This window comes from Nelumbo nucifera, chromosome 8, assembly GCF_055504915.1.
Source record: "Nelumbo nucifera cultivar China Antique chromosome 8, China Antique-T2T, whole genome shotgun sequence".
NCBI lineage: Eukaryota > Viridiplantae > Streptophyta > Magnoliopsida > Proteales > Nelumbonaceae > Nelumbo > Nelumbo nucifera.
The window spans coordinates 16,473,223-16,580,412 of NC_142656.1; the positions used below are offsets into that span (position 1 = coordinate 16,473,223).

The 107,190-nt window shown below is 36.9% G+C and overlaps 6 protein-coding genes and 2 long non-coding RNA genes across 10 annotated transcripts; 3 read left to right on the forward strand and 5 right to left on the reverse strand.

The window, feature by feature from the left end:
- Window positions 1-1,943: 1,943 nt before the first annotated feature.
- LOC104592528 (ubiquitin C-terminal hydrolase 22-like) lies at window positions 1,944-10,940 on the reverse strand. 2 transcript variants are annotated; one of them, XR_734420.3, is made up of 4 exons: window positions 9,587-10,940; window positions 8,903-9,027; window positions 3,130-4,222; window positions 1,944-2,603 (listed from the first exon to the last, which is right to left on the reverse strand). XR_734420.3 is itself a non-coding variant. In XM_010251946.3 (3 exons), the coding sequence occupies exons 1-3, from the start codon at window positions 10,450-10,452 to the stop codon at window positions 3,453-3,455; spliced, it is 1,761 nt and encodes a 586-aa protein (XP_010250248.1). In that variant the 5' UTR covers window positions 10,453-10,940; the 3' UTR covers window positions 2,858-3,452. The 2 variants fall into 2 exon arrangements, 1 of the variants encoding a protein (XP_010250248.1); XM_010251946.3 differs by lacking the exon at window positions 1,944-2,603 and having other exon boundaries at window positions 2,858-4,222.
- Window positions 10,941-23,337: 12,397 nt separating this feature from the next.
- Window positions 23,338-24,165, reverse strand: LOC148789652 (uncharacterized). Of its 2 annotated transcripts, none has more exons than XR_016079628.1 (2): window positions 24,027-24,165; window positions 23,338-23,841 (listed from the first exon to the last, which is right to left on the reverse strand). It is a non-coding gene; the product is annotated as an uncharacterized LOC148789652 (long non-coding RNA). The 2 variants fall into 2 exon arrangements; XR_016079629.1 differs by having other exon boundaries at window positions 23,338-23,953; window positions 24,027-24,154.
- On the forward strand, window positions 23,479-24,167 carry LOC104592529 (chlorophyll a-b binding protein, chloroplastic-like). The gene is made up of 2 exons (XM_010251947.2): window positions 23,479-23,889; window positions 24,030-24,167. The coding sequence occupies exons 1-2, from the start codon at window positions 23,479-23,481 to the stop codon at window positions 24,132-24,134; spliced, it is 516 nt and encodes a 171-aa protein (XP_010250249.1). The 3' UTR covers window positions 24,135-24,167.
- Window positions 24,168-25,518: 1,351 nt separating this feature from the next.
- Window positions 25,519-28,394, reverse strand: LOC104592640 (putative beta-D-xylosidase 5). Its single transcript, XM_010252077.2, has 7 exons — window positions 28,056-28,394; window positions 27,630-27,935; window positions 27,349-27,518; window positions 27,153-27,253; window positions 26,728-27,066; window positions 26,218-26,631; window positions 25,519-26,135 (listed from the first exon to the last, which is right to left on the reverse strand). Exons 1-7 carry the CDS (start codon window positions 28,275-28,277, stop codon window positions 25,519-25,521), a joined length of 2,169 nt encoding a protein of 722 aa, XP_010250379.2. The 5' UTR covers window positions 28,278-28,394.
- Window positions 28,395-36,000: 7,606 nt separating this feature from the next.
- LOC104592530 (putative monogalactosyldiacylglycerol synthase 3, chloroplastic) lies at window positions 36,001-39,967 on the reverse strand. The gene is made up of 8 exons (XM_010251949.3): window positions 39,561-39,967; window positions 38,861-39,033; window positions 38,284-38,445; window positions 38,064-38,205; window positions 37,705-37,929; window positions 37,533-37,595; window positions 37,352-37,426; window positions 36,001-36,546 (listed from the first exon to the last, which is right to left on the reverse strand). Exons 1-8 carry the CDS (start codon window positions 39,822-39,824, stop codon window positions 36,286-36,288), a joined length of 1,365 nt encoding a protein of 454 aa, XP_010250251.1. The 5' UTR covers window positions 39,825-39,967; the 3' UTR covers window positions 36,001-36,285.
- A 14,228-nt stretch (window positions 39,968-54,195) lies between these two features.
- LOC104592531 (hydroxyproline O-galactosyltransferase HPGT3-like) lies at window positions 54,196-65,860 on the forward strand. The gene is made up of 12 exons (XM_010251950.3): window positions 54,196-54,600; window positions 54,706-54,769; window positions 54,886-54,935; window positions 55,055-55,245; window positions 55,667-55,727; window positions 55,867-55,939; window positions 61,181-61,304; window positions 61,426-61,513; window positions 62,799-62,849; window positions 64,785-64,856; window positions 65,060-65,172; window positions 65,318-65,860. Exons 1-12 carry the CDS (start codon window positions 54,455-54,457, stop codon window positions 65,338-65,340), a joined length of 1,056 nt encoding a protein of 351 aa, XP_010250252.1. The 5' UTR covers window positions 54,196-54,454; the 3' UTR covers window positions 65,341-65,860.
- A 939-nt stretch (window positions 65,861-66,799) lies between these two features.
- Window positions 66,800-81,914, forward strand: LOC104592641 (cuscuta receptor 1-like). The gene is given in 6 exon segments (XM_088893097.1): window positions 66,800-67,335; window positions 67,773-67,939; window positions 71,246-71,423; window positions 78,614-78,688; window positions 79,655-81,730; window positions 81,733-81,914. Coding segments are annotated over 6 exon segments (2,952 nt in total). The 5' UTR covers window positions 66,800-66,938; the 3' UTR covers window positions 81,792-81,914.
- Window positions 81,915-93,448: 11,534 nt separating this feature from the next.
- Window positions 93,449-97,085, reverse strand: LOC148789653 (uncharacterized). The gene is made up of 2 exons (XR_016079273.1): window positions 94,665-97,085; window positions 93,449-94,353 (listed from the first exon to the last, which is right to left on the reverse strand). It is a non-coding gene; the product is annotated as an uncharacterized LOC148789653 (long non-coding RNA).
- Between the last annotated feature and the right edge of the window lie 10,105 nt (window positions 97,086-107,190).

Below are 107,190 nucleotides of genomic sequence, written 5' to 3' on the forward strand. Positions count from 1 at the left end.
CAGATTCGTTGGGAGAGCCGAAAGTGAACTTGGAACAAGGGGATGGGACGGTTGTACATCAGCTACGCACTCATCTCATTCCAGTTTCTTACTTTCACTACATGAGAATATTCGTTGTCTTTGAGTTGATTTTCGTAATTTCATTATTTCAGGCTGAAAGGACTTAAATTTGTCAATTATACCAAAAGAAACAACACCCTGTATGTAGTATGTGGTATTAGGTATTAACAGTCATTTCTGTCGATCTGAGCATAAATCATTCCAAGGGCAGGCTCTAAACGGCTCTTCATTCAAAATCAAATCACCCTGTACAGGAAAACATAGTCCAATGCACACCAGCAATGTTGCAAGCAAAACCAGTAGTCCTAGCCTTAAATGTAATGGTTATTATGAATGAGTCCAATTGTGCAACTCAAACGTAGATTCATTTCAATCTTAAATGAATGATCTCGCTGAGACCTCATTTTTCCTCCCTTGTTTCTAGTGGGTATAGAGCTGACATATAAGTGTTAGATAATGTATGTCCTCCACTCCAATTAGAATGATATTTATTATCAAATGAAATCAAAACATTGTTATTTCATCTATGAATTATCGCTTAAGGTGGACATTTATGAGAATTATGTTAGCCAAATTGATGGGGCAATTGGACCCAAATGCTAAGGTTAGACTTAAGGTTCAATAAGTGATATTTAGTGAAACACCAACAAGGAACACTTCCAATTATGTTAAGAATTTTGGACATAGATGAGCAAAACTGAAAAGTTGTACTCGATCCCTAACTTGATAGTAAGCTATTTTTTGTGTACCAACCAATGAGATCTACTTAGGGTTAAATACTTATGTATATTGGAGAAGTTTGGAATAGCATTTGAATAACTTATCATTATGATAAGATCAGTCATTTTGTCAAACAAAGAATATCCTAGTTTATGCTCTCTGTAAAAGCCTAAAACTACCCACTGCAATTTTCAACTTTTCTTGAGATCGGTTTGTAAAATGTATTTATATCTATAAATAATTTATTTTATAAAAAGAATTTGCAAAATGTTTTAATCTTGGGAAGTAGTATATTGATATTATTGGTTTAGAAATTAAGAACAAGTGTCTACTTGGGATGAAATAAGATAAGCACTTTTCTTAGATTAAACAATTGGGCTTAGGTTATGTCTAAAACCCAAGCTCTACTTATATTTAAATGTTGGGCCGATAAGATTGGAGGTGATTCACTAGATTGCACATGGATTGGGAGCCGAATTCATGTTGCTTGAAAACTTGGTAGGTCTCATGCCATACAAGATTCGGGTTAAATTGATTGGTCAAAGATGTGAAAATAAAAGATTACTTGAGAAGTTCAATTTGTTTCCAACGAAACTATAGTTTAATTAGTTACTTGCCTAGTTTGATTAGGAAGTTAGGTAGTTTCTGATTGGGGAACTCCTTATAGGACTCTAGGAGTCCATCTCTATATAGGATAGTGTAAGAGAATTGAGACATTGAGTTTGTCCAGCAAAGCCTAGTTCGACCAAGGCTGAAAGGAGACTCTTCTTTCTTTTTTCTCCAAGTTTTCCCAACAAACACACAAACTTTTTGAGTGGTTAATTGTTCCATTCAACTGGAGATTTGAAATGCATAAAATCAACATCAATTGCCTAGGATCAAATTCCAACAATTTGGGCTACGCCATTCTTAGACTTGTTACACCACTTTGGGAGGTGCATTTGTAGCATCCAAATGAAGTAACATTTTACCCAATCTCTAGAACAGGATATGATGATTATTCTAGTCCAATCCTAGAAGGGAAAATTGTTCTCTCATAGAAATCCCAGCAAGGTTCAACCTTTTGGGCTAAGAACAACCCTTTCTTTTATAAGAGCACCAAATAAATGATCATTCAACAGAATCACCTGGCCAATGAATAGAATTATGGAACGACAAGACCATGGATGAGAATTTAAACCTTTTTTCTGTCTAAAAATCCAGTGTACAGGGCATGGTTTAAACTTGGAAAATTCTTACACAAAGTAAATTGGTTGAGCACGCTTGCAAGTATATTTGTTTAAGAAACTAGCTTGAAAACCAGTGCCTTATCATCCTTTGGGGGGGGAAATCTAACATAGACCTTCAAAAATGAATTGGGAACTTGTATTTTAAGTCCAGGTTTTGATTTATGAGCCAATAACAGTGCTTTCATGCAAATAATAAAGATACATTTGTCACATGTAGCACCATCACCTTGGGCCTCTTAAATTAGGTTACTCTTTCTTGTGACCAAAGAGAAACCTTGAAAACTGTACATGTACATTTGAGACAGGAGGATTCTGGATGAGAAAGTATTCTGGGTGCTGGCCTGCTGGGTTGCTGACCTTGGAATTGGAATGCCATAAATGAGAAGTTACTTGGAAAGAACATAAACCTTACTTAGAGACAAACACAAGGATGGCTCCCGCTCTATTTGCAACTCGAGCAGCCATTCTTTCCAAGTTAGATAATTTGTATTAATATTTTGAAACAAATCCAGATATCTCGTGATACTGTTGATTTGTCCGTAGCTATGGGACACTTGGTTGGCACACAATTCAACCTGGCAGTAATTACAGATCCTGCAAGGAAGATAATTTTAGTTTAGGATTAATATGCATAGCAATGCTTATAAATCTGTTTTAGGTTTTGGGTCATGGGGGTTCTTGCTTTGTTCTCTTCAGAATCAGCCATTGTTCCCTCCATATTTCTATGGCTAAAGGAGATTAATAATATAATGGCCTCCTGTAGGTTGGGATAGGAAGCCACCAATTACAAGGTCTAGACTGCAGACCCATGAAACTTTTTTGGAAGAAAAATTAATGAAAAACATGAATTAACCAACAATCTTTCACTACCATACCACCAAGAAACATGAATGAATGCTACACTGCTGTTGATTCAGGTTAATGTGGGAAACTAAACATCAATTTCATTCAGGTTAGAAGACAGAATTCTTTGAGAATGTAAAAATGGAAAAGAATTAGTACACCAGTGAACTACCCCCCCAAGCATTGTCACCTGAGAGGATCCATGAGAAGAAAAAAAAGAATCAACCCAGCTACAACACTTGAATATGTAGAAAAAAAAAATCAATGAAACCCATACCTTCATGGAATAAAATTTCCAACTGCCAGAGAATGCCTCAAAAATTCAGGCTCGCTTTACTCCCCAAATGAGAATTACAAATTTACTCTCAAAGATATTATTAGCAGAGAGCTCACAGAGATACTTGCTGCTTTGGCTATGATGGTCAGCAACCCAATAGAATCAGAAACTAATGTGGTATTGGTTTGGTGTAATAAAATGCTGGCCACAAAATTCTCTTTGATGAGAAGCGAAAGATACAAGTTTCCAGCTGTATTTGAAAATTCCAACTCTTTAGAACAAGAAGCTATTTATTCACCAAATTTCTGTTTTCTCAAGTATCATCAACCAACAACTTTTTCACTTGCTTTATAGTAAAGCATCTTCTGCACGTAGAACATCATGTATCCTTGTGCAGCTCTCACAATATTGTCACTAACTTGAGTGACCCACGCATCATCACACTTGTACCATTGATTACTTAACCGTAGGTAAGTCACATAATGACCAGCATCAAGTTTACCCGTGTGAGTCACAACTGCAAACAACTCAAACTCTGAAGATAACTCACTGGTAGCATCAGGCTCATCTCCATCAAATGCAAAAATTCGATTTCCAAACCTACTCCTTAAGATGGAAGAAGAGAGGTAAGGTGCCATGTCCAAGGAAAATGGGAACTGTAAATAGCGGTCAACCTTCCTCGACATATTTCGAGTTGACGAATGCTCAAACCTTTTGATGTGGAAACACGAAACTAGTGGAAGCTTTCTTATAGACATCTGTTTCAGAGATTCCTGCCTAACCTGACACTGTTGGCAGAAGAATTTCTGGTCTGAGCCTAGTTTCTCAGGCCTTGTAAAGCGATCTAAGCACCCCATGAGAGTAGATATTCCACAGCTTTGGCTTGAAATCATGGAATCTGGCTCACCATTGCAAGCATGATGCGACTTCGTAGAGACCATCTTTGCAGAATTCCCTTGGTTGGGTTCTAAATCCAATGAGATGTCTACACATGGGTCATAAGTTGTAGATGTAAAACCACATGCAGTACAAGTGACATCAGATCTCAAGATACCGGAGAATACTCTATGAGCAATACAACAGTCTCCACTGCCTGTGCAGACAACCAAAGAAGAGTGTCAAAATATGTAATGGTATGTGAGAAAACATAAGCTCAGAAGAAATAAGTGGCTTATTTCAAGTAGTTTGTCAAAGTGTTCTGTTAATGGATGGAACCACAAATCACCACCTTGAAAGACTATAAGAAAGTGAGGAAAACTGGTAGACAATAAAACCATGTGTAGATTAAATTCTACCTCACGATCCCCTTTAGGAAATGTGCACACAGCTATACTGAATTTTACTTCTACTGGAAGTGTCAATATGTACACAACTTCTAGAACAAATCAAGGTGAACACCACATATTATAAACATAAAACAAAAGACTCTTTGTATTAGATTTTTCTCTTCTCCCCACCCCCTGGGATGTCCTGCACTCTGAATAGAAACTAAGTTGAATGATAGCTACAACATGTTACTATGTAAGATAACTGAATTTCACTTTAAATTGAGCAAACCAGTCACGTCTATGAAATGGAGGTAGACAATTTAGTAAACAGAAGTCCTAGGTCATTTTAGGATTGTTATTTTTCAGTCAATCTTAACTAGAAACTCTTCCCTCTTCACATTGTGATATGTAATATTGATAGGATCCAACAATAAGATACCTCACTGCTTGTTTTCAATGTTTGAAAATTTAAAGCCAATTATCAATAATGGAGCAAAGACATTTTTTTGATAGATAATGATAATTTTATTAATTAGAATAAAAACAAGTATACATCATACATGATACAACTCCCCACAAAGAAGCACGAGGTGCAGCCTCCAAACTACATCATAAAGCTTACAATTGAGCCCAAAAGAGCTGATTCCTATGTACTCCTTGTTTGGCTAGGAAATCTGCCAACCCATTTGCCGATCTTCTTTCCTATTGAACTGTGACTGAATATTTGATGTTAGCCACTTAAATCTTCTCAAAGTCCCCCAGTAAGGCCAGGCTGCCATCTCCGGTTCTTTTAGCCATCCAATAACCAATTTGGAGTCACCATCAATCATTAAATGATGCTCCACCGCCAACTCTTTTGCAATTTCTGCTCCTTGTATCACAGCTTGGAGTTCTGCATTAACTGAATCTCCCATCCCTATAGGACCAGAAAATAGAGCTACAATCTGGCCCTCAGCATTTCTAAAGACTCCCCCTATTCCAGATGGCCCCGGGTTGCCCAAACTACTGCCATCAAAATTGAATTTAATGAAGCCTACATCAGGAGGCTTCCAATCCACCAAAGACTTGCTTCTGACTGCAGAACTTTTGGCTAGTTGTTCCCAATTCCAACTTATATCATCAAATAATGGAGCAAAGACATGGCACCCCTTGATTTCAAGCAGCAGTATCACCACATTCTAGAACACAGGGATCTGCTCATTATCTTCACCAAAATAAGACCCTCTAAGGAACCCACCATGTGAAGCACATCCAAATCAGAAGCAACAAGAAAATATTATGATGGAAAAATTTAGACCAAGGAGAAGTGTACTCACTGGAGGGAAGAAGGTGTCATCCCAACTCCCAAACCTTCCCAATGAAATTAGACCATGAAGTTGAAGAAAACTTGTCAATGCCCTAAGGCCAGAAACTAGATAGACTGACCCTCCCTGCAGTTGAATATTGCTGTTATCTCTTGTCTTAACTATTTTGTGTACCACAATGAATAATTTAAAAATATAGGTGGGAGGACTTCAAATCCTCATTAAGAGTATTTATTTCTTCATCTCTAACTGAACATGCTTTATTGGTATTACAATATATACATCAAACTATACAAGCAATATAACCCATCTTTATGTACAAACACGTAGCCCATGCTGTTCCCTTGTTCCATGGGGAGTTGAACATTGCATGCAACACTTTTCAACCCAGGGGAGACCTCCCAAGTTATTGTTTGTCTATTTCCTAGAGCTAAGGAATCAACAATGTTATTGGCTGTTCTCTAGTTTGATGTCTAAACTGCAATGCTCCTACCATTCCTCCTTTTAGCCAATCTATAACCACTTTTGCCATCCTCAGCCTTGGATGAAGATGAATGCTAGCAATTCAGCCCCCATGGAATTTCCAGTACCTATTGAGCCAGAATAAGCTAAAATGGCCTCCCCCTCATGATTTCTGAAAACACCTCCTACTCCTAATGGCCCTTGGTTTCCCAGGCTACGGTCATCAAAATTCAATTTTACCATCTCATTAAAGAGGGTAACCAAGATATCTTAGGCCTGTCCCTCAGGAACATTTAATTTTTTCTCTGATAGATCTACCATCTTTATCTGTTGAGATCTAATCTGCTTTTATATAAAGCGCATGTAAATTATGTGCCAAACACCATAAGCATCTATAACTCGGCTTCTCCTTGTGGGCAATTTAACCCTAACAACCTTGGATTGGCAAGATCAGAATCTCATTACAGTCTGGTTTCTTTTAGTCAATCTATTCTAGTGTTCTACACGGACCCCCCTGTACTATGGGGTCAGTGACAGACCCCCCTGCACTTTTTTTTTGCAACAAAGCCCCCCCTAACTTTGGCCATTAGTCAAAGACCCCCCTCTGTTAGTGTTCCGTCAGTTAACTTCGAAAAAGATTCTGATTTTACTGTTTAAAGTTTTCTAAATGCCTAAACTACCCTTCTTTATTTTAGCTTTTTCTCTTTTTCTGTTATTATCTTCATCCCATTTACTTTGCTCAAACTACCCTCTTCTCTCTCTATGGTCTCAACTCTAGAGTACAGAGAAAGAAAATGAAGAACACTAACAGAGAGCTTCTGAAGGGGATCCCTCTGATGGCTGTGATGGCAAAGTTGAAGAACAACAAGCAGAAGCTCTCTTACATCTCATTCCTATCCAAGATAATCCACTCTCTGTCATCTTCATCTCTCCAGTCTCTTCTCTCACCCAAGTTCTCCAGGAATGCCAACTGGTTTTTCAACACCTCAAGGAGGCCAAGATTTTGTCTTTCGGTTCATGTTAAGGTTGTGCTGGACAATCGTGCTGGAAAATCCATCACCACTAGAACCTCCACTGCTGAGATTGAAGAAGCCTTCTCGGTGATTGAAATCCTCCTGGTTTTGCCTTCCAGAGCAACTCTATTCACTACTTTCATTCCCCGTGTTCTGGAACTGCAATCAAATCATTGCATAAAGAAGAACTGAGTATATTTGGCAATCAACATCAATAAGTCTTAATAGAAGGCTTGAGCAGTTAATTCGTTCTTCACAACTCACTAAGCAAGTGTACAATTCTTGAAGAATGGGTGGTTCAGTTCAGCATGATTGTCATGATGAACTGATCTTGTTCAGTCCCAAGGGAAAGAAGTGATGAAAAGATAGAACATAAGCAGAAAGTTTTGAGTAGTATCAGTTGATTAAGGAAGTGAGAACAAACTAAATCAAACTATTCTGGCCTTGAGCAAAGATGAAACCAATGACAAAGAGATCAGACCATGGTAGCATAGGCTGTCTTGCCTTCAGCAAAGAGATCGGACACGAGACCTTATGTTTAAATAACAACCCTAATTCTGGTTGCATGTTGGTGCTGAGATTCATGAAGACAAGGCCTCCTAACTTTTATTGGTTTCTTTTCCAGCTCAATCTTAGCACGTGATTGTCTTCATCTCAGAATTCCATGATACTGCTTTGTGTTCACATAAACAGGCTTCCTAGCTAGAAGACAGTGATGGTGCCTTGCATAATACTGACGTTACCTATGAACTTGCAGATCTGGGCAATACGACCACACCCACAAAAACCTTCATCCCCTAAATATCACAAGAACTTGTGGCTGTGGTGAACGGATCGTTACGATTAAAGTTACTTTTGGGCCAGTTAGATTTTAAGAGAGAATGGCAACAAAAGAAAATTTAAAAAGTTTAAAGGGTATTTTGGTAATTTAACACCTTACGTTACCTGATTTAACAGCCGAGGGGGCATCTGTCACATGTAAAAGTTCAGGGGGGCCTTTGTCGCAAAAAAAGTGCAGGGGGGGTCTTTGTCACTGACCCCATAGTACAGGGGGGTTCCATGTAATTTACCCTAATGAATTTGCTCCATTAGGTCATACTCAATAAAAAAATGTATTTAAAAACAATATCCTTACTAAATTTCACAACCTCCGATACCTTTCCCCAATCAAAAAGTGTGATCCCCTGATAGTATGAGCCCCATGTTACACAGTAAACTTCATAAATCAAATTTAAAATGATAAAATGCTACTAAATTCAAAAGGGTCAGAGAATATCTAAGAAAAACAAATCTACATGACCCTCTACTGTACCTAAAAAGCATCACTATGTACATTGTATATAACATGCCTTTTACAGAAGAAGTGCAGCATACAACATCAAGAGCTGAATAAACAAATAGCTTTGAGAAAAATAAATTGTATCAATCAAGTAGTAGGACAGTAAAAGCACCCCATATATGGTGTACATGTGGGGAGTCCCACACCATAAGATTGATTGGATATATAAACTACAAGGCATAAAACACCCATTTCATATAACTTTCTATTTTGGTGATATCATCATATGGATAGTGTCCATGCTGGAACCTGTCTAATAAAATTCCAATATGCCGCATGTTAAACATCCAGGAAGGCAGAAATAGTTGACAAAAACTCAAAAGACAGAAACAAGTAAAGGAAAGGGAAGGAAATGTAAATAAATCTTCAATATGCAAAGGAATTTACCTTGTCTCTGGGGCCTACATTGGCCTTTCTCCACATTTTCATGGATACCATCAAGCATGGAAATGAAAAATTCATGGGCATCCTGCTGTTCATAACTTGCTAGGTTTGCTGCGTGTTGCCACCAACTGCAACAAAGTCACAGTTTTCAACAATCAAAAAACTGCTGCTTCATTATCACAATACTTTCAAAATTCCATCCGTAGAAGTAGAACCCACTTGATTTGGTACTCAAGAAAATCTACTGGTGCAGCAAAAAGAAATCAATTATACAACTTAGAAAGAAGCTTCCATCAAGAAAACTGATGACGAGACAAAACCATGACGGGATGAACGAAAAGCACACCAAATTGCAATATTTCAGTTTGGTAGGAGATAACGTGTACTGCAAACTTATCTTCTGATGCTCAATTTACTTCGGATAGAAATAAAAAAGAAAAATACACAATTATATTTTATATGAGCATTGCCACCACCAACATTGAAGAATTAGTCTAACAGTAACATTATCACCATCAGAAAACAATAACATTAACAGAGAACACGAAAGATAGAGAAGTCATGCTGAAAGGCTGAAAGATATGAAATTCAGGCGTATGCATAGGTCCTAGCTGAAACAATATAAAATCCAATAAGCGTAGGTAAGATGGTGAGATTAAAGAACAAAACTTTGACATCAAATCAAACCTGTATAGGAATTTCGCAGGGCTATACGGCGCCCGATCACCGGAAAAAACAGCAGAGAACATCGCATCCATGTCGCAAGCCAGACACAACCGCAAATTCCTACTGTTATCGTGTCCGATGGCATTCTTCCTAGGAACATTACTGACATTGTTCTTCTGCTGACAAACGTAACGATTATGGCGATCACTTAAGAAATAGTTCCTCAGTGGTGGCGTATGAAGCAGTGCTTGCAAGACCGAATTCATGAAACAAGTGTTGCCAAGATTGTTGAGCCCCCGCAATCCCCAAGGCAAACCCACCGAAGGATCGCCGTCTCCCCTCTGCAACGGACTCGAACACCTTCCCATCAAAACGCGCTCTCTCGGATCAGGCGCCCAGGGCCGGTAATCCACCCTCCTCCGTTTCCTCAGATTCTCCGGCGGAGCAGCGGGCATCGTTGATCCGCCAAGCGTTGAAGCCTCCGTCTGCGCAAGAACAACCGCCGCATCGAAGTCTCGATCGTAGACCTGGTCGCGACATGCACAGCAGAAGAGCTCGGCGCGGTCGACGTCGACAGCAATCTCGTGACCCGGTATCATCGACTCGGCATGAGCGGCCGCATGGGACGACTCGGGCGGCGAGTGGCAGAAAACGGCGGCGCAAGCGACGCATGCATAGAGGCGGGGGCGAGACGATTCCCCGCAGGAGCCGCAGCGAGGGACCTCGTCCGGGTCGCGGCGGATCGCGGCACGGCCGAGTGGCTTGACTCGTAGGCATTCCTGTAGGGCTCGGAAGGGCTTGTGGCCATGTCTGGATTTGAAATCGGAGAGGTGAGGACACGGCAGGGGAATCTGACCATTTCGATGGTGATTGCTGAGTGATGACATCGAAAGAGCCCTGGATGCTGACGATGTTCTGCAGAAGAGTATAAGAAGAAGAAACCCTAGTTCTGCAGGGGATAAGCTTCATGGATTGATCGAATCAGTCTAAAAGAAAAGATCGAGAAATCCGGGGATTGAAACCGTAGGAATGCGGAGCTAAAACAGAATCAAAATCCGTTGTTTTTATTGTGTCTGACTCTGAGGTTACGGGAATTCTTTTGGGGTTTCTTCATCTTTTAAAAAATCAAAACTTCTACCATTTCACTTTGATTTGATTTCGGCGAGAGATAAAGGAAAGATTTGATTTTTATATGTTTCTGGTTTTAATTGATTTTTATTCCTTGCTGCTTTTGCTGCTGGTTTGGATCCAAATAGAGAGGAGAGACCGAGAGATTTCAGATTTGCGTGTGAGTCGAGGACTCGAGGTTGAGAGAGAGAGAGAGGGTGAGGAGGAAATTTTATTCCTTGCTCCTCTACTGACTACTGACCCCTGAGCTGAGGGCTATTTTGGGTATTCTCTTTACTACTTAAAGGAAATTGATTAGCCCTACCACTACAGTTTGCAAATTGCAGATTGCACCGGTGCAAAATTACGATGTATAAAATGATTTGGGTGCAAAGTTTGATTCATTTTTGTCTGAATGTTTACTTAAGGTGAAATTACATGAGATGTTAAGGCTCCGTTTGGTTTGTGGGATGGGGATGAAAAAAAAGGAAATATTCTTTTTTTTTTCATTTGTTTTAAAGGGAGATAGGGGGATGGGATGAGAAAAAAGTGGGATGTGAGATCCTAAAATTGTGGAATCGAGGTCGCACCAAAACCATGCGACCCCGGTGGAAAAACTCGAGTTTTTTCATCTTCATCCTCTACCCCGCCGTTGCTGCACCACTAACGCTGCTGGTAGCCACTGTCACTCGTTGAAGATGTTTCTGCCATTGGTAGAACCCAGATCGACGCAAACACAAATCGAAGGTTTTTTTCCATGGTACAACTTGGATTTGGGTTCGTAAACATAGATCGGAGCTTAGTCATGGAGTTCTCTGTCTCTCCCTCCATCTTCCTCTTCTCTCTTCTCCCTCACCTTCTTCTCTCTTCTCCCTCGTAACAGTGTTTTCCTATTATTTTCCCATATATAAAACCAAACAATGGAAATGTAATTTTTTACACTTTCCTATCCCATCCCACCCAAATCTTCCCACAAACCAAACGGAGCCTAAAGGCTTAGTGTAGAGGGAGTGCAAATACAAAGATGTAGAGTGCTACAAAATCTTGTCATTTATATTACTTTGTATGTCTTTATAATTAAAGCCTCTAGTGGCTCTTGAGGGCTCGGAGAGGAAAAGAAAACCAATTGATGAGGGATAATTTGGCACAACCTAATAAGTAAAGGTCACGTGGATTTGATCTGCCAGTAGGATGACAACTCAGCAAGAGGAGCCTAGTCAACAGTTTTCAGAGCTCAGGTGTTCGGTCACATCGATACAAAGCCACATCAGCATTGAGCCACCTCGGTATAGAGGCACCTCGGCACCTAAGCCAGTTCGGAGCCCAAGAACCAAAGTGACACGTAATTGACTCCATAAGCTTCTCAGCGGACTTCGAACCTCTCGGGATCACGCCGCGTAACGGCAGGCCTTGTCCTCTCCCCACCTGGATCGGGCAGTAATGATAGACTTCATTGACTGATACGTTACTCCCTGTCTAAAGTGGAAACGTATCTCATCTACTCAGGCCAAAGATCCCGGAACCGTTTCGTGAGACCCACGGCAACTCAACTATATAAGGGCATCAACCCCTCTAGGGCCCAAGTACGTGCGATTATTTACACCCAAGCTATCTAGCATTCAAGCTTTTAGCTCGCAACCATAGCAAGAATACTAACTTAAGCATCAGAGCGACCTCACTGGGTCATCCACCCCGGTCTCTCTGATCTCTGTTTTGTAGTTTGATCCAGTTTGCCATGCGAACAACGTCTAGGCAACCTTCCAGCTAGAAGCTTTCAGATTGCGCATCATCACCGACCGAGCACAGCAGAAGAATTTACATTCTTTTCATTTTCATTTCCATACATTTGTACTAATGTATATAAAATTGCATGGCAATCAAACGACTATTTGGTTTGAAGGAAAAAGTAGGTAAAGGAAAGGAAAGGTAAGGAAACCTTTACAAACCTTGTATGAATTTCCCTACATTTTTCCTTCAAACCAAACATAGCCTAAGAAGTATCTCTAAGTGTTTTGACAATTGAACAAATCTACCCCACATTATTGCATTATTGCATCCATTCACATGTGATACCACATGACTTATTGTGAATTTTTTTAAAACCCATTTTTACCTTCTTGTGGGTGAAAATACCCTTCAACCATAGCCCTTTTTGCACCTTTTTGGTATCACTTATTTTAAGCACTTATTCAAATAAGTGGTGGTACCACACAATTAATGGAAAATAAATACTTATTTATGTTTGACAAAGAAATGGTCAGAATAAGTACTTATTTTGAAAATAAGTGCTTACAAAAATAAACAACCCTGGACCAACTTATTTTAAGAACATATTGAATAAGCGCTTGTTTTTTTTGTTCATGGAACAAGATTGTCTCCAAACTTTTTTTGAAATTTTCATCAAATGCCCCTCTCTTTAGAGAGCCCTATCATCTTCTTCATTATGTGCGGCATACCAAGAGAAACAGTGGTGAGAGAGTGCAATCAAGTGGTTGACATTCGACAACTTCCCCTCCCCCCATTCCCTCTACATCGAAAGTTATTTACCCACTTAGGAGATTGGTATCACTTTATTGACCCCACATAAATCTAAAAAAGAACATGGGTATCTTGGTCAATGGGAACCAAAATCCCATTGACCAACTTCCCCACCCCTCAAAATCCAAAAAAAAAAATGGATGGGCCCTTTAATCCACATAATTTTACAAGTAACCAATGAACTTCAATTTATATTTTATTTTTAAATATTTTTAATTTTTCATTTCCACCTTTATTTAATGACAAAAAAACTTTTCATTGAAAAATATTAATAAAAAGTTATTTATATAATAGATAAATATATACTATATTTGAGCAAAATCATTTTATTTTTGCACTAATAGGAATACAAAAATTCGTTCAAATAGAAGGATGTAAACTTGGCTTGATTTTCCGCTAGTAAATTTAGGTTATGTTTGCTACAATGGCTGTTTTCACTTGAAACATTAGCACTTCAAAGCCAAGGTGTTTTGAGCTTAAAATGTCAATTTATTGTTTTTTGAGGTTGTTTTGAGTTAAAATGGTTATAAAATATTTCTACAAGGAATGTAATCTAGGGTGTTTTGGGGGAAACCTTGATGTTTCTTCCATCAGCTGCCCATTTGAAGAAACAATCCAATGACTTTCTCTTAGTTGGTGTCCTACATGGTAGTGTAGAGGTATATTTTGGTGACATGTTAGCAAAGATAGATATACACCATGAATACCCATAAACCCTACCTCCGAAATGAAAAATCTTTTTTTTTTGGTTCTATGCTTCTATAACCATTAGATCTGCATCTAGATGTTAATCTATGTTTAAGGACGAGCAATCATCAGAAAATATTTATTTTAATTTTGGTTGTTAGATGAGAGTTAATATATTGGGGGTGGTGTCACATTGAACATAAACATTCCATTTAAAATGTCTTTGGCAATAGTGTCAATACCAAACACACAATAATGTTCAAGGCAATACTGCTCAAAACACTTATTCAATGCCCAATCATCATAAGTACCAATCAAAAAAGTTGGCATTTTAACATGAAATTCCATTACTTCTGCAAATGATTTAAGCTTGAAATGATAATAATACCAATTACCAAACACAACATTATAGTGTCATGTGTGGTTGTGATGGGTGCAAACACAAATCTCAAACCAGAACCAATCAATTTTACATTGACTAACAACTTGAAGTGTAAAGTTTGCTTCAAAATGAAAGAAAACTATGCTCAGCTTAGATCTACTACCACAAAGACACTACCTACACATATCCACAAGGCATTATAGCCATCCATCAAGAACATCTCCCCATGAATGACAAATGAGATGTTCAAGATGTATGATTGTAGTGTCTAGTGAGAATTGTCATGAGTAGAAGATCTGAATGCAACTTTGCTCCGGTATTGAATGCAAAAATGATTGAATTACTTTTATTTTTAATAGAAAATAAATTCTTGTCAAACACCTACAAAACTGAATCAAAGTGCAAATTTGCCTCCTAAACAATCTCTCACATCTAAAATTCCTCCTAAAACACATCTTAATCTATATTATAAACCATCTAAAAACCAAAAATGTGGGTAAACTAATTAATTAAATTAATTTGGGTAGTTAAATTAATTTATGAAATATTTTTTATATTTTCTATAATTACTGATGTTATTGAATATTATTTAGTAAATATCAACACCTAGACTATAATTTTTCGTAATTTTGGTAAATTGAAAATTTTAATTACTAAGAAATTCTTGCTGAAAATTACTGATTTTGGTAATTTAATTTCAGAATTTTTTTGAAAATTAATTATTGAAATAAATAATTACTAAAAAAATAATTAAAATATTAATAATAAAAAATTATCAGTAATTTTAAGCAATAAGTAGTTATTGATATTTTTCAGTAATTTTGGTCAATTTATTAATATTTAATGATATTATCGAACAATAATTAAAAATTTTCAGTAATTTATTAATTTCAATAAATATAAATTTATTTATTTTTTGTATTTTCAGTAATACACTTTGCCCCCTATTTTCCAATTAGATTAATTAACAGAAAATGTTAATTTACTAAAACACCCTTTTAAAAATTTGCATACGTAAAAGAATGACATTTCAAAATAACAAAAATGGGTAGGACAAAGCACATTATATATATCTTTTTCACTCACTTTGGATGAGAAAGAAGAAAAAAGAAGGATTTATACAAATACCTAAGAAAATGGTCCCATAAATTGAAGAAAGGGTAGATTGGAGATTTAGAAATATTAATATGATAACAGTCATATGAGAACCGTTTTTTTAAGCTAGCCAAGGGATTAAGTGTCACTACCCCAAATTACAGCGTGGATAATCTATAATCGAACGCTACAGAAATGGACACGTGTACAGATGATGGTTGAGTGAGCTAGGACCCACTTCAAATTTTCCTTCTTGTTTATAAAGAAAGCTTTTCCATCTTTTAACGAAGAAGCAATTAGTAGTCCTGGTACTTACTACTAAATATAGCAGTAGTACTGGTACTCTATTCACGGGAGAATATTGGTAGATAGATTGAGGATAGTCCTTTTGATGTAAATCCTACAAAGTCGTTGTAGATTGATGTTTCATCCATAAGATTAGTGGGATCTTTTTGTCAGGGAGTTGTACCCTCTTCTTTTCAAACCCTAAGATATCTGTTTTGTTAGAAGATGATCTAGCTACTGGGGCCTGCAAATTGAACACAGTACTCCAGATTTCAGATCAATGAAAGTGAAATATACACAAGTGATGTGGTTGTTGGTTGTATCAGGCAATGTTTGAGACACGCGTCCAGTAATTAAGGGATCCGAGGTGGCCTATGTTGCCACCTGTCTAATTAGCTTGTGAGGAATCCGGATAGGATAAATTCCAATAAATTGGCTTCCACCTTGTTGTAACCACCAGATGGCTAGCTATTAATGATCCAAATGGAGATGTTTCTAATGCACACCGAAAGTGATGTAAAGCTGGTGTGAGGAGCAAATTCAGTTTCACAATGGAGTGACATCTCAAGTTACAGTAGTGCCAGATTTAACATCTGCCACATGAATATAACAAGATGGTCCATGTCATCATGCCTCTCCTTGTTTCAAACCTCCTTCTGATTTTTTACTTTTTTGATTTTTTAATTTTTTTAATTCCACATAATCACCCATTAAACTAATAAGGATATAACATAAGCTAACTATTTCTAACAACCATAAATGAGGGATTTGCTTTTCTAATGTTTAGCTAAGTGGCACCACTTTCCCCCACTTCCTCCTAAATTGTCTCTAATTCCTATTTATTTCTTAAATTATCTCTAACTCTTATTTATCTCTTAAATTATCTCTAATTTAGTAGAGAGATTCCCTCATAAACTATCTTTAATTCCTATTTATCCTCTCCCCCACTTTTTATGTACATCTATCTACAAAAAGTTTCAATTAAAAAATTTTAGAATTATTTAAATATTATAACGAAATTATATACTAACTTTAAAATATTTATTCAAAACACAAAAATTAATTATAATAGGTTTAATAATATGAATATTATTAATAATTCTATATTTTTACAAAATTCAACATGAAATTATGTAGTAACAATATAAATTGTAATTTTATGAATTATTCAATTTAAATTTTCTTTAAATAATAACAAATTAAAATAAAAAATAAACAGTATTTAAATATTTCAATAACTAAATATCTTAAATAACCAAACATTAAAAATAGCTAAATAATTATATAACAAAATATTTAATATTATATAATAACATTAAAATAAATAAAATTCAAATAATGAAAATTTTAAATATTTTACATATTATTTAAATATTTAAATAATGAAATATTTAACATGATTAAATTTAAAATAGCTAAAATAACAAAATTATGTAATAAATTTTAAAAAAAAATCTTAAAAGTAAAAAAATAAACATAATAGATTTCATAATAATAATAATTTAATATTTTACAAAATTAGTGGTGAATTATGTAATAATAGTAATAATATTTATTAGTAAATAACAAATTAATGGTAAATTTGTTAATTTAGAAAATAACTTTCAAAAAAAATATTTAGTAGTAATAATTTTACAATAATAGTGTATATTCATTATATTTATATATATATATACACTAAAATTAATATTTAATTTATTTTCAATAATTATTTATAATTTATTTTTGTTTTGTTATTTAACAATAAATTGTCAATGATTATTGGAGATTAACCAACTATTATTTAACTTTTGAAATTTAATTTGTCGTATTTATTGTATTTTTGTTATAAATTTATTTTTAGTAATTATGTTTTCTTATAATTTATTGGTTAATGTTTATTAGAGATTAAACTATTATTTGAGATTACACTATTTAATGTCTATTTAATATATTTTCAGTATTTATTGTATTTTTATTAGATATCTATTGTACTTTCATTATAAATTTGTTTTCAATAATTGTGTATTTTTCCTATAAATTTTCAATAATTATTGGAGATTAAACTATCGTTATTTATTAAATGTTATACTATTAATTTAGCTGAATTTAGGAGTGCTCAAGGATTGGTTGAATTCGGTTTGCAAGTTGTTTCACCAAGCAAATCGACCTGGTTGGGTTGGGAGTCTGTCACCCGAAACCGATTGACCATTAGTGAAAATCCACCAACTCAGGTTGTATCAGTTTGGGTTTATTTTCGGTTTGGTTTGTTTGTTTAAAAAAATTAAATTTAAATTTAATAAATTATAGTAGTATTATTAAAAAAATTTAAAAATTATTTATGATATAAAATATTTTGGACTAAGAATTATAGGAATTTCCCACTTTCTCATATTAAAAAAATATATTTAAAATATAAAATATTAATATATATCTATGGTTGAGTCACTTTAGTTTTGGTCGGTTTACAAATGGCCAAATTAAAACTGAGCTAACATGGTTGAGTTGGAAAATTGCTAAACCAAAGCCGATTTAAAATACTAGAAAACGACCAACTTGGGTCAAGTTAGATTGGATTGATTATTACAAAGTTAAAATATAAACCGATTATATACTCCTATGTATTTCTATTGTTTAACTTTTGCTTAACAAAGTCCGTGCATTGCACGGGTCCCCACTAGTCTATACTATATTACAAGCGATTAGGTCCACGTCATCTGCCCTCTCCTTCTCCCATCCTCGTTTTCTCTCTTCTCTCCTTTCTCCCTTACCCCTTCCTAATCCTTCAACACCACAGTGCCACTCCAAATCTCTCTCTCATGTTCTCAATCACTTAGCCAACCCCCTCCTAAAATTTCTCCTAAACTCTCTCCCACCTAAAATTCTTCCTTAAACACCTTTAATCTATATTGCCACGTTGCATGCCTATCTTCTTCACTATAGTTTCTCTCTCTCTCTCTCTCTCATGTTACCAATCGGCTCAACCCCCTTCTAAAATTTCCCCTAAACTCCTAAAACACCTCTTAATCTATATTATAAACCATATAAAAACATAAAAACGTGGGAAAATTAATTAACTACATTAATTTGGGTAGTTAAATTAATTTGTGAAATATTTTTTATATTTTCAATAATTACTAATATTATTGAATATTATTTAGTAAATATCAACACCTAAACTATAATTTTTTCATAATTTTGGTAAATTGAAAATTTTAATTACTAAGAATTACTTCTTGAAAATTATTGATTTTGGTAATTTAATTTCAGAATTTTTTGAAAATTAATTATTGAAATCAATAATAATTAATAATTAAAATATTAATAAATACAAATTTAATAATTAAAAATTATTAGTAATTTTTATCAATAAGTAGTTATTGATATTTTCATTAATTCTGGTCAATTTATTAATATTTAATGATATTATCAAAAAATAATTAGAAATGTTTAGTAATTTATTAGTGGAAAATTAATTTCAAGAAACATAAATTTATTTTTTATATTTTCAGTAATTTTGTTATTTACTATAATTTTTGAGCAATAATTAGTGATTTTGTTAATTTAGTGAAACCTAAATTCTAAAACTTCCAAATTTTCAAATAAATAACTGAAAAATTTTAGTAATTTCCATAAGTATTGGATACTACATTTATAATTACCATAATTAATGGAACTATATTTATGGGTTTGGGGGTGTTATAAGTTTAGGGGATGACCCCCAGGGTAGGAATGGCAATGGGTGGGTTCGGGGTGAGGATCATACTCTTCATCCCGACCTTGAGTTTTAAATCCTTGAATTTTTTAATTAAAAGTTTGTTTCTAGAGAGGTATTTATTTAAAATAAAGGAAAAAATTAAAATATAAATAATATTTTAAATATATTTTGATAAATATAATATAAAAATATTATAAATAACATACATAATATTATATATTTAATATAATACATATACACATATTTTTAATTAATATATATAATCGGGGTTGGGGCGAGGGGTGGACTTCACTCCCCGTCCCCAATCAAGTATTCCTATTAATCCAATCCCCACCCTATGCCCACTAAGGCAATCTCCATCCCATCCCCACCTGATCAGGAAGGCCAAGTACTTGGCGGGGATGGAGAAAATTGCCGTCTCTATCCCCGGGTTGTAGATCCATAGAACAATAAGTTTTAAATCCAATTTCATGCATCACATGGGGGCCCTCTAGTAGCAAATATAGGTTTTTCTTTTTATTTTTTATTTTTCAATTTGGCAAGTAATAGGTGTTTAGTATACAAGCCAAGGTTTTAAAAACAGACCGAACATAGAACCATTTTGGGGACCGGTTCTTGGGTCAAATGGTCTGACAGTCCGATCCGAATGAATGACTAATTTTATTTAAAAAATAAAAAATATTTAAAATAAAATAGCCAAAACTGCTGACTGGATCAATAAGTCGACGATTCAACTACCCTAGTCAGTGGGTCACTAACCAAATCAATGACTTTAAAGTGAAACAGAACCAATTGCTTGACCGGTTCCCGTATCAACCATCCAACCGTCAGGTCCAGTCCGATTTTCATAACCGTGATACGAGCAACAATGAATTTACTTCTTGACATAGTTACATCACATGGAAGCTTCCTTTTCTTGATGTGTTGTTGGTTTAATGGGGTTTATGTAATAATGATAAGAATCTACCAAAAAGGTCTACACAAGTTTTCCATGTCATCGATTGGTGTTGTCAATTTCCATCCATTTGCTATTGGTTAGGTTGTAATTAAAGGGAAGAGTTAAGTTTTCTAATCATAATCATTTAAGTCATGTCCCAATTATATGGCCACATGGGGTTTGTCTACATGAATCCTGTTTTGCCATTTTGGTTCTTCAGTGTCAAATCCGGTCATTAAATTATGATGCATAAATCATTTCTTATTACTTCAATTCAAGTCTTTTCAGTCCCTTAGTTCTATCTATTAACCCCTTTAATTTATAATAGATCGCTTTTCCTAATTAGTGCTGCTGAAGGTGGTTTTTTTTTTATGTACGTAACTAAATCATCTCAATTTACTTTCTCTCATTTATGACATGTTAGAGCTATTCTTCCTAGGTTCCTTATTATGATTTCATTTGTAACATTTTTCCAGTTTTACCACCCATCCATCTAAGCACTCACAATTTTGCCACACAACATTAATGTGTATTTGGCCATAGTAGTTGTTTCTAATGGAGGAACCCAACTTATATATTCCCAATCCATGGGGATAGGATCGCTTATATATACCCAAATCCCAACCCACTGGCAACAACATACAAAAAGAGATATCTCTAACTTGCAGCACAGAAAAAACTGAACAAAAACTCAAAATGAACTCAAACCCATCATCAAGTTTTCAAGTAGGAAGCATCCTTATAATGCAAATTGGTGCAGGCAAATCTGAAAAGAAAAAAAAAAAACCATTTTCTGAAAAATTGTTAGCTTAAACAGCCCAAAAAGAGAACAAAAGGAAGAAAATGGAGGAACAACAAATGCCCTAAAATTACTCTATTTGAGTCCTCTCTCCTCTCCCATTGTTTGTAGCCCATTTGGACCCAGCAATAGCCCCTATACGATCGGTGTATCATTTCCATCCCTACTTCCAATATTTTGCACTTTAATCTCCAAGTCAAACTCGAATGCTTTGCTACATACCCGACTTTCTTGCATGGTTATTTGCAAGAGCGAGCAATGACCAATTAATGAACATATAGGACCATATTCATTATAATTAGATAGGTGGTGGGTGAATGGCCGATGTTTTCTCGTTAAGACATCTTTAATATGATGTAATGTTCTAAGTAAACTTAGTACGAGTGCGAATCGTGTGGACCCTTCGGTTCACAGGAAGCGTGCACCTGCCAACAAAAAATCTATATGTCATCTTAGTAAGTTAACAGGACTTTAACGGGGCTGCTCGGTTAATAATGGTCTCACTGGTAGCACAATTACATGAAGTTTGGATTATAGTCGATTTGATCTCGACACACAGAAATTGGTAGCAGAAGATTACCTGAAAGTCTAAATACTAGAGTAGCGAACATTGATCTCACGATGCATGAAATCAACTAATATGTCAGTAACAATGCAAGAGCGAGTGTTCCGGTTGATTTTGGTCTTCTTCTTTGTTGTTTTCCGATTTTTCTTTCTCTACCTACATATCCTATACTTCCATTTTGTCTGTGACAGGAAGAGAAGAAGAAGATGATAATTTTATCGCCAGTCACCGATCATCAGTCTCCTTACTTGGTTGCTGTGATTTGATGCTGAAAGACTATGGCCTTTTTTTTTTAAACCGAATCAGTGGTACCGGTTTTTTTATTTCGCCAAACCTAAACCGAACCAGCACCACTGGTTAATCAGTCCGTCGATTTCAGTTTTTTACTGGTTTGGTTCTTCGGTTTTTTGGTTTTTTATATTTATAGTATATATTATATAAATATATGTATAATATTATATTATAAATAATATATAATATATAATATATTATAAATATTTTAAAAACATATAATATATTTATAAATAGATCATTATAAATATAATATATAAGTATATATTTATATATATATATATATATATATATAATGAATATATATTTATACATAATACATAGAAAATATGTGACATATATTAAAAATATACATATAAATATATACCGGTCGGTTTGGTTAACCATCGGTTTTTTTGTAGGTTAACCGAAAACCGAACCGGTCCTTTAGTTTTTCAAAAATTCCAAACCAAAACCGAACCAATTGATTCGGTTAACCACATTTTGCAGTTCAGTTTTCTCAGTTCTAATCAGTTTTTCGGTTTTCCATGGACACCCTTATGAAAGGTGAGAGGGGAATTTTAATGAAGGAGGTTGCCATTTTTCACTTTTTCGGTTTTAGTGGCTTGTTGGACTAGCCTTAACAAAGCAATTCGTTAAATTCCTAAACTTAATGAGGTGACATGCTATTTTCATTGGCATGTGCACACTTCCCGTGAATCCGAGGGTCCACAGAATTCGAGCTCACTTAGGGGGTGTTCTGTGGTGTGGATGAAAAATTGGTGGGTGTGGACTGGTCCACACCACACCCTGTGGCAGAGACCAATCCACACCACACCATAATCCACAGCTACTAAACTATGGGCAAACTGTGTGGACTGGACCAATCCACACCCATAGTGGCATTTAGTGTGGCTTTTTTGATTCCATGTATCTCATGTACATTTTATGAATGATATATACACTTAATCATAAATATCTACTTTTTTCATTTTGTATGATAAATATTTTAAAAAATGCATCAATGAATTAATATTAATTTTTTATAAAACAATAGTAAAATAATTAAAAAAAATTATAAAAAATACATTACATATTTAAAAAAGTATTATTTTATTGATAAAACATTAAAAAAAATAAAAAAAATAAAAAATTAAGTAAAATAGTTAATATTTCATTAACAAAAATATTAAAAATAATATTTAAACAATTGATTCAGAAATTTTAGCAAGACAAATGCTATCTTAACTCAAATAAGACGTATAGGCAAATGATCAATGGTTGACAGCCATGCAGTAGATTCTTGATGGGCCTAGAGAGCGCTAGGACTCATCTATTAATTCAATCCACGCCGACGCGTGTCCCTAAATCATGATACGTAGAATGTACAAACCAACGACAAGACAGAAATGGATCTCCAAAGATAAGGACCTTTGCTTCTCTATTGCTATCAATACCACCAACATTCAACAAGCCTGAAAGAAAATAAACTAACTACACATCTTCTCTTCTCTCAGCTCTCCTCATTCATCACACACTTGCTCTTCTATCATGGTCATGGCTGCCTTTGTAATAATGACTCTCTCCTCTCCTTCTTTGGCCGGAAAAGCATTGAAACTCACCGGCTCCACCTCAAAGAATCCCGGCGAAGGCAGGTTCACCATGAGAAGCACCTTGTCTTGGCCCAGGCAATCCATAACTGGTAGCCCATGGTATGATCATGACCGTGTCAAGTACTTGGGTCCTTTCTCCGGCCAGCCTCCGTCCTACCTCACCGGTGAATTCCCCGGTGACTACTGCTGGGACAGCGCCGGGCTCTCTGCTGAGCCAGAGACCTTCGCCAAGAACCGTGAGCTTGAGGTCATCCACGCCAGATGGGCCATGCTGGGAACCGTGGGGTGCATCGTGCCTGAGCTGCTCGAACGCAATGGCGTCAAAATTGGTGAGGCCATATGGTTTAAGGTTGGTTCACAGATCTTCAGAGACGAAGGACTGAACTACTTTTTAAGTTCACAAACTAAAATACCTATCAAGGATTTACATTACGAACAAAGCTAAACCAGTGGTAGTTCTAACAAATCTCTTTTAAATTCACATACCAGTGGAGCGGTGAAGAACTTGAACGACTTCGGTGGAGCACAGCAGAGGAGACCTTTGGTGGAGCGGTGAAGAGATTGGACGGAGGAGAGCGTCGAGAGTGCGCGTGAAATAAATCGTGAACCGAAAATGCGATTGACGAAAAATTGTGTGGACCGACCCCATCCAAAAAAAATGCGACTCCATCCACGAAAAAATGTAGAATGTGGATAAGACTAATCCACGAGATAGCATGGACCGATTCCATCCGCAGCGAACCGAACAATGATTTCATCACGTGGCATGGACCGAAATGATCCATCCACGAGCACTACCGAACGCCACCTTAGTATTTCTCAAGTTGTATCCAATGGAAAGACTATGGATTTCCAGTAATTGACATTGCTGGTAAATAAGGCTTTCCTTCCTCTATGTTGTTTGGGAGGGCTTGTTCCCTTTGTGAGGTTAAACCTTACTTTATCCTCCTTTTTTCTTCTACAAACTCCTGTAACAAAGGTTTTGTTTACTTCTCCTTTTTTGTTGATCCCTCTGAAAATCCTGCAGTGAGGGATCGTTCGCTAGTTTGATCATTTGCCCGGAACAGCCTCTGCTCTTTGAGGACAAGTTTCTTCTGATCTTGTTACGTACCTTTAATATGCCCATTTGGATAGGTCGAACTCAGTAAGATAGTGCCTCTACCAATAACTGGGTTCTCAGAAGCAACCAAAAACGACTGAAAATAGTAAGGAAAAAGTAAAGGAAACTGGTCTCTACAGAAAGACTCAAACAAAAGATCGCTGTAAGCTGGAAAGAAAGCTGTATCACAAAATTAACCGAAATCTCCTCTTTGTGTCATTTTCTCTCTCTCTCTAGATCTCAGCTTAACCGAAATTAAGCTGAGAGTTTTCAAACCAAGCACATCATTCTGCTGCGAACGCTTGCATGAGCTTTACGAAATTTGCCTTTTCGGGCTTAAAAAAAGTCAACTAAACGTATGAGATAGACTTAACGGCCACCACAGAGAAGAGTTCATTTTACAGAATGGCATTTAAAAGTTCAAACTCTATCTGCAAATCATATTTACACATCCAGTGTAATTAAGTAGGCAGCTAAGGAGTACTTATTTGCCACGTTATCAACAGTTTTAACGCCACGTGGCTATGGTTAACATAGAGACCATCTGTAATTAAGCACTCTGGTCAGGCTAGGTTTGAGTCATGAGTTGAAAGTCTAGGGCTGCAAGTCGGGTTCACCCGAGTCAATAATTTACACTGTTTCGGGCGGCTTCGGGTTGGGCCTATTGAAAATTTGACAAATTCCCAACCCTAACCCGAAAAAGTTGCACCCTTAGTTGAAACTTAAACCACAAAAGAAACACAAGAAAAGCTATATAAAGTTATAAAGTTTGATAAGATTTCGGCTCATTTAACAAATTTCTATTTGAATTCAATATTTAACATTTTAAGTAGGTATACCGAAAGAGCACTAACTAAAAGCTATAACATTGCTTCATCTCTAGAACTGAAAGTTAACTTGCATAGGGAATGAAATCAATCCATCTCCAACCATGATCGTGTGCTGCCCAGATGGTAAGAGAGTGTAACTGTTACTATCCACCAGCATCAAGCTTTTGCAAGCATTAAAAGTAAACTTCACTTTCTTGCTCTCTCCTTTGGGTACAAACACCCTCTCAAATCCAATTACCTGCTTAGCAGGAGCACCAACTACACCATTTGGAGGTTTGGAATATACGATCAGTACATCATTTCCATCCATACTTCCTCTGTTCTGCACTTCAATCTCGAAATCAAATTCCAACTCTTTGTCACAGACCATATCATCAACCAAGACTGCTGGGCATGGAGGCTTATATGCATCGTCCTCATAAGATAGAGGCCGGCAATGCTGATACTTGTTCAAGTTAATGTCCAGAGACCTTTTAGATGAAGCAATGTTATAAGTAAACTGAGTATAACTCAAGCCATATCCAAAGGGAAAGACTGTAGAGCCATTGAAGAACTTGTATGTTCTTCCAGGAAAGCCCAAACTATCAACTGGCCTAAATGGCATTGATGTCATTGGCAGCTTGTCCACATAGTCTGCTTCATACCATGTAATTGGTAATTTGCCACCTGTAAACATAAATTAATTTCATTAAAACTGAGAATACTCTAAAAATCACTTAATTTTTACCAAACCAAATGATTTAATTACCTGGGTTGTATTTTCCAAATATAACATCTGCAATGGCTGAACCACCTTCCTCTCCAGGATACCCAGCCCAGAGAATTGCTTTAATATTTGAGTTGCTCTTGGCAAAAGAAATATCAACACCTCCGGCAGACATGACCACAAGAATAACGGGTCCTTTAGAAACTTCAGCAACTTGGTTTATCAACTGAGTTTGATAACCAGGAAGAAGCAAATCAACTCGATCCAAACTCTCTGCTTCAACTGACAAATCTAGACCCACAATCACCACTGTAGCATCTGCATTCTTTGCTGCCTTCATCGCTCCAAAAGTCAAACTCTCATTTTTACATGCTACATCACTGCATCCCATTGCATACTTCACGTCTGCAAATCTAGATAAACCTTGCAATGGGGAAGTATAACGGCATGGAATACCTATATTCATCCATGAAAAAAGTTAATTTCAATGGGGAAATTAGAATAGTTACTGATGAAAAAATAAATGTTTTGAACAATATAATTAAAACCTACCTGCATAGTTCCCGATCATTACTTTTGTAGCATTAGCGTGTGGCCCAACCACTGCCAGTGTTTTAATGGAGTTATTCAAAGGCAAAGTATCATCAGCATTCTTAAGCAAAACAATCCCCTCTCTGGCTGCCTCCGCTGCTAACTCAATGTGTTCACCAGCACAGACGTTATCCTTCCCCAGTGACTCGAACTTAGGACTGCCGTCGAAGAACCCCAGCCTCATGAGTACGACGTAGAGATTCTTGAGAGCCTTGTCTATGTCTCCCTCTCTGATTTTCCCTTGCAATGTCGCGTTCTCAGCATAATTAGTGTAGGTAGCTCCACAATCCAAATCCAAGCCTGGAATAGCATTACCATTAACAAAAAGCTGAACGAACAAACAGAGATTTGGTTGCTGTGCTAGAGACCATTAATTGACGACTTGCCTGCATTCAGAACTTGCGCTACAGCATCCTCCGGTGTGTCAGACAGAAATTTGTGATCGTCGTAGATCACTTCGATGGAATCACAATCTGAGACAATGTATCTGTAAATTGAAGGAAGTTAGTTTTTTTTTTTTTTTAATCTATAACTGAAACGAATTTAGTTTGTTTCTGTCGAACAGAAGATAATGATGAGTACCCATGAAGATCCCAGTCTCCTCTCACAGTCTCCTTCAAAAGTTGCGGGTTAGCACAAGTGGGAATTCCATTAACTCTGTTGTAAGAGCACATAACACTGCTAACATCTCCATCTCGGACACACATCTCAAAGGGACGGAGAAACGACTCCACCATATCTTGCTCAGACACCTTCAAATTTAAACAAAAGATATATTTAGAACTAATGCATGCTAACTGGTTAATAATATATTTAATGAAAAAAAAGTCGACATTAGAGCTTGATCTGTGATAAAATTATACCCTTGCGTCAAAGTGCAGGCGATCAACTCCAAGCCAGTTATCGACGTCATAAGCAGCATAGTGCTTACAGCATGAAGAAACCTTCAGAGGCCTAGAGTTCAAGTCGGTGGTGTTCTCGTATCCCTCGACGTCTTGCAGACCTCTAACATAGTTTACTGCATAAGAACCAACTACGTAAGGATCCTCCCCTGGTGTCTCTGTGATTCTTCCCCATCTAGGATCTCTTACTACATTGATGTTAGGACTCCAATAAGTCAATCCAGCACGGCCCAGATTATACATAGCTCTTGCTTCCGTGGAGACAACCTGCAAAAGCAGAAGAATTCGTCCATGAACAAGACTGAATTAGCAATACTTTTTCTATTTAATTTTCAGAACTTCAGATTGTTAGGAAGCATGAGTTATGCTAAATGGGTTATAACTCACCTGGCCGATTTTCTTCCAGAGAGACTGGTTGAAAGATGCCGCAGTAAGAATGACGGTAGGAAAGCTTGTTGCACCAGGAACAAGCTGATCAAAGTGGGTGCCCGGACCGACATCGGAGACGCCATGAAGCGCCTCAGACCACCATTCATACTCGGGTAGTCCTATCCTGGAAACCCCAGTGCTCTTGTCTCCGAGCTGTTGGACCTTCTCTGCGAGAGTCATTCTGTCCACTAAATCTTTGGCTCTAAGATCGTAGGACAGAGACTTATCGCAGTAACCGAAGTCCTTCAACTTGAGCCCTAACTCAGCAAACCTCGAAGGATCACACACACGAGTATAAGTGGTAGCATTGGAAGTCGTGGCTAGTAGACGACTCCTTGCAGCCGAAAGAGAAGAGAGAAACAGAAACAGTACACAGAAGAACAGAGCTCTGGCCATTAGTGACCGAATGAATGAAACGCTGGAAATGGAACAAATGTATGCGCCGTGGAGCATCGATTGTAGTGGTGTATATATAGAAAGAGAAATATGAGATAGGATCGAAATCTATATATATATCTATAAGCAAGTGAAGAAATTTTCTCATTATTATTATTATTTTTTTATTATATGCCATTTTTTAAACAACCAATGCACTTTACCAGAACCTAAATAAATTTTTGAAATGGAACAAATGTCATTTTTGAAACAATACACATGTTTTTTTTATTATATGTCATTTTATTATATCTAATTCCTATTTATCTCTAAAATTATCTCTAATTTAGTACATGGATTCTCTCCTAAATTATCTCTAATTCCTATTTATCCTCTCCCCTACTTTTTATCTATATCTATCTAAAGAAACTTTGAATTAAAAAATTTAAGAATTATTTAAATATTCTAACAAGATTATATAATAAATTAAAATATGTATTAAAACCACAAAAAATAATTTTGTATTTTTACAAAATATATTGCAAAATTATATACTAACAATTTAAATTATGTTTTTCCGGATTATCAATTTAAATGTTTTTCAAAAATTTAATAATATGTAATAGCTTTAAATAAATAAAATTCAAATAACAAAAAAATTTAAATATTCTATGGATTATTTAATATTTAAATAACTAAATATTTATCATAACTAGATTTTAAATAGTTAAAATAACCAAATTATGTAATAAATTTAAAAATTTCTTCATATATATATATATATATATCAACAAGGAAGTCTATAAATTTTTTCCTTTTTTAGAATTTTTTATTTTTTAATTCCATATCATTTTTGAAACAACCATGAATGAGATGCACTTTCCCAATAATCTAAATAATCTTTTTCCTAAAATACCTCCCCCACTTTCTCCAAAATTATCTCTAATTCCTATTTATCTCCAAAATTATCTCTAGTTCCTATTTATCCTCTCCCCTACTTTTTATCTATATCTATCTAAAGAAACTTTGGATTAAAAAATTTAGGAATTATTTAAATATTCTAACAAAATTGTATAATAACTTTAAAATATTTATTAAAATCACAAAAAATAAATTTATATTTTCACAAAATATATCACAAAATTATATACTAACAATTTAAATTACGTTTTTTCTGAATTATCAATTTAAATGCTTTTCAAATATTTAATAATATGTAATAGATTTAAATAAATAAAACTCAAATAACTAAAAAAAATTAAATATTCTTTAGATTATTTAAATATTTAAATAACCAAATATTTATCATAACTAGATTTTAAAAAGTTAAAATAACGAAATTATGTAATAAATTTAAAAAATTTCTTCAAAGTAGAAAAATAATTATAACATAATATTGAAATTAATAATAATTTAATATATTATAAAATTAATAATGAAATTATGTAATAATAGTATAAATTATGATTTTATGGATAATTAAATACAATAAATAATAAATATTTTTAAATTTAAATATTTTACATATTATTTAAGTATTTAAATACCTAAATATTCTGAATAACAAAATATTTAACATAATTAGATTTTGAATAGTTAAAATAAAGAAATTATGTAATAAATTGAAAAATTTTGAAAACTAGAAAAATAATTTTAACATAATATTGAAAATAATATAATTTAATAATTTTACATAATATTGTAAATAGCTAATTTCACTTATATCAAGTAATAATTCGAGAAATAACTTTCAAAAAAACTAATATTTATTAATAATAATTTTAAACTCTTAGTCTATATTTATTATAACATTATATATACTAAAATTAATATTTATTGTATTCCAGTAATTATTTATTGCTTTTTTGTGATAAATGTATTTTCAATGATTATGTATAAATTTGTTTTATTTTTTTATTTAACAGAAAACTTTCAATAATTATTTGAGATTAAACTACTATTATTGAATTTTTTAAACTTAATTTATTGTACTTATTATATTTATTGTATTTTGTTATAACTTATTTTTAATATTTATTAAAGATTAAACTATTACTTGAGATTATACTATTTATTGACTAAGTTATTATATTTTTAGTACTTATTGTATTTTTTTCATTAGCAATATATTTTCAATAATTGTGTATTTTCGCTAGAAATTTTCAATAATTATTGGAGACTAAACTATTGTTATTTATCAAAGATGAGACCATTAATTTATCTGAAATTATGAGTGTTCATGAGTTGATTTGGTTCGATAATAGGCTATTTGGCCAACCAAACTGACCTAGTCAGGTTGGGGAGTTGGTCAGTTGAAACCGATTGACCTTTTGTGAAAACCGACCCACTCAATTTGTATCGGTTTGGGTTGATTTTTGGTTTGGTCAGTCGGTTCAAAAAATTTAAACTTAAAACTTAAATTTAATTTTTAAAATTGTAGTGCAATTATTAAAAATAAATTTAAAATTTAGATTTATGATGTAAAACATTTTAGACTAAGAAATATGAGCAATTTCCCACTTTTTCATATTAAAAATTATATTTAAAATATAAAATATTAATATTTATATATATATATATATATATATATATATATATATATATATATATATATATATATCCATGGCTAGGTCATTCGATTTTGGTTAGTTTACAAATGGTCAAAGTGAAACTGTTCCAACTTGCTCGTTCGATTTTAACTATCTAAAATCTAGTTATGATAAATATTTATTTATTTAAATATTTAAGTAATATATAAAATATTTAATTATTTAATTATTTTTTATTTATTTAAAGCTATTATGTATTATTAAATATTTGAAAAAAAATTAAATTGATAATCCAGAAAAACATAATTTAATTTTTTAGTACATAATTTTGTGATATATTTTTTAATAATTGCATTATAATTTTTAAAATTAAAATTAAATTTTAAGTTTAATTCTATTGAACCGACTGACCTTTTGTTAAAACCAACCCAAACTGATACAACTTGAGTGAGTCGGTTTTCACAAAAGGTCAATCGGTTTCAATAACCAACTCCCTAACCTGACCAGGTCAATTTGGTCGGCCAAATAGCCTACGACCGGATCGAACCAACTCATGAACACTCATAATTTTAGCTAAATTAATAGTCTTATCTCCGATAAATAATAATAGTTTAATCTCCAATAATTATTGAAAATTTATAGCAAAAGTACACAATTATTGAAAATATACCGATAATGAAAAAATACAATAAGTACTAAAAATATATTAACTTAATCAATAAATAGTATAATCTCAAATAATAGTTAATCTCTAATAAATATTAATTAATCAATAAGTTATAACAAAAATACAATAAATTAAATTTAAAAAATTCAATAATAGTTGGTTAATCTCCAATAATTATTGAAAGTTTTCTGCTAAATAGCAAAACAAAATAAATTTATACATAATCATTGAAAATACATTTATCACAAAAAACAACAAATAATTACTGAAATACAATAAATAACAATTTTAGTATATATATAATTATATAATAAATACAGATTAAGAGTTTAAAATTATTATTAATAAATATTAATTTTTTTGAAAGTTATTTTCTCGAATTATTACTTGATATAAGTGAAATTAGTTATTTACAATATTATATAAAAATATTAAATTATTATTAATTTCAATATTATGTTATAATTACTTTTCTACTATTCAGAATTTTTTTAAAATTTATTACATAATTTATTTATTTTAACTATTTAAAATCTAATTATGTTAAATATTTTGTTATTTAAATACTTAAATGATATATAAAATATTTAAAATTTTAAATATTAATTATTTTTTGAATTTAATTATCCATAAAATCGTAATTTATACTATCATTATATAATTTCATTATTAATTTTGTAATATATTAAATTATTATTAATTTCAATATTATGTAATAATTATTTTTCTACTTTGATGAATTTTTTTTTTAAATTTATTACATAATTTCGTTATTTTAACTATTTAAAATCTAGTTATGATAAATATTTAAATAATCTATAAAATATTAAAATTTTTTTGTTATTTGAATTTTATTTATTTAAATCTATTATATATTATTAAATCAATGTTTTAAAAAATGACCCGGAAACAGAACCACTTTGGTCACCGGTTTCTGGGTCAACGGTTCAACTGTCCGGTTCAAACGGACGATTCATTCTGATAGGAAAATTTAAAAAATAAAAAAATAAAAAAATAAAAAACTGTAAAAAATCGTTGAACGGGTCAATGGTTCAACAGTTCAACCACTTGGGTCAATGTTTTGTTGATTATTTCAACGGGTTTTTACCAGATTTTGGGTTTATGCAAAAACAGAATCAATTGCCTGGACGTTTCCCGGGCCGAACAGTCCGACCGTCTTGGTCAACGACGGTTCGAAAACACTGTATTAAATATTTGAAAAACATTTAAATTGATAATCCACAAAAACATAATTTAAATTATTAGTACATAATTTTGTGATATATTTTGTAAAAATATAAAATTATTTTTTATGTGTTTTAATAAATATTTAAAAATTATTATATAATTTTGTTAGAATATTTAAATAATTCTTAATTTTTTTAATCCATACTTTCTTTAGATAGATATAGATAAAAAGTAGGGGAGAGGATAAATAGGAATTAGAGATAATTTAGGAGAGAATCGCTCTACTAAATTAGAGATAATTTAGAAGATATGGTGAGGAAGGTATCTTAGCAGAAATTTTAGGAAAATAGATTATTTAAATTATTGGGAAAGTGCATATCATTGATTGTTTAAAAAATTACATGAAATTAAAAAAAATAAAAAATTCAAAAAAAGAAACACTCACCAACCTCCCTTATTTTTTGGAAACGTTTCAGCCTCCCTTTATATAGAAAATTTTCTGTACCAAATCAATAGCAATCTGCCACACCATTTAAAAAAAAGTCATTTAAATTTTGAAATGAGAAAAACAGGCTGATGTAGAAAATTGATATTGATGTGGTACAGAAAATTTTCCATACCAAGGATACAAAGGATGTGAACTCCTCCCTTGTGGCATACTTCTTTATCACTTACCTCCCTTTGTTAAAGGTCCACGGATATGGCAATAGTACCTTATCATGGGACCTGCTAATGGATAAGATCTGATCAAGTTCAAATACAGAATAATCATATCTTGAGCTACTTGTATCCAAATCAATTGGACCCACATTTAGCCCTACCAAATATATAGGTGTAATGTGGGCCGTGTTGACCACTTTTGAGGGTGATCCGCACTGTAGCGGGCCATGCCGTGCCGGCATGTGGGCCTAGACGAGCCGTGCCCAACTGATTGGAACCCTCTAAAAGGGGAAGCCTGGCATGGCCTACTGCGGAAGGCCTGTGGACCTGTGTCTGTTAGGCCACGCGTCGGACTGTGAGCAGCACGATGTTTTTACTTTTTAGAGAAATTGAAAAAAAAAGTTGAAATAAATTAACAAGATAGATAAGAAATTAGAAAAAAAATCTTTAAAATTTTATATATAAAGTAATAAAATGAAACTGAAAAATATTATACTAAAATCGGAATGAAATAATATAATAAAGTTAAAAATAAAATTTTATATACATATATACATACACAAGTTGTGTGGGCCATGTCGTATTGGGATTGGTCCTTTTTTTTATTTTTTTCAAAACCAGTTTAAAGGAATCGGTTTAAGATTCCTTCACCCCCTGAACCGGTCAGAACCTCAATACATCCTCTGTAGGGACATATCGGAATACTCCTGATATAATATGTATCGACTGACACGGACCGATACGTATCGATACTTTTGAACCTTAATTCAAACCAAACAGTGACTAGTGAGCACAGAAGGGGGCAAGCACGAATCAAGTAGTTGCAAACAATTGGTTTGACTTCTGAGAGACTCTTGTCTACAACTGTTCAATAAGAGAGCCACCCTCACCAAGGAACCATCTTCTTCTTCTTCTCCACCAAGTTTCCACACAGAGACGAGACTGTCGACCCATTTCAACATCACAAATCGATCATAAGACAATCACGATGGTCCACCCAAAGGAATATCTTATCTATCTCTGCTGGTGCTAGCTGTTGAATGTCAATGTGTGGGCCACCACCACTTCTTGCTTGCCTTGATTGAAGTTTAATTGAACCTTCTAAGGTTTTGCTGCTATCCCTTGCCGCATTGGATCAGTCAATTTTAAAGGTTATTGTCTGGGTTCGTGTGTTGAGGCTTACTTTCCTTTGGATTTTTCCCAACAGAAATTGGAAGGGGGACCTCCTTTGCTTATAATTCCCAGCTCCAATTTTCCTCTCCATGGACGCATGCCATCAGATGCTCAACTAGCATCTTATTTTTATTTTGAGTTCTATTCACATGCTTGCTGTCCTCTAGCTCCACGTGGCAAATTTTGTGCAATATACCAGTCTGCCACCGAGAACCCAGCTTTTGTTTTATCACCATAATGAAATAAATAACTTCCAGGATTAAATAATCAATAAATAAATACTACCGGCTCTCACAACTTGCATCCTTCTTTTTACATCGAGACATTTTAAGACACTAGTAAATGTGTACGCACGTGACAATATTTCTAAGATAAAACTATTTATAATTCATAGGTAGTTTCTTGTTATAAGTGGGTAGTTTTTAAATTATTGGTGGACAATTTCTAAACTATTTTAAGTAGGCATTTTCTAAAGTGAGAGCAAAGAACATTTATGCCCATTGTATTCTTAGACAAGAGGGGTAGAAAATGTCCAATAAAAATTCCAGAAATAAGGGGCATTCGCTCTTTTTTAGGTAATATAGATATAGATACAGATATTTGGCAAGGTGAATACTGGGGGGGGGAGGGGGGTTCTTTCTTGAGATCATTGCCATTGGTTTCAAATGATCTTCAACAGTTGCAATTGCATTTTAATGAGTATTGTTTCTTTTTCTTGTGTTTGCACCAAGAAACAACAATGTTTTTGGTTAGAATCAGAGATATGGAACATCAAATTCTGTTGTTTTAATGCAACAGCATGTTCCCAAATGTTGCTTTTGTTCATTGAGGATTATTCCTTGTTCCAAGAACAGCAAGAACATTCCTTGGGTATTTACCTTGTGCAATGATGCACTAAATCTCATTGTACAAGGGTGTTTATAGTGATACTTAATACAACACTTTATGTTACAAAAAAGGATATTCCTTGGGTATTGTTTTTAAAAGAATCTTTTATGCTGATGTTGGGTGACCATTTTAGATAGCTGGAACCAATCTGACTGATTCAATTGGGAAGGTTAAAACCAGATGATAGGATATAGGAACCTCCTTTGTGTATGACAAGCTTGACAATTGTTCTGCTCAAGGAAAATCCCACTTGTATTGTCTAAATGAATGCTTTAACTCAAAGTGATTGTCCATAACCAAATCGTTTTCTTAAGATTGAGTGATGCCTTTACTAGAATACAAGTACTGGTTTGCTTAAGCAAGCTATTGATAAACACCACCAAAACAAGAAAACTTCACATCATAGTCTGGTCCAGTCAGAAAGAAACACTATTTCAGGAAGGGAACATCAGACCTTGAGGCATAAGAAAGATACATAAATCAGACTCCCCACAGAAGTGCCCTTTATCCCTCCCTAGGGTTCACAATCATCAAACCCCCCTATAACATTAGAATCTGCTTACAAAAAATCTACAGGTGTCATTACTCCAGGAAGCCGCTCAAGGCGAAAAAATGATATCATAGCTAGCTTTACATGATATATAAGTGGGGACCTAAACTAATCTTGATGGTACATATATACTTTAAATTAGGTTGAATGTGAAAATGATTTGGTCAGGGAACATGAGATACTTGACAGTGGCCCATGTTGGTGTGCAAGCTCATGAATGTCTCTAACAATATTGAATACAGCATCTGGTTGTGCTAGCTTAAGGGCATTAGCTGACATTTTCTTGAGCTCTTCTGTCTTGGAGCTGAACCATTCAGCAACTAGAACAGCTGTTTCCTTTGGACTACTAGAGAAGACACCCGCACCATTGTCTACAACATAAGGGACATTGCCAACTTCCTGCAATATTTCCAAATGAAGAGAAAAGCAAAAAGGGAAATTAGGAAACCTTGCTGCAGTCACCGAAACAATGCAAGTGAAGTGCTTTAGCATCAGAGTTATAACTGGGGCATCCGGAAATGTCCCTCTATGTGAGAAACAATGAATTTTTGAGAACAAAGTTTCAACTCAACTTGAAAATGCAGAGACTAATGCATTCCATTCTATAAGTTAAAGAAATAATAAGAAAATACAGAAACACCATGAATGAATGCAGCTTGCTAGGAGGCCTGGAAGAAATAAGAAAACATCTTATAGATATTGTACACGTAAGTGAAATAACGGAAAATCTTAAGTTCATTTTTTCAGTAAGAAAGCACTAGGGAGAGGAACTCCAATCTTTTTTTTTTTTTTTTGTACCAGGTTAGAGCCTGTTGTTTATCATTTGTAACTTAATATATGTCAACCAGATTTTAGCTTAAAACTTATACCATTTTCATTAATTTGACCAGGGTGAGTTTTGATTTTTTGTAACCTGTGACACAAAATATTTGAGAGATCAAATTTAATGCATATTTTGTCTACATATACATTAGCATCCGGCAATGCAGTGTGACCGGAGTTAAAAGGGAGAGCATGAGGAACTATTATAACTGAAGAGAAGTTGTTAGTTTAGAGTAGGTGAAAATGTTTATGCATCTTATACTAGACCTATTTGGCCATATTTTTATATGATAAATTCAACATTTAGTATCTATTCTACACCACATGGAATCACATAGAATTCTTTAACCTGGTCAAAATTTACAAGTTTATTAAGACTAACCTGTCCAGGGATAAAGTCATTTAGGATAATTGGAAGCCCCCTTATCAAAGCCTCTGCAATTGTGCCAGGTCCAGCCTATGACAGCCATAATAATTAATAAACAATTATCGTATGATACAGAAATAGAAAACAGATTCAAGTATAAAGAAGAATATTAAGGCATGAAAAACTGTTAACATACTTTAGTGATAATGCAGTCACAAGCTCCCATCCATTTCTCCATCTGGGTCTCAAATCCTCTTATCTGCGGCCAAAAGAAAAAAAATTAGGATTGATTGCCTACTAATTATTCTTGACACTCAAATACAATTGAATTATTGTTTCATGATTGGCAAAAGAAGTAAAAGAATCACCTTTACAGGAACCTTCCACTGAAATGACTCTAGTGTAGCAGCTAGGTCCTTATTACGGCCACATATGACAACAATTTGGCCAACAGGTTTGCCAAGCTTTTCATCAAATAGTGATTCTCCAAGGGCCCTTGCAGTTTTCTTGACAGGACCCATGCCTTCACCACCTCCCATGAGCAAAACTGCAGGCAAATGAAGATCCATCTCCAGTTCTTTTCTTAATTCATCCTGTATAACAGGAGTGTAAACAAACCCAAATACCATAAAGTCAAAATCTTATCTAGTTATAGATAATCAAATTGGATTTTCTTTCATTAAGATGATAATTGAGTTGCTTCAGCTAGATGTTTATCATTATCTACCTTGGACAGAATTGCTCGACAGAAAGACGGACGAATTGGCAATCCAAAGACACGAATCTGGGAGGACTGTAGGCCATCTAGCAAAGCTCTCTTTGCTACCTCCTCTGATGGGCAGTAACATCTGTTGACACTAGTGTGGAACCTGGACATAACAAAACCTCCAATAAGCTGTGGCTATTGGTTACAGCAGAAATTGAAGCTAAAGATGGATTAAATTTACCATGTTCGGTGACAGGTATTGAGGTCTGTAATAACTGTAACAAACACCACTTTCTTCTTAAGCCCCTGCCATTTAAGCACCCACAGAGGAACATGTTGCATCAGAGGATGGACACTAATGATAATGTCTGGTTTGTACTCCATCAGACCAGCCTCCACCTCTCTTCAATTTTCAAACATAAAGAAGTTAGAGATGTTAAGATGCACAAGGAGAATTCAAGGTTTCCTATCCTTGTTAAAACTTGAGTCTACCAAAAACCTCTCTAGTTTAAAATGCAGTTCACTATCTGTTAAAATAGTGATTAGTGGTAAGAGATGGAGAAGAACCAAATGGAACTAAAACAAAGTTGTGCTGCTAATGTTCAATTTGGGCAAGGTGATGAAAGGGATGAAAATCACAAATAGACGTCTGGCATAATGGGTTATTACAACTTGAAGACAGCACTAAAGTATGAGAATATATTTTAGCCCTAGAACAACTAATTAATATACAATTGAAGAGAAGACATGAGCACATAATAAAATCTCTGCAGTTTGAACTAACGAGTGAACATGGTTGCTAAGATTGGAAAACATACTTGGCATAGAAGGCAGCAATAGCAGTTAGATAGAAGCAGTGAATCCAACGAGGAGAGGTACTGAAAAATGCAACCTTCCAGAGCTGTACATGTTTCACCATGAACTTGTATGTTCTCTCCATATCATTCAACGGCCAGCCAGTGTATTCTTTCCACACATCCTTCACGAAAACCTGAAATCGAACATCCTTGCACATAAGTAGAAAGAAAGGGCTAACAATTGAAAGACTTATATCAAAAAAGGAAGTACTAATGGAAAAGCAGTACCAGATTAGGAAAATGTAGTAAATTTGAATAAACAAGGCCACAATTAGAAACAAGCTGACCCAAATTGGGACTGAAACCAAGAGACTAGAAAACCACCGAAGAGAAGAAAATACAAACAGAATGATGAAGTAATCCATTAATTAAAGAAACTAGAATACTAAGAATGAAGGAAGAAAACAATCAAACAGAGAAAAGCCCACTAATGCAAAATTGGGGAAGAAAACAGGGGAGACCATATGAACAGAATAAAGAACAGGTAGAAGAAGATAAGAATACAAATGGGTATCCCAAAAAAAATGAATAAAAGGAAGAAATAATGGTATAATTATTGAAAAAAAAAAGCAGAACATTAAAATCGAGTTAGAAAGAACACCCGGGAAAATGAAAAATATGAAGCAAAACAGAAGAAACCTATCAAAAGCAAGAGCATTACCCTGTAATCATCCCCGAATTCCAGTCTAAACGCGTCGCGAATAGCCTCTGCTGATGCTCGATGACCTCCACCAGTATCGCTCATCAAAATTAGAACATTCTTGGTCCTCTCAGCTCCAATCTGCACGAGCTCCACTGGCTCATCATCCTCCTGGTACCCATAAGAGCACCTTTTCTGATGGTTATATTTGTAATGTCCCTCAGCACTACTTTTAAAGAACGTATCTCTAATCGATCTCCTCGGCGACACCACTGAAATAACCATGTCCGTTATCTTCACCCCAAAATTTCATAAAAGACAAACACAACAGTCAAAAGCAAAGCCAACCGCCGGAAGAACCAGTTTCCCGGCAGAAACCGAGAGAGAGGGGGAGGGAGGGAACTGACAGAGAGAGAGAGAGAGAGAGAAGCCTGATAGGAGAACGGTCGTTGGAGTGAAAGTAATTAGTTATGTAAGAGACTCGAAGCTGGCGAAACGTTCCGATTCCGTTAGTAGCTGTAACATCCACAGATTCTCGAATGATGCCAAGTATTTTTGAGCGGCGAGGAAATTTCAGCCGTTTGATTCGCATCTTGGTTTGGAATGTTCTGAATAGAAGATCCGCATGGAAGATCTACTCAGAACATACCAAAACAAAATTCGAATCAAACGGTGCCTTTTGTGGGTCCCACAATGTCTATAACGCGAAGTTTCTTTGCGTTGTAGAAATTCCTAACGGTCTAACTGTCAAACTGGTTCTAATTTTTATTATTTTTTCTCTTTTTTCAGTTTTATTTTTAGCGGGAGTGGTTGCTGGGGCCCACTTTTTTGTGTGCCCAAATGAGCTGGCGTCTGGCGAAAGCCCAACTGGCTGTGCGTGACGAAATGGAGCTACGCCGAAGTGCCATAGTGAGACTGTAGGTAAAGTTATAGCTATCATTGGATCAGAATCTTTAATACCTTGAGAATAGGTACACAACTGTACAAATAGAATATGCTCAAGATCCTAAACTTGGATCCATAGATGATTGAAAGTGTAAGATTCCAATCCAAGGATTTTCCTGTAAAGTTTACCATCTTCAGTGTTTTCTATTGTACACATTCAACGGATCAATTTGCCGATGTCAGCCAGAGGGGACAAGGGACAAGTAGGACAACAAAACTGAACCGTTGATGAGTGGGAAAATGACCAAAAATACACTTGATAATCATCGATTTGGCATCATGGCTCAAGGGTTCATGTGATCGATCCATTGAAGCTGGATGTCAATGTTGTGATACATCCTATATCTTAAAACCAAACACAGCAAAGTGTTGAGATAATGAAAATGAGAGCATCAACCCTAGGTGACTCACACGTGTTCTAATATGCCAACTAGATTACCAGGTGTCAAAAAGAATAATTTGGCCAAAAACTAAAAAATGAATAAACAAATAAGGTTTTGGGCGATGGATGAAAGATGATGTGTCAACTTTTATTTGAACCCAGTTTGACAGGTGGCATTCATAGAGTAACTTTGATATGATGGGCTAATGGGCCCATCATTCCATCAATAAGAGTATAGGAGGGGACCCAACTATAACACTTTGGTGTTGACTTAAGGGCAAAGCCACTTCCAATGGGCGCCCAGTTGTTGGAGAGCCCAGTATCCACTTTCCAACTGCCTTCCTGAGACAGGATGGGCTCTGAGCCTTCTGAGATCCATTTAACCTAGTCATCCTTGAATAATTTAGAACCCCAATCATCCTTTCAAGTTTGAACCTCCCTCCTCACTACAATACACCAACTCAGCAAAGTTGACCAAAATTAGCACTCCACCTGGCAAACTTATAACTATGTTTGGCTGCATGAATTAAATGAATGATTTGTTTGGAAAATGATATTCAATGAGAAAATGACTTGTTTTCCTAATTATTCTAATGTTTTGGACCTACTAACCTATCAGTCCAAGACAGTCTTATTTCATTAGAATATAAGCTGATGCCACCCTAAACCAAATGACTGTGGTGTGGTGGTTTTACATTGCTTTTGAGAGTAACATGGAGCCATTTTCGGTTTTTAAGACAAGCAAAGAATGAAATCCGATAGAAGAAATGAACTTGTCCATTTGAGCAGTGATAGAGTGACAGAGTTGTCTTGCTTTTCTCAGTCACAAGACAATAAAACTTTGCCACGTGGAAAAGGAAACTAATCTATTATCCACCCATGACTCAGCCATGGTTTTAATGGGATGCTTATATGCTTATTTATTCAGTTCGGTTTTCTAATGAAAATATAAAGTATTTTGGAAGAAGCTAAAACCAGTTGCCCAATCTTTCTATTTTGGTGACAGCCGCGCCTGTTGTGTTTTGTCTAATATAAAACCCTTGGAGCTGTAGTTTACTTTTCTTAGAAGGTAAGTGATCGGTTGTTTGGTGTTAAGATACAAGCTAGATTTTCTTAAATGGTGGAACTTAGAAGAGAGCCAAAACTGACCAACTTAGATTGATCTTTTATTCTTTCTTTCCTTCTTTGTTTCTGTTTTTCAGGGTGGCTTGTATCGGCGATCACCATACACAAGGAGTAGTATTCCAAAATTGGTATTTTTTTTTTGCCAACTCAGGTGCAGGCGGGATTCGATCCTAAGTCTCCATTATAATTAACAGTAGGGAAGGATTCGAGCCAAACTAGACCCAATAGCTAATTATTTGAGCTCAGCTCACTAAGACAGTTTGAGGATCAAGTTCAAGCTTGAGCTTGAGTTCAACTCGAGCCAATAGGTCATAAGCTCGAGCATGGTTTGGCTCGAGTTTGACTGAGTCAAATGCTTTATAAAAGTAAAAAATTATATATAAAAATTTATTTTTATTTGATATTTAAAAAATTAATAATTATAATAATTAATTATTATTATTATTATATATATAAATAAAAATATTATATATAAAAATATTTTATGTATGTATGTATGTATGTATGTATATATATATGTATATAGAAGCTCGATTAGACTCGTGAACCTCACAATCTGAATTTTACAAGGCTTGAGCTTTACTTGATTAACAAACAAGCCCGTAAGTTAGGCTCGAGCTCGGCTTGAAACTCGATTTAAGCTGAATTGACCCAAGTTCGATAACTCATGAAAATCTTGGCTCATTGCCGCTCCCAACCAACAAGAAACCTTATCAATCAGCTGGTTAGCACCTTGCATTCCAAAATCGGGTGTTTGAGTGGATTCACAAATTTGGATTTGCTAAAAATCTGAGATATCTTGTATTGATTTATCATTTTCTTTTATAGTGAAGGACGTTTGCTCTCTGTGCATAGAAAATGGAAAATGATTTGTCATTTTCTTTTATAGTGAAGGACGTTTGCTCTCTGTGCATAGAATGGGGGTGGGTCAATGGGATTTACAGCTCAGAGAAAGGGAAGAGGGACTCTGAGTTTGCATGAGAGGGTTCATTTGGGTTGGATTAATTGAAATTCAAAATGACGCTAATTTTGAATAATGCTACTGTTAATTTTGAATGATGGGTTCGATTTTTATCGGTGGTGACGGCAGATGCGAAGTCAGCACGGACGCACATAGAGAGAAAAAAGAAGAGCAGAACAACAAACATCTCCCACACAAACACACTACTAGTACTAGTACCATTAAAGCCAATCAAATGCGAGGACACAACACCTTTTAACATTCATCTATGGTAAACATCACAAAGGAAAACATTGATAAAACAAATTTAATTAGCTATATCATGAGCTGCAACATTGAAGCTTTTTGGTATCCACTGAAATTTAATTAACCTATCTTTGATCAAATAACTTCAATATATATTGGATCAGAAAAATGACTCAACACCACATGAGTTCTTTGGGTCGTTTAAGCTATTGATGAGCTGTAAGCTATCATTTTCCATGATCACATCGAGGACTCTCATTCTGTCAATGACCACAATCATAATCACGGCTAAGGGTTGCAGCAGCTGAGTTGGAAATTCCGAACAGCGAAAAGGTTTTGGCGGCGGTGGAGGTTCCGGCTGTGTGGGAGCAGTTGGGTGACCGCGTGGATTAGACCCATACATCTCTATTATGAATTGAAAAATGTGTAGCTGCAATTCAAGGCAGGTAGAGAGTGTAACGAAATCTGGGCTCGATAATAGAAGGGAGAGAGAATGAGAAAAGAGAAAGGTATCAAAGTGATCGGTTAATTGAATTTCATAGGTTTTTTAGTCGGATGTTTTAACTCCGTCAGTTCGAAATGTAAGAAGGAGGAGAGTGGCATGTTCCATTGCTATTGGGTGGGTTAGAAAAATTTCTATCCTTAGAGGAAAGATGATGCCAACTCACAAATTTGGGTGAAGAATTTCTCTCTCTCTCTCTCTTTCATTTTTTTTTTCTTTTGTTCTTTATGGTAGTCTTAACAAGAGATATCATTTGAAGTGAACAGGTTCCAAATAAGTGGTATTGAATTCAAGGTTTTGCCTCATGGAACTATTGGGTTGTTCTTTAACATAGAAAAGCCGTCAAGGCTGTACATTTTACAAATAGGTCATCCTTGTTTAGAATGCAAATCTGAACTAGTTGCAAATTTTGCATTCCACGCAGTTTTTTATTTATTTGTTTGTGATATATATGATTTGCACTCTTATTTAATCCAAAATTTGCACTTTTTGTCTCACTTACATTCATCAATAATATAAATTTTGCATCTAAAAAACTGATAAAATGCATGGATCTGCTACCCCACCTATCTACAAGACATTGCAGTGCCACATCAGGAACACGCCCCCCACTTATACATTGTCACTAATTCAAGGAAAAATGCCTCTAAGGCTCAGTTTGGAAGGAATACAAATGCAAATTTGTAGGATGCAAAACTTTGTATTTTATGTTATTTTGTATGTATTTACACTATATTATTTGTATCTGTACTCCTTCCAAACTGAGCCTAAATGTACTTGGGGATATAACTTCTTATAGGTAGGTAGGTAGTGCTTTTGCTGGTAGAAGATTGGGAGTCAAAATAAACAACATTCGTCCAGCCTCATTTCTCTTTCATATAAAAATTGCATTCCTATTTTACTTTTTACAAGCAAACAGAACAAAGGTCAAAAGAGTTGAATCAATCTATGAATACCTTAGCTAAATCCGGTTCACGAGGGGTTTTTGGCATAGTGCATATACTCCGCCTTGTTAATAGCTGGATGGGCTCTTGTTTTTATTATTTTTTTATCCAACCAAGGATGTTGTTTGTTTTGTTTGAGATCTCGAGCTGATTTGTACATCTTCTCAATTTCTCATGTACATTCCTGTTTTATAAACCATGATTCACAAGAGTTTATTTGCACTACTATGCATTTATACCACTGCAAATAAAATTTGCACTACAACTAAATGGAGCCATAGGACTTCAGTTCAGAATAAGATTCGTATTTGTCCAGGAAAAATAAGGAATTAGAAATAGGGAGAAGCCAGGGTTACCTCAATCTAATGCACCATAGACAAGGGTCTATGTGGGAAGAGCCAATAAGTAGGGGTGGATTCGAGCTGAGTTGAGCCGAATAGTACAAGGCTTGACCTCGGCTTGTCAAGGTTGTACAAGGCTCGACCTCGAGTTAGAACCTTGAGCTTGAGTTCGGCTCGGCTTGAGCACGATTTGAGAAAAGATGTTTTATAAAAATAAAAAATTATATATATATAAATATTTTTTATTTGATATTTAAAAAATTAATAATTATAATATTTTTATTATATACATTATTTTCTATACTTATATATATATATATAGATAGATAGATAGATAGATAGAGATAGAGAGGGAGAGAGAGAGAGCTCGGCTCGTGAACCACCGAGCCGAGCCGAGCTTTTCACAAGCCAAGCTCGAGTAGCTCATGAAGAGCTCAGCTCATGGCCACCTCTATCTACCAATAAGCATGGCAAGCCATCATATAGTAAGTTCGTGATTCGAAAATTTAGTGAACAATCAATGACATTTTTATCTTTTAATTCTTTTTAGTGGAATTACAGAGTATTGTTTAAGTAAATGTTATGAAAGGGATTCTATATTAAAATTATGAGAAAAGTTAAAAAAAGCTTTATTTTGGAAAGACCATGAACAACAAATTATATATATATATATATATATATATATATATGAAGTGACAATTAAGGTTGTCAATGGACTTCAAAATTTCGATACCTAATTCAATTCCAAATCCGATTATCTTGAATTTGGATGTTAGAACTTGCATTTGAAGGATAATTGGATTGAATGCAAGTACTTCAAATCCGACATCGAGTATCGTATTAGACAACATTGATATGAATATGGATACAGATACGCTTAGGAAACACATGGATACAGATGAAAAATATGAAAACACTTGGATACACTAGGGAAACACATACAAATTTCATAAATACATTAATAATACTAAAATTATGACTAAATAGCCATAAATAATATAAATATATAAGAAATATATATTTAATGGTGTACATAAAAATACATTATAATTAATAGTAGAATGCACATATATCATACAATGCATTAATTATAAGAGTCCAAGATGGATTTGTTATATTTATTCTAATTATTATATTGAGTATTTTCTATTTTTTTATTCTTACTTTTTAACATTAACAAAAAAGTTAGCCAAATATTAAATTCTCAAATATAAATTAAATAATCATTTAATAATTTATAAAAATATATAATTTTAACTTAAAATATATCAAATTGGTTAAAATTTCTAAGATATATATCATATGCAAATTCATAATTTTTAATTATTAAAATAATTATTTCATTATTAAAATTTTTATTTGTATATTTTTTTTGAAATTAAAAATCAAATTTTCATATAAATGTAATTAGTGGATTCGATAAATTCAATTTAATATTATATTCTTGAATATTTTGTAAACGAAATTTTATTTTTTTGTAAATAATAAATATATTATCATTTAATATAAATTAAAATATTAATTAATAATTATAATTAACAATATATAAAATTTGTAAGATATATATCATGTGCAAATTTATGAATTTTAAGTATTCTACTATTAACATTTTATTTGTATAAACTTCTTGGGATTAAAATCATCTTTGTAGAATTGATAGATTATTTATTCCATTTGTTCATAAAATACTAATTTTAAGGCCCCGTTTGGTTCACAGGAATAAGGGTCTGGAATCAAAATTGGAATAGCGGAATCCCATTCCCATTCCTACTGGAATGGCATTCCCCCTTTTGAGGGAATGGCCATTCCCTACCCCTCTCTTGGGAATGAAATCTCATTCCTACTTATTTCAATTCTCATTCCCATTCCTGTCTGAACCAAATAGATTATGTGAATAGACCGTTTCGATTCCGATTCCAATTCCAATTCCAATTCCAACTACAAACCAAACAGGTCCTAAATATTATTTATTTTAATTTTTAATTGGAGTTGTTAAACATAAATATTGATTATTTGTTTGGATAGACATTAATAAAAATTATATTATTTCGTTAAATATCACAGCGCATGGCCTGACTTAGTGGTTTAAAGGCGAGTTTAAGGCTTTTGGCGCCACGCGCGTGGTGTTCCTGGTTCAAATCACGCTATCAGTTGATATTGGCGTGTATCGGTCGATACAATGCGATACAAGCCGATACTCACCCGTATTGGTCCAATACGCGCGATTTACATGATACATTTCCATTCGTAATGTATCCTGTATTGCTCTATTTTGATACCTATACGATATGCCTCATATTATATCGTATCGATATTTAAATCCTTGGGTTAAATACATAGTGGAGAGAATGAAATACTTTTTGGTAGAACTAGGGGTGTCAATGGACCGGTTTTGGGTTGGATTCCGTCCAAATAAAAATCTATTTGGACAGATTGGATGGACCAATAAGACATATTGAATTTGGATGGATTGGATGGACCAATATGACATATTGGATTGGACCTAGTATGTTCATAATAAATTTATATTGGATTGAGCCAATATCTGGTCCATTGATAGAAGATAAGAACATAGGTGTTAATGGACCAGGTTTGAGTTGAAACCAATCTAAATTAATAGGAATTTGAACAGATTGAACAGTCTCTGGACCAATCCAAAATGGTCCAAAATATTCATTGGACTGGATTGGACCAGGTCCATTTGTAATGGTCTCACATTGGACTAGACCGGATTGGACCAAATCCAATCCAATTGACACTCCTAGGTAGAACTAAGAAGTGTGCATGTGCTTTGCATTTGATAACTTTTGATGGTGATGATGATGATGATAGTAAATAATATGTTTCCAACATTTTCTACAATTTTTGTTATATTTCTATGCCTATAAAAATTATTCTTATTTGTCACACTTATTTTTATTTAATATGATGAATATATAATATTAGAGATGCAAATGGATCAGATTAGATTCGAATCATGGTATATCTGAATCCGATATGATACTATGGAGAGCAGATTTGATCAGATCTGATATGAAGATTTGATTGGATCTTACAAACATGGATTTGAATTAAAATCCAATGAAGAAGTCAGATATTTGGATATGATCCAATCTGATATAATTTTTTAAAAATTAATAAATTATTTAAAGAAAAATAAAATATAACAATTTAAATAAAGATACAAGTATCTTTTTGATTATTTTCATCATATATATATACATGTTTTTTATAAAAAATAAATAATATAATAAATCTACAACAATAAAATATAAATAACATATTTATCAATAAATAAATAACATATATATATATATGTGTTATATATTTATATAAATAAATAAATAAATAACATATATATCAGATTGGGTAGGAGGTTATTTGAATTCGATCTAATTTATGATAAAGTCCTATTATCTGATCTGAAGATCCAAAGTGGGGATATCTGAATCCAACAAAATGGAACCAAACTTCGGATCAGATTGAATCATGATCCGATCCATTTGCACCCCTATATAATATTAGAGATTTGCCCAAATATTTTCTACAAACATTTTTTGTATTTTTTAATACTTTTGTGTGTTTTCATATCTTTTAATTTTTATTATTATTTAATAAAAATGTTGAATTGTTGACTTGCCACAAAAGAGGAAAACAACAAACAACTCTTATTTGTTGGGGTTGCTTTTAAATTTTTATTTTAATTTTATCATCAATAATAAAAACAATGGTAAATTGCTAAAACCTCCCATAATATAGTTGCAAGTAGATCCCCCTATTAGAATCCTCTAACAAGAGGCATGAAAATGTCCAAAATACCCATTTAGTTATTATTGAGGTTGCTTTTTATAGACAAAACAGTACAAACTTTGGAAAAAAAATAAAAGTTTAAAGTTGTACCTTTACCTTTGAGCAATTGATATGATGGATAAATTTGAAAAATAAATCAATTTGGAGGGGTTTGGGGTAACAATTCATATGAAGAAAAAAATTGAAAAAAAAAAAAACATTTTGGTCAAAAGTAACTGCATGTGTATTTTGGACATTTTCATGCCCCTTGTTAGAGGATTTTGACATAGGGGACCTAATTGCAATTGTGTTAGAAAGTTCAAGGGAGGTGGTTTCAATTACTAAACTTTAGGGGGGAAGGGTTTCAACAACTATGAGAAACTTTGGGGGAGGTTTCAACAAATTACCCTAAAGATAGTTAATTCTTTGTCGCACTTATTTTTTGTTTAATATGGTTATTTGATATAAGATTCAATGAAATAATGAGAGTTAAATGAGAAGTGTAATAGTTCAAATTACATTTTGTACCCTCACAATTAGAAAATGATCAAATTCATAAATAGGGGTATTCTAGACAAGAAAAAGATTCAATAAATGTTACTAGTAATTAATACCTTAAATATAAGACTTAATGGGAGGGATTTGAATGAGGAGAAAAGTGGTTGTTCAAATTACACTTATCCTTACAATTATACCAAATGCAAAAAAATTGGAATATTTTAGTCAAACAATTATACCAAATACAATAGGAAGAGGAGAAAGGTGAAATCGATGATTTCAAACATAAAATGAGAAGGGAGGGGGGGGGGGGGTACTATATCTCATTATCTCAGTTGTTATTTGCAAAAAATTGTTTGTTGTTTTGTAAAATTAACCCAACAACAATTAGAAAAATTAGACAAATATTGCAAACTTTTCAGCAATGACTAGGATAAAAAAATAAACTTTCAAAAATCAAAATTAGCTTTAGCCATAATGTGCATGGAAGGTATGAAAAAAAAGAGTGAACTTGCATGGAAAATATCTGGGGGTTAAATCCAATTCCTGTGATCTAGATTCCGGATATGCAGCAATAGTGTTGGAGTTTTGAGAATCATGGCCTAGACTTTGCTTAATCAAAGTAGGGAGAAATACATTAATCAAAACAAATTCAAAGCAGTGGCTGGTAGGGGTGTTAATTGGATTGGATTTGGTTCAATCCGGTTTGGTCCAATGTAAATCCATTAAATTTAATGTTTAGACCGTCTAATCTGTTTAAATTGTTTAAATTTAGATTAATTCTTATCCAAATCTGATCTATTGACACCTATATTCTTATCTTCTATTAATGGATCAGATATTGGCTCAATCCAATATAAATTCATTATAGATGGAGCAGGTCCAATCCAATAAATACTTTGGACCATTAATTAAGTATAGACTAGTCCAATTCAATATATCTTGTTGGTCTGTTCAATTAATTGATCTTGGTTTGACGGGGTTCAATTCAAAACCGATCCATTGACATCCTTAGTAGCTGGGTCGTATTACCTTTGCCTCAGCTACTGCTTCCTTGCTTCAAGATGTCAATGCAACTGGACAAGAAGCTAAGCAGCGTTAAAGCTGAATATAAGAGCTCTGTAGTTTGCTCGAGAAATTACAAGAAGGTTCTATTTGGTTAGATGTAGAAGCTGTTGTTGCAAAAAAAAAAAAAAAAAAAACACAAATATAATTTTCAATTTTTTTATGTATACAAAATTAATCCTACATGTATATAAAATTCTCAAAGATAATATAAAACCTATGATATAGAAAAAGAGCTTTGACCAATTAAAACACACATGTACCTGTGAATATTGGTGAAAGATATGGCCACCTGATTCGTCACTTTTATTGATTGGCTGTAAGCATTTCCCATATCATGTCTTTCCGGTATATGTTTTGAATTTTTTGATATTCCCAGGAGTTCCTTGACATAGTGCGGTGTTGTTGCTGGTTTCTTCAAAAAAGAAAAGAAAAAAAATCTGATATCTTATTTCAAATTATGAGAGAAACTGAAGAAGTTTTATTTAGGAAAAAACTTGACAAACAAGCTATATCTAAAAGTGACAATTATATAAATTGGAGATTCCAGAAGGCAATAGAAAACCCTAAATATGATGTTGTTTCTTTGAAATCTTAAATTGATCTCAAACATAATAAAACTGTAGGTTGCTTTTATTTCTCCATCAAAAGGAGATGGGAATTTTCAAATTGAAATATTTCAGCTATTATTTCTGCCCTCTTTTACAGCTAAATTTTGTTTTCCACAATTTCTAATTTGTTTTGATATAAAAGATGAGAAAAATAAAATTTCCATTGAATATTTTATCATGAAAGTATTTTCATTTGTTTTATTTTGAAACAAACGGAGCCCCAGTGGAAATTTTTATTCTGAAAAAAGACATTCACAAGTTCTACCCAAAAGAAAACAAATTTTGCTTATAATGGCATCATATTGTTGTTTAATAAAGTTTTTTTAAGGTCATGTTTGATTTAATAGAAAATAACGATGTGTTTGGTTTGAAAGAAAAGATAGAAAAGCCCATATGAATCTTGTATGGGTTTCCTTACCTTTTCTTTCAAACCAAATACAGCCTAAGTATATGTTTGGCATCGATGCTGCATATACAACACCTTTTTTCTCAGAAAACGGTGCTGCTGATGTGTGGGTTGGAAGCACCATTTTCTGAGAAACTGGTGTATTTTTTTGTTTGGAATCCATGCTGCTAGATAGGATGTTTCCTAAAGCAACAACAACGTTTTATGTTTGGTACCAATGCTCTAAGAAACGTTTTCAGCACTGGTATCCATTATCCAATGCCACATCACTGCCACCTCACATCCCTGTTGGCAGCAACGAGCTGTAGTTTGAGGAAACGCCAAATTCGACATTGCTCCAAGCCATGCCTTCCCAATTTTCAAGGCGTAGCTTGGAATACCATTTTTTTATGAAAAATGGTTCCAAACAAACTCCCATTTCCTGAAGCACCGTTTTTTCCGATGTAGCACGGATGTGGTGTCATTTTCTGGAGCAACAGCAACGATGCCAAACAAAGAGCTTAGGAAAAGTTAAAATTAATTACAAAGTTTGTTAAGAATTTCCCTCAACTTTCTGCTACTCTCTTATTTTCTAGGAAAAATCCATGCTGGAAAGACATGATAAGGAAAGGGACCCCCCCCAAAAAAAAAAAAAAAATTCAAATCACTCCATAAATTTTGATAAATATCACCTGATTGGTTGCAACTTATATTATACCATTTCATTGGTTACAAGCTTTCCCGTATCATCTCTTTTCGGTATCATATTCAAACCCTATTTTCTATCAAACCAAACATAACATAAATGGCCTAATTTTTATATGATAAATAAAAATATAAAAAAGACCTACTATTTTTTTACGATTTGCATTTCCAAATTTGGGAGGCTGTTCATGTTAGTTTGTACATTATTTTTGGTGCACATGAGGCCCAGTGACCATACCATAAAGTCATGAAGAGCCTGAGGTTTGATCCTACACCACATAAATGGAGGGGTGCCATGTGAATATGCGCCCATCTTGGCTACTGGGTCATCATCATCTGTTGTAAACTAATGTTTCAGGTTGAGTTGGATGTGGGGGAGTTGGGTTTCTATTTGCTGCAACCCATCCATCCCCAATGGAAGACAGTGTTGTTTAGAAAATGTGCCTCTTGTCAATTTAGGATTCAAGTAGTTTATTCACCATAACAGAAAAACTGCACTAAGTCTAAAAGTAGAAGAGGATACCTGTTTGGTGACATAAGTCTAAGATCTACATACTTTCTCTTAGGGGTGGATTCGAGATGAGTCGAGCTGAATAGCTAGTTATTTGAACTTGGCTCACCAAGGCAGTATGAAGCTCGAGTTCGGTTGGAGCTAGAACCTTGAGCTCAAGCTTAGATCGAGTCAAAAACTTGTAAGCTCGAATTTGGCTCGCCTCAAGTTCGACTTGAGAAAAATGTTTTATAAAAATAAAAAAATTATATATAAAAATATTTTTTATTTGATATTTAAAAATTAAGAATTATAATAAGTAGTTATTATTATATATAAAAATAAAAGTATTATATATAATATTTTTATTATATATTATTTTCTATAATTTATTATTATTATTATTATTATTATTATTATTATTATTATATGTAGCTATTCGAGCTCGACTCGATTAGTAAACAAGCCTGTAAATTGGGCTTGAGCTTGGCTCGAACCTAAGTTGAAACCAAATAGCTCTTCCTCTCTTAGTGATATGTCTCCACAGTATGCATGATGCATCTCACGTTTCTTTCTCTCACTTGTTTTGAAGAAGAAAAAGAAAAAAAAAAAAAACTAGGGAGTAAAGACCTCGCCTTTTTTTCTTATTATGAGACCCAAAAAAGCTAATGACCTAGTAGTTGAGATGGTCAGTCGGCATCCTTCCAAAATAGGAGGTGTGGGATCAAATCCATGGAATGGTAGGCAAGATAGTATACTCAAGTATACGAGGTTTGACCACTGTTATCATCATTGTTATCATCTAAGTCTTGTCCCAAGTATACGAGGTTTGACCATATGAATCCTGTTTTGTCATTTCATTTTATTTAGTGTCATATCTATTGTTAAATTATGAGTTCATTTTTTTTTCTATGAATCCTGTTTTGACATTTTGTTTTATTTAATGTCATATCCATTGTTAAATTATGCGTGCATTTGTTTTTCTATTTATGTACAAAAGAAGAAGAAAAATTCTATTAAATGTGTTTAATGGGCTTAGATGGAGGTATTTTAAGCGAGGGGGATGGGCTAGCCCCATGAAGAAAAAAAAAAAAAAGATTGAAGCAAAATGCACCAAAACAAGTAATAGGGGGAGAGAACCAATAAACCCTGTTGGATTAAATACAATGGTCACAAGGCCAAACACTTTTCATTGTGTATGGGCGTAAAGTCTTTGGGGTATCTCACTACTTTGGTATCTAAGGCTGTGTTTGATTGCAGTGCAAATTTATTTGCACTTAGTACAAATGCATGAAAGTGCAAATATAAAAAATGCAAATTCTTATTTAATTTTTGCTTTAGATTTTACTTTATTCTGCCTTTGCAAATTTATTTGCATTGTATCCAAACACAGCCTAAGCTTCTAAAACCATACATTTAAGTTCAATTTAACTAACAAACATTATTATGAGAGGTAAAATTATAAAAATACCCATATTCTGGTGAATAGTAAAAAAAAAAAAAGAGTCTAGATAAGGTGGAAAAAAGATGAATAATAGAAAAGAAAATCAGAAAATGGGCATTTTCGTAATTTTATGCTTCACCGTAAAGTTTGTTGAACAGAATTTAACTTAAATGCATGTTTATGAAAATTGAGGTATTAAAGTGGCACATTTGATTTGAAAGTTGAGGCCTAAAGTGAGACTACCCAAATTAAAGGGTACCTATTTGCAATTTACACAGAACTTTATTCTGCCGTTTCGATCTGCGGATGTCTGTCTGACCGGCCCCAGAAGTAACCACCGCGCTCAGAGACAAGAGTTGTCGGGGCTTTCTCTCCTCGTTTATTTTCCCTGATTAATTCAATTTCTAAATCTTAGAACCAAAATTTTGATTTCTTCACAGATCAATCGGTCGATCTCGTTTTTCCTCTGGAGAAATCTGTTAATGGATAACAGCCCCCCCTTCCGGGAGAGCTTAGCGACTACGATGAAGCACGAAAAGAAATGGAAGTCGAAATCGTTGCAGACGAGCAAAAGCTCACTCGTTATGGTCTTGTTGTCTTCCATCGCTTGGCTCTACATTGCTGGCCGGTCAGCTTGTCTTGTCTTCGTTCGTTAAATCTTCTTCTTCTTCTTCTGTTTATTGTTACTTGCAACCTAATTGTATGGATTCTCGTAAATCTATGAACGATTTAGGTTGTGGCAAGATGCAGAAAACAGAACCTTACTGGCCAACCTTCTTCAGAAGAAGTCTGCCCAGGTTCGTGTTGGTCCCGGTTTTGTTTTCTCTTTTTCAAAATTCGATTTAGTGGTTTCTTTTCTTCGTGATATCAAAAACCTTTCTTTATGTTCTTATTTATTTAATTTTTGTTGTAGACACCCAAAGTCCTCACAGTTGAGGATAAGCTAATGATCCTAGGATGCAAGTGAGTAGCTTTTTTGTTTTCATTTTTTTTGGTCAAATCACACATGTTTGAATGATATTTTTCTTTGTATAGTTTCGTATTGAATCCTTGCTTTATGATTTTGTTTGATTTATTTTCAGAGATTTGGCAAGGAGGACCGTGGAGGCTGAGATGGACTTGACGATGGCGAAGAGTCAAGGGTACTTAAGGAATCAGTTGCAGCAAAGTGGGTCTGGTTCTGGGCAAAAGCTTCTCGCCGTTATTGGGGTATATACTGGATTTGGTAGTCGCTTGACGCGGAACATATTCAGAAGCTCTTGGATGCCGAGAGGTCAGTTGGGATTGTTAATATTTTCTTTCTTTAATCTCCTTTCTCCTTTCTGAATTACAATTTGCAAAATTTCTGCCATAGAAATCAAAATTTTGAATATTATTTCGTCTCGTCTCGTCTCTCGTAGCATCGCTTTATACTTCCATTAGCCTTGCCGAAATTTCAACAATAGAAGCTTTACCTTAATATATCAGTTAGAAAAGAATTGTTTTTGCTGTTATTTTACTTATTATAAGGCCATAAACCAATGTTTGTCCCAGCTATCTGGAGTCTTGGGAGGGAACTTCAACTTCCTAGTAATCTTATCATTGTATTTTGAGTTCCAAATTTGATTTTTTATTTCAAATTGACTTAGGATTTTGAACAAACATTCTTCTATTAGTCGTTTTTTGGAATTTGATTTGATGGAGACTTGTTGCAGGTGACGCCTTGAAAAAACTTGAGGGCAGAGGGGTGGTGATACGATTCGTAATTGGTCGGAGGTTTTCTCCAACACTTAAAAACTGTGTTTTTTTTACTATTTTACACAATCCTCTTCATGTTTTATGGTTCCAGTTTATACATTGCTCCTTCTTCCTATTGATTATCCTGCATATTTGCTTGGATATTGGATATTGCCAGTGCTAATCGAGGTGATAGCTTAGATCGTAGTATTGATGAGGAAAATCGGCAGATGAAGGATTTCTTGATCCTTGTAAGTTGTTGAATATCAATTTTGGTGCTATTTAACTGTTCAGATCTTGTAACTTCGGCCACTTTATTGGATGTTGAATCATTTTATTATCATACTATGATACTTGTGCCTTTTTCTTTACTCGTTTGTTGATCTTTTTATTTTACTGTTGTCTGCAATTCTTATGGAAATTAAAGATGACTTTCCTGAATGGATTTTGGTTAGGTATCTTTCTTTTAATATCTATTAAAAAATGGTATCTTTCTTTTGATTTACAATTTGTCTTTAAATTTCTGCCTGTGACTTTTGGTCCCACTTGCTATTAGTAGTATAGGTAGAACCTCAGTTGCAACTGATGTATTTTAATTCCTTGTGCCTGTGGATCTATGCCATCTATTAAGGAGAAAATACATTGTTTATCCCTATCGCTGAATGTTCACGTACATGAGTCACAATGAAGAAGAGAAATTGTGTTAGCTTGAAAGTTGAAACTTGGCTACATTTTTGGTCAATATAATTAAGCTCCGTACTGAAGTAATTGCAAGCTTCCAAAAACAAACTGATAAGGAATAGTGTAATACACATGATGAGTGGACAAATTTATAAGAAGTTATTGAGAGAAGTAGGTAGTACTTCTATAATTAGGGTGAAAAGGAGTACAACTGGAAGAAGGTTAAATTGGGGTTTGGTCTGGGGTTGCTAGAAAAGTATTCAGGAGGTCAGAGGGTTTTGAGAAAATTAGAATGATACGTGGGAGTTACTGTGTTATCTTCTAAACCTTCCCTTCAGCATTGCTAGAGAAGTATTTGTTAAAAGTAATGTTCAATATATGTAGGGGTATACAGCATAGAAGGGATAAATAGGAATTTCTGAAAAAGATAACAATTCTATGTCTGGATCATATGACTAATGAAAAGACTTGTAGCCTTGGACTTGGTAAAGTGATCTACAAAATCATTGTCCTCCACAGGCATCTAGCTTAATGAGATGTTTTATAAGAGGACTAGGTCCTTGATTCACTAATGATATGAGAAATTTCAAAGTCAACCGTTCTCTTTCTCTTTATCTAACTAGTAGTGTTCTTTAAGGATTTTCAGTGAAACCTTCAAGCAGTAAAATTCAAATTCAGTGTTTTAAAAGGCGGGGGAGGCATACTTTTGGAGGCGTGTTTCTAGGCAAGGCGCCCCCAAAATGCCTTGAGGCGTATGCCAGAGTTGTGGATACCCCTGAGGTTTACGCCTCATATGCCTTTTGTACGAGGCATGCTAGATGCGTATGCCTCATGTGCCTCACGCACACCTCATGCAGAAAAGACAGAAAAAAAAAAGAAAAAAAAAAGAAAGGAGAGAAAAGAAAGGAAAGGAAGAGAAACGGGAGGGAAAGAAAAAGAAAGAAAGAAAGAAAGAGAGAAGGAAGAAAAGAAAAGGGAAGGGAAAAGAAGGAAAGAGAAAGGGAAAGTCGCTCGATTCTCTCGCTTGCCTCCGCTTCGACAAGATCCCCCTTTTTCAGCTAGTGCTATGCATCTTCATTCTTAATATAAAATATCTTTATTAAAAAAGAAAGTGAAAGACGAGATCCTCCTTCTTGTTCTTCCTCCTCATCCCCCTCCTCTTAAGGAAGCTTAAGCTTCCTTGTGTTTGGGAGGCTTATGCATCTTACGTTCTGAACTATGCCTTACGTCTCCAACTAGTGGAACCCCTTGCCTCATGCATCCAACCAAAAGGTAGTTTTGGTTCCTCACCTTGTTGGAGTCAGCATAATGGTTACATGAAATCTCATGTGACTGCCATGCTTTACAATAATGGCTATTTTGTTTATGTACTTTTAAAAGAGTAAAAAACCTTTGAAATTGCTGACTTTTCCTTTAACATAAATAAGTAATGATGACTTATTGGATTAAGACAGAGAGATCTAGAAGTCAAGAATAGAAATTCCTGTATAGTGATTATCAAAAGAATTCCCGTATAGTGGTTATCAAAAGAATTCCTGTATAGTGATGCCACTTTCTGAACCAAATTTTTGCGGAGTCCACAAGCTCTTAGTTAAGAATAGAAATTCCTGTATAGTGATTATCAAAAGAATTCCTGTATAGTGATGCTACTTTCTGAATCAATTTTTTTGCTGAGTCAACAAGCTCTTTAGGTTCCCCAAAGAATGTCAGAAAACAATGCCCCATTCTCCAACCATTTCTTTACATGGTCCGCAATATTTGCCCTATGCAGCAAGCCTGTCTATTTTCTGAAATTTAGCCTTGCCAGATGTGGAAGTGTTTTTTTTCTTTGGACTCATCTTAACATTCTTGTTTTCCTTTTATTGGTAATAATAATGATCAAGTACATGAAACCTTATGTTATAAATTTCATTTTCAGCAATTACATGGTCAACCATTTCTTTACATGGTCAGCAATATTAGTCCTATGCAACAAGCCTGTCTATTTTCTGAAATTTAGTCTTGTCAGATGTGGAAGTGTTTTTTTTCTGTGGACTCATCTTAACTTTCTTGTTTTCCTTTTATTGGTAATAATAATGATCAAGTACATGAAACCTTATGTTATAAATTTCATTTTCAGCAATTACATTTTCCATTTTATGAAAATTTTCATTGACATAATCTTGTTCTACATAAACCCACTTTTTAATTAAATTTTGAATACTTGTAAACAAACCAAAATTTTGGATGTGTTTCATAATATACAAAATAAACTGTACAGATGTGTCTATTTTTTGGTTTTCTAAAGTCACTTCTTCAGTTATATTATTGGTGTTCAAAACCAAAATACATATCCTTGTTATACAACATTAGCTGAACTATGAGTACCTTTGGTACTGGATAGGCTTTTACCTGAAACAGGTACCTGATAGGGAATAAGGTTAAGACAGAGAGTTGGAATAGAGCCCTTTATTTGATTCCTTTCTTGGCTTTCTGACAAGTATAACACTATTTTAAAGCTATATCAAAATCCTTCTTTAGGATTTGCTAATCGAATCACACTGCATCTCCACAAGAGCATTCACATAAGTAGCTATACTGCTACCCCAATGCTGCCATGTATTAGACAATAAAAAACCAATTCCATGGAATTAGTGACCTGCTTGCACACAAAATTTTGGAACTTACCTGTTACAAACATATACAGACTTTTAGAGCAAGAATCCTCTCTAATCAATGGATAATTCAGTTTGACCATCTGGTCCAGGTTGGTTTTAAAAAAATGGAGTTATAAATATGCACAATGATTATGCAATAAAACAGCATTCATGGATAGTGCTGTCAAGACAGAAGAGAATAATTGGAATCAGAAGGTTTTGTTGGGGTAGAGGGCAGTGATTTAAAAGGCATGCCTCAGGCGTGCCTAGGCACATTTTAAGGTAGGATCCTCACCCAGGTCTTAGGCGCAGCCCTTTCAAAAGGCACACATGCTTGGTGCGCCTGATGCGCCTCAGCCCAGGCTTGCGCCTTTTTAAAATTCTGCGCCTAACATTGACTTGTTTGGACTTTCCTCGAGGGGTGTGGCACAAAGGCGGTTCGTAGAATTAGGAATGTAATATGTTTTACATCACATTAGCTACTTTAAGTAATGCAATTGAGGGAAAAAAGAGATTGTGGGTTTTACATGCTTGAAAATGTTTTATATGTTTGATTTTATTTTTAAATTCACATTTGAATATTCTTTACATGTTATGTTTATGTATTTTAATTTTAGATAATAGGTTTTTTAAAACATTTATTTTAAAATTTAAATATATTTTATTAATATTATGTTTAATATTTTTTATTTTTTTGCATTTTTTTTGAATTTTTTGACATTTTTTTATTTTTTAGCTTTTTTTTCTTTAATTTTTGTTCCTTGCTTCAAAAAGGCGTGCGCCTCGCCTTGCACCTTAGGTGCAAATTGATCCCTGCGCCTTGCGCTTTTGACATTTGCACAACAGTGAGCATCATGGTTTTCCTCCAGAGTCTATTCAATGGGTAATTCAGTTCAACCATCTGGTCCAGGTTGGTTTTAAAAAACATGGCGTTGTAAACATACACCGTGTAGCTTATGCAATAAAAAGGCACTCATGCTCAATGCTGTCAAAACAAGAGAGTATAATTGGAATTAGAAAACTTGTTAGGGTAGATAGACATGATAGTGAGCATCATGGTTCCCCTCTCTAGTCAATGGAGAATTCAGTTCAATGATCTGGTCCAGGCAGTGTTTTAAAAGAGCAAGGCACAAAAAATGCGCAAGGGGCAATTTGCGCCTGAGGTGCAAGGTGTAAGGTGAGGTGTGTACCTTTTCAAAGCAATGTGCAAATACAAAAAAATGCCAAAAAAATTGAAAAAATATTAGCATGAAGAAGGTAAACATAAACTTAGATTTTAAAATAAATGTTTTCAAAAATCTATTATCTAAAATTAAAATACATAAATATAACATGTAAAATAAAACATATAAAACATTTTCAAGCATGTAAAGCCCACAATCTCCTTTTTTCCTCAATTGCATTACTTCAAATAGCTAATGTGATGTAAAACATCTTGCATTCCTGATATTACGAGCCACCTTTGCACCAATCCCCTCAAGGCAAGCTCAAACAAGTCCATGTAAGGTCTTAAACTCTTAATCCTTACACAAAAAAGATGATTTTATAATTTTTATTGCCTTCAAGAAGATATTTTTTTAGGATGAAAGGAAATGTTGTAAATGCCAATGACCGAGTAGTTGAGATGGTTACTTGACGGGATCAAACCCGCTTAACTGCAGGCTCTCTGTGGTATGGTCAGAGGACCTCACGTGCACCCTTCTCTGTCCCCACTCCCACCCCTTAAATACCCTATAATGTGTAACATGTAATACATAAAAAGGGAAATACTGTAATGTAAATGATGTTTGAAGTCTTGACTTAATTTATTCTTTCAGTTTTTCATGTGATTTTGAACTATTTATAGGATATCAGTCCATGAATTCTGTTATTGGAACCTTTATTGGTGCCAAAGTTGAACTTTTGATACTTTTATGCTATGAGATCCTAAAATCTGTTCATGCCCTAGCATACTGGTGTAAGATATGATACTTGTATGATACGATGCCGGATACTGCATGGATACATGTTGTACTTTATAGAATTAACACTTTTAAAATGTGTAAAATGGTATGTTTTACTACGTCATGAAATTATGTTTCATGAACTATGTTTCACTAAATGAAGTGGAACAGTTTATTTTTTCTAGTTCTGGGTAATCAAGTAGGAAATTTGATACACTACTATGATTATTAGGATGGTCATGAGGAGGCTCAAGAAGAGTTGCCAAAGAAAGCAAAGTTCTTCTTCAGTGCAGCAGTTGAAAATTGGGATGCAGAGTTCTATGTTAAAGTCGATGACAACTTCAACATTGACCTTGGTTAGGGTTCTACCTTGTGTATGTTTGAAGGATTTGTAAAATACAAAGAATTAAATATGCATATTATCTGTTTATTGTTTGATCTTCTTGATATGCTATTTACACTGTTCTTTTTTATCAGAGGGGTTGATTGAAATGCTTGAAACTCGCCGTGGTCAGGACAGTGCTTATATTGGGTGCATGAAGTCAGGGGATGTTATAAGTGATGAGTAATTTCTTCCCCCTCCTCCTCTCTTTCACCTTTGATAGACCTTAACATTTTTTTTATCAAAATGCTGCTGAAAACTATCTCCTCAGAAAAAAGAAAAGCTGAAAGCTGAAAACTATTTGTGAGTTATTGGGAGCATATATGTTCAGATTCTTTAAGTTGTTTCATATTAAATGCCTTGGATGATGTTTGTAGTGCATTTTTTATGTTCGTACTGAGTTTGATAACCTTTAGCTCCACACTTGTTATGTTTTATGATGGGTTAGTAGGATTGCTTCTGAAAATTCAATATAAAAGGAGTATTTTTTATAACATAGACAAGTGTGCACATTATGTGGTTTTAATGAAATTCATCAGTTAATTATGAAAAAAATGAAAACATAGAGACAAGTTTGCACATTATGTGGTTTTACACTCTTCACATGCTAGAAAAAGTTAGCACTTTTGCATTAATGCTCATTGCATTCTTTGTCCTTATCCATAGATAGATGAGATTGTGGTTGTTGTTACTTTGGAGTGAAACTGCAGAATTGGAGAAATTTTTTTTTTCTTATCCTGTAGAACTTTGAAAGCTGAACATGCTTTGTAAGTCATAGTTTTATTGAGAAGAACCTCAGAATTAACATTTATATAACAATGGCATATGATGGTATAAAGTGCTGACTGGTATAATGTTACAACTTGTGTAGCCTAGTGGGGAAAATTTTGTTGTATCTTACCGTGAAAACATCTCTTTTTGCAGGCTAACCACATATTTTTATCCCTTTTATTCCTTGGGTGCATGTTAGGGGCCAATACTATCACTTTGTAAGTACTTTAGTGGCTACCAAGGGGATAACACTTAATTAAGAGAAAACAAGAAAGAAATAACTAAGGTGGTCTCACTGATTTAAACCACAGTCCCTGGATCTGACATCTACAAAGTCAATTCTGAGTTGACTGAATTGAGTTCAGTGAAATGAAGTTCTTCTCATCCCAAGGTGCCCTCCCACCCAATAAATAAGGGATTAGAAAAACACTACATGGTATCTCTACTTTGATGTCTTTGTGGAGTGGTTGTGGATTTTCTTTCGATCTGTTTCTAGAAGCAACAATATCACAATGGGATAAAATTGCATGACCTTTTCTGCCAAAAAAATGCTACATCCTCTACCTCTGTGGACCTATCCATCTTTTTCATCCCCTATCATTCAACATCATATCAGTTACTTTGAAATTCTCTTTTACTTCAAGCAAAGTGTTCCTAAAGGTTAACCCTTTTAGTTTTTATTTTTATTTGATTTTAGGGGAAGGCCATGGTATGAACCAGAATGGTGGAAATTTGGAGATCAGAAGAAGTAAGTATCTGACTCATGGATGAGGACTACAAATGAGGGATTATTGCCTATATTTATTTTTTTCTTATAAGCTGTGGATTTGTTCTATGCTCCATTAGTACAGTGCATGATTTCTTTTAATTCTTTTATAGTTCTCTGATTTCTTAAGAAGTATTGCCCATAAAATTTGCATAATGATAGCATTTATTCATAACAGGAAAATTTGTCCAGCATTAGAAACATGTTTTTGGTAAAGCCAAAAAACACTGCTCAGAAATAGAAAAATCTGTTACTGTAAATATGCATAAGCATCACCTGGACTGATATGAAGGAGAAGAGAGTTGGGAGCAGTAAAGTCCACATCAATGTTGAGAATCAATTTCTATGTTACTCTGAAAGTAATTTGGTGTCCTTGATTGTCTTATAAATCATTTGGAATATGAGCAGTCTTTTGATGGCTAGTGAAGTCTGTGTTGATGCTAAATCTACCATGAAGATATGCTTTATAAAGTACTGGATAACATGGTCTAGCTTCCGAGCAACTAATTTGTTTTATTCTTCACCCACTCTGTTGGTATATTGACAAACTCACTTGTTGGTGCCCCCCACCCCCACCAAGAAATAAAAAGAAAAGAAAAAAGGCCTGAATGAAAGACTACCAGATGATAGGAAATGAAACAAATTTGGCTATTGGGATGACAAAGTGGCATTCATATTATTCTATTACTAAGTTGTAATGGAGAATCCTCTCTAAATTCTAGGCTGTTGAAGATTTAAGCTTGTACACCTCCCCTCCTTAATATATCCACCAATTTGATATTAAAACTTTAGTTTTGTTATAAATATAATCTTCACAATAATGTGATTTTAAAAGATTATGAACTCTGTCCTAGGGAAAGATGCATTTCATTGTATTTTACTTTGTTGGTTTTGGATTTGCTAATATGAAGGTGAAAAATGATGTTATGTTCTTTTTTATTGTTTCTTAACACTTAACCTTAATCCTAACTATGTGGGGTTGGCTACAACACTCTTTTCATGTCATTGTGCTCTTTCAAGAACCTTCTACTTGCACCGAATGACTCCTTACTTGTGCAGTCATTGGTTGCCTATGAACATCAATGAACCATCTCAATCATCTTTTCTTCATCTTGTCACTAACTGGGGCTAAACTTGAAGCTTCTGTAACTTTTGAAGCGCTCATTCTATGAATATATCTATGTTCTCTACTCTCTTTAAATCTCTTAAGATCCTCAATATTTATATTTGAACTCCCCACAAGTTTTTTCATTTACTAATAAGAAAAATCCCTCCATCTCTCCTTAATCTTATTATTTATTACAACTCCTTAATGAAATGCTAATGTGGAAGACAAAATTGCATCCCTTGCCTTATTATTTTGATAACTGACAACATGAATTTCAGTCATCAGAACCCTACTGTCCAAATAGAAAAAGAAAATGAATAAGTATCTGAGATGTCAATTATAAATCCATAGTTGTCACAAAGTAAACTCTGAACATTTACCCAGTACTTTCTTTTCATACATGACAATTTAAATCTTGTTTAACAATTATTATTCCCCAAACCGGAATTTCTGGAACTAGCCCATAAAAAATTTCTCATCTCTTTTAGTATTTTCATCCATTTCTACTTGAAGTGCATAGACACAAATAATTTTAATTGTCTTTTATCGTAGGACAAATAATTGGTGTATCCCCTTTCCTTTTGATCTATGATCTCATCTTTTAAAACCTTGTTTACTATTAGCCAATCCCATTTTTAATATTAACCTCTCCTGTGTATCAAAGTTTGTTTTCATTGATCTCTATAACCTTTTTTTTTTTTTCATTTTGTCTCTTGTGAACATGTTGTGCTAGTCTGTCTTCTTCTCAAATTTCTCTCTTATATTGTTGAATGCAATCCTTATTTCATTTATATTTTTGTTACTTTCAGGTATTTCAGACATGCAAGTGGTTCTCTACTTATACTATCTAAGAACTTGGCTAAATATATTAACATAAACAGGTAAGTGCTTAGGGTTCTTTACAAGCCTTATGATCATGGGTGCAAAGAGTGGACTTACTAAGGTCACTAAACCGATGAAGCATGAATTTGTGTTATTTCTCCATCTTTGGGACAGCAGTGGAAGTGTATAATAAACTTTAATATTCTTGTATGACTATAATCTATGTTTTCTTACATTCATTTCCCATATTTCCTATATGCAGCGTATCATTAAAGACATATTCTCATGATGATATATCTGTTGGATCATGGATGATGGGCCTGGAAGCAACTTACATTGATGATACTCGTCTTTGCTGCAGTGGCTATGGACAAGGTTGGTTTAATCATCTCTGGTTGTGTACTTTTCTGCTTGAAAGTACACTTCAATTGTCTTTCTCTTACGTGACTGCTTGTCGAATACACAGTTACAGGTGGAAACATCAAAATGTTGAACCTCATAATCTAATTATGTTTTGCAGACAAGTTGTGCTCCATGGCTTGAGCAGTGGATGATGCTCATCAAATTTTGGGGTGAATCTTCATTAATCAACATTCATGTCTTCTAACTTCTTAGTGGATGGTTCACTTGGGTCGTCAAGAAATTATAAATGAGATGTGTTTGGAATTCATAGCATTCATGTTCATGGCATGGACAAAAACAGCGAGGGGTTTATCAAAATCTACGAATTGGAGTCTATTTCCTTGGGAAAAGCAGTGGGAAAACAACGTTGTTTCATCTGGATGCTGGAGATGGTAGATTTTTTATGACGTCCTACCAAACTCCATATGGTGTTCTTGTATTGCAGGATTTATATATGCTCTCATCAAGTCAGAACCAGTAGAATTGCTACTCACAGAAGTAGTTTTAACTTTTAACATGCACAAAAAGTCAATATATCTGGATTCAACATTTTGCCATATAACTACTCACAGAAGTAGTTTTAACTTTTAACATACACAAAAAGTCGATATATCTGGATTCAACATTTTGCCATATAAGTAAGATTACTTTATGATCCAAATATTGGTGAATCATTGATTGGAGGTCTTGGGAGGAGCCGGGGAGGGAGGTATGGAACTGGTGTGAACCTTTGTCTGTATTGATTGCCCATGCATAAATGTTTGGTGGCCTCAGGGGACACTGATTTAACCAATCTGACGTTCACATTCACTTAACTTTGTGGCCAAATCGCTAGGCCAGGAGGCCCAGGACTATTGCTACTTTCAAGATTATCCGCAGGGGGATAATATAATATCTCATGTCCAGGATTTTGTGAATTTTGTAAAACTATAGTATAGTTTATTTGCCTAAACAAAAAAAAAAAAAAAAGAAATTTATAGGAGGGGAGTCTCAAAGGGATATTAGGGGTTAACTGAGAGATTTTCTGGATGGGGCATGTTTATGGCCATGCTTTTGTTTTTCCGGATATTAGTCTATCATTCACACACAGGTAGGGCTCCGATCCAACTGCCAAGATCACATCTCCATACCACAACGCCTCACAGCACATCTCCGCCGTGTATAATGATATTTCAAATACAGGGCGGGATGTGCTGTGGGCGTTGTGGGGAGTGTCATATCCATGGTTTTCACGTTGCTCTCATGTAGATCGTGAATCATGCTTTTCATTCTACTGTGTATTGTTGTGGCATTTTCTAATGAGTTAGTTGGAGTAAAAAAATATTATTGAATTAAGGAGCAAGTTTTTTTCTCCACAACCAGGTCCTTTGTGGAATGAGCTCACTTTTTTATGCCACAACAAATTAAGTGGGTACTGTTGCTTTTAGTTTTTATTTTTTTATTTTTATTTTATTCTTGTTTTTTTATATGACAACATGGTTTTGGACCTAAAACCGTGAATTGCGATTTCATTATATTAATGATTGTTGTGGTGTGGAGTAGCTGTGTCTTTACTACTATGTCAGTCAAGAATTCCACAAGGTTCAATGCTAGTATAAAATGTCAAGTGATGTGAGTCTTCTCTTAATACCAAACTCAAAAGCCTTTCTTCTTCGTCATTAATTGCAGGTTCTGTGGCTCAAAGGTAGAATTAATTAGGGCGAGGAGGCGACCCAAGAAGAAGAAACCCATCAAGTGTGATGACGACGGAGATGGCGAGATGTTTCAATAATAAGTGCTTTCCATGGACGATGTTTCAAGGGTTGTTTGGGTGCCTTGACAAAGAAAGGAAGGCCCTTTTACAACTCAAACATGCTTTCATATCAGGTCTAAATATTAGTAAAAGTCTGGAATGGGGTGATGAGGAGGGAGGAAAGGTGGACGACAACGACTGTTGTGCTTGGAGAGTAGTAAAGTGTAATCCCAGCACAGGACGAGTCACCCACCTCTTAATAAACCAAACACGGTGGTGGTATTACGCTGATCCTTACGACCTCAGCTATTTCAATCTAAATGCCTCTTTATTTCTACCATTTGAAGATCTTCAGTATCTCGACTTATCAGGTAGCCATATTGGAGGCTGGATTCATAATACAGGTATTTTTGGGTTTTATTTTCCAACATTTATGTCACCTTTTTAGGTGAATTAATTACCTCCATAAAATATGAAAGTTAAATTGAGTGATGGAACAAGTTAATTTAACAAAATATGAAAGTTCTGGGAGGTTTTTGTTACAAATAAAAATTCATGAAATAATTGCCACCACTCGCAAAGTACATGGTAGGAATATATCTCCATAATTTACCTTTTTGTTTATCACTTTCATTTTTATTTCTGCCATAATCTTGTTTTCATTCTTCTTGGAAATGTTAACAACGACAAAGGACTGTAAGAAAGGAACCTCTAATTCTTGTTTGTGTCGGTCGAGTGGGTTCTGAAAAGCCAAGTTTAGGTGAATATCCAAAAATTTCAGTAGTTTAATGCATATAAATAGAGTTATAACTTTTAAAGGTATTACCGTTTACTATTGCAGGCTTTGAACAGTTGGCTAGACTGGAAAAACTTGAGTTCCTGGACTTGAGTTATAATAATTTCAATAACACCATGCTTCCGTCTTTGGGTGCTCTCACATCCCTCAAGACACTGTCTCTTCGTTCAAACAATTTCTCGGGTTCCTTTGATATTGAAGGTATGTTAACGGTTTTTTTTTTTCTTTAAATACTTTGTTTAAATGGGAATCGGAAACCGGGAATCCAGCAATTCTCACTGATTGGCGGTAGCCTCCTTTTAATAGGGTCGTATGCATATTAATTCTATACCCCATATTAGTCGTTTAATTTATTAATTAATTTACCAAAAAAAATATTAACCAATATTAATCCTTTTAATTCTTCTTTTTCTTTTTTTTTTTTTTTAATTTTAATGGAAAATGCTAAAAAACAAAAAGTTAATGCAGTTCAGGAACACCAACGTTGTGAGTACGGTAAATGAGTACTTACAAGTTTTTTTGACAGTTGTCAAAATATTTATCAATTACTCATTTAATGTGCTTACTTTATTGTGCCTAATAGATCCGGTCGAGTCCGGATCTCCTGTCCAGAGAATTCTGTCCACGTTTATATCAGTCATACATGGAGAACATCTCACCCTGCATAGTATTATGTAGAGGGAGATGTTCCAAATTCACGGGGGTAGTGTATTATGGGTAGGCGTGGGCAGAATCTCGTGGCCAGTAGATCCAGAGTCGATCCGGTCCCCCTACAGGATGGGGCCATGAACTATCAAGGTGTTTTTAAAACTAATGGGGTTAAGGGTGGAAAAAAAATGAAAAACCGAACCGACCAAAACCGAACCGAAAAATCAGTTAATCGAATCGGTCGATTCAGTTTTGGTTCGATGTTTCCAAAAAACCGAAGGTACCAATTCGCTTTTGGTTAAACAATACAAAAAACCAGTAATTAACCGAACCGACCGGTATACATATATTTCTATATATTTTTATATATTAATGAATATTATATATATTTTATATATTATAAATTAATAAATATATATTATATATATAAATATATATGTTTGTAATATATGATATATTATTTATTATTTAAAATATAATATTATATATATTTTTATAATATATATTATAAAAATTAAAAAACCAAAAAATCAACAAACCGAACCAATCAACTAATTAACCGATAGGTTTTAATTTATTCGATTACCAGTTTTTCCAAAAACTGATACTACCGATTCAGTTATAGACTGAGCCCTAAGTGAACCGTAAACACCCCATTATGGGGTTGGGGGTTGGGGGGATTCACTTTCTCTCTAAAATCAAGGTTTTATTTTTTCCCTTGATTTGATTTCGATTATTCCAATTTGAATATGATTTCGATCAGTTCATATATGATTCATCACCTCTATCCAATCCGATAAAATTCTATTCTATTCGATTTAAAATATATACACTGTCAACGAACTTTGAAAGTTTGAAATCTGATCTGACATCCATTCCGTTCAGCTCAGATTCAGATAGATGTTCCGTTTATATAATTGGATTGAATTTGGGTTTTACAATTTGCATATGTTTGTAGATTTAACTCCATCTGATGTCATTACAATTTGATTATATAGGATGTTTATATTAATGTATTATAAACAAATTAAAGATTATTTAATTTCTTTTAATATGAATAAAATCCAACATCCATCTTCAAATTCTATTGGATTGGATTTCAGTTTTCATTAATTGGATTGGATTCTGACGTTACCAAATCTGATCTGAATTCTATCCATTTATAGCCCTAATACTTATTTACACTTAAAAAATTATATTGTATTTATTAGCGAAGATAGTTTGAACATTGTGTTTTTTTACTAGTTAAATTATCATACAATTAAAGTTTCATACAAATAATTTTCAATTCATTTTGTTCACAAACAATACCGAAGTCCTTTTTAATTAATTTTATTAATAAATATATAATATTTTAATCATTTTTAATTTAATTCACTTGTACTATTTTTTTTTTTGGAACTTATACTATTCAATATTTAATTACAATCCCAAATTGGTTCGAATCTTATATAAATCCGATGGAAAAGATCTAATATGAATTCAAGTATAAACGAATAAAATTTTGATTTACCTATATGTATCCCACTGGATTTGATCCGTTTACCGTCCTAATTTTAGGTGAAATTTCACATATGCTTGAAACTTTGCATATCAAGGAGAATGACATTGAAGGAACACTTTCTGGTTTTGATATATTTATTCATAATTTGTTACATTAGGTCTTATAGTCAAATTGTGGTCTTTCTCATTCTTTTAACTTCAAATTTGATTTAGAATTGGTGAATCTGATCAACTTGGAATAGGGGTGTATTTACGGGTCAGGTCGGGTTGGGTTGGTTTGAGTCATTTTTTTCAACCGGCCCGACCTAGTCGGTTTATTTATTGACTAAACTGAAACCGTCTGACCTTGAAGCAAAACTGACCCAAACATGAAAGGTCGGTTTGTCGGTTTTTGTATATATTTTAAACTAAAGTATTTATTTCTAAATATCTTTTTATATTTAAGTTTTTTAAATCGATTAGTATTTATGCAAAACTGATTTTTTTGTCAATACATATTTAAATTTATACAAAACTGAATTCAATATTATACCATTGTATTATATTTGTATTGGATTTACGTTTTTAGTTTTTATCATAAATAACCATTTTTTTAAAGTTTAAACAAATACATATAAAATATATCAACATTTAACATATAGGGTGGGGACTAATTAATAATTACTTAAGCATGTAGGATCGGTTCAGTTTTGATTTTCATAATGAAAACCGAAATCTAACCAAACTATTGATTTATTTCCTCATACAAACCAAAACCAACTAGTAATTTTGAAAAATTGGCCAAGTTGGGTCGGATAAGTTTAGTGGGTTTGATCGATTTGATATTTTATATGAACACCCCTAACTTGGAAGTGCTTGATTTGAGTTGGAATCGTCTTAATGGCTCGTTTTTAGTGCAAGGTAAGAAACACTTTCTTCTTTTGGTTTTGGTTTGTAAATTGTGGACTTGGGATAAACCAGAAAAGAATTTAATCTCAAAAGTGATAGCCCTACTGGAAAGCACCGCCATGAGGGAGGGAGGGCGGGGGGGTTAACGGTAGTTATGCTCCTGACTCATTAGAGGCACTGTACTGTTAAACTTCTATGACCGTAAAGAGAAATGCATAGCGGCAAGAAGTTGAACTTGCATCTTTGGAATCCGAGTTCGGCATCAATCAAGACAAGTTGATGCTCACCCCATTCAAATAGCCTCTTGGGAATTATCTCTCCATGAAATAAAACACCTAAGTATGAAGATATTGTCAATGTAAAGCCGTAAAGCGCATCATCTAAAACATTGATCTCTGTTTTTCATATATAATTTATAGATACTAAATTGTTGGTAAATAGAATCACATTTGCTTCATCCTCTAATAAACATATATCAGAGCTTGGAATCAAATGTTAGTCGAATTAGATGTTCAAAGTATGGAGTAGCTTCCAACGTGGAAAATTATGGATATGGGGCAGTAGAAAGGAGTCCTTCGTTCAATTCTGTTTCACGTCTTGTATTTGTATCCATCCATGGATATAGCTCAGTCCACAAATATCATCTATTGTTGATTGGTAATGCCAAGCTGTTGAAGCAAGTTGAATGGGTCATTGACCTATGAGTATTAGGGTCCATTTGGTTTGTAGATGACTCATATTTGTAATTGGTTCAGCTAGGAATCAGAATTGGATTTCAATTGTTGTTGATTGATTCGTTTGGAGTGGGAATTGGAATCATCTATTCCTAATGTCTGTTCAGGTCAATTTGGAATTGAAATTGGATTCTATTGTTGTTGTTTAGTTCATTTGGAATTGGAATCAGGATCAATTGAAATTCTTCAATTATGTATTAGTCTATTTATCATTTTATTATTAGTCAATAATATTTTATGAATATGTAATTGTTATTATTATTATTATTATTCGGACTCCGAAGTCAGAGCTCTTAGAGTTCTACAGCCGATAATGGGAAGATTCCTCGGCCATTTTCCATATTACCCGGTTCTCAAGATTGCGACAGGCATCGAAGAACACCAAAGGGGCCAAACGTCCATCTAGACATCAACTTGAAGTTCTTCAGCCGAAGAACGAATTGGACTACTTCATTCCTTGACTTCAGAACTGGGGGAGTGGTGTTCGGGTCATGGCTGAGCTAGCCCTGTGAAACATGTGGCCGCCCAGCTACCGCCCTGCCACGTCATCCTAGCTCAGCCATGTTGGCATAGCTTGGCCACGTTGGCATAGCTCGGCCAAGCTACGCTATTACTGTGGCACCCCATCTTATCCTTCCAGCCACATCAACTACACGTCATATGGATAAGCACAACTATGAATAAGGAAGAATAAGGAAGACGATTTTGTTGGGGAATGGGAATCAATCCCGAATGCCTCAGCGGCTAACCTCATCCCAACAACCCCAGAATCCCAATTTGACCAGGAAACGAATCTTCGGCTATAAAAAGGTACTCCATGCTCAAGTTAAGGGATCCCAACTTCTGACACCAGTACTGCTACTTAGCTCGGACCAACATCCTTATATCTCGACCCGTCCATCCACCACCTCTTACTGACTTAAGCGTCAGAGTACATACCCGGGGATAACTCCTCAGGCCTTTGACTTCTCCTTTCTTGATCACAAGTCTTGAAGCGCGACCTCGTCCTTGTAGCTCAACCACACCCTGTCAGCAAGGACTATCTGGTTGCTCTCCTCAGTTCGTGCACCACCTCGGATTGAGTAGCATCAGATTGGCGCCATTGTGGGAAACGCACAAAAAGCCTTTCCCGAAAATCTTTCATTTCTCACCACGCAATCAAGAAAGCGATCAAAATGCCCAAGAACTAGTCCGATCAAGATGCCCAAGAACGATCAACAAGCCGATCCCCATCTCAAGAATCTTGGCATCGCGGCTCTCCACATCAAGAAATTCCACAGCCTCCATCTGTGTTGATCCTGTACAGTTCCGAGCAATGCAAGAGAGTCGATAAGATCTTCGAGATGATGCAGACACTAGGATGTGCGGCACCGCCCATACGGGCCGTCCCCCCTCATACCCCAATGGGTACGAAGGACGATCCTCATCCCGAGGACCCCAAAACACGCCGACCGAAAAGGAGGGGAGTGCGGCCCAAGCGTGAGAAGCAAGACACAGCAAGGTGGTCCACCTCCACGGCCCGTTCCCGCGAGCCCGACAACCACACACACAGTCGCGCTACATCACCGTGCTACACCACCGCGCTACACAATCGTGCTACACTGCCGCGCTACATAGCTGACTGACCGACGCACGCAAGACACATTGCACATACATCATGTAGGCCTTGCTGCGCAACATTGAATCGACTGACCTACCAGTGGGCACGACACGGAGCTCGGTAGTGTATCATTGACTAAGAAAACCGACTCAGTCGACCTATAACAACTCGAGCCCTTAACGCATAACTAGTAGCTAGTTCGGCAGCGTATAGCCGAACATCTAACTCGGCTGATCAACGGCCATAGCCCAAATCGGAGAAGATCGCTCCCGCCTCCGATGCCAGAGGGCAGTCATCGTACTCCGTACTTCGGTGACAAAATGCCGTAGAGCCAGCTGAACAACGGTTGACCCACGAAGGGCTCCAAAGGCTCCCGAGATCAGAAACTGAGCGTCCCAAAGATGAGAGCTCGGAATATACTTTGGCCCCACTAGTCGGAAACTGAAGATCTTGGTCAACCCCAGACCTCGGCCAAGATAAGGCTGAGGAACCAACTCATATGTATGCACACAAGTTTAGAACAAAACAATTTCATTAAGTTAATCCATCAGTACAACAGGTTAAATCTCGGCATACCGAGCTATCAAAGAAGAAAAAGATAAAAGAACACAAAATTCTAAGAGCAACCCGCAGCTGTTCAATCCTAGGCAGGGCAACCGACAGCAATGCCGACCAAGGGAAGCCGCACTACACTTTGGTCGAGCACTCCACCCTTCGACTTCGGAACTGGGGGAGTGGTGTTCGGATTCTGAAACTTAGGCTACAAATTCCTTAGTCGAAGAATAGAGAGCCCATCCTTGGTGCAACATTAGGGGAGCTCGTCCCAACGACTCGACACCTTCCTCGGTGTAGCATTACCGAGCCTCGAAGAGACCTAGCTTTCGAAGCCTAGAACCTTCCTCGGCGTGACGCTATCGAGCATCAGAGAGGTGCAGACTTTGAAGCTCAGCACCTTCCTCGACACTGCGCTACCAAGCCTCGGAGAGACCCAGACTTCAAATCTTGGAACCTTCCTCGGCTTGACGACTAGGCACCTTCCTCAACACTGAAGCTCGGCCTCCACCAAGAATCGGAAGGCCCCTCCTCGACAGCCGGCCGAGCTAAGCAACCATGCAGCGTTTCAACAAAGAAGGCCTCGCTATGGTCTCGCTCTGTCCCAGTCGAGCATCCTACTCTTCGACTTCGGAACTGGGGGAGTGGTTCCTGAATCCCTAAATTTCAAGAACAAGTTCCTCAGCTGGAGAGCATACCATCAACTTTGAAGCTTGACATACCACAACCGAGCTTCACAATAACTCGTTACTTGCGAAGCCCCCAACTCCGAAGCTCGGTAGACCACAACCGAGCATCATAATAGCTCGGCACTAGCGAGGCCCTCAGCTTCGAAGATCGGAAAGCCACAACTGAACATCACAACAAGCTCAGCACTTGGAGGCCCTCAAACATCACAACAACTCAACACCTAGGGGCCCTCAACTTTGGAGCTCGACAAGTCATAGCCAAGCATCGCAACGACCTTAGTTCCACATCCTGATAACCCCAAAGGAACCCATCTCCGTAGCTCGATGCCCCAGCACCTAGGGGTCCTCAGCTTTGGAGCTCGGCAACTCATAGCCGAGCATTGCAACAACCTCAGTTCCACATCCTGGTAACCCCAAAGGAACCCATCTCCGTAGCTCGACACATCATAACTGAGCATCACAGCGGCCTCAACTCTGAAATTTGGACCTAACTCCAAAGCTCGGCGCACCACGACCGAGCATCACCACGACACAGAAGCTCAACTTCCACTTGGAATCAGAGCTGTTCCTCGGCTCCACCAGGAGGACGGACTTGGAAGCTCAGTTCGACACCTCGGCTCTCTGTCGAGCTACGCAACCGCGCAACACTTCGTGCCAAGCACTCCCCATCCTCGGCTCCAAAACTGGGGGAGTGGTGTTCGAACTCCAAAGTCAGAACTCTTAGAGTTTTGCAATCGACAATGGGAAGATTCCTTGGCCATTTTCCATTATGCCTGGTTCTCAAGATTGTGACAGGCACCAAGGAACACCAAAGGGGCCAAACGCCCATCCAGACATCAACTTGTAGTTCTTCAGCCAAAGAACGAATTGGACTACTTTATTCTTCGATTTCAGAGCTGCGGGAGTGGTGTTCGGGTCATGGCTGAGCTGGCCCTGTGAGACATGTGGCCGCCCAGCTATCACCCTGCCACGTCATCCTAGCTCGGCCACGTTGGCCTAGCTCGGCCATGTCGGCCTTGCTCGGTCACGTTGGCATAGCTCAGCCAAGCTACGCTATTATTGTGGCACCCCATCTTATCTTTCCAGCCACGTCAACTACACGCCATATGGATGAGCACAACTACGAATAAGGAGGAATAAGGAAGAGGACTCCGCTGGGGAATGAGACTGTATCCCGAATACCTCTGCGGCTAACCTCATCCCAACAACCCCAGAAGCCTAATCCGACCAAGACACGGATCTTCGGCTATAAAAAGGTACTCCATGCTCGAGGTAAGGGATCCCAACTTCTAACACAAGTACTGCTACTTAGCTCGGACCAGCATCCTTATAGCTCGACCCGACCATCTACCACTTCTTATTGACTTGAGCGTCAGAGTACTTACCCGGGGATAACTCCTCGGGCCTTTGACTTCTCCTTTCTTGATCACAGGTCTTGAAGCGAGGCCTCGTCCTTGTAGCTCAGCCACACCCTATCAGCAAGGACTATTTAGTTGCTCTCCTTAGTTCGTGCACCACCTCGGATTGAGCAACATCAATTATTATTATTATTATTACTATTATTATTATATTAGTAGTTAATAATTAATATCTTAGTGTTTATCATTAATCTTTTAATATTTTACTATGATACTATTATTTTATTAATATTTTAATTACTAATATATTCTTATGTTATTATTATTATTATTATTGTATTATGTTAATAATATTTTATTAATATTAGGGTTTGAGGGTTTTTTCATGAGTTATTTACTACTTGATAGACTTTTGGAATGGAATCCATTCCCTTGGGGGGGTAGAATGGCCATCCCCTAATAGGGAACCGAAATTCCATTCCAACAAACAAATAGAAAATGGACCCTAACCTTCTACAGTGATCCTTAATTAATACAAAGCTTCAATTCTATGTCAACGGGTGTAAGATGACATGGGAGATAAAGTTGAATTTTCTTTCAATTTGAAGCTCAGAATCAAGTTGATATAGCAGGAAGGAAGACAAAGATACAACTTAGAGTACAGAAAAAATCATAAAATAATGTGATAAATAAAAGATTCTTTTAATTAATAATAACTAGTGGGATCCCATGTGATGCCTGAGAAAATAAAAAAAAAATTATTAATTTTATTAATTGATAATTTGAAAGATGTCAGGGGAGGTTTTTTTATTCTTTTTTCTTTTCTTTTTCGCAAAGGTCAAAGTACAAGGAAGGCTTAAAAATTGTTGGGGGAGGGGATAATCATCCCCCAAACCCATAAAACTCCAACCCTAGTGCAAGTGGATGCTTAGAACTAATTAATAAAAAATCTCTATTTACTGTTGTTTGCATAACAAAAAATAAAAGTAGAAAAAAAAACTTGAATATCTTCAAAATCCTTGGTACAAATATAGATATGAATAAATTACTTTTCAACAATTTATGAAGAAATTTCTGAATTGATATGAATAAACTAATTTTCAAAAAAAATCTGAATTTATGAATAATTAATTACTAAAAATATTGAATGTTTAGGTAAATTAGATTTTTTTTTAAATTAACTTTTACTAAATTAAATTACCCAAAACTTGAAAATTAGTTTATGGAAATCACTAAATGTAAATTACCAATAACTTTGGAAATTGTTAATAATTATCAATTCCTAATGTCTGTTTGGTCAGGAATCTGAATTTGATTTCAATTGTTGTTGTTTCGTTTATTTGGAATTGGAATCAAAATTACCTATTTCCTAATGTCTGTTTGGTTTTGTCAAGAATTGGAATCAGATTCCAATTGTTGTTTGGTTAATTTAGACTTGGAATGGGAATGGATTGAAAACTTTAAACTTTATATTAGTCTATTTATCATTTTATTATAACTTTATTAATATTCTATGAATATTTAATTTTTATTTTATTAGTATTTTGTTATTATTATTTTCTTATTAGTCTATTAATATTCTATTATTTTAAAGAAAACTTATTATTATTATTTAATAATTAATATGTTAGTATTTTATTATTACTTTAATAATATCATATTGATATTTTATTTGTTCTTAGTTATTGTTATGATTATTATTTAATAAATAATATCTTTTCTTTTTTATTGTTAATTTATTAATATTTTATTATAGTATTAATATTTTATTATATTTTACTAATTTATTTTTATTATTTTAATAATGAATATATATTTATTTTATCATTATTATCATATTATTACTTTTATAATATTTTATTATTTAATTATTGTTTCACGAATTGTTTTTTATTATTATTATTATTATTATTATTATTATTATTGTTATATTTAATAATTAATATCTTTGTTTTTTATTAATAATTTCATAATATTTTATAATTTTATTAATAATAGGGTTTGAAGGTTTTTTGTCATAAATTCTTTACTTCTTGATAGACTTTGGAATGGGAATCCCACTCCCTAAGGGGGCCTAGAATGTCCATTATTCCCCCCCATAAGGGGGAATCTCATTCCCCAAGAATGGGAATTGAAATCCCATTCCTACCATACAAAGAATTCACAGAGTTGGAATCGATTCTAATTCCAGGCATCTATTCCAAAAAACGAAAGAGACCATAAGGTCTTGGCTAAATGGATCTATCTTAGGAATTATCTCATAATGATCCTCAAGAAGAATGGCATGGTAGGAACACTTTCTGGCTTTGATATATTTATTCATAATTTGTTACATTAAGTCTTATAGTCAAATTCTGGTCTTCTGATCATTCTTTTAACTTCAAATGTCATTAATCATTTGATTTAGAATTGGTGAATCTGATCAACTTGGAAGTGCTTGATTTGAGTTGGAATCGTCTTAATGGCTCGATTTTAGTGCAAGGTAAGAAACACTTTCTTCTTTTGGTTTTGGTTTAATTGTGAATGTCTAAATGATGCTGCTTATTCTATTATTTAATCTCACTCTAATGGAAAGCACCGCCATAGCGGCAAGAAGTTGAACTTGTTATCATCCTAAAATATGTTATCATCATTTTGAGTTTAATTTACATATACTATTCAATATCTGATTATAATCCGAATTCGATTTGATCTGGTTCGATTCGATCCATTTACAGCCCTAATTTTTGGGTGCAATTTCACCTATATATATATATATATATATATATGCTTGGAACGTTATAGATTGGGAAGAGTAGTGGCATAGAAGGATCACTTTTGTATATTTATTCATAATTTGTTACATTAGATCTTTTTGTCAAATTCTGGTCTTCTCATTCTTTTAATTTTAAATCTGATTTATTATTTGATTCAGAATTGGCGAATCTGATCAATTTGGAGGTCCTTGATTTGAGCGGGAATCATCTTAATGACTCATTTTCATTGCAAGGTACGTAATAAACTCTGTTTTTATTTTATTTTAGTTTTTGTTTAATTTAAATGATGATGCTTGTCCATTTTCAAAATTAAATTGTTAGCTTAAGATAAACCAGAAAAGAAATCAATCTAAAAAGTAGCTCTAATAAAGGCTGGATGCTCCCCTATACTTTTAAAGGCTACCTAAATTGAGCAGCTTAAATTGTCAATTGTGGATATATTCTATCACTGTTTTTTTATGAATGTTAATGGTTTCTTAGGCTTTTAATTTTGTTTATTTTTTTAAATAAAAATACACTAACTGTAAATTAATTTGTACACCAACTAATGTGTACTTTACTCTACCCTATCTTTTATCATTTGCCTTTCTTTTTTTTGTGCTTCCCTATTCACATAAATTTATGTTTAGGGTAAAATGTAAAAACCTCACCTGTAATTTTGAAAAAAAAAATAAGAAAAAGAAACTGCAATACCTGTACCTCCCTTTCATCATTGTCGTAAACAGAAAATATTGGCCTTATTATGCATTAGTTTTTTTTTTTTGAAAATACCCCAAAAGAACTTTTCACTTTTAACTTAAAAATTAAGTTTCTTGGGTCAAATTGAAGAGTAAAGTAATCTGACTTTGTAAATTGATTTTTCAAACAGACATAAGAGGCTTTTTTTTTTTTTTTTTTTTTTAATTTTATTAAGTTACACCTTAGGGGCCGATTTTATGATTGTGAATAAACCTCTCAGGGGAGTTTTTTATAGTTTACCCTTTTCTTTATATAATTACTGACCATTAGTGTCTTGTTTGATGAGACAACCAGTTTTGGTGAATACACCAAACACCATCATGTGGTGGAAGAGACAGTATACATATCAAACGAATTAGTCCACTATGACTATGAGGTCTAGTTTCTACCCAGACAATAAGAGTAATATATAAAAACCGCTGACTCACATACATAATTGATAATTCACTACTGATGTACAGGATTATGTGAACTGAAAAAGCTCCGAGAGTTGAATATTGGTTACAACAACTTTGGAGTAACTACTAGTACTCTGCTGCCTCCATGTTTCAACAACTTGACATTTCTTAGAAGGATAGATCTCTCCAGTAATCAATTTAAAGGAAACATTCCATCTTTCATAACTACTCATACATCACTGGAGCACATCCTTCTTGGTGATAATAAATTTTCGGGCTCATTCTCATTCAGCAACTTCGTCAACCATTCCAATCTACAAGTCATTGACCTTGGAGGTAACAAACTAGAGGTAGAAGCAGAACATCCACATCAGGTTCCGACCTGCTTTCAGTTGAAGGAGCTGTATTTAAGAAATTGTACTCTTCTCTCGGGTGTTGTTTCAAGATTTCTCTCCAGTCAATATGACTTACGAGTGCTTGATCTCTCCTCTACCAATTTGAAGGGAACATTTCCAACCTGGATTTTGAACAACAATACAAAGTTGCAACAACTAAACCTGGGGAATAACTTACTAAATGGCCATTTTCATCTGGTATCTGTTTATCCAAAGATAGCTGTTGTTGACATCTCCGACAATCACATTGAGGGGCAACTTCAAGCAAATATTGGTGAGGTGCTTCCAAACCTAATATTTTTAAATTTAGCAGGAAACTCTATTGATGGTGGCATTCCTTCGTCAATCGGTAACATGAGCATATTGTGGGCGTTAGATTTGTCTAATAACAAATTGACCGGAGAAATACCTAAGTACTTGGCCAGAGGTTGCACCGAATTATCGGTTTTGATTCTGTCAAACAACAGATTGCATGGAGAAATATTTCCATCGTATTTTAATTTGACCAGGTTGGATAACAATCTTTTCAAGGGAACTCTGAGAGATGGATTGTCCAAATGTACTGAACTATTTAATTTGGACATCAGCAACAACCAGATATCAGGTAGGATTCCCAGTTGGATTACAAACTTCTCGTCTCAGCTGATGACTCTTTTCATGCAAGATAACCATTTCCAAGGGGAAATCCCAACTGAAATTGGTCAATTGAAACTTCTTGAATTTCTAGACCTTTCTGGGAACAGACTCTCGGGAACCTTACCTTCTTCTCTCTTGATGTTACAAAAATTAAAATATGTAAAATTGCAGAGAAATGAATTCGCAGGATCGCTGCCAGTTACTCTTCTCAACAATTCATCATCATCTTTGCTTGCACTGGATATGAGTTATAACAACTTCTCTGGTAGTATTCCCAGTATGATCAGTGAGCTTTCTGAGCTGCGTGTTCTTTCGTTGAAGCGAAATACCTTAAATGGTCCAATTCCATATCAATTATGCCAATTGAAGAAGATAAGGTTGATGGTTCTTTCCCATAATACCTTTTCAGGGACAATACCCCAATGCTTCAGTAACCTCAACTTTGGGAGTAAAGATGACACAGAAAATCTATTTCAAGATTCAGTGATACCTTATTCCATAGGAAATATGGGATATAAAAGCGTCACACTGGAAGAAGTGGAGTTCACAACAAAGAGAAGGGCTGACTCTTACAAGGGTGACATTCTTAATTACATGTCTGGGTTGGATCTCTCTTGCAACCGGTTAACTGGTAAATTCCCCTTTGAAATAGGAAATCTACATGGGATTCGTGCATTGAACTTCTCTCATAATCACCTTACTGGATCAATCCCCAAAACCTTTTCAAAGCTTAGGAACATAGAAAGCTTGGACCTTTCATGCAATAGGCTGAATGGAACGATTCCTTCGGAATTGACCGAGCTAAACTCCTTGGCAGTCTTCTCTGTGGCTCATAACAATTTATCTGCTAAGACACCGGACTTCAAAAAACAGTTCGCGACCTTCGACAGCAGCAGCTACGAGGGAAACCCTTTGCTTTGTGGACCTCCGTTACTGAAGAAATGCACCAAAGATGAAGAATCATCAGACGACCTTGTGCATGCAGAAACACAGAATGAGAGTGGGATTGATGTCGTTTTCTCAACAAGCTTTGTGGTTTCATACATCATGTCCTTGCTGGGACTCATGACTATTCTATACGTGAATCCTTATTGGAGGAGGATGTGGTTTATTTCATTGAAGCACGCATTTATTCATCCTATGGCTTTATTACCAATGTTCTGTACTAGAGGTATAGATTATATTTACTTGCTCCCTTAATTTACATATGGATGATGATGATGATGATGTTATGTTATCCTAATGTCTGTCCGTTTTTGAAATTCTGGAAGTTTAGACAGTAAAAAGATATAATGGGCTTTTACTGAATACTGTTTGATTAAGGCGTGTCTTTTGGTATGATGAAGATAAATTGAAAAAAAAAAATCAGAAAGCTTCATTTAGAGCTTTCCAAAAATCGTACAAAATGGATTTTGATTGCCTTTGGCATAATATTTTTTGATGATTAGATCTTTTTCCAATTAAACGGCAAAAGACGAAAACACATGCTATTGGGCTTCTAAAAATCTGACAATCTGCACAAAAAGACATGCGGAACGGGACTTTAATAATGCTCATTTGGAGCCCAAATCTTCTGTAGCATTTTTGTTGTGGTTGAGGTGTTGCTCTGGAGTCAAGTTTAGAAGACTGTGATCTAGCCAAACAACAGAGAAAAATGGAAGAAAAGTTTGGGGAAGAACGAGAAGAGAGAGAAAGCCAGAAGGGTTTGATTGAGTTGAGGATTCTCCTGACTTTTAGATGTTGCTTATGACTTGTATTAGAAGCTGCATTGTGGAGAGCTCAGACACAAATGACGAGCAGGTGGACTATTATAATCGATAGTCCGGATCCCCGTAATGGTGTCATTGGCAGATAAAAATACTTGCTTTCCTTTTAATTAATTTTCAGAATCCTGTTTACAGGAGATTAACCAGTAAAATTGGCTTAACCATGTTTTAAATAGTTTATTTTATTGTCGGACTAGAGTCTAGGATATGATTCGACAGAGAGTTGGATACGAACCTTAAATTTATTTATTTTTTCTTAGTTTTGTTATGTTAGAGGGTGGCTTGCAGAGAAAGCATTTTTTTTATGTCCTTAATTAGACTTTTTGGGCTTATTGGATTTTAAGAGGGGAAAATTGGTCAATGGGATTTTAGTTCATATTCACAAAGATACCTCTCTCTCTCTATATATATATTTCTGATTTATGTAAGACTCATGAAAAACATGGGTAAGTGATATTCATCTTTAAGGTGGGTAAGTAACTTTCCCACATGCGGGAAAATTGCGAACACTTCTATGAAACAAAATTACCCATTTTAATAAAATATTTTTTATGGCTAAAATGGCCATTGTCCTATTTACCTGAGAAATTAAAGAACATGGCACTTACTTTACTTAGATAAGTAACTTCCTGAAAAACGAATGGGACATTTTTATTGGTGGTTTAGAAAAAAAAATAACAAGAAAAATTGAATTCTCATTAAAACCTTCTATGACTAGGGGCATAACTTGGAAGCATCCAACCTGAGCCGGCCCACCCAATCTGCAATTTTATATGGACTGTGCTTGGATTTTTTGTCCCTGGGTTGGTTTTGGATTCATGATTTCGGGCTTTTTAATTTTTCAGATTGGTTCCAGACCTAGCTCTTAGGTACTTTGAACCCAGCCTGACTTTATCCGAATTTGAACCCAAAACATAAATATATAGATGCATATTTATATATAAATACATATATATGCACACATCTGCATAATTGCATTTATGTATGTTAAATTTTAGAGTGTATTCATTAACCAACCCAAGCCTAACGCAAGTGCATCAAATTTCAGGACAGATTGTGCTTAGATTGAAAAAATCAAACTTGACTTCAGGACTGGGCCTCAGGCCTAAATCTCAGTTGGGTCTGGATTGCCCATAAAACCAGTCCAGCCTGCCTCACTTGTACCCCTATCTCTAACTTGAACTTGGATGGGTCACTGAATCACCAAATTACTAGTTAAACCATCAAATCTAGCGACAGCACTGCTTGAGAACAGAGGTAGAAAGGTTGAACCTGGACTGCATCTGCATTGAACTAGAAGCCCTTTAAAGTTTAAACTGTACGGTGATATCACTACATGGCATAGGACATTAGATCTACATCTACCTAGGAAGGAAAAAATAGGGAAAGGAAGGGAAAAGTTAAGATCTTCTAGGTTTTGTTGCCTTTCCCTTCCTTTTCCTACCTTTTCCATCAAACTAAACGTAGTCTAAAGTGCAAAGTTTATGTAGTCATTTTTATTAGGCTTTTAGGACCCAATTTAAAAGTATAATTGATTGAAAATATGTATAGTTTTGACATTGGATTACCCAAGTCCTCAACCTACACCCAACCAAAGTTTAAGTCATGCCCAAATTTTTTAGCCCAAGCCCAATCCACAAGCTAAAAACTTAGACCCAACTCCGCAACTCGAGCAAAAATTTGGATTGCATCAGGTCGGGTTTGGGTTGGATCCGCCTAGCAGGTTGCACCCCTAAATTCTACGGGAAAGGGCATTGGCAGCTAATTAATTACTTTTAACCGTACAATATTAACACAATTCAACCACGGTGATAAGTTGTATTAACACAATTCAACCACAGTGCTAATCATGAATCCCCTTACATCATTAACAATATTGGTTGCCTTTAGTTTATTTCTGTTACATCAATATTCTTTTTTAATTGGAAACCAGCAGAACCCAACCATATATTGCAGAGGCAATGCACACCCAATACCTATTGTAGTATACAAACCCATAATCGATTATTAGGGACTTGGGTCTAAATTTAATTTAATGTGTTAGGCTCTAGGGAATGATCAAAATGGGTGTTTCACCACAGACCTTGCATGTCTTAGGCTCCGGGGAATGACCAAATATGGATCAATTGATTTTTTTTTCATTCTTCCAACCGAATGGACAAACAAATAACAGATAAGGCCTTCCCTACTCTATTATACCTAACTAGTGGGATCAACTGAAAGATGCATTTTTTAATAAACGATGGATTTTAGGGTTTTATGGATCTTTCTCATTGTTTTAAGGGTTGGGAGATAGGGATGACAATTTTCCCCATTTCCTCGATTCCCGTGTAGATCCGCCCTGAAGATGGGGATAATTCCCCCTCCTCCCACAGGGGTGGGGATGGAGAAATTTTCATCCCCGTTAGTGGGGATGGGGCGGAGATGGGAAGAGCATTCTCCACCCTGTAGGGACCCTGATCCTCGCCCCGTGGGATCCTCATTAATATATATGTATATATGTACATATACATCTATATATTGATATTTTTAAAAATATTTTTGAATATGTTTGAATCTTTTCTAATAGGATTGTAAATTTTAATTATCTTATTTTATTTATTTTTAAATAAAATAAAAAACAAAAACAAAATGGTTAACATTATAAAAAATTATGGGGAATAGGGATCCCCGTAGGGATCGGAATGGGGATAACCTTGTCCCCGTTAGCAGGGATGGGGATGGGGATTTTCGTGAAGACGGGGATAGGGAGAGGCTCCCCGCCCCGTTGCCATTCCTATTGGGAGATTAACAATGCATACGGAGGAAGTTACATGGAAAGCGTAGCAAAATATTCCAAATTTTCCTTAGTAGTTGCATATTTGACCTCTACCTCCTGTTAATCCATCGTAAAAATTTAGTACAAACTATCAGTGCATAAGGAGGTAAATTGTCTTGGATCAACCTTTCTTGAACTCCCAACCGTCTTTTAGGTTCTCATGTTCAATCTAATTTATGAGCTTCTTCCTAGTTATTTATTTGTCATCTTATTGTTGGGATTTTTATATTTTAGAGAAACTTTATGGCTTTTAGGCTTTTATCTTGTCAGATATATTAAATTTCAATTACTACTAATTCTTTTTTATTTGGCTATATTCTTCACAGTCTTAAGTAAATTTCTTAGGTAGAGACTCATAATTTAGTCTATAGTTTTAAAAGTAAATTGATTTTGCAAACATTTGCAAGCAAATGAGCAATTTTATTTTCTTTACTTGTTGGTCCAAGAAATCATATATTTGGTCTTAGCTTGTTTTGAAAATTATTCATAGGTTTATAGGGTCTACTTTTGGTATGCAAGTTAGTCATTTTATGTGTTTCTAGTTTCTAGACTCTTGTTTAGCTTTCGTCGATTTGGGGTTTTTAGTGGCTCTTCCTATGTGATTCTAATCTTGGGGTAGTGCTTGTTTTCCATTTATAGCATGTTAAAACGCTAAGATGTTGGCATCTACTGTTCAGTATTGTCTCTTATTATTATAGGGAAAGCATCCGAATAGAAAAATGGTTCCTTAGTTGGTGTTCATATCCTATTGCTTAGAAGGGGGATTTGTTTCTTATTATTTGCTTAGAGGTATCAAATGGTTAGTCCATCTAGTTTTTGTTAGATAGGTAATACCCTCTATATAAGCAATGTGGTTAATAACCTGTTCATGGGCCGGGTAGCCCGACGGGCCGGTCTGGCCCCTGGACGGGCTTGAGCATGTGTTTTAGCCCATGGGCTTGACCTCGGGCCTAAAAGCCCGAGCCCGACTATTTTACGGGCCGGGCTTGGGATTTGTTAAAAAAGCCCGGTCCGAGCCTAACTCGGCCTGACTTTTCCTAAACTACCTAACCCTAACCCTAAATAGTTGAAAATTTTCTTTTCATTCTCCTTTCTCACTCTCACTCTCAGAAGTGGCTCTCATTTCTCCCTCTCAATTCTCAGAACCGGCGAACCCAACTACACCTGCAAACTCAGTCACCGACGGCCGACGCCACCAGAAGTAGTCATCTCTCTCTTTGGCAGTGATCTCTCTCCCCAGCCAGCACCGTTTTCATCTTGTTTCTTCTCATCCTCAGTTCTCTCTCTTCTTAGAACTAGGTTTTCTATCTTCTCAATTCTCTCTCCAACTGACACCACCAGAACCCAGGCGCATCGTTTTCATTCTGCGAACTCAGGCACCAGCGGCTGGCGCCACCAGATCTAGATCATCTCTCTCTCTCTCGAGCAGTGAGTTCTCTTTCTCTCTCTCTCTCTCTGGCCAGCACTGTTGTCATCTTCTATCTTCTCACTTTCTCAGTTTCTATTCACTCTCAGACTCCCAGGAATTGACAAACTCAGCAGGCACAATTCTCTCAATCCTCAGAGGGCACTGGATAGACCTGTTCATGGGCCGGGCCGGGCCAGGCTTTGACTCTTTATTAACAGAAAAATGTTAGGCCCGAGCCCGGCTCTGATAAAAAGCCCAAAGCCCGAGTCCGAGCCCGAAGCCCGACCTAATAAAAGAAATTCGAATTTTTCCCTATTCAAATAGACATTATCTATTTTAATTCAGATGTTTTTTTTTCCCTATTTAAATGAACAATGGGCCTACAAGTGAATCAACAACCTTCTCAAATCAAAAAATTTATTCAAATGGAAATCACATAGGGTTTTTACTTGGTTTAACTATAGGTCGGGCCGGATTTACTTAGGTTTAACTATAAGTCGGGCCGGGCTTTTTGGCCCGAGGTTAAACCTGTGGGCCAAAAAGCCTGTTCAAGCCCATTCGGGGTCGGGCCACCCGGCCCATGAACAGGTCTAGCACTGGATCTCAGACTCCTAGGTCGGGCTTCAAGCTCAGGCCTGGGCTTCAGGCTTTTTATGAGGGCCGAGCTCGGGCCCAAGTTTTAGGCCCGTTGGTCGGGCTAGGCTCGGGCTCGGGCCTGAAAAATTTATGTTAATAAAGAGCAAAAGCCCAGCCCGAGCCCGACTCAGCCCATGAATAGGTCTAGTGGTTAATGTCTCATAGCATGACTTGGATTCTTATCCTGGTAATATGGTGGTTGAAGTTTTTGAAACTTTAATAAGGAAAATTACATACAAATGAAGATTTTCTTTTCCATGTAGCAGTGATTTTTTTCTTTGGGGTTTGGGGGTGGGAATAGACATCGGATTGAAGGTTGACCTTGAAGAGGATGCATGGCAACCATTTTAAGTTGTTGAATGAAAAAAAAAAAAACTCATCTAGCATGTCCATTTTTTATTAGGCTTTCATTAACTTTTTCCTTTTTTTTCTTCCTTGTTTTAAAATTTACGGATAAAGTTCTCCTATCTCTTGACATTGCATTTCTTGTTATGAAAAAAAAAACCCAAGAAAACAGATTCGAATGGCAATCAAAAATGAAAGTAAAACAGAGATAAAGAGAAATAATCACATAAAACACACATATTTACATGGTTCGACTTATAGCCTATGTCCACAGGTGAAGGAAGAACAGAAAATCCACCATGAAGTAGGTAATGGAAAATAAATACAGAGTTGTGCCCTCATAGAAAACCCTAAGCCCCAAATACACCCACAGTCTCTCACCTCTTATAGAAAACTCAGGACACTGTCTACAAAAGAGAAAACCCCCGAAATACATAACTCTTCGTATTTGGTTTGGACCTATAAGATGAATATGGGTCGGGTCCAGCCCAAGCCCTATGCATCCACTACAAACCACTATGAAATTTTGCTTTCGGGTTTTTTTCAAATTAATTCAGAGTTGATTCATGAAACAGGTCGCCACAAAGAATTCAAGGCACAAACATAACATTTCTCTATAAATATATGTTAAATTCTTCAATCACTTGTGAATCTGTCCCAGAATGAACTAATCATTTCCTCTTGGTGCACTTTTGGATCTAACTCTCAATTTTCAGGCACACTTGATGTTTTGCTTAATACTTTGTTATTGGTAAAACTCTAATAATGGTCTTGGATGATAATTTCCATTTGCATAATCATTTGAATATTTCTAAGCAATTTATTGCTTGTATATGGATCATTTAGATAAGAAACATATCATAGAAAAAGAAAAAAGAATTACATTGTAATTCAGCTGGACTATGACAACACTATTAGTAGCATGATTATCTAAACTAAAGGTCTGTAGCAACTCAAAAGCTATAAACGTGATGATTACCATGTTTGATGATGACCAATGTTAAATGCTTAAATGATAAATTTATATCTATATTTGAAAGAGAAATGTGTGGGAGGCCAGGGGCTTATCACCTAGACCTCACACATCTCCCTCTTGCCTCTCCCACCTCAGACATGTGAAATATTTATTTTTAAAAGTTAGAAAATATAAGCATAAACATGGAATTATTTAATCAATTCCCTACTTATTCAGTTGATTGGAAATCCTTGCTCCCTATGAAGTAAGTGAACTGTGGTTTGTAGATTTGAGAACAAGAGTCGATTGAAATATTTTTTTCTTAACCCTCCCAAAACCCTATTCTCCTTATTTGTAACTGATGATGCACGATCTGGCCGGTCTTAGCTGTTGATGATCTTGCCTCCAAAATGAGTAACAGGGACCTGAAACGGGAGGAGAAGAGAGGCTCCGGGGAGAACCCGGCGTAAGGGCTCCGAAGCTCAAGTTAGAGTCTTTCAAAGGCAAGAATAACCAGATAGCGCGGAAGTTAGCATACCTTGTCCCTGGGGGGTAGAAGCCTTTTATAACCACCTCGCGCACTCACTTCCAGGCCTCCATCAGGTCGGGCATGATTACTTCTGAACTCCTACCAGTTCGGGTGTCACTTCCTCTGGTCGGACAGAACCGCCACTGTTCCTTTTGTCGGAGCCGTCTCTGCGGCTAGTGACGACGGTTGCAGGTGGCGGTGGCAGGAAGCCGTTTGAAATGCGGCTGTCAGGCGTCAGATCCCAAATCAGTCAGGTACGTCGCCCTTGGACAGAGACGTCCTTGGTGTCGGGTACGTTTGGCTGGCTTGGTGCTTTGGAGGTGAAGTGTTGGAGTGGCGAGCGAGGTGCCTCGAGTTCGATTTTGGAGTGTCCCGAGCTGTCATGGGTCAGCTCGGGTCAGCTTTGTGAGGCTTGGGGCCCAGTATAGTTCGTGCTCCTTGCAGGGAGCTCGAGATCTCAGTAGGGAGCTCGCTCTTAACAGGGAGCTCAGGCTCCTAGTAGGGAGCTCGGATTTAGGGAGCTCGGGTTCTTAGGGAGCTCGGGCTCCTGGTACCGAGCTCGGACTTGGGGAGCTCTGGTTCTTAGGGAGCTCGGGCTCCTGGTACCGAGCTCGGACTTAGGGAGCTCTGGTTTTAGGGAGCTCGGACCTTTGACAGGGAGCTCGCTCTTAACAAGGAGCTCGGACTAAGTACAGCGGTCTGGAGTTCGGGCTCGGTAGTGAGCTTGGACTTGCTTCCGATGTTCGCTCTGGGTGCTCTACTGTCCCGAGCTGCTTGCCTTTGCCACGTGTCGGGCGATCGCGAGGCCGGGCCAAATTTCCCTTCATCAGTAACAATTTTCTTTTATCTTGATAACGAAGCTTTTGGACATTAAAGTTGAAGCTGAGGTGCCTCTATTCTGTTTTAGTGACATGATTCATTCTTATTGTTTGCAGAACAAGGAGTTGAGTTGGAGTTTAGGACGGTCTGCGCTTCTCCTTGCAGCACTGGTGGACAGAATGGACGATCTCGTTCGTCGATGTATAGGCCACACAGATTAAGAGCACGAACAACTTGGTGTTATTGGCAGTGGCTCTCATTGCCTTCTCCGCTGCTATCCTGACTGGTTGGTGCAAGAGCTTCAAACCCCCCAGAAAATGAACCCTCACACCATAACTTCTCACGAAACTCTCTTCCTTGAGCATCCCTTCGATCTTCTCGTGCATCAGACCCATAATATATGAACCCAGCCCTGTGTCCATCCCCTTCTTTCAGATTATGCTTCTTCGCATACCTTCGGTTTCCATCCAAGATGAAAGCAATGTGTGGTTGGGGATGGGACCTACAGATTGTCCACCATCTATCATGAGGTTTCAGAGGCCAAGAAGGATTCATAGAAGGGGCTGTCATACTTGCCCAGTTCAGGAATTGGCTGGGCAGACCCATTTGACATGTCTTCTGTATTTTACTTTGATGGATTAGATAGAGAATCAGTAGATGGGGATAGCAGCAATACAAGTGGAACTTACTCTGTTACTAGTTAATTTGCACATTTTAATTAGGTTGTTTAATTATATACATATGTATATATATTCCCCTAGAGTCTTATGGTGTTTGTTATAGAGACAACCAAGAGATTGTTGTATATTCGGTGGTTCCATAATATTCCACCAGAGACTGTGAAGACTGTTGCGTTCATTTGTGTTGATGTAATGAGAAAAGGTGATGAAAATTTGGTTTAAGGGTTTGAGAGGATGAGAACCCGCAGTGCACTACTGAACCATGACCAATGTGGGCTTGTGTTTGGTGGTTTGTCTATACTGAAATAATATTGGGAATTTGGGACTGCGAGACTAGTGTAGGTGTTCTTCAACGTCTCTAAGCACTGGCTCATTTTGCATTCTGATTCTCCACCATACCTGGAGCCAGCCCAGCGGTATCACATAATGGACCCACGATTGGAAGGCCAATAATCTATGAAAGCAGTACAGCAGGCAGCTCAGCTCACTCTGAAATGTCTGGGGTCAGATCCTAAAAGCCGTCCATCAATGAAAGAAGTCGTGGAAGCTTTGGAAAGGATTAAATCCATCAAGGATAATAAGCCAAAGCATTCGAAGATCAACAGATCTGCAACAACCTACAGCCCACCGCCATGGCCAGCCACCATGTAAACTTTATCGCAGAGGCGAAGAGATTATCGCAAGTGATAAAGGGTGTTAGCTTTATCGCAATAGGTGTTTGTGCGATGAAGTGATAATAAATGTTGCGAGTGTGATTGGGAAGAAAAAAAAACTGAGCATGATCATTTCTTTTGATGTTAAATATTATTTATACACATACATAACCCATAACAAAACAACTGGACAAGTGGGCTGCCACTTGTAACAACTTCTCTAACCTCCTGACTGACTTTCATAACTACTTCCTTGTAAGACTCCCCCTCAAGTTGGACATGGTTTTGATTATGGAGAGACATGCCCAACTTGGGTAACAAGGAATGAAAGTGATCTCCTCCAAGGGCTTTGGTGAAAACGTCTATTGGTTAAGTCTTAGAGGAGATATGACGGGTGGAAATAGCATGCGATTGAATGTGGTAGTGCACAAATTGACAGTCAATTTCAATGTGCTTGGTCCTTTCATGAAAAACTGGGTTATTGGCTATGTGTATCGCAGCTTTGTTGTCACAATGTAGTTGCATGGGTAGAATGTGTTGCAGCCCTAAATCAGCAAATAATCACTTCAGCCATAGAGGTTCACTTGTGGAGGCTATCATAGCTCGATATTCTACTGCAGAAGACCTTGAAACAGTGGTTTGTTTCTTTGGTTTCCAAGATAAAGGGGAGGCACCCAGCATTGTAATGTAGCCTGTGGTTGACCGCCTACTAACTGGGCAACCAGCCCAATCGGAGTCACAATAGGCCTTAAGAATCAAGTTGCTTGTTGCAGACAAGAGAATCCCATGAGAAACTGTGTTTTTCAAATATCGAAGAACATGAATGGCTACATCCCAATGATCTTGCCATGGAGCACTCATAAACTGAGTCAGAACATTAACGACAAATGTTATGCCTGGGCGTGTGATTGTTAGATAGACCAACCTTCCAACTAGTCTTCTATATTGAGCTGCACCAATTAACAAAGGTCCTAAGGCAAGGGCCAAATGTTGTTGTTGAAGCATAGGAAGGGTGCTAGGCTTGCAGCCTGTCATGCTTACACCTTGAAGAATATCAAGTGTTTACTTCCTTTGACATAGGTGTATGCCTTTTGTGGTTCGTGTGACTTCAATCCCTAGAAAATAGTGGAGGGGACCTAAACCCTTGATGTGAAAACATGACCCAAGGTACCCTTTAAGGGCTGCTATCTGAGTGAGATCTGTCCCTATGATCACAAGGCCATCAACATAGATAAGCACGGCCACAAAATTATTTTGGGTGGAGGATGTGAACAATGTACAGTATGCATTCGATGCACTAAATCCACTGTTTCAGAGGGTTGTGGCAAGTTTTTCAAACCATTGTCTTGAGGCTTGTTTGAGCCTATACAGAGACCGTTGTAGTTTGCACACATGGGTATCACCATCTTTGAGTAGTCCAGGAAGTAGGTACATATACACTTCTTTGTGTAGATCTCCATGAAGGAATGCATTATTCACGTCCATTTGATGCAATTCCCAATTGCATACAGCAGCAATGGACAGGAGGCATCGTACTGTAGCAAGTTTTGCAACAGGAGCATACGTCTCACTGTAATCAATCCCTTCAGTTTGGTTATAGCCCTTGGCTACTAACCTGACTTTGTAACGATCCACAGTACCATCAGGTTTAAGTTTGATTTTGTACACCCATTTGCATCCAATGGGATGTTTATCTAGTGGTGGATCGATGAGGGTCCAAGTCTGGTTTCTGTTAAGTGTTTCTAATTCAGCATCCATAGCTTCATACCACTTTGGATCTGAGACTGCTTGAGCATGGGACTTGGGTTCACATACTTGGAGTAATGAAGTTGTAAAGGCATTGGGTTGTAATATGACAAGGCCAATTAATGGATGGGCTGTAGAGGAATGAGGGGAGGTTAATGTTGGACACACATAGTCCTGAAAATGTTTGGGAATCCGAGTGGTTCTCATGGGCCTAGTGTTGGGCCTAGAAGGTGCAATTGGGATTTCATCTTGATGTTGATCAGGTTGGGATGCTTCAATGTGTTCAGGCTATGATGTGTGGTTCTGCTTGACATGTTCAACATGGGTATCAACCATGGGTCTAGTTCTGGAATTTCCCCATGTTTCATCCAAAATGATTGGGTTGGGTTCAATGTATCCCATTACATTTTTTGTCTTAGAATTTGTTATTCTATCACTATGAACAAATGGGAATTGATCTTCATAGAACTGAGCATAAATTGTAGACTCGGTATCATTTCTGGCAATGTGGGTAATCAAGAAATACACATTTTGTGGACCTTGGAGAGAATTTGTTATGACCATGGACCTGAGTATAACATAGGCACCCAAATACACGCAAATACTCATAACTTGGTTGTTTTCCAAACAGTACCTCATAAGGAGATTTCACGAATAGCAATGGAGTTGGTAAGTGGTTGACCAAGTAGGCTGTTGTCAATATGCATTCTCCCCAAAAGGTGATAGGAAGTCCCACATGAAATCGGAGAGCACATGCCATCTCTAATAGGTGCTTGTGTTTTCGTTCAGCCACCCCATTTTGTTGGGGTGTGTCAACACAGATTCTTTGATGTTTAATGCCATGGGAAGCATAGAAGGAATTCATTGGACCTGAACAAAACTCAAGCCCATTATCTCAACGAATGCAACGAACTGATGTTTGAAATTGAATATTAACATAAACACAAAATTGTTGCAAGTAAGTGGTTGCTTCAGATTTATGTTTGAGTAGGAAAACTCAGGTAGCACGTGAACAATCATCAACAACTGTCAAGAAATAATGAGCACCAGACAGTGACGGGGTACGATATCCCCCCCAAATGTCACAATGAATGATATCAAAACAAGAATTAGATCTAGCTTGTCGCACAGGAAAAGGTACTCATGTCATTTTGGCCTTATTACAAGCATTACAACAGTCTTTATTTGAATGTGGAATATGTAACCATTGTATGAGAGAGAGACGATCATATGAAGCATGACCCAGTTAATAATGCCATGTCTGTGTGTTGGGCGGGACAGATGCAGTGTGGTTTGCCTATGATTGACGATCTGAAAACACGTACAGTTCATTGTGAAGTTTACCCACACCAATCGACTTCTTGTGGGTCAGGGTCCTGTATCACACAGAAAGTCAAGAAGAAGATGACAATACAATTCATGTTAGCAGTCAACTTACTAACTGATAAAAGATTACAATGGAAATTTGGTAGGCATAACATGTTTGATAACTTGATGCCTGATGGTAGATTCACCGATGTCTGAGATTCCACCGGCACTCTGGTGCCATTTGGAAGTTGTATAGGTCTCACATCATTGTGATTTTCAAATGCAGAGGACCTTAGGAAGGTCATGTGGTCCGATGCACCACTAACAACTATCCATGTCCATTTATTTTCAAGAATGCTTTGGAGTTCAGTGGCCTTACCAGCAAAATTGGACGAATTAGGGCGTTTACCACTATTGGAGTTCAGCAAATCCATCAACTGTTGATATTGTTCAACTGTGAGACTCACTAATGAGGATGATCCCGCTTCAGTTGAGGCAGCCTGAGCAGAGGAGGAAGAAGGACGAGGGTTATGTTTCTTCTTTCCTCGTGACACCCAATCGGCTGGGTATCCAACCAACTCATAACATATATCTTTTGTGTGACCAGTGCATTTGTAGTGGTCGAATTTCAGCTTGGAACGCCCTTGATTATGTTGAGCTTGAGAGTTGGTTGAGGTGCTCCCAACGTGCAATGTTGTTGCTTTTATCTGGGGAGTTCATCGGCTCACAAATGTTTGATACTTTTCTTCTTGAATGACCATTGCATAAACCCGATTGATGCTCGGTAGTGGATCCAAGCTCAAGATGTTGGATCGGATAGTATTGTAGCAATCATTTAATCCAAGAAGAAACTGAAATACCTTTTCTTGTTCTTTATCAGCCACAGATTCTTTCATTGCTCCACAGGTGCAAATTGGAATTGGGACATAAACAGAGAGCTCATCCCATAAAGACTTCAATTTAGTGAAATGGGTAGAAATTGACAAATTATCTTGCCTGATTAAGGTCAACTCTCGTCTGAGATGAAAGATTCGAGGGGCGTTCCCTTGAGAAAATCCTTCTTCAAAATCACGCTAGATATCAACAGCGCAGTCCACATATGCTACGTTGTCGTGAAGATCCCGTGCAAATGAGTTGAAGAGCCAGGTGATGACCAAGGAATTGCATTTCCTCCATGCAAACAAATCAGGTGAAGATTCGTCTGGTTTCTTGAGGGATCCATCGACGAAGGCCAGCTTGTTCTTGGATAACAGGGCATTGGACATTGCCCTTTTCCAGATCGGGTAGTTTTCTCCATTGAGGAGAAAAGAAATCAGCACCACTCCAAAATGGTCTGAGGGATGTAAGTAATATGGTGATTTGGGATCAGAAAGACTGTCGATTATGTAACCTCCGACAGCCATGAGTTTCGGTCAAGGATGATTCCAGGATCAGACAGGCTCTGATACCATGTAAACTTTATCGTAGAGGCAATGAGATTATCGCAAGTGATAAAGGGTGCTAGCTTTATCGCAATAGGTGTTTGTGCGATGATGAAGCGACAGTAATAAAGGTTGCGGGTGTGATTGGGAAGAAAAAGAAAACTGAGCATGATCATTTCTTGTGATGTTAAATATTTATACACGTACATAACCCATAACAATACAGCTGGACAAGTGGGCTGCCACTTGTAACAACTTATCTAACCTCCTAACTGACTAAGACACCACCTTTGCACCATCGCTCCCCACTTCACCCAAAGCATGACCATGACACCATCAACGCTCACACATTCGCAAGTAACTCACTGGGTGATGGTTTCCATTGTCTGGTCTCCGCCACTTTTCCATTGCCATCTGGATCAAAGAAATACTTGCTTTGTGAAGTGTGAACCAATCTAGTTGAATCTTCTCAAAAGTTTAATACATTCCTTTTCCATTTATGGATGCGGTTACAAATTAATCCATACACCAAATAAATGCCCAAACAGGGCATGTGTTTAACGAAAACGTTCCTTGCATAAACCGGCAAAAACGTTGCGTAATTGATCATGCTCAACCTTAAATGGAGATAGATAGATAGATATCAGAGCGCAAATTAAACAAATTTTCAAAAGAAGAGAGTTCAAAGTGACGCTGACATTATTGGTCCTGGCAATTAAGTACGCATTGACCCTACCACATAGTTGATACCTGCCTTGCCTAGTGAATTATTAGGACAGAGATGGCTCTCATCTCATTTATAAGAAGAAGCCTTTCCAAACAAGGTTCAAAATATCCTAATATATTTTTCAGGGGTGGGCATTGGTAAGACGGCCGGGGCCATGTAAAATTTTGAAAAAAAAAAAAGAAAGAAATGTGTGAGTTAAACCCCTAGGGTGTGTCGTGTATCCATACTTTGAACCTTGTTTGTAGATGCTTGAGGCTGTTGGACAAGGGCTATTAAGCCTATCTGTATCTAGCCCGGCAGATGCTTTAGCGTTCTAGGGGATAGTCTTCCCACAAATGGTTATCACGCACTAGCTATTTTATTCACCTCTGCCTTGTCCATTTCTTACATTCTTCATCTCCTTTGCTTTTCCTCTGGTCTTTTCTTTTTCATCCTTTCCGGAAGAGTTGTCAACAAAGACAACCAATTATCTTGTTCTTTGAAATTAATGCACCACCAAAATATCCCAAGTTTCACAGTCGATCATCTTCCATGTGAAAGCTTGGCTTAAATGGACTCTTCATGTCCCTGCCAGATTTCTTCATCATTCAGATGTTTTTAGCCATCTATATCTCTTAGTCCTAATCAAACTACCCAAGAAATCTAGCTATAATTAAGCTCTATCAAGGGTTCTTCTGCAGACCCAAATGAATACAGTAAGTTAAACATATATAGTCATGATTTCTTAAACATGCTCATGTCATCAACATTCTCTGCACACATAGAGATGAAGACAATTCAATGATGGGTCCTTGGGTTCTCTTCATCGTAGGTATAGAATGCAATTCACGGTCTCCACCACCAACCATCCATTGTTTTGCTGCCAAAATATAGATAGTCCAAACTGTCCATGTGACAAGTACTCTGGGTCTTTGTTTCTCTCGACGATTCTTCCCACGTGTTTACAAGGAAGAGAAATGGAATAAAAACTGTTCGATGGTCTCCCAATATTAGATTTAGCAGGGGAAATTGAACGGAGGAGTGACCCGCCAGATCAGTGCCTTCTATTTTCGTTATTTTCCAAATTCAGAGGGTGTTCCAATCCAAGTATTGCAGATCAACTTGGAAAAACGTACGCAACGCGGAAAGCCACAAACACGAAAGAAACAAAGGTCTGACTACGTGGTCGATCCAAAGAAATAGAGAAAGAACTCTGTTCCACTCTCTCTCACTCCCTAGTCCGTCCCTACAGAGTCGGACATCTGCCATGGTGGCCAAGTGATGATACCAACACAGCAACAAACCACAGCCTGCAATATTTAATCTCAACGCGTTGTGGGGAGATCAATGCAGTGTGTGATGCTAACAAATTCACACATCAGACCACCTTCTATATCATGGTGGGGCTGGGCAGATGATTCTGAGTTTCATGAGTTATATCATCAGTACTGCAGCAACACATACAACTTTTGTTGTTACCTACTACCCACTAAATGAAACTTAAGGTTTTTCTATCAAACACCTATCAAGTATTAATTAGTTAAGAGATTAAGACAACAATATCTTATTAATTAGTTAAGAGCTTATAATGGAACTATGAATGCTAATTAATTAAACCCAGGTAGGAGAATTTGGTTTATTTGTAGTGAGACGAGAAATTGCCGAGAATAAGTGAATCAGAAGGAATGAAGGTTGTAACCAAGGTTTAAAATTTCAATATGATACGGGGTATTATCGTATCGTATCTTTGAAAAACAGATACGAGATATGCATGGAAATCGGATGTCTCATCTTTTTTCTATGTGTACCACACCTGTATCGGGGCACATTGGGGGTGTTCGAGAGTATCAAGGCGTATCGGTAGCATATCAACGAAAAAATACGGCCAAAAACTGAAAAAAAAAATAAAGGGAAAAAGCAAGTTTATTTTCCCTTAAATAAGCCTTCTTTCACCCCCAAATGGCTCTTAAACTCCAAACCTCATTCCTACAGTGCTAGATTTGCAAAAAATTTCAAGAAACAAGTGTGAATTGTTAAGTTTTTTTGAAAATTTTTCAAATTTTGAAAAAATATGGCAAAAATAGGTAAGCTTTTTCAATTTTTTATAATATCTTGTGATTTCTTTTTTTCTTGAATGTTTAAATATATGTTGATCTACATTTCTTACACTCAAAATCATAATTTTTTTTGTGCTGTTAATAAATTTGTGGAAATTTCATGAAGATTTTTGGGGAAAATATAAATTAATAAAAAAATTGAAAATATAATTTTTCTCTGCCTATAAACACTAAATATATTTTAGATCTATGGATTTATCTATCATATCCATAGAGCAATTGAAATTTATTTTTTAGTATTTTTTTATTTTTTAGATTTTTAGAATTAAAAATAAATAATAATTAATTATATTTTATCATTTGATCACAACAATTAAATATATTATAATTCTATTGATGATCTATCATATCCACAGACCAATTGAAATTTTTTATTTAATAATAATTATTTTTTAAAATTAAAAAATAAATAAATAAATAATTATATTTTATCATTTGATCACAATGATTGAATATATTATAATTATATGGATGATTTATCATATCCACAAAGAAATTGAAATTTCTTATTTAATAACTATCTTTTTGAATATATTATATAATGTTTATTTATTTTTATAATTTTTTGAAATAAATAATAAAAAATTATTGATTATATTTTCAGTTAGAATTTGTGCCAATGCATGTTTTAGGGTTGGATAAGAGAGATGGATTTTTACCCTCCCATAAAACATTAAAACTTCAGAATTATAATTTATAAATTATGGTTAATCATAGGATTTTTAATGAAATTATATATTTTTTCATAAAATCATTTGATGGAGGACGATTTGGCCCGACTTCGTAGCACAAGTACACGTGTGCGTGACCTTGCTCAAACGATGATTCAGTGTGGCAGCACAGTAGGCACAACCGCAACTCGGAGGGAAGGTCCCACCGAGTTTAGCCCGGCAACTCGACGGAATAGACTACTCGCCGGGAGCCACCTGGCCTGCACTACCACCCCGGGGGCTAAGGCACCCCGAGCAACCTCCGAGCTCGGGGCCCCCTGACCTTTCCTAATACCCGAGCTCCTCCCAGTGGATCCAAGACCACTCCCAGACAGGAACACACCGATTCACCTATAGATACCCCGAGGTGAAGACACCTCGGGCCAGACAGCTCGGCTTAGCTTGCCACAGGCAGCTTGCCGCTTACAAGATAGCCCGGCACAGGATGACTCGTGAGCGAGTAGTCCGGCACATCACCAGAAGACCTCCTGCCGACCACCGTACCCGACAAATCTGGGAACAACAGCCATATCCCTCGTCAGATAGCGTCGTGTCTGCCACCTTTAGAGGGTACCTTACACCTGACAGGCACGTACACTACGGCGACGGCCCCGCACGTGCCACCTCAGCCTCGCCAGTAACGGCTGTGGTAGGCTGACAGTGGCGGTTATATCCGCCCTGTCAGAGGCCAATGGGCCTGATGCAACGGATTTCTGCTATAAGGAGATTAGTATCAAGGAGGATCATTATCATCTTCTACACTCACGTTATCTGCACTCTTAGCCTTCATCTTCTCCTTGCTTCTCCTACAGAGTACTAACTTAAGCATAGGAGTGTTCCCGCCGGGCAAGCCCCTAGGGATTCTTCTTCTTCTCCATCTCAGGTATCTTCCAGGAGCCACATAAGTGCCAGCTAGGAGTGACCGGATTGCGCTACATCATTTGGCGACGTTTGTGGGAAACACTTCGAAAAGCCTTTCTCTAAACCTTCACAGCTCTTTCTTCCTTGAAAACTCAACACTCATGGCTTCCTCAAGCAACATCGAACGAAGCATGGAGATGGATAACTCCAGGGAACAACCCCAGCTTCCTACTGTCTGCATTGGACAGTTCACCGTCCCCCTCTCAGCGGACGGGATCCCTAGTTTGAACGTGCCTCTTACAGGGGCACCCGTCGTTGCTCCACTCCCTACCACAGTTGGAGCAACCTTCACCGAACCCTCGGTTGTGCCCCCAGCGGCCAACCCGAACGAACTGGAGGACTTGGTGCAGTGCGTGCGGGCCATGCAGGCTCAAATGTAACAGTTTCAACAATTCCAGCCCTATCAGCAGTAGGTGCTACACCATGTCTCCTAGTACCAGTATCAGCAGCAATTCCCTCAACTGCCTCAACCTCAGCTTCAACAGCCGTAGCTCCCTCCTCGGCACCCAGCCTTGCAGCGAGCTAGGTCTCGCCGTCAGGAGGAGCACCTTTCTCGCCAAGGAGAGGCCCCCCAGAACCCTCCTAGGAGCCAGGCCTTCTTCCGCAGCAGACAAGAAAGACCAGCCACTCCGACCTCACCGTGGGCAGTCAGGTCGGGAGAACCTCAGCTCGCCAGGTCCACGTCGTCTCAGCCCTTAAAGCCCGATACCCCGTTCCAAGAGAACCGGTTCGAGATCCTGGCCGCAGGCTCCAAGCAGGATCCCTCTATCCGCAGCCATCACCAGCGGTCTGAGCTACTTCCTGCACACACCATTCCTGACAGCACAGAGGTGAGCAGCACCAACGTTGAGCCTGCCAAGAAGCAGAGAGGCCGCCGCCGAACTCGCCGATCTGCCACCCACGACTTGCCCAAGCTCGGAGGCAAAGAAGAGGTAAGCTCGGGCGAAGTCAAGGCTCCCCTCCTTTCAGTTCAATCTCCCCTATCTCCCGAGCTCCTGGCAGTCCCAATGCCTAAAGATTTCAAGCACCCCCCTCTTGACAAGTACGACGAGTCGTTCGACCCAAATGATCATGTGGACGCCTTTCAGTCGCAGATGCAGCTGGCGAGAGCTAGTGAGTCGTGCATGTGCGTGGCCTTCTCCACCACTTTTAGAGGAGCAGCCCGTACATGGTACCGGAACCTAGCACCCGGATCGATAAGAAGTTGAGCGCAGTTCGCGCAAGCCTTCACGTCCCACTTCGTCACCAGCAAGCAGTGCCTACGAACTGAAGAAAGTCTCCTCAGCATAGTGCAGAGAGAGGGAGAGTCCATCCGGGGGTATATCAAGCGGTTCAACGATGCGTGCATGCAGATACCATGCCTGGACCCCGCCGTGTGCCTCGCAGCAGCCAAGAAAGGCGTGACGCATAAAGAGTTCAAATGGCACATGGTCGTCAACCAACCAGCGACCATAACCGAATTTCTTAAGCTCGCAGACAGGTTTATAGCCACGGAGGAAGAGATCAACCAGAAGGGCGAGGGTGTGCCCGAGAAGGTGCGCCCGAGAAGAGGAAAAGGGAAGGAGAGCCTCCCAGCCAAGGGGACAGTCGAAAGAAAAAAGATGCAGCTCGGGGGGCAAAGCCGGGTCAGTCATTCCGAGCTCCAGTAGCGGACCGAACTAATTACTCCCCACTGAACGCAAAGTGGGCCGAAATCCTGATGGCAATCAAGGACGCCCCGTATGTGAAGTGGCCACCCCATTTGAGGGGGAATCCCAATGAAGGAAATAAGAATATGTACTGCAGTTTTCACAGAGATCACGGTCATAGTACCGAAAATTGTAAAAACCTCCACGACGAGATTGGGGAGCACATCCATCGCGGATATTTAAGGAACTTTGTACAAAATAATAATAATAAAATAGGTCGACAAGGGGAGCACGGTAAGGATGCTATCGAGTCCAGCAGTAGGCCGGCTGAACAGTCACAGAGGCAGCCTCCGGAAGAGAGGCCGGTTCGGGGCACCACCCACATGATAGTGGGGGGTTCGATCGTCGCGGGTTGTACTTCAGCAGCAGCTCGGACGTCAGTTCGTGAAGCCGCCTGAGAAGAACAGAATCCTCCGAAGCGGCCGAGGACAGAAAAGCCAATTTTCATCACGAAGGATGATGCGCGAGGGGTCCACTACCCCCACGATGACGCACTTGTGATAAAGCTGAGGATCAACGACTTCGAGGTCAGGCGCGTACTCATTGACTCGGGCAGCTCGGCAGATATCCTCTTCAAAGCCGCATTCGACTGTCTTCAGTTGCAGAAAAGCGACTTGAAGCCCACGGACACTCCTTTGGTGTTTTTCAGCGGAGAAGAAGTCTGGCCCCTTGGGAAAATAACAGTACCTGTGGAAGTTGGCACATGGCCCTGCGTAGTCAGACTCAACCACGACTTCCTGGTGGTCGCGACCCCCTCCCTATACAATGCCATAATAGGTCGGCCGATCACCCATATCCTGCGGGTGGTGGTCTCCACCTATCATTTGGCTATGAAGTTCCCTACAAACTTCGGTGTGGGGGTAGCGCGGGGCGAGCAGCTCGAGTCCCGCAAGTGCGATGTCGCCGCCCTCAAGGGAAAGACCAAGGTGGCCGACGACCTCGAACTGGAGCAGCCTACGGATCAAGGCGAAGAACAAGCCACGCCCACGGAAGAAACAGTCGTAGTCCCGACCTCAGCAGCAAACCCAGCTCGGACGCTTCAGATCGGTGCTTCCGTCCAAGAACCTCTACGATCCGAACTGGTAAGTTTCTTACTTCAAAATTTAGATACTTTTGCATGGTCCGCGGCAGAGATGCCCGGTATAGACCCCGACCTTATAACTCACAAGCTGAATACTGATCCTGTAGTTAGGCCCATTAGACAGAAGAAAACGCAACCTAGCCCCGGAGGGTGGAAAGCGGTCGACGAGGAGGTCGAGAAGCTCCTCACAGCTAGACCTGTTCATGGGCCGGGTAGCCCGACGGCCCGCACCCCGGCCGAGCTTGGTCATATAATTAGGCCCGCGGGCCTGACCTCGGGCTTAACACAGTAAGCCCGACTGTGTTTCGGGCCGGGCTCAGGACTTGTCAAAAAAGCCCGGCCCGACAGTATTATATATTTTATAAAATATATAATATGTATTTTTAATATTATATAAAATATATAAATAATATAATATTTATTAAAATATATATTTATAATTTAATATATATATATATATATTATTCTTTTCTTTATAATTTTAATCTATCTCTCTCTCTATTCAGCTGCTTCAACATTAATAATAATAATAATAATAGTATAGGCTAAATTTTGGGCCCGGGCCCAGGCTCGGGCCCAAGTTGTAGGCCCGATGGTCGGGCCGGGCTCGGGCCTTAAAAAAATTTGTTAATACACAGTAAAAGCCCGGCCCGGCCCATGAACAGGTCTACTCGCAACTGATTTCATAAGAAAAGTCCATTACCCGAGTTGGGTAACCAACCCCGTCCTGGTAAAGATGGCCAACGGCAAGTGGCGCATGTGCGTCGACTACACCAACTTAAACCGTGCTTGCCCAAAAGACTGCTTCCCGCTCCCTAGAATTGACCGCTTGGTAGATGCGACCTCAGGGCACGAGTTGCTATGTTTCTTGGATGCCTATTCGGGCTATAATCAAATCAAGATGGACCCGGTGGACGAAGAAAAGACTGCCATTATCACGGAGTTTGGTCTATACTGTTACAAGGTTATGCCCTTCGGGTTGAAAAATGCAGAGGCAACCTTTCAAAGGCTTGTAAATAAGTAGTTTGCGCCATTAATTGGCAAAAAAGTAGAATGCTATGTAGACGACATGGTCGTCAAAACCCAATTTTCACATGAATTAATACAAGACTTGCATTCTGTTTTTGAAATTTTGCGTAAGTTTAATATGAGATTGAACCCAAACAAGTGTGTATTCGGTGTGACCTCAGGCAAGTTCCTAGGATACATCGTTAACCGGCGCGACATTGAGGCCAACCCGGATAAGATTAAGGCCATCTTAGATATGAGACCACCCTGGAAGTTGAAGGAGGTTCAGAGGTTGAATGGCCGCATAGCCGCCCTGAGCCGCTTCATGTCCAAATCGGCGGACCGCTGTCTGCCGTTCTTTAAGGCAGTTAAGAGCAAAGAGTTCAAGTGGACCCAAGACTGGTAGCTCACGTTTGACGAGCTCAAAAAACACCTCGCTTGTGTGCCGATCTTAACCCGGCCCGAGGAGGGCGGAGGGCGATGTTTTAGGATTGTACCTCTCGGTAAGCGACGAAGTGGTCAGTTCGGTGCTAATAAAGGATGTAGATCGGGTTCAACGACCCATCTATTATGTTAGTAAAGTATTGCAGGGAGCAGAGACGAGATATCCAGAGATAGAAAAGCTAGCATACGCACTGGTAATTGCAGCTCGGAAGCTCCACCCGTACTTCCAGGCTCACACTGTTATCATCCTCACCGACAAACCTCTGAGGCAAGTCTTACTTAAGCCCGAGGTCTCTGGTCAGTTGACGAAGTGGGCCGTTAAGCTCAGCGAGTACAACCTGTAGTACAAGCCGCGAACTGCCATTAAGACCCAAGCCTTAGCAGATTTCATCGCCGAGTGCACATTCAGCTTCAAAGTTCCCAGGCCGGTTGAGCATGAGGCTTCCAGCTCGGGTGAGCCCGAAGCTCCCAGATTGGTCAAGTCCGAGCCCCATGTGGTAGCAGCCAGTGTGGCATCTCTCCTAGTTCGGCCAAGCACGAGCTGGGATGAGGAGCCTTGGATCCTTCACGTAGATGGCTCCTCGAACCAATAGGGCAGCGAAGCCGGAATAGTTCTGCACGGCCCAAGTGGCACGAAACTGGAGTACGCGCTACGCTTCGAGTTCGTGGCATCTAACAATGAGGCAGAGTACGAAGCGTTGATAGCTAGACTAGCTCTAGCCAGAGAAGTAAAAGCCAAGCACATCGTTATCTGCAGCGACTCCCAGCTCATGGTCAACCAGGTCACTGGCGAGTACGAAGCTCGCGAGCCAACCATGGTCGCCTACTTAGCCAAAGTCAGAGAAGCCCTGCTCAACTTCCAGTCACACTTTATCGGGCAAATCCCTAGGTTGGAGAACGCTGAGGCCGACGCCCTGTCCAGATTAGCCAGCGGCAGTGACATCACCATGAGAATCGTGTACATAGAGGACCTGCCTCGGCCTAGCATTGTCGGGGGGGCAGACGAGGTCGCTCCCGTCGTTCAAGCAGAGCCGAGTTGGATTGACCCGCTCACGAGCTTCTTGCTACACGGGACCCTCCCTGCAGATCGCAATGCCGCCAGAAGGGTGCAGCGTCAGGCAGCCAAATACGTCATGATAGATGAACAGCTATACCGGAGATCCTACACGCTCCCCTACCTGCGTTGCTTGCAACCTACCGAAGCCGAGCTCGAACTCCGGGACACTCATGAGGGGTTGTGCGGCGGACACTTGGGGGAAGGGACCTCGCCCAGAAGGCATTTCGATAGGGGTACTATTGGCCAACAATGAAGGCAGATGCTAAGACAAATGCCAGAAGCACGCCAATATTCACCACCAACCCGCTGTCGACCTCAAGTATCTGACCAGCCCGTGGCCCTTTGCACAGTGGGGCATTGATCTATTCGGGCCATTCCCGCCAGCAACGGGTGGGAGGAAGTTCTTAGTAGTAGCAGTAGACTACTTCACCAAGTGAGTAGAAAATGAACCCCTTGTAACGATCACAGCCCGGAACGCCCAAAACTTCTTTTGGAACAACATCGTGTGCTGCTTCGGGTAACCTCGGGTATTGATTTCTGACAACGGCAAGTAGTTCGAGGACATCAAATTCCAAGACCGGTGCCAAGACATGGGAATCCGACATAATTTTACTTCAGTCGCACACCCTCAAGCAAACGGTCAGGCAGAAGTCACGAACAGAGCCATCCTCCGCGGACTGAAAGCACGGCTGGACCGAGCTAAAGGGTTGTGGGCAGATGAGCTACCCAGTGTTCTATGGGCCTACCGGACCACGGAGAAGACCACCACGGGAGAAACACCCTTCAACCTCACCTACGGCATCGAAGTAGTTATCCCCACAGAGATCGAAGTCCCTACGCTGCGACTAGAAGCATATAGTGACCAGACGAATGTAGATGAGCTACATACCAACCTCGATCTACTCGACAAAGTAAGGGACCTCACGTACATCAGGACCGCAGCCTACCAGCAGAGAGTAGCTCGGTACTATAACGCCAGGGTCAAGAAGCGGAACCTCCGCGTTGGCGACCTGGTTCTTCGTAAAGTTATGGTACCTGGAACCTCCGCTCGGGGAAGGAATGTACGAGCTCAAGACCCTCGAAGGAAAACAAGTACATCGGGCATGGAATATTGTCAACTTAAGACAATACTATCTGTAACAACTGAGTAGGCCACAAGCCACTCCCCGAGCCTAAGGGCTAAAATACCGAGCTAACATGACCTCGGCGCAATTAGACCCAGTCGCCTCTACGACATGGGCAAACTCTAAGAGAATGGATTATAAGCCGCTCCTCCAACCTAAGGGCTAAAACGCTGAGCTAACGAAAAACCTCGACACCATACCAGACCTAGCTGCCTCATCGGCATAGGCTAAGTACTTGCAATACCTAAGGCACAAGCAGTTCGGCCAGGAACCTTGTGACGGATAGCCCGCCCTGGCATGCAACAAGTTAAACCCGTAAGGGACAACTGATGTCAACTTGACCCGGGTGCAGACTGGTCGGGCATGTACCCTACTATGTCACTCACCTTGGTGTACACAAGGCTACCCCTACTAAGTGTTGGAATACAGTTCGGGACCACGACAGTTGAGGAACCCTCACTTCGGGTAATCAGCCTAGTAGCCTAACAGTTTAGAATAAGACAACCACTTCGTCAAGTAAAAGAAGATTGCACAAGTGTTTGGCAAAAAAAGAAATATATTTCTTCATTACATAAGCTCCATTACATAAATTTCATTACCTAAATATGTTCAGTACAAAGGAGTAGGA

What these genes read in the sequence shown, in the direction of transcription:
- LOC104592528 (XM_010251946.3), bottom strand. Translation starts at nt 10,452, where the DNA reads ATGTCATCACTCAGCAATCACCATCGAAATGGTCAGATTCCCCTGCCG. An exon ending in CCTGCGAAATTCCTATACAG is followed by an intron (nt 9,028 to 9,586) that starts GTTTGATTTGAT and finishes ACTTTGTTGCAG; the next exon opens with TTGGTGGCAACACGCAGCAA. An exon ending in ATGTAGGCCCCAGAGACAAG is followed by an intron (nt 4,223 to 8,902) that starts GTAAATTCCTTT and finishes TTGTCTGCACAG; the next exon opens with GCAGTGGAGACTGTTGTATT.
- LOC104592640 (XM_010252077.2), bottom strand. Translation starts at nt 28,277, where the DNA reads ATGACTCTCGCAGAGAAGGTCCAACAGCTCGGAGACAAGAGCACTGGG. An exon ending in AGCGCAAGTTCTGAATGCAG is followed by an intron (nt 27,067 to 27,152) that starts GCAAGTCGTCAA and finishes ATGCTATTCCAG; the next exon opens with GCTTGGATTTGGATTGTGGA. An exon ending in ATTTGGAAAATACAACCCAG is followed by an intron (nt 26,136 to 26,217) that starts GTAATTAAATCA and finishes TTATGTTTACAG; the next exon opens with GTGGCAAATTACCAATTACA.
- LOC104592530 (XM_010251949.3), bottom strand. Translation starts at nt 39,824, where the DNA reads ATGGTTATTTCAGTGGTGTCGCCGAGGAGATCGATTAGAGATACGTTC. An exon ending in ATTGCTGCCTTCTATGCCAA is followed by an intron (nt 38,446 to 38,860) that starts GTATGTTTTCCA and finishes TGAAAATTGAAG; the next exon opens with AGAGGTGGAGGCTGGTCTGA. An exon ending in ATGACTTTATCCCTGGACAG is followed by an intron (nt 36,547 to 37,351) that starts GTTAGTCTTAAT and finishes GAAATATTGCAG; the next exon opens with GAAGTTGGCAATGTCCCTTA.
- LOC104592529 (XM_010251947.2), top strand. Translation starts at nt 23,479, where the DNA reads ATGGTCATGGCTGCCTTTGTAATAATGACTCTCTCCTCTCCTTCTTTG. An exon ending in GTGAGGCCATATGGTTTAAG is followed by an intron (nt 23,890 to 24,029) that starts GTTGGTTCACAG and finishes TTCACATACCAG; the next exon opens with TGGAGCGGTGAAGAACTTGA.
- LOC104592531 (XM_010251950.3), top strand. Translation starts at nt 54,455, where the DNA reads ATGGATAACAGCCCCCCCTTCCGGGAGAGCTTAGCGACTACGATGAAG. An exon ending in GGGGATGTTATAAGTGATGA is followed by an intron (nt 61,514 to 62,798) that starts GTAATTTCTTCC and finishes ATTTGATTTTAG; the next exon opens with GGGAAGGCCATGGTATGAAC. An exon ending in AAATTTGGAGATCAGAAGAA is followed by an intron (nt 62,850 to 64,784) that starts GTAAGTATCTGA and finishes TGTTACTTTCAG; the next exon opens with GTATTTCAGACATGCAAGTG.